A 144,179-nucleotide genomic window follows, 5' to 3' on the forward strand; every position below is an offset into this window, starting at 1 on the left:
TTCCACTGTTAGAAATAATATCAATGACCTTGTCGTGCTTCCATTTTATCCTTCTGTTAGCTATAAAATTGCACGGATTCTCCAGAAATTCAATTTTCAAGTCGGTTTCTCCCCTATTAATAAAATTCACCCTTCGATTCTAAAAGATTGCGTTTCTGTCTTGAATTCTTGGGGAATTTATAGTATATCATGTCAGTGTGGTTTAAGATATATTGGCCAAACAAAAAGAGCGTTGAAGTTTCGTATCAAGGAACATGAATCTTATGTCAAAAAAGGGGAAATTAACAAGTCTTCAATAGCGTATCATAGCTGGACTTTTAACCATAATTTTGACTTTGGGTCTGCAAAAATCATCCAAAAGGCTTCTTCCATAGGCGAATTGGATTTTCTTGAGGGTTTTCACATTCACAAAGATTTAGAAAGTTTAGTTAATGATTTGAAGTCCAATCCAGTCCTTCCTAATGCCTTTAAAATTCTACTGTCTTAATTCAATTATTTTTGCCGATAGATGGCGTTACCTCCTCGCACTTGGTACTACCAGAGGGTATAAAAATCCGTTCAGTGGTTGCTTTCCATTATTTGAAGTTCAGATTTTGAGCGTAATGTGCATTTGCCCCTCGCTCCCTATTTTAACTTCGCTAATATTTCTTTATGCTTGATCAGACAGCCTGGCTCAGTAAAAGTAGGCGGCCAGTGCAACTCTGATTAAAAATCTAGTTATAACGACGTGCAGTGCTGATAAGCACCACGTGTTTCTGTGCTTCCTATTTTCTTCTTTCTATGTATTTCTTTCTCCTGATGAGGAGGGACCTTTAGCTGCCCTCGAAATCGATTGAGTGTTTCATTATACCTACGCTAAATATAAGGTTGTTTTTCACGGTTTTGATTGTCACATAACCTTGTTACTCTTCTAGTCTATTTTCTACTTCTTTTCCTTTTCTTTCTATAGGCCCTTTTTTTTTCCCCTCTATTATTTTTGGGCCATTTAATTTAAATTTTATTTTGTCCCATCTTTTCTTTCTGGCCTTTTGAAGTCGTACAAAATGTACGAAGTTCCTTTTTACTCTCCTCAAATACGAAATTGCCCCTCTTTCTATATACCTTTCCTTCGCACCTATGGTTGATTTTTCGCCCATCCGTGCAGAAAGACTTAGCGGGTGCAAAACAAGACATCTGTCTACTTTGTCTGTCTGTCTGTCTTATATGGATCGGAGAAGAACGAGTGCCATGAATACACATGAACTTTCTGTGTTAATTGATCTTTTGGAAAGCCGGCCCGATTTAATTAGTGTTAAGCTGGGAGGCAGCTATGCAAATGTAGCTGCTGTGAAGATAGCATGGGAGGAAGTATCTTCCCAGTTAAATGTTTTGGGGTCAGGGGTGATTCGCTCTGGACTTGAAATTTAAAAAAAAATGGATAGATTTGAAATATCGCACCAAAAGAAAAACTTCTGAAATGAACCAAGCTGCTACACAGGCAGGTAGAAATCCCCTTTCCGCCCAAAAGCTAAATGAAACTGAGTTAAAAATCCTGGCCCTAATTGGTAGGACATGCGTGGAAGGAGTTTGCGGGCAGGAGTTTGACAGCATGCATGTCCAGTTGAAGGTAAGCATATTTTATATTTGAAATTAAGGTAAAAAATTATATTAAATCTAATATCATATATGCCAAAAATTAATTAATATTTACATTTCTACAGGAAGTACCAGTTCAGCCGAGTACTTCAACCTTAAGTATGTACAAGTTTTTTATGTGATCTCTGCAACTTTCAGTATAAAAAAATTCGATTATTAAAACTGTTCTGTAAAAAGAAATAAGTTTAGACAAGTCGTGTTACTTCTTATTTGCTGTTGTTTGATAAAAGTGTTTCTTCTAATAAATTTGCCCTTAATCACTTTCAGTACAGAGCACTTGGTTTGAAATATTTTGCAGCATATAATTTTAAAGTATTAACATTTTTAGGTAGGAATGTTCTAGGACTTTTGCAATTATAGGAATGTTCTAGGACTTTTGCAATTAACACAGAACAGTGTATCTAATGTAGAATTTATGTTGCACACATAAATGTGCTAATGGATGCAAATGAGACATTAAAATTTTAAAATAAAATGTGTGTAATGTTATAAATTTATAAAGTACTTTGCATTTCTGTAAGATTAATACTCAGAATTATTTATTTATTTACATGATTTTGGTATTTTATGATATTATTTATATGCTACAGTATTGGGAAAATAATGTTAATATATCTATGACTAAACAATAAAAAAATATGCTTTCATAGAGCATACCGATCTGAATTTGTGCTGGTGTGTTGTATACAAATTAATGAGCAAAATTTGCTGCTTAATTTTTATCCAAGTTTTTCATTAACTATATATATTCACAATTTCCTGAAGAAATATTTAAAATATTCAACCAGTATGTCAGTTTATTCCCCCTCCTTCTGTTATATATTCGGATTGAATTGCTTGCATTTTGCACTTCGTTTAGTCAAAATCTGTTTATATTTTAACATGAAAGCTACCAATAATGAATTTTCATAAGATGAAAATGTATGCATATCGATGTTCATCAGAACATGGTCAAGTGAACCTTATATCTTTATCAAATGGGGTAATGCAAAGATTTATTGTATTCCTCCATGCAGTGTAAATTGAAATAGTTGTTGATATAGCTTTGGATAACAATGCACATGTTTTTTACAGTTGAAGCTATTCATACTCTGGTAGTTTTACTGTCAGTTCAAATGTTTTCATCTAGACCAGCTTATTCATCTGTTGTTATGCAGGAAAGGTGTTCACTTCATGCTCTGCTACTTGTGAAAATTCTTTTATGTCAATTCTATAGTCAAATATTATAATAGTCAAAGTAACGGTTGCTCCAAGCTTTGTGCCTAGTGTGTCATGTAGCTGAGGCATTTCACAGGAAAGCCCCCAACCGCTTTCATGGCCAGTCATACCTAATCCCGGTGCAGTAAGTAGTTATCCTTCTAGCAATGTAACTAACCACCATCAAAGAAGAAGTTTTAAAACAAACCTTTTTACTTAAAACTTGACAAATGTGCCATCTCGGAAAAGAAGATAATTTAACTTTGATTTATGTATAAACTGCCGATATTTTTATGTAATGTCTTTATGCATGTATATTAAATGAACTCATGGAATAATGTTATATTTTATTCGCAGTCACAGATTGTTACATTAGAAATAGTTGGAGAGAAGGTAAAATTTTTAATTATATTACTGGATTCAAGGCACTCTCAGATTTTTTGTATTAAAACAAATTATTTAGAATGAACTTATTTATGATGAACTTAGTTCCTTTCTTTTGTTTTTATAGATCATAATAAGGAAAATATTGAAAATGATTATGTTTTGAATAGTAGGTATGTTGCTTATTTTTAATTGTAATGTTATAAAAATGAACAAAGCTCTATCAACTGAATTTTCTTTTCTTAAATGAGTCCGTGTACTAGATTTTGAAAGTCAATTTTAAATTAAGAGAAGTAGTTTAATATATTTGTAGCAAGTGTTTCACATTACTTTATATTACTGATGCTATTCATTAGGAAATGTTTTGGAAATATATGTTAAATTGTTTTATATTAATGATGCTAATCATTAGGAAATGTTTCGAAAATACTATGTTAAAGTAAATTAAGTTGATTTCGAGATAAAAATTACATGTTCAGAAATATAATATTTTTTACAATAAAATATTTATAAATTTAAATCTTTTATGATAAAGTATGATATGATACTATTAAATAAAAAATACGCCCTTGTTCCTTGAGCAGACTGCCATTTTTTAAATTTCCATTGTTTTTCATATATTAGGTTGGCAAAAAACTTTATTGCCTACAATTGGCAATGTTGCTGCCATTTGGGTGGATAATGGAAAAGTATCCAAACTGTTAGGTAATCAAAATTGATTTTTTATCAATTCTGTTAATAGAGGAGTTAAAATTACTTCATTTTGTTTTTTTATTATATTTGTATGGGCACAGAAAAGGTTTTTCTCAAAAAAGGCTCTTGTTTAGAAACCTACTACTCTAATAGTAAATAGTCTTTAATCCTATTTAAAATTCCCTAAATGGATCTTGGCTGTTATATTTGGAGCCCACTAGCAGCTGAGCAGTGAGTTGTAGAACAGTGGTAGTTTGACCTGGGTTCCGATCCAGGCAACCTGCTGGCTGTGTGGACATTTCTATTGTTTTCTTTCTACATGTGATGTGGATGTGAGCCAATTTCCCTTAAAATAATCCTCCATGAAGGCATTATTTCTCTTATGCAGATTGCCCAAGCTTGTTTTGCCATAACCAAATAAACCTGGCTGTTTCGAATTTTTACCAAAACAAGCATTGGACTAAGTTATCTGCTAGATTTTCTTTGCAAATACACTTTTCAGTAGCTTTGCTTTTAGAAGATATAATGTAGAAATCACAAAATAGTAATAAATAAGTGAGGACTAAATTACATATGCAAACAGTGTAAAGAGAAATGATGAATGCAAAATTCTTGGTGTTCTGCTAGGTATGCCACTAAGCTTACTGAAGTAAGTAAATAACTCAGTAATGCAAAGCAGGGCTCTACTGTTATATGCACCCTAAGGTCACCAAATATGGCGATATGTGTTCTGCGCTGGTTTTGGCACAGTTGAGTGTTGTATGGCAACCCTTTTGACATTGAAAACTCTTTCCCTGGAGTAGTTTAATTGCTCGTTGGTTCGTGTCATGTGTGTTTTGAAATGGCCTATGTTGCAGTGATAGACGTGGTGGCAAGATTTCAATCGCGTATTTTAGATTGTGGGGAAAGTAAATTTACTATTAAAAGGTACGATGTTGGAGTTGTTAACGAGTCTTTTGTTCATGGGTGCGTTTATGTGGATCGAAGTGTATTTTTGGAAATTCTTTGGGACTTTTAAAATGGAGTTCGAAATGTGGAGATGCTATAAGAACTCTGACAAAGAAGGGCATTTCTGATAGTTCTTGGGAGGAGGGATTTGCAGTTAAATGCTTGCTGGTAAAGTATATGGCTGTCAGTGGAGTTTGAGATTTGGATTGTGGTTTTCATGTAGTAAGTTAACTTTGGAGGAAGTTTTTATCATTACTTTCGAAATTTTTAATCGCAGAAAGACGTGATATAGCAAAATCCGACACTTTGTTCACAGACGTTGTGTGACTGGTGAAATTTTATTGACAAATATATTATGGTAAGTGCAGTTTATTTTACTGTTTTTATTTTGTAGAATGTTATGTTAATTGTATTTTTACTATGAATTTCTGTTATTGTAGTTTATTGAATTGTTTGTAATTTTAGTTTATTTTGTTGATTTGTGCGCAATGCCTGGATTGAGCAATTCGTAGATTTTTTTTAAAGTTTAAACAGGATGCTGTGTACATGGTAGTCTTTGAAATTTGTTATGTTAATTTATTAAAGTGAGGTGTGTAATTTGTAGATTTTTTTTTTAAGTTAAAACATATTGTTGTGTACATGGATTCTTGTCAAATAATTTTGGTTAGAAACACTGCATTTTTGCAATCTAAATTTTTTGTTTTAGTTTCGGATTTTTAGCTTAAATTGTGTTTTTGAAGGTGAAAAAAAAAAAAAAAAAAAAAAAAAAAAACCTGTGTTTTTGGAGACATTTTTAGGCTTAAAGTTCAAAATGTAGACAAAAAATTTAGATAGTAATATGACACTGTGGAGTTTATCGCCAAAAATGTTTGGCGAGAAATTTGGTGAGGGCGCATATATGAGAAGTTCCCAAAGCAGATATAATACAATACAATAATGCATAAATAAATTTGGAGAAAATAATGTATATAAGAATACTAAGAAAATGACAAAGACACGAGAAATATGACAAACACTGATTATTCTTCAAAGATATTCATATACAGTCAAAAGTTGTTAATTCGGACACCCATAATTCAGAATGATCTATAATCCGGACCTCAAAGCTAAAAACTTTCTGCGCATGCTCCGCGTTGACACATGCGCATAGGCGTTTGCGCGTGCGCGTAAGACCTCTTACGACTGCGCATTTGCGTGTGCGCAAGCGCAGAATACGTTTTCACTTGTGCGTTTTATGGATAACGGACGGTGTAAGCTAAAATTATCTAATTATCTATTTCAGTTAATGTTGATGATTGCGTTGTTCCTTAATTTTCGAATTGGATCCGGCTTATTATTTTTTGCAGACTGTAAGAGCAATACTAAAAAAGTAAACTTGAACTTTTGATTATGTCAAATAGAATTTTTGATTCTGGAGCTCCCAAAGGATCGTACAAAACGAAAGTATGTTTCGATGTCCATCAAACAAAAAGTGGAATTGCTGCAAAAAATGGATAAAGACATGAAGAATGTGACAGAGAGGTTAGTGAAAACGAAAAAATTTCGATTGACAAGTTAGTCGGTATTCTCGGCACAGCAATTAACGGGACTTGAACAGCGGAACTTTATAAGTGAACAAAAAATTATGTCTGTTTATAGAATTAAAGAGAAAGTATTATCACATAAAACGAAGCAATTTAAACAACTTACATTGAAAGAAATGTTTAATAAAGTAAACAAATAAATATTAAGCTTTTTTTGGTAAATTTTGATACCCTTTAGATCATAATTGTTCTTTATTTCATAAATTACGGTTTCATATTTTTAATTTTAGAATTTCTGCATGCCATCTTACGCGATTTAAACTGATGATCTATAATCCGGAAAAATCGAGAATCCGGAATCGCCGAAGTCCCGACGAGTCCGGATTAACGACTTTTGACTGTAGTATCTCAATATCACATGATATAAACAGTAGTTGTATTTTAAACTATTACAACATTAAATAGAAAGCAATCCAAAGTGCAGAGAAGGCTAATCCGATCTTAAAATTTCAGCAGCTAAGTAAACAACTGAGCTAAGATGTTCTTTCTCTGGCTTTTATAGCTTTTTAAATTGGGTGCATGAGAGTGTTCTAGCAATTTCTAGAAAGCAAAAAGCAAAGAACTACAGTTAACATTGTACTCAGTTTTATTTATTCGAATTAAATATAAATTAAAAGAGATATTTATTTGTTAAATATTAAATGCACCTGCTCTTGTATTTTTAATTTTCTGACGTAGCTTTCTCTTAACCCGTTCAGGACCAGCATCACGTATATGTGACGCATTAATTCCACTCCTACCTTCCCAGCGTCCCATATACGCGATGCAACGATTCTGCACCTACCAGTCCAGCGTCGCATATATGTAACATTAAAACAGAACGATTTATTTGAATTTTTAAAGGCGAGTAGATGGAGATAAGTGGTAACTGTTTTCACATGGGTTGATTCATACAGCATTTGACTTTCATGTGCTGGTATTAGTTTTCTGGTTTTGATAGATTTATTGAAATAAACTGTGAATCGCAGTTCTTTATAAATGTGCCTGTGAATTAAAGGTCTTTGTTTATTTCGTTAGGATTTTGTTTCTTTCTTTCTTTCTTTTTTTTACATTTTTCTATTTATTTTGAAATTTAACATGAGCTTTCTTGGTTAATTAAAAAGTAACATTACGACATTGTTACAGAAGGGGAAAGGCTCGGCTTTCTCGACGCATAATGCGTCTTACTTGCCCGCATTTCTCAGGAAAGAGCCAGTGTTTTTTTTTTTTCCCTCTTGATTTAATTGCTCATTATATTTGGGTATATAATGTACAGTACAAAGTCTTTTATCCGGAATGATCTATAATCTGGACCTCAAAGCTACAAACTTTATGCGCGTTTAATGCGTGTGTCCGCTACGCATGCGCGTAAAACGAAGAGAGACTGTTTATAGAGGAGAGATATTTTAAAGGAATATACATAAATTTATTACATATTAAGTGTTTTTATCGTTAAATTAAGAATTAATTAATTTATCGTTAAATTAAGTTAATGAACTTTACTGATTTCGATCAACCAGGTGCCTTCTCAAGATCACATGACTTCTCTTCTGACTGCCTCCACGCCAGTGTAGCACAAGACGAACATCTTTCGTTCTTATTTTGCGTACTTATGATCTTGCATTTTGAACTTTCGCCTCGTCTGACGATGTACTAGAAGTACATCTTTGACTTCTTTTAAAACCAAGAAAATGTTTAAATGGTTATAATTTTCAGGCTACTGGTTAGAACTCTTTGTAGTTAATGCTAGCTATAAAGATAAGATCCAAGATCCATAGAAAAAAGAATTAAAGAGAAAGTATTAGCACAAAAAAGGAAGCAACTTAAACAACTTACATTGAAAGAAGTGTTTGATAAAGTAAACAAATAAATATTAAGCTTTTTTTGTAAATTTTGATACCGTTTAGATCATAATTGCTCTTTATTTCATAAATTACGGTTTCATATTTTTAATTTTATAATTTCTGCATGCCATCTTACCAGATGATAAATTGATGATCTATAATCTGGAATCGCCGAAGTCCCGACGAGTCTGGATTAAAGAATTTGTACTGTATTTACTTCACATATAACGCAATTATAGATAATGTATATATTTACATTATCAGTAACGGATATTCCGCAAGTGGGGGTCTTTCCTTGGTCACTTTCTAGTCATCATGGAAACTGTTTTCAATTTAGAAAAACATGAGGTTTTTTAATATAAACCTGATGTCACACAGAGTTTGAGGATGAAATATTTCTGATTGTCTTTAGTTTCATTCCGTTAGCTATGGCTAAGAGACCTTACTTAAAAGCTTAAAAATTTGTCCAAAATCGCTGGACACTCGACCTTTCTGTCTAACTGGAAGACAGTTTCCGAAAATTTACATTGATAGAAAAGGTAATAGAGGTAGGAGAAGATGTGTTGTGTGCACTAAATCCAAGGAAAAGCGAAAGCAAACAACGCATTTTGAGTGCAAAATATGCAATGTGGGATTGTGTGTTGATCCTTGTTTTGAATTACAGTAAGACCTCACTTAACACTGTTTCAGTTTAGTGCTCTTTTATTTCAACCCGGGGATTCCCTGAAATTGCTCGCAACACTACAGGGATTCTGCGAAATTGTGCGCAATTTCCAAATAACATATCCGAAACAGTGTAGTTGTGTTTCTTGTTGGATGCGGTGCTGTACGGACGCATTTTTCTAATTTGAAACATTTGTTGAGATTGTAAGTATAACTTTATATAATATTATAACTATTAATACAGTGACAAATATTATGATATTTAGCTTTTATCATAGGTGATAATAAAAAACAAGAATAGAACAGGGTCCGTACAGTCCTCAAGAGTCCTTAAAAGTTCCTAGATTTTTTTAATCGATTTTTGGTCCTTAAAAGTCCTTAATTTTGGCCAAAATCAGCAGAAGGTCCTTAATTTTAATCATCTGAAATTTCTGTCTGTTTTTACGACTCTCATTTTGAGTGTGAATTAGCATTTTGAGGAATATTTTTTGGTGATTCACTGCCGTACATATGGTTATCTTTTGAATGGGTTCATGAGTTATAAGTTGTTTCTATTTCTAATATAAATGATGGGATTCTTGAGTTTCTAAGCAAGAAGTGAAACATTTTGAAATTCATTTTTTCTAGTAAAGAGCTCTTAAACAACTTTTCGCTTTTGGGGGATGTGAATTCTTTTACTAAACGGTTCTAAATTTGGCGACTTTTCAACATTTTGGCGATTTTAAGATTGGTTTCTATAGAAACCTTTTAATTCCGAGATCTGAGAATTTTTCGACGGTTTTTTTTAAAACATCGTAACATTGATAAATTCGATTAAAATAATGGTAATATATTGAAATTATATTTAAAAAATAACATTAAAACATTTTTATTTTTTGCTGTCATATTATAAAGTTTCATTTTGGCAACTTATTATACAATATTTTAAATCTGAAAAATAAACAAGGTGTAATGCTCTAAAGCATAATTTACAAAACAACTTTTAGCAAAAGCAAAATTAGCTATATAATTAATTAAAAAGTCTTGTTTTTAATTTTTTTATAGTAACAGTTTTTCCCATGTAATTGTCTCAGAATATTTAAAATTTTCAGAATGTGCATCAGTTTTCTCTATAAAATTAATTTTATACCTTTTCCCTCCTATTTTTTTTTTCCAAAATATTTCTGACTTTTTGCTGTTACAGAAATGGTAGGGATAATTTTTCTTTAGGGTTTTAGACATTGCAGCTTTGAAAGTTTAGAAGGATTTGAAGGCAAGATTTATAGAACCACGATTCTAGAAGATTCGAGAAATCTGTGAAAAAATTAAAAATGTCTCCATGGTATCAACACGTAATGGATATATTTTACAGAAAGTTTGCAATGAATTTCTTAATTTTTGGAGAACATCTGGGAAGAACAATGAAAACATAATATTTGAATGTTTTACTTCTGATACTAGAATCTTAACATGTTTATCTTCTCTTTATTTTCTCTACTTTTCTCTAGACAGAAGCATGGAAAATATCAAAAGTGTTTCAAATCATATCACATGGGCAGGCATTATAGAACGGAATGTTTTTATTAATAAAGAAATTGAAAACTTGCAATTTAAAAGATTCATTTCTTAATGCATCATACACCTAGCTTGCACTAGGCATTTTTTCACCTGAATCAATCTCTGTGGATCTTAAATTCTGCTGCCTAGTGCCTTTCTAAATTCTGCTTTGAATGCTTGCTCTAAATTCTAAAAGTTTTGCCATTTCTAGATTTTGTTGTTTGGTGTGTCACTAAATTCTAGAAATTCTGAAACATCAGTTCTGTAACCGGCCTTTACTATATGTATTTCATATTGCTTCTGAATGTTTATATTACTAAAAAAATAAAATTAGCCGCTTTTTCTGTACATTTTAAATGCATTTAGTTTTTTTTTAGAATAACAGAAATCCTTAATTAAATCCAAAAATTCTAAAATGAAAAAGAAACGTGTTGAAGAAAGAAACTAAATACGTAAAGGAAATTATTCTTCAAAGATATGTGCAGTTATTATTATGTAAATTACCCAATTGTTTATGATTTCAACCTTTACTATAATTTCCCATTTCTATTTCCTCATGTGATTTAGCATCAGAACATGCCTTTATGTTGTAAGTTCTTTTTAAATAAGAGGCTTATTTAAGTCTTTGATATTGTAGTTAATTTCAGAATAATGATAATGTGCTTTACGTGTGTCTGACGTTTTGCACTATTTAACTTTTACCAGATCAGTTAAGATACATTGTGGAGATGTTGACAAGTTAGGAGATAAAGCACGCAGAAACTAGCGAGAGCATTGATTTGCATATTGAGACAAATCTCTAATTGTTAGAAAAGATGCTTAAAAGAGAAGGAAATCGATATAAACTAGCCAAAATGTCTGGGAAGGCTTCAAATTAAAATGGCAGATAAATATTTTGTTGTTGTTGTTTGTAGCTTTTAATGTGTAATTATCTTAATATTGTTTAAGAATCTGAGTCATAAATGACATGTATTTTAAACTGTGAAATTTTATTAGATTTTGATTCTAATAGGGCTTTTTTAACAAATTTTGTTAAAAAATAAAATTTAATAGTGGTCATGTAAATCCATAATTACTAAGGTAATCAAACTACCTAATTTAATTATTTATAACTAACTGCTTACCCTTAAAAATTATCTCTACATATTAAAGCGAGTTATTGCCTTTTATTAATACTCACTGTGGTTGCAAGATAAAATATAAAAATGTAAAAATTCAAGTAAAACATATTCTATGCATCTACTGAGACTTAAAATAAATAATACAATACAACTTATCACCTCTGGTGCTTTAATGGCTTATTGGAACCTTAAAATATATTAACTGTGGTACAAACCCTGGAACTGTACATGAAGCTTTGTCACTAACTGCATCAAACACTGCACTAACTGCATTCCTGACTAACTTTCAACACTTGCCAACCTTACCTACATCAGGCCTTTCAGGTTTGTTCTAATCAGCAGGTCTCTCTCTAGACAAGCTGCAGCAGTGACAACATTCAGTCTTTTGTTATGAATCATGCTGGTTTTGTTCTTATTTCTCATTTTAACCTATGCAGTTTGAGATGAAATCTACCTGCTTATTTACTAAACCTCCAGATTGAGCAAGTATGTGACAAAATGAGACATTAAAAAAATCAGTATGAAACTATTAGTAAAACGTAAATAAAATGTCACTTATCTTCCTTCAAATATGCCGAACTATTATAAGTGTAAAATATGTAATGATATTTGATAAATTTCATAAAGTGTATTTTATTCTCAAACTTATTAATAATTAATGTTAACTAAGTTATGTTTATTGATAATGTAGCCTACTTACGGATATATTTTATTTTTTGGATGGTAGTACAAAAGTGGAGTTCAGGCATAGATAATATTTTTAATTGAATTTATAAATTTGCTATTTGCTCATAGGTCCTTAATTTTTTCATTAATGGTCCTTAAAAGTACTTAATTTCCATGTGCAGAAATGTGTACGAACCCTGTAAAAGAATCTGGAATGTAAAATATAAACCTGACTGGATGATTGAATAGCCTGGAATACATTTCGAGGATGCAATATTATTGTGGAAATATAAGCGTATTTTATTTTTTTAAGCTTTCATTTTTAACTATGTGATATTTATCCCATTTTCGTGATCATTACTGCATTTATATAAAGAACATGTTTCCAAACATATAACCATCATTACAGATAATTGTTCAAATTAATGGTAAGAATTAAAAAAGAGAAGTATAAAATTGAATAATGGAGTTTTATATATATATATATATATATATATATATGTCATAATATAAAATACTAAGATGAAAAAAGTATGTAGATTTACTTAATCACAACAATAATTAATCATTTACAGTGTAGACTAGAAGAGAAACACGCTAATGTGACAATCAAAATCGTAAAAACAACCTTAAGTATATTGAAACACTCAATCAATTTCAAGGGCAGCTAAAGGTCCCTCCTCATCAGGAGAAAGAAATAACTTGAAAGAAGAAAAATAAAGGGGAAGGAGTCTCAGAAACACGTGGTCCTTATCAGCACTGCACGTGGTTATAACCAAATTTTTAATCAGAGTTACACTGGCCGCCTACTTTTACTGAGCCAGGCTATCTGATCAAACGTATAACACAAAGGACAAGCAAAATTAGCGAAGTTAAAAATAGGGAGCGAGGGGCAACTGCACCTTCACTCTCAAAATCTGAACTTCGAATTCTGGACTTAGGTCTTCGAATTAGGTCTGAACTGCTCTTCTGAATGGTCCGCAAGGACCGTAGATTTGTCTTTATTATTGAGAGCAGCAGAGTTTTCAGTATAAATCGGCTTATTGCATGTACGCTGCCTTTTCAAGTTACGCATGAACTTCCAGAGTGCCATCATTCGGACTAAGATTTGTAATTTTTCCTCCCATACATCTCTCTTATGCCCATCTATTTTTTTTTTAATTAATTTATTTAATTTGTTCATATCTCTTTTAACGTGAGTGCTCCATGCTGTTTCCTTGGATTCATTGAAACTCTTTATGAATGGATTGGGGTAGGGGGAAAATCATTTGTTATGAATTTTCTTAGAATTTAAGAAAAACCAGTTTTTACTACAGATTCTAGCGAGCTGCATCAGTTATGTCTGCATTGCAGAGAAGTTAATCAGCTCAAGTTTTTCTTCCTCCATGTGTGGTGTGGATGTGTAAAAATTTAGATGTCTACACATGGAAAGTATAAAATTCTAACTTTAGAGAGAAAAGTAGAAATTTTAAAGAAGATAGAAAATTATGAATGTAAAACAAAGTTAATAGCTGACTTTGGAATTTAAAAAAAAATACCTTTTCAACTTATTTAAAAAACAAGAAATTAATTTTGGAATCGTGGGGAAAATCTAAATTTGCTAGGGGGAGGGAAATGTGACCCAAGAAGATCTAGAAAAATCTCTACTGCTATGATTCCGTGAGACAACATCTTGAAATTTTCCGATAAATGGATCCGTATTGCTGATAAAATCTGATGAATTGAGAAGTCAAATGGGTATTGAAGATTTTAAATGCAGTGATAGATGGCTTTCTTGATTTAAGACAAAGCACAATATCAAAATTATTAAACTTTATGTGGCCAAAGATCTGACGTAAATGAAGACATATGCTTTAATTTCGGTAGGAGACTAGCAGGGTTTTTCTCTACTTACCTGCTGAAAGATATATTTAATGCAGACAAAACTGCTTTTTTTATATACGAGGGCCATCCAGGAAGTAGATTACGTTTCCGTCTGTGTCCGCTAGGGGCGGGGCTAGCGCGGCCATCTTGGGGTCAGAGCGTTGCGCAGCTCAGTCTGCATCTAGCCGTGCTAGTGAGAGGTTCGTGCTGTGCTCCGTTCAGATACTGTGACGGTTTGAAATGTCTGCGTTAATTGAAAATCCCGCGAGCTGCGAGGTGCACTCAGTAATAAGGTTTCTGACTGCAAAAAACTGTAAACCGATAGAAATCTATCGGCAGCTTCGTGAAGTGTATGGGGACAACATTATCACTGAAGGTGGAGTGCGTCAGTGGGTCATAAGATTTCAAAATGGCCGAACCAATGTTCACGACGAAGATCGAAGTGGGAGACCCAGCATAGTGACCGCCGAACTTCTCGAAAAAGTCGATGCTAAAGTCCGTGAAAATCGAAATTTCACAATAACGGAACTTTCTTTGAGTTTTCCACAAATTTCGCGAAGTTTGTTGCACGAAATCATCAGCGAAAAGCTTGGTTACCACAAGTTTTGTGCAAGATGGATTCCAAAAATCTTGACAGAGGACCACAAAAATCAGCGAATGGCTGCAGCGTTGAACTTTTTGGACGCTTACCATAAGGATGGTGACTCTTTACTCGATTGCATCGTTACTGGTGACGAAACATGGGTGAAACATGTGAACTGTGAAACGAAATTGCAATCAATGCAGTGGGGGCACACAAGTTCTCCCCAAAAACCCAAGAAATGCATGCAAACAATGTCGGCAAGGAAGATGATGGCGACTGTTTTTTGGGACAGAAAAGGTGTAATTTTGGTGGACTTCCTGGAAAGAGGCACTACAATAAACTCTCAAAGGTATTGCCAAACTCTCCAAAAACTCAGAAGAGCAATTCAAAACAAGCGCAGAGGAATCTTGAGCTCTAAGATCTTGTTGATTCACGACAACGCCCGGCCCCACACGGCAAATGTCACTCGTAAAGTTCTTGAATCTTTTAAGTGGGAGTTGTTTCCTCATCCGCCGTACAGTCCCGACCTGGCACCGAGCGACTTCCACCTATTCCCAGCAATGAAGAAGTGGCTGGCTATGCAGCGTTTTGATGACGACGCACAGCTGCAAGAAGAGGTAACGAAGTGGTTGAAGGCGCAGGTGGCCGAATTTTTCGACGAAGGAATTTCCAAGCTCGTACATCGCTACGATAAATGCCTTAATTTGTATGGTGACTATGTAGAAAAGTGTGGCTTTCATCTGTATATAATAAAATTTGTTTCCTATACTTTGTTTATTTTTTTATTCCAAAACGTAATCTACTTTCTGGATAGCCCTCGTATATATAAACTCTTATTAAACAAGATGTTTCATTTTAAAAGGGGTTGCTGGCATAAGAGGTAAAAGCAGTAAACAGATTATTACAGCTTTAGTTTATGTTAATATGAATGAAGGCGAAAAAATTATTCGTGATTGGATTAATTTATTAGTTATTGGAAAGTTGAAGAAAGTATTGTGTTTTAAGGGAATTCGAACACTGCCAGTTATGTATCCAATACAAAAGCGTAGATGACACGTGCTTTGGTTACTTTGGTTTAACATGGTGATGTTAATAATTCTCAACAGGCATTCTTTTGATTTCTCTTCAACCACATGAAAAAACATTTACTCTTCCCTTTTCAATACCTCCAAACACCCATTTACCTTCCACATGCTTTTCACGATGATACTTTCTTTTTCCAAACAAACTTTCAATTCCAAACACAGTTCCGAGTCCTTAAAGTACATCATTCTCTTGCAAGCACATCTCCACACGTACCTTTCTACAAAACATTTTCCAGTTTACCACAGTGTGGTCACTCTTATGCAACTCATTCATAATAAACTGATTCATGTATTTCTGACCCTCACAAATATGTTAAGGCCCGTCTACACGTAGCGATTTTTCGGCCGACTTATCTGGTAGACAATATCTGAGATAGCTCACCTGTCCACACGGAACGATTTTCTCGTTAGTACAGGAATTCACTCAGCCAATCACTATGAAAGGAAGTGCAGAGTTGCCAACTCTCCCGATTTAGGCGGGAGACTCCCGACTTTCGACTGATCTCCCGCCAACCCGATTTACAATATATTTCTCCCGACTTTTTCTTATTCTTAAAATTTCTCACGATTTTTATGGAACTTGGCTTAATACTTTGTTATATGAACAAAAGTGATTTTGGACGTCTGAAAGCAATTGAAATTTCTCTAGATTATATCTAAAACAAAACCTTACGAATCAGATAACTTATGCTTTGTGAGTGAGAGCATTATACGTATCCCAGAAATGTCGTTCTCCAGTTCTCCAATGGGCATCGAACTCCACTGCGTGTCAGCTGGCATATATTAGCCAATGAGGACAAGGCAAGCTGTTATTTGGATGTTCTTTAGTTATTTCGTTCAATTTGTGCTGAGTTGTGTGAGTGCACGTGCCTTCGGGAAATAGTTTTAGAAATTATCATCTTTTGTTATGTCTGCGAGAATGAAATACTCGTGTACGTTTCAAAAATCGTACACAGTTGACTTTCCTTCCATTATTTCCTCAAGGAAATGTAATAAATTTGCGATGTGCACCGCCTGTCGTTGTGATTTTTAGAATTCGCAATGTGGAAGGGTGGATGTTCTCAAACATGTGCGAACACAAAAACACAAGGATAACATGAGTTGTTTTTTAAAAAAACGAAAAATTAAATTTTTCTTCGGAAACAAAGGACCAAAAAGTTAATAATGCAGAATGTCTGTTCTCTGCCTTTTTACTGGAGCACAACCTGCCACTGAATGCATCGGATCACGCTGCAGCTTTATTTAGAAAAATGTTTCCCGATAGTGAAATTGCTAAGAAATACTCAAGTGCAAGAACCAAAACAGGTGCAATTGTTAAAGAAATGACTTTGAAAAATAAATCTTCAGTTATTGATTGCACAAAACAGCTCCGTTCTGCCTCTCTACGGATAGAAGCAATAATACCAATTCAAAACTGTATCAAATTGTTGTTTCTTTTTTTAATCCAGATTCTTAAGGAATTGAGTGCAGTTTACTTTCTGTTCCCATTTTAGAAGGACATTTGACAGGCTTTAATATACCACAGCTAATTATTAAACTTTAAAAGAAAATGCAGGCCCTCTGGATAATTGCTTAGCACTTGGTGCCGATAATGCACCAGTATTGGTAGGCTTGAAGACTGGTGTTGCCGGCATCTTAAGAAAGGAAAATTCAGATTTGCAGATTATGAGGTGCACCTGTCACCTCTTAAATTTAGCAGCTGAAAAAGGGGCAGCTTCTTTACCAATAAATGTGGATGAACACATTGTTGATATTTATTATTATTTTGAAAGGAGTTCTAAAAGGAAGGAAAAATTGAAACAGTTCCAACAGCTGCATAACAGCAGTTTACAATTAGAAAACTTGAATGAAGTTATAAAATCAGCTAGGATTGACACCCAGTGGAGTTTAATTGGAAAACTGAAAGGTGCTGATGGAATTTTAAAATATAGCCAACTGTCTAGAATTGTGTTGGCCAACTTGACAGTTCCCCATAGTAGTACAGAGTGCGAGAGGATTTTCAATGTTGTTGCGTAAACGAGGACTAAATTTAGATCTAATATTAGTGATGGCACATTAGAAAAACTTTTCTTAGCGAAAGCAGGCCTACGTGTCAATTGCAGTGAACAAAATTAGTTCTTTAAGAAAGAAACTTCCTAATTTTCTAAACTAAAATTCCCTCTTTTTTTTTTTTATTTCCGTAAACGATGCAAGTAATAAAAATGTTTTTTTATGTGTAAGGTATTTTTGTGTTGCTTGCATTTAAGAATTAGTTACTATTAGAGTTAATTCATTATTAAAAACCATATTTTTATCATTTAAAAAGTCTTTTTAACATTGTGAAAAATCTCCTGATTTCTTAAAAAAATCTCCTGATTTTTGAGTGTCATAGGTTGGCAAGTATGGAAGTGTTCTCGCCCTCTACAGCGTCACACTGTCTACGATTTGTAAACAAAGCTTGCGGTGTTGTCAAATAGTCAAAAAATGGATGACTATTTTAAATTGCTACTATAGATACAGCTAATGTTTTGAACTTAGCTACTGCTACAGAAAGGGAATAAAATGCGTTTGGACCAAAAATTGGGTCAAACGACGAGAAATTCATAGTGCCTTCGTAATACCCTGCTTCAGGAGTTGCGTATTGAAGACACAGTACAATTCAGAAAGTATTTACGGATAATGCCGCGGGATTTTGATTTTTTGCTAAATTTAGTTTGCAGGAAAATTTAAAAAAAAAAAAAAAAGAGCTTTTCTTTTGTGTATTGAGTACACAGATTACTCCTTTTTTAGTTTATTTATTTATTTTTAAATTTCACTTTCTGGCACTCCTATTTGTGCATTTAAATCTTGAAATAATAAAATAACCATGTTTCAGAAAAAATAAGTAACTACTGTGCTTTAAATCAAAACCTTTATTAATGAATAAATAGACAATAATATCATGAACATCAAACCAATATGAGTAAAAAGTATTAATAAAGAATAAAGATTACTACATTGCAAAGCAACAGTGTAATTTCAGTGCAAAAATTTTAAATAAGAAATATCATAAAGGGGCAAAGTCTTAAGTAGTATATTTATTGAACATTAAAAAACTAATATCAGCATAATTAAATAACTAATACAGTCTGAAAACTATGATTATATGACTCTGTCAGTTAATCAGCGAATAAAATTTAGCAACATTGAATTAAATTGGGCTGTAACTTGCTTTCGTAAAACTCAATTAACACAAAACTGAGTTTGTGACTATTGACTTTTTTTTGACCAGATGTAAAACAAGTGCCAACGGCCATTCTAAAAATAAAAAGAAAGATGTTAAAATTCAATAAACATCCACCCTTAGGCAAAAAAATAAAACGTGACTTTTAAGTCATGCAGTTCGAATGTAGTGATGAAGAAACTAAATTAAAAAGTTCTTCCAGGCACAGAAAGTCCAAAATTAAGGTGGGGGATCGAACCCATGATCTCAACGTACAGAGAACACCTAATCTGCTCTTTACCACTAGGTTATGATCGCTCGTGTAAGAACTGTCGGAGAAGCTATGTACTTCGTCACCTGATTAACTCCCATTTTCAGCAAAGTCAATTGAGTCTCTGCGCTGCTTTGTTCTCAACTGGAGATTTTCCTAATTCAGAAGTCAAACAACAAAAATCAGCGTTATATTTTCAAAATTTTCACAGGACTAGTTTTGATGGTTTTACTGAACCACCATCCTCAGCTGCAAAACCGAAATCATTGCGGTTTTGCAGCTGAGGATGGTGGTTCGGTAAAACCATCAAAACTAGTCCTGTGAAAATTTTGAAAATATAACGCTGATTTTTGTTGTTTGACTTCTGAATTAGTATTTATTCGGCGTGTTATTGTGTCTTAACTGGAGATTTTCCTTTTTGAATTTTTTCAATAAGTGTGACCACAGTTTCAAGTAGTTTCTGAATATTTTCATCTAGTACCCATGACATGGCATCATTAATAGTTTTTGGAACTTTTCTTGGGGGAGTTAAAATCATTTTCACCCGGAATTAGAAAATATTTGAATATATAAAGTAATGGGGAAGACAAATCTTATTAAAATAAGAGAAGCCCTTAATTTTTTATTTTTAAAATTTACGTTACTCGTGTCCCACAACACAACATTTTCTCTATAGAAATCTATTAGTTGAGTTTCGCTCCAACGAAATGCAGCCATGTTTATTATTCCAAATGAGGAGAAAAGCACGTGATCACTCAAAGCAATCTTATTGGCTAGAGACTCTGATTTTATCGTACACTAGTGAGCAGTGAACACCAGTTCTGAAATCGTGGCAGAGAACATGACCAATTTTTGGCACATGCGCAGATCCTTAAAATTGTTGCTCTATGAGAAAGTTGGCCGAGAATAGCGCTTCGTGTAGACAGGCCTTTAGTTGAAGGATCAGACTGACAGGTATTTGTCCTTTGGGAAACCAACAGCCCCTTCTCGCACTTCTTTTGACCTTGTACTTAGGAGGAGCGGAAACACGACTACTCCTTTCGCACAAATCTGTCGCATCCTTCCTTTCAACCAATTTCATTCTATTTTTACACTTAGGACATAGGTATGCACAATTGGTATCACCACATTTTTTGCTTTGATCATGCAACCGAAATAAATAAGCAAAATCTACATGTGCCAGCAATTTTGCTCACACTCTTCACGAGAAGCACAGTGAAATGACAAATATTCAAAAAGGCCTGGTTAAATAATATAAACTAACTGTAAACCCTAATGATTTTCATAACATCAAAAAAAGGAGATTGCCAGATTTGGTGCAATTTCGCTTGACTTGGTAACTGGCCTGTAATCTCTAGTCTAGCCCACTCTTTTATGTAATGATGCAACTCATTCCATTGTATTTAAATTTTATTAAACCATCCTGCAGTTATTAAATTTTTCTATTATAGGTCAGTATGCACTGAACAGTTTTCTATGAAATGCTATGATATTAACACACTTTACTTTATTCTTATTTATAAAATTTATGTGGGGATTCCAAAATGAAAACTAAAACTCATCTGAACAAATTTTAGCCAACACTGATGCCAGTAGAATCCCTACTATACGATATGGTCTTGGCATGATTTTTAAAATTTTCACCAGCACCAAAATGATGCGTTAATGCTTGTCGGCAAATTTTAGGCAACCTCAAAGTTGAGCATTGCCACAGGTTTGCATAGGCAAAAAAATAAACAAAATGATAAATCTGTAAGCATATGGTGAGACACAGTTGAAAATAATTTATAACAAATAAAAATATAATTTTCAACATGCATCTTTCATAAGTTCCATATCTTTCTCACATTTGGGGCAACGAAAAGCCTTTGGCAGCAATCTGTCATCTACTGTCTATTGAATAACAGCACGTTTTCCTTCCACTTCTGGCTTCCAAAAAAATTATATTTAAATATTCATCACCCAAGATGTTATCAAATTAAAATCACATTCAGACTAAAATCATTCACGCTCACGAATGCAAAATAGAAACAGTAACCGATTAAAAACCAGTAACCAGTTAATTACAAAAATGGTAACCAATCAGAAACTCGGCGAAACCACTACTGTTATTGCAAAAAATAAAAGAGAAATAAATTTACCTGAAAATACGTTATCCTTTCTTGTTCAGTTCAGCCGACGACCGAAGATTAATGGAACGTCAAACAGTGGTTTGAAATAATGCTTCTTTCCCATCTGCAGAAATCAGAACTTCTCAATTTAAATTATATACTGAACATGAGTAGCATGGTTTATGCTTTATACATGCACAACAACAAGGTTCGTTGCCATTATTGGCTGTCATCCGTCATACAGAATTGGCAATGTCTCATGAGATTGGCAAATAATGACATGTTGTTATTCCACTAAATTTTGTCATGTTGCAGAAGTTAAGTCTGAATAAGGAGCTTGATGCGTTAAAGAAGTTAAGCTGTTACTGATTTCTTAGATTTAGCGTGATTAGTAAAGCTAATTTTGTATGTTTGGAATGTTCGAAGACCTATTTTGGATTACCTTTTAGATTACCACTAAGGTAAGATATTGTAATTAAGAATACAAAAAGAAAGGACCGAAGTATGTTATTTTGCTGAAAGCCTGTTAAAAGATGAACTTTTATGATAACTGTAAGTATGAAATGCAAAACAAATTTGTAAAATGAGGTTAAATTAATTGATTATGTCAAGCTAAAAAATTATTTGCCTAGGATGAGATATGCCTTCATGGAAAGCATGAATTTGAAAAGAAATTTTATGATAACAGTAAATATAAGATGAAAATATCAAACAAAAACACATTTGGAAATAAATGTAAAATACGGTTAAGTTAATTAACTATTTCACGTTACAAAAACATACAGCCTTAATTTAAACAGTTCATAAACATCAGTATGACTGAAAAAAGAATAACGTCTATTTCCTCATATGTCAAGTCCCCAGTAAACGAATTCTCACATATTTGGGCACAAAACGCACCCCATATGCTTTTTTAAATCCCCAGTAAATAATTGCTCGCATAATTGTGCACAAAGTGAATAAATTTGCACTTCACTTGCGCATCGCTGAAGTCTGAATTGTGAACTCGTCACCAAGCCAAACATACCTAGATAATCTTTGGCCAAGCCACAAAAGTTGCTGAAAATATGCCTATTGTGCATGCGTGAAGCATAAAGTGTGCTAGAGCTAGATGCTACTCTGAACATGCTCCGAAAGGCACTCTCCTCCAATGCAACAAAAATCAACTTGGATGGCACCATTGGCACATTTATCAATGTCTTAGGAACTGAATTTCGCCAATTCTGGTGTGTACCATATACTAGGATTAAACCCTGTTGACCGTTATTAAACATGTTGTTTGAATTTCTTATGAGTATTCTTGTTTTCAAAGGGTATCATCTTATTTTAATTCCTTTATTAAAATAGCTCCTTTAAAAGACGCATTCCATTCACATAAATTTCATTAATGTGAAAGATATAACTCAAGTTAGTTTTGTGTGCATACTTGGGAAAAAGTGATTCAAAGGATGTTTTAGAGCAACAGAAAGGAAAATTTTATAGTTCTGTTAGAACTCATAAAATATATTATGATATATCTAGAATTCCCAAGCCTAGTACATATACTATAACGATGTTCATATTCATACCGTCCTTAAGAGTCTTTAGGTTTTTTTGGAATCGATTTTTGGTCCTTAAAATTCCTTAATTTCGGCCTAAATCGGCAGGTCTTTAATTTTAATTATCTGAAATTTCTGTATGTTTTTACGTTTACTATTTTGAGTGTGAATTATCATTTGGGAGGAATATTTTTTGCGATTCATTGGCAAATATGATTATCTTTTTAATGTGGTCATGGGTTATAATTTGTTCCCATTTCTAATATAAAGGGTGGGATACTGGTATTTCTGAGCAAGGAGTCAAACATAAGCATTTCTAAATTATTTCAAGTTTTCTAATGAAGAGCTCTTAAACAACTTTTTGCTTTTGGGGATGTGAATTCATTTATTAAATGGTTCTAAATTTGGCGACCTATCAACATTTTGACGATTTTAAGATCAGTTTCTATAGAAAATTTTTAATTCAGATATCTAGCGATTTTTCAGAGACTTTTTGTGAAACGTTGTAACATTGATATAATTTCATTAAAATAACTGTAATATATTGAAATTATATTTAAAAAATAACATTAAAATAAAACATTTTTATTTTTCACTGTCATTTTATAATAAGTCATAATATATATAAGTTCCGTTTCGGCAACTTATACAATATTTTGAATTTGAAAAATAAACAAGGTGTAATGATATAAAGCACAATTTATGAAACAGTTCTTAGCAAAAGCAAAATTAGCTATGTAATAAATTAAAAATGTCTTCTTTTAGTTTTTTCATAGTAAGAGATTTTCCCATGTAATTGTCTTAGAGCATCAGTTTTCTCTATAAAATTAATTTTAACTTTTTCCTCTTCTTCTTCTTCTTTTTTTTTTTTTTTTTTTTTCCCTTCCTTCTCCCAAGATATTTCTGTTGCTATTATAGAATTAGTAGGAATAATTTTCTGTAGGATTTTAGACATTTCAGCTTGGAAAGTTTAGAAAGATTTGAAGGCAAAATTCATAGACCCACAATTTTAGAAGATTCCAGAAAAATGTGCCAAAATTATAACTCTCTCCATGGTATTAACGCATAGTAGATGTGTTTTACAGAAAGTTTGCGATAAATTTCTTACTTTTTGGAGAACGTCTGGAAAAGCAATGAAAACAATATTTGAACGTTTTACTTCTGATACTAGAATTTTTTTTAACATGTTTATCTTCTCTTTATTTTCTGTACTTTTCACTAGACGCAAGCATGGAAAATATCAAAAATGTTTCTAATCTTATCACATGGACAGGCATTTTGCTTCCAGTGCCTGCTTTAAATTCTAAACCCAAATTCTGCTTCCAATGCCTGCTCTAAATTCTAAAAGTTTTGCCATTTCTAGATTTTGTTGCTCGGTGTGTCACTAAATTCTACCACACTAGCTCTGTAACAGGCTCTTACCATGTACAGTACAGAATCTAATCCGGACTCGTCGGTACTTCAGCGATTCCGGATTATAGATCATCAGTTTAAATCTGGTAAGATGGCATGCAGAAATTATACAATTAAAAATATGAAACTGTAATTTATGAAATAAAGAGCAATTATGATCTAAAGAGTATCAAAATTTACCAAAAAAAAGCTTAATATTTATTTGTTTACTTTATTAAACATTTCTTTCAATGTAAGTTGTTCAAGTTGCTTTGTTTTTTGTGCTATTACTTTCTTTTTACTTCTCTCTTCTATAAACAGTATCTCTTCTCTTTACATGCATGTGTAGCGGACACGCGCATAAAGTTTGTAACTTTGAGGTCCAGATTAAAGACTGATTACTGTATATTTCATATTTCTTCTGAATGTTCATATTACTAAAGAAATAAAATTAGCAGCTTTTTCTACACATTCTAAATGCATTTAGTTTTCTTGGAATAACAGAAACCTTTAATTAAATCTCAAAATTTTGAAGTAAAAAGGAAACGTGTTGGAAGAAAAACTGAATACATAAAAGAAAATTATTGTTCAAAGATATGTACAGTTATCATTATGTAAATTACCCAATTGTTTATAATTTCAGGCTTTACTCTAATTTCCCATTTCTGTTTCCTTATATGATAGAGTTACTGAGCCAGCTTAAATTAAAATTAAATTGAATAGTCTTTGACCACTAGTCCAGATTTTTAGTTTGAATTTGACTCTTGTTTAATTACATCATCACGAGCTGTAATTGATTTTATTAGGCATAAGAAATATGAACTATATCTAGTACTGAAGTTTAATTTTGACCATTACTAAATTTGTTTTACATTTTTATAATTTATTGAAAATTATAATTTTGTTTTTAATTGCAGAAGAAAACTATCAGCATTTCATCTATTTCAAGGAATTTCACCACATAATTTCAGAGACTGCTTTTCTTTACTTTTGTGCAAGGCTTAAGAATTTAAAAAAAAAAAAAAAAAAAAAAAAAAAGAAAGAAAGAAAAAAAAATATGACTTTTAGCAAATCCTATGTAGCTGGAGTTTTAATATACCCTTATATATGTATGCCCATGCATTTAAAACAGCAGGCTTTTAGACACATAGCATTAAAGTTATGCTATAATTCAAGCATCAAAAAACAAATTTTTGACCCAGAACTGAATACTACAGATGATTCATCTCCAGAGCAGGTGAGAGTACAATGGGAGAAGTCGATAAAAAAAGAATTTATGAGAATAATCAAGACACTTTTTCTTCCACAGATACTGCAAGAACAATTATTTGGTCTCATTCAATCAATGGCATTTCTTTTATACATAGTTCTACCTTTTTTATAGTATTTGAATAGAAAATGTGGCAATGATTAGATAATTCTTTAAATGATATACATTTTGTGCATTCTGAGTTATAATATGAATGAAATATAATACTGTTAAGTAAACCTAGCACTAGAGTGTCGCTATGGTAAACAAAGTGAATTTTAAAGAAAGCATTTATTCTATTGTGGTTTATGCGCTGTCGGCGAAGTAGGTTTAATTCAATCTAATAAGTTTAAATAAAATGCAAGAAAAAATGCGTATAATTTAATATTCCATACAAGGAAGTCGTGGTGTACACATCAGATTTTTTATTGATAAATTTCCATTTTTGTTAACAATTAAAGAAAATGAATGCCATAGATGCTTTAGATGATTTAGATGCTTTAGATGAACTACAGAACCAATTTTCTGCTGCACAGTTTGAAGACTTTGCCAGTTCTGGAGAAGATAGACTTGATCTCCTCATTGGTACCTTATAAAGAATAAAAAGAGCTGATGGAACACCAAAATATGATAGACCAGCAAGAGTTTTATGTGCTATTCTCGTAATTCCACACAGTAATGCTGAGTGCGAGAGAGTCTTCAGTGTTGTGAAGAAAAACAAAACTGTTTCGTTCTTCAATTTCACCAAAAACTCTAGAAAACATTTTAATTGCTAAATGTTATGAGGAAACTAATTGTTATGACAGGAAATTTTCCAAAGAATTTTTGGCTGCACTATAAATTCATTGCAATAATTTTTTGTGTAACATTAAGTTCTTGTTTTATGTTTCCTAATAAATTTTTTAGTTACTACTTAATTTAGATTTACTAATTTAAGTACAATTTTCTTTTTTCTATTTGTATAAATTGTTATTTTTTTAATATCAAAGCATGATATTAATTCTTCGTGTTCTTCTGAATTTTGGAGAAATCTTCTGAATTTGAGGGAGAAATCTTTTGAATTTTTATCTTTAGAGGTTGGCAGGTATGCCTTAATTTCCGTGTGCAGAAATGTGTACGAACCGTGTAGAAAGCAACCAGAAAAAGCATTTCACTGGAAACTAAAATGCAAGTGATTAGAAGATTAGATTCTGATGAACGTCAGTCTCAAATTAGTGCTGCATTGAATTTGGCAACTTCAACAATAAGGACAATTCTTAAGAATAAAGAAAAAATACTGTTATCGGCAACTGCAACTACATCAAGCTCTGCAACTAGAATTACCCGTTCTAGAAATAACATTAAAGAAGAAATGGAAAAACGATGGATCTATATGGATTGACAACGAAATTGAATGCAATATGCCATTAAGCCAATCTATCATAATGCCTTCTTGACAAAGAGGCAGAAAATTGGAAACACAGAATAGACTGATGATCTGACTGAGAATTTTATTTGTTTTTAAAAGTATATGCATTTATATTGTTTTTATTTTTGTAAGAAATAAATGTTTGATTTTATTTTTATTAAAAAAAAACATTAAATTTAATACCTAACCAATTTTCTATCCATCTTCCCCTAACCCCATTATTTACATGTTAAGATAGCCTCTTTTAGCGCTGTTTCGCATTATGCTCTACTTTGATGGAAAAGCGGGGTCTTACTATATTTCACACACAGCAGAATTTTTAAATTGGAATTTAATTACCTACAGATAATTCATCTTTAGTTTTATTTTTTATTTCATATTTGTAAATTTTTTCATGTTTATAGTATTTATTTCTTCGTGTATAGTTATGATTTTAGTATTTTGCCTGTTTAAATAATTTCTGTTAATGTTATATTCTGTATATTAATACACATTAAATACACAACTTCAAAAAAATAAGTCATAATATCAAAATGCTGATTTTATACGATTATTATTATTATTATTATTATTATTTGTAAAATTAGGCTTAACTGCTGAAAATGTGTGGGCCAGTGGCGCTAATCCATTTCAGCAGGTCCGGTCCCGTGACTGCACTTCGTTCTCCCGGCACTGGTCCTTAAGGGGTTAATATTCGTCATGCGCTGCATTGCACGGGGAATAAGCAATTTTAATCATAATTGTACTAAGATTAGTTATTTAAATACCTAATTCATAACCATTTAATATTGTAAGTAATATACAAAGAAATATATGTATAACAATGCAATAATACATAAAAAATAGTAATACAAAGGCGATATACTGCAATAATATATATAGGCGATATACTACATTAATACATAAAATTATGCATACATACACAATAATACAATAAAATTAAAACAGTTATAAAAAGAGGAATGCCTTTGGAAGAAATTTCTATGAGTAAATGAATCAGTTTTATTACTTTACTTATAGAGAAATCTGTAAAAGTGGTTCATTCACCTGAATTCAAACCCAAGTTGATTAATCTATTAAGCATGCAGCTGTAATATGAAGTTTTTTTTTTTTTTTTTTTTCATTTGTAGAATTGTATTTTTTCTATGCCTTGCAGTATTTTATAAGTAAAACTGTTTCATTAAGTTAATTGATTAAAGATATATTTTCAGCCTTTTTTAAAATAGTAATATTTTTATGAAATAATTGGTCAGGCAAAATATCTAATTATAGTGATTTGCCATTTTAAAATTGATATTTAAATACCTGATTTTATGATTTACTACAGATAACAATGCAATAAAATCAATAATTCAGTCATACATAATTTAGGGTATATTAAAAATTTCTCTAAAATTATTAGTACTTATAGCATATGTTAGAATATACTTTTTATAAACATTTTCTTAAGGCTGAAAAAGCTGTCGTGCAATTTTTTACCATAGTGACGTGATATTATTGAAATCATATTCACCTATATCCTTAATAATAATAAATTATGAATTTCTTGTTTTTTTTTTTTTTTTTTTTTTTTTTTTTTTTAGTAAGAAGAAAAATTGATCATGTAATTTTCAGTTTCTTAGATGTTTTGAAGGAGAGTGTAATAAGCAACTTCTAACTTTGAGCTGTAGTTTTTTCTTGCGAGATTTCTTCAGTATCATTGTCAAACATGTCTTTAAATTCTGTTGCTTCATAAATTCTTAAAATTTGAGAAAATTGATATATTTTTATTTTATTAACCAGCTTAAATTAATTAAAAAATGAATGTGTAAAATATAAAATTAGGTTAAAAAAGTAAGCTGAATTTTATTTAAAATATATGCCAATCTATGATAGCTTTTTTGCCTAATTTTAAATCAGTCCAAGATTATAACCATGATGGTTAAAAATTATATAATACTTAAGTAAAGAATTTTGCAGGGAGTCCAGAATTATGAAACTTACATTTGAAGCAGTTTCGGATATGTACAACAACATATGCATAATTTACATCAAGCAAATTATGCATATGCTGTTCTGTGTCACGCTTTTTAAATGCTTAGAAGTCCCAGATTATTCAGTCTTGGATTGAAATATTTTCATATCTATTTATGTTAGAATTCAACATGTGTATCCATCTCATCAAAACTTGTCATGATAAGGCCATACTTCTGTCATGTTTTTGCTCATTTTGTATTGAAAAAATTTTCAAAGCAGACTATGAATACATTCATGTAGTAATTGTGCGAAACAGAAAAAGTTCTTTTAAATTTCTGGTTTTATATAATTACTCTCTCAAATCTGAAGTTTTTGGAGAATATGTATACTACCACAAGTAATCAAAACAGTTTATTTTCTGATATAGTTATTTATTCACCAACATAATAGGAGGGTTATAAAATACTGCCTAAAAAATTGTTTATCATTAAAGAAGTTATGTTTATCATAATACACGAAGAGTTTAGATATTTCAATATCGTTTCTTGACTGGAGGTTCAGCATTGTCAGTGGTTCAAACAAATCAGATTGTGGATGTGAAATTATGTAAAGTTCCATTTTACATGGCTCCAAAATAGTCACATTTTGATGCTGATTTCAGAAGGAAGTGACAAATAAGGCACTGTTAGCAAATCCATTAAAATTAAAATAATAAAATTCATATTTATTGGAAATGTTTTAGTGTTTCATTTCATTGTCTTGATTTTAGAATCACTGAAGAGAAATACTCTTTATAGTATTAATATGAAGAATTATGCTTAGAATTGAAGAAATAGGATGTTCTTAAAAACTGGCATTTTAAGTGATTAATATTTTAACTATTTGAAGTTTAATTTCTTGAAGTAAATTTCCTCTGTTAAGGCTTGTTGGTCTGACCTTCAGAATAGTTTTATAAAGAACGGGCTCAAAGGCTAATGGAATCTGTGCTAGAAAGTACAAAGGATGTCATTCGAAATCTTCACACGTATTTTCTGCATTACTGGACGGGGAGAGGAGGAAATTGCTGTGAAACTGGAAAAGTATTTCGGCCGGTTTGGTATTTTGAGAATACAGGTTAGCCAAGGATCTGGATTTCAAAGAGTTAAACAAATCATTTTTCTCATATTTAAAAAAATAAATAAAGAAATTAATATATAAAATAAAAAAATATTTTAAAAAAATAAATAAATAAGTCCTTGATTGTAAGAGAAATAGAAAGATCTGCCTTCAGTTCGGCTCACCATTGAAGCTAATTCATCATCTAAATTGGGACGGTTTTGAACTGGTCTTGGTGCTCAACGAGTCTATTCTCGTGGTGAGCCTATCATCACAGAGGTAGAAATAGCTATTTCTAAATAATTCTAAGGTGGTTTATAACCACCTTAGAAGAAACTTCTCTGATTAATGTTACTTCTCAGATTTGTTTAAGCAAAGAGGATTTGTAGCTAAAACTGCTGAATCCGTGAATACAGGTTCACAATAGACCCAACCCCAACTTAAGACCTCCATATTAGGCAAAAAGTGGGGCTATCAGCCAGATCTCACCTCCAACAAGAGTAAATGTATTTCACTTTGCAGCCCATCCCACACTCAGGCAGACAAAGCACAAGTAACTTTCAATACATACCAATCTTGCAATTGTCAGGCAGAGTTCTGATCAGTCTCTCTCTCTGTCTTAGCAAGCAGTAGCAACAGCTAATGTTGCTACTGCTTGCTAAGACAGAGGCATCATAAAGGTCTTTATGATGTGTTGGCGAATATGTGATCAAACAAGACATAAAAGAAATAATCAACATAAAACTAATTGTTACTAAAACTTAAATGTCACTAATCTTCTTTAAAATATATTATAAGTGAAAATGGTGGAAGAATTCAATTTAATGCTAATTACCTGATAAATTTTAAAGCTGATTTTATCCTCAGATTTGCCATATAATTAAGTATTAGATTATGTTTTATATTTATGTATCCTACCTACAGATTTATTTTATTCTTAGATTTTATTAAAAAAGTGAATTTCAGATGTACATAATTGCTCTAGTTTATTTAATTCCCTTTGCTGATAGGACCTTGATTTTGTTCATTAATGGTTCTTAAAAGTACTTAATTTCAATGTGCAAAAATGTGTACCAACCCTGTTTTGCATATTTATAATTTTATTTTTATTTCAGGAAACTATCAATATATAGCTTTTCATATATTCTAAGGAATTTCATTGAATAAGGAGATTTCACAGAATTCATTATTTTGGTGCAAATTTCAAGAATTGAAAGAATGAACTTTAGCAAATCCTATTTAGCTGGACTGTTAATAGACAGCTACATATGTATACCTATGACTCTAAAACAACAGGCATTTGGACACATAGCATTAAAATTATGTCAGAATTCAAGCATCAGAGAACAGATTTTTAACCCAGAACTGGAGACTAAAGATGATTCAGCTCCTGAGCAAGTGAGAGTACAATGGGAGAGATTAATGAAGAAAGAATCTATGAGAATAGTCAAAACACTTTTCCTTCCACAGATACTGCAGGAGCAACTAGTAGATCTCATTAGATCAATGGCATTGCAATTACACAGTCCAGTCACATTAATGTGACCACCACGTACTTTCCATGTCAGAGTTAAATAACCAATCACAGAAGGCAGGTGGCAGCACAGTGCAGTTGAGCGTATATAAAGGGTGTGTGAGGGCTTCGGAAAACATTTCAATCATTGGCGTAATGCAGAAACGAAGCGATTTATCCGACTTCCAAAAGGGCATGATCATTGGCTTTCGGGCCAAGGGTGGAAGCATTTCCGAAACGGCTGAGTTTGTGAACTGTTAGCGTGCCGCCGTGGTAAAAGTGTACCGTGCATGGCAAAATGGGACTGTCCAAAATCAGCGACGTGGCAAATGTGGTGCACCATGGGCCATAGATGACAGAGGCGAACGACGGTTGCGGAGATGCGTTCGGGCAGATAGACGGGCTACCGTTGAGCAACTGACCACCAAAATGAACCAAGGGGCTACCAAAAGTGTCTCCCAAAGTACTATTCAGCGAACATTGCTGCGTCTGGGCCTCCGAAGCAGACGCCTGGTTCGTGCACCTATGCTGACTGCTGTTCATCGACGGCGAAGGCTAGAATTTGCACGCCAGTACAGCAGCTGGACGTCCACTGAGTGGCGACAGGTTGCGTTTTCGGATGAATCGCGTTTTATGCTCCATCGGACAGATGGACGTTGGCGTATAAGGCGTGAAACCTCTGAAAGGAACCACCCTGCAACCATTGCCGGAACGGTCCAAGCTGGAGGCGGGAGCATTATGGTCTGGGGAATGTTTTCCTGGCATTCTCTAGGTTCACTGATCATTGTGGAAGGCACAATGGATCAATACAAGTACGCATCTATCCTTGCGGACCATGTTCACCCCTACATGCGCATTGTTTTTCCTCAGGATGATGGCATCTTCCAGCAGGACAGTGCGAGGTGCCATACAGCTGCCAGTGTACGTGCGTGGTTCTAAGAGCACCAGGATGAGTTTACCGTCCTCCCCTGGCCAGCAAACTCACCTGACTTAAACCCAATCAAGCATCTGTGGGACCATCTCGATCGAGTTGTTCGCGCCATGGATCCTCAACTGCGTAATCTAGCGCAGCTGGCCACGGCATTAGAGTCGGCATGGCTCAACATCCCAGAGAACACCTTCAGGGACCTATGTGACTCTCTTCCTGCACGTCTCGCAGCAGTCCGCTCTGCGAAAGGTGGTTATTCTGGCTTTTGACAGATGGTCACATTAATGTGACTGGACTGTGTATTAATCTATAGTGGAAAATGGAAAGACCTGTGTAACATTCCCTGTAATTTCACTGCTGACTTGTGGTTATCAACAGACTGGATAGAAAATCGTTTGTATGAAAGAAAGATTGCAGAGCGTGTAGTGGAAGATGAAAAATTCACAACTGATCAGCGTTATAGAATAGCATGTTTGTATTGCTTAGAAGAGTTTCTCATTTATGGAACCAACTTTCACCTGAAATGAAAGAGAATTTTATTGGTGAGGATATGACATTTTATAAATCAGATATAGTTTCTATATGGTCTGATTTTCTGTATAATTCAGAATCCTTTGAGAGTAAAGAACACTTTTTCTTTTGGTTGTACAAGATGGCTGTGCATGAACATCAAGCAGCAGCCTTTATATTTGCGTTTGAAAATTTTAGTGAAGCTTTAAAACGTCACACTGTTACAGTAATTCTTGAACATCTTGTAGAATATAAACAACTTTATTACAATATTGTGCAATTGCTGCAAGTTGTGCAACATCATTTACATTGGTACTTTCTTCAAGAGCAATGCCAAATGAAAGTTTCTTATAATCCAGAATTCTTTTTTTTTAAATACATTTTCGGCCATTCTAATTATTCTTTCAATAGTTTGTGCAGAATTCGGTATTTCCTGCGATAATAATGTTTGTAGATTTAGTAAATCACTGAACAATATTTCAATGCTGTTTTAAATATATATTCATATTCATCATCTGTAAAAGATTACATATTCATACCTGCCAATTTTTACGAAAATGCGTTTGTTTTTACGACTTTACGATCGTAATCCATTTTTTACGATTTTTTTCCTTTTTCAAGTGTGTTTAGTGATTTTTGTTAAAATTTTAAAATTGTTCGCCAATTCAGCGATTTTCGCCAATTGCAACGTGTTTTGCCGCCAACTACCGACTACTTCGAATCCAGTAACCTGCGGTTTCTCCCAACTCGCCGCTTAACCAGCCAATCCAATGCCCTGAACTTGTTTCTCCGACTCTTTTCTTTGTGGGCGCCAGATTATTTTTTTCGCGTTCGCTTCAGCAGCAAGGATTTTTTTCCACGAAGATAGCGAGTTCGGGCCTTGGCCGTACTCATTTTTTTTCTCACTTCCACATATTTAATCAAGATTTTTAGTATTTTATTTTTCATGTTTACTGCATTTTTTATATTTTTACTCATGTATGTAGAAGTCACCCCCGGTACTTTGCAGCTGCCAAAAGAAAGATTGCCATACATAATTGCCTTATCCTTGCTACAGATGTCATTACATCTGTATTTTCACGACTCAAACCTAGCAGTCTTCTTCGAAAGTGATTACAAGAAACTTGAAATGTATAGGTAAAAACCCACTGGGGGTTGAATACCTATCATAGGCTTCTGGCTCTGGCAGCAGCAAGGGAATTACTCAGCGAGCGTGGATTGTCGCATTCTTTTTTTTTTTTTTTTTTTTTTTTTTGTTTGCACGTGCTACGAATTTTTTTAATACGTCGTTGTTACGAAATGAGTTAAAAAAAACCGTATTCTCAATATTTTCGGCCTGCATACAAAGCCGAATTTCCAACAATTAAAGAATCCTTCAAAGGAAATAACTATGCATTTTTCAACGTGTGCGTGTGTGACTACATAATAAGTCACTGTCGAAGAAGCGACATTGTGAAGCATGTTAAGTCTAAAAAGCATGAAGTTAATGCTTCAGCTTCGACAACGTCGACAAAAGAATTTTTTCACTGTGTCAGAAAGTACTTTTCCTCAGCCTGTGATTACATTGTAAGGAAGTTTCTTTTGCAAAATGAAGTTCTTTTAAATGCTGAAGTGGCAAATTTGGAACAAATTGAAAATTTATCTTCTGAAAAGATTCGTTTTTTACTTCCTTGTACGAGGTAAAAAGGAAGTATTGTAAACACGAAAAGTTTCAGGCGGCATATTTCAACGAAAATCCATTTTGACCGCTATCGAATGCAATTTAACAATGTTTTTGCGTGATATCTGTACGTAAGGACAGAATAAAATACTCTTTTCCTTCAAAAAAATTATAAAACTGCTTTAAAATTAATTCTGAAGAGAATTTTTCGTGGCGTGTGTACGAACGTATGTACGTACGTGCGTATCTCGCATAACTCAAAAACGAGTAGCCTCAGAACGTTGAAATTTTGTATGTAGGACTGCTATAACATGTAGATGTGCACCTCTTATTTTGGTTGCAATCGGCCGCAGCAAACGTATATAAATATGTTTATAAATATATCCACTCTATTACCCGGCTCAGTGATCTCAGTTTCTTTACTCTTATATGTTTCATATTCATCATCTGTGAAAGCATCTACACATCTTTGGCATCGACACAATGAGCTATTATGAAACTAAATTTGGTCACTTTATGGTTCCACTTGTTTAACAAAAAAAGGTAACTTGTTTCTTATGTCCAGTAATGACTCTTTTTATAATTTCGCATTTCTCGTGGGAATTTTTAAACATGGACTGATGTTTAGTTTGAATGTTTGATTTGAACTTTGTATATGCGACATAAATGTTTTCTTGACATTATATACATAAAGCACGATCCTTTTGTGGTATGAATCCATATTCATTTGTCCAAGAGTCTTGAAAACTGCAAACATCAAGCTTTCTTTTTTTAGTGACCATTTGATTAAATATGTAGGTATGAACTAATATAACAATTAAACTAATAAAATACAAGTTTTATCAATAAAACTAAAAACATAAAAGTAATCTATAGCGCACGCTGTGCGTCAAACTAAATTCTGCTTTCTACTAAAATCATACTTGATACTTGTGTATCAGTGCAACGAACCAAATGAAAAGAGAGAAAATGCATGAGGTGAGACGGTGCAGAGAAGTGATGCAAGGCAATTTATCTTTATGTGATAACTTTGCAGAATGATGCCGAGTGCCACTGAGAATCAACGTGTGCCGTAGGTTGACGGCACATATCCTTTAGCACTAGAACAATCAGCTCTCAAATAATCGATGCTTTTTACTTTTTGCGTTGAGTGTTGAAAGTTTTACATATTTTGTTACTACAGTCAAAAGTCGTTAATTCGGACACCCATAATCTGGACCTTAAAGCTAAAAACTTTCTGCGCATGCGCCGCGTTGGCACATGCGCACAGGCGTTTTACGCGTGCGCGTAAGACCTTGACTACTGCGCAAGTGCAGAATACGTTTTCGCCTGCGCGTTTAATGTATAACGGACGGTGTAAGCTAAAATTATCTAATTATCTATTTCAGTTAATGTTAATGATTGCGTTGTTCCTTAATCTTCGAATTGGATCCCGCTGATTATTTTTTGCAGACTGTAAGAGCAATTTTATAAAAGTAAACTTGAACTTTCGATTATGTCAAATAGAATTTCCGATGCTGGAACTTCCAAAGGATCTACAAAACAAAAGTATGTTTCGATGTCCAACAAACAAAAAGTGGAATTGCTGCAAAAAATGGATAAAGACATGAAGAATGTGACAGAGAGGTTAGTGAAAACGAAAAAATTTCGATTGACAAGTTAGTCGGTATTCTCGGCACAGCAATTAACGGGACTTTGTAACTGAACAAGAAATTATGTCTGTTTATAGAACTAAAGAGAGTATTATCACATAAAATGAAGCAACTTAAACAACTTACATTGAAAGAAATGTTTAATAAAGTAAACAAATATTAAGCTTTTTTTTTTGTAAATTTTGATACCCTTTAGATCATAATTGTTCTTTATTTCATAAATTACAGTTTCATATTTTTAATTTTAGAATTTCTGCATGCCATCTTACGAGATTTAAACTGATGATCTATAATCCGGAAAAATCGGGAATCGCCGAAGTCCCGACAAGTCCGGATTAACGACTTTTGACTGTATTCTTTGTAGGAAAATTGTGAAGTTGTAGTCATAAAAATGTGTGCGAGTAATCACTCAAGCCATCCATTTATTCACAACTTAAGTACAGTTTTAACATACTATCACATAATAGTTCAACCTCTTAATTGCAGCAAACAATCTTCATTGCTCTGGTTCCACCCCCTTTTATAATGCATATTCAGTGAGAAATTTCCTCCTCGAATGATGTTTTCTTCATGACATCATTTGTTTTGTACATTGACATTACTTCAGATTTCACTGTTAACATCTAGAGACTGTTTGCATTTTTGACCATCTGAACATAAGGAAAAGAAAATTATATGCTTTTACGTAGACAAAAGAATATGTTGAGTAAGACACATTGTATGGTTACTTGGATCTTAATTAATATATATATGATGAAACTAATAATAGGTAGTCATTTGATGCTAGGCAAGATGAACATGCATTTGATGCCAAAAAAATGGCTCTCATTTTTATGGAAGAAACTGAATGAAAATGACAAACATGAAGTATAATACATATAAATAGCTGAGTGATCGATGCCTGAAATGAAAGTGAAAAATATATTCAAATATAGAAAAGAATTTAAGACAAACAATAGTCTTTTTTTTAATAAAAAAGTAACTCATGTTGAAATTATTTCTTTTCCCTTCCAATGGAGCCAATTTTTCTTTTATTATTTATCGTCTGTCGTCGACTAGGTCGTGACTGGCAGCAGGGAAAGAATGTAATAACTCTTTTAGTTTAGTTTGAGTTTGACGTTTGAAATGATCTGTTTTTTATCCGCATAGCGGTAATCAACAATTATAATAATTGTTCTTGATAAACTAATCTTGGACCTATGATGGGAAATTTATATTATTTGTAAATTTTGTGTTTTGAATAATGTACATAAGCTCTTCATTAAATATATCTATGTTTCAACTGGAAGTTCTTATTTTCAAGTTGAGTTTTTACGTGAAAATGGTATATTGACTCTTGATATACTAGTATATTCTTGATTAAATTGATGCTCTCCCAACTCGTGAATAAAATAGGATCATGAATCGTGATCATAACGAAACAAGTTTTGTACATTTTTTTGGTGCCGAAATTCCCGGACCTTTAGATATTACGAAATCGAAAGTGAATATAGTTCTTGATATGTCCTTTGCTGGAGTAATGGAAGGATACCTGAAAATATCAGGTAAGCCATTTTCTTTTCATTCTTGAAGTATTCAACATTGAAAAATAATGATTGATTTAAATAAAAATATTGAATATTTATGTTGATTAATTGAAATATTACTTGAAAGAATAATACTTCATTGATGCTTGAAAAAAAATAATTGATCTTAATCGAAGGAAATTTGTGGACTATAAATATATTGTTTTTAAGGGAAGTGCTTGAAATATTGGAATACTGTACTTTAATGTTTATTACAATTATTTGTTGAATTTTATAAAGTTATATTCCATTACTTGAAATATGGAAAATATAGATAAATTAAAGTCGGAAAGAGCTGCTATCAGATTTGCAATCACTAAACAAATAAATAAAGCAGAAGATTTGCTGGTAGCAGCGATTGAACGAACTGACACAGATTCCTTGTTAGAGTGTCAGGATATTTTGTCAGAAAAGGAAAATTCTTTAAATGAAATTGATAAAGAGATAGATAAGTTGATTGAAGATAAAGCTGAATATGAAAAAGAATTAAAATCTGTTGAAGAATACTCTCATAAAATTTTGAGTATGAAATCCAAAATTAAGAATAGGTTAAGAAAATGTAAAGCAGATACTGAAGTTAATGTAGTTCAAAATGTACCTGTAACTTCTGTAATCGAAAATAAATTTTGTTGCGGCAGTTGCCGAAATTAAATATTGAAAAGTTCTCTGGTGATCCCAACACTTATTTAGAATTTATTAACTGTTTCAAGAATGCTGTGGATAACAATGATTCTTTGTCAAAAATAAGTAAATTTCAATACCTGAAATATCTTTTGACAAGGTATGCCGTATCAGGGTTTGATCTAACTGATGAAAATTATGACGAATGCCTAAAATTGTTAAACGAAAGATATGGTAGGCGGGATACAATCATAAATTGTCATATAAATAAAATTTTGAACTTAAAGCCAGTAAAATCATCAAATAATATAAGGGGACTTAGAAATCTGTATGATAAACATGAAATACACATCAGAAATCTTAAGTCAATGGGTGTAACATCAGGTTCATACGGGCATCTACTTTTGCATATACTGTTAAAATTGTTACCAGAAAACATGGTTCTAGAATTTCATAAGAAAAAGAATACAGAAAATGAGTGTAAGGTCATTGACCTGTTGGAATTTATAAGAGAAGATTTACGTGCCCGTGAGGCCATATTATTAGTAAATAACTCTTCTAGTAATAAAATACATGACACTTGCACTAAATTTAATTCCAAACAAAAATATAATCAGAACTTTTATTATAAGAAAAGTGTTCCTTTGGCTGCTACCTTGAACACTTCTATAAAAGTAATTTGTGTATTTTGTACCTCTTCAGATCATACAAGCTTGGATTGTAAAAGGTATAGATGCCAAGAGAAACGTTTTAAATTAAAGAAGTGAGGACGCTGTTACAAGCGTTTCTTAAAATCACACCTGTCTTCTAACTGTAAAAATAAATTAACCCCATGTTCGAAATGTAATAAATTTCACAATGAGCTGTTCTGTAATAAATCAGAAAAACATTAAAGTCCTGAAAATATTAACACAGATAAATCCACAACCTTAGTATCTTGCATTTCTGAAGAGAAAAATAATACTATTTCTACATTACTCCAAACTTGTATTGTATTTGTGTCTGGTGGTGAAAACAGAATTCATGCAAGGGTTTTGTGTGATAGTGGTTCAGAAAAATGCTTTATAAAAAGAAATTTATTAAGAAAACTGAATTTAAAGCCCATTAGAAAAGAAAATTTATTAGTATATTCATTTGGCGAACGAAAACCACAAGAATCATCATTTGACGTAGTTTCTCTTGAATTACAAAATGTTTCGCAATCAAGCTATTCCATAAATATTGAAGCCTTAGTAGTTGAAAAAAGTAACTGACGCTACAGTGAAAATTCCAGACAAAGGTTTGATTCAACACTTGAAATGAGAGGATTTCATCCTGCTGATACAGGGCATGAACGGGAAAATAACTATTTTACTAGGGTCAGACTTTTTATGGCAAATTCAGTTAGGTATTGTAGGAAAAATTGGAAAACATTCATACATTGCAGAAACTATTTTCGGACATACTATTCAGGGGCAGATAGAATCAAAAAATAGAAAAATAAATTGTTGTACTGTATCAGTTGAGAGTGAAAATAATGAACTGCAGAAAGTTTGGGATTTAGAAGTCATGGGTATTGTTGAGAATAACGAAAAAGAATTCTACTGATTTAGAAATTATAAATGACTTTCAAAATAATTTGAAATTCAAAATTGGTCGTTATGAGGCAAAGTTACTATGGAACAAATCTCGCGATTTATTGAGAGACAATCTTGAAGTGGCTAAAAGAAGATTCGCTGGTCTAGAAAATAAATTTAAGTGTAATGAAATGTTATTTGAAGAATACAACAATATTCTCAGGGAACAAACACATTTAGGAATTGTAGAGGTATGCCCTGAAAACAGCTGGACACTTAATTCTTATATGCCTCACCATCCTGTAATTAGAGACGGCAAAACAACAACAGAGGTACGCATCGTTTACGATGCTTCTTCAAAATCAAATGATGCTCTTTCTCTCAATGACTGTCTTCACCCAGGGCCAAATCTAAATCCAAATGTTTTGGATGTTATTTTGAAATTCCGCGAAAATAGGATCGCCTTTTCGGCAGATATTGAAAAGGCATTCCTTCAAATATCAATCGCAGAAGAAGACAGAGATTATTTGAGATTTCTTTATTTTAAAAACCTTGACAGAAAAGAGAGTGTAATTTATTACAAAATGACAAGAGCAACATTTGGTGTAACTTGTAGTCCTTTCATCCTTGCCTGCACAATAAAACATCACATTGATAAGTACAAGAATTCTAACTTTAAAACTTTTGAAATGCTTAACTCAAATCTTTGCGTGGATGACCTATTTTCTGGAGCAACAACTGTTGAAGCGCTTAATCTATCAAATGAATTTGTTAAAATTCTTGCTGAAGGAGGTCTAAATCTAAGAAAATTCGAAACCAATTCCCTAGAGCTTAAGCAGAAAAAGCTTGAGGAAAAGTTAGTCTCTCTCAATAGTGACACTCCATGTACAATCATCCTTAAAGGTACCAGGCTTAATATGGAAAAATGATGAAGATGTCTTAGGACTAGAATTAACACCCTTACTGTCCTCTATAAACACTAACTGTACCAAGCATAATGTATTAAAAATAGCAGCCAACATTTTTTACCGATCTGGATTTATCGCACCCTTTGTAATTCGAATTAAATGTTTATTGCAACAGCTATGGCTTCAAGGGGTAGCTTGGGATGAGGTCTTTTCTGGAGAACTTGAAAATGACTATAAAATATGGCTCTCTGAAATAAAAGAACTTGTTAAATGTTGAAAATTCCCAGATATTATTTTCATGTACCAAATTTGGACAGTGACACTGTTCAATTACACATTTTTAGCGACGCTAATCCAAATGCATCAGTCGCATACTTGAGAGATAGAACTGATGAAGATAAATTTGAAACTACATTTGTTTTGCAAAATCATGTGTTGCACCATTAAAGATGTTAATGCTTCCTCGCCTTGAATTGATGGGAGCACTGGTGGGTGCTAGGGTTGCCAACTACCTAAAAATATTCTACATATTTCAAATGTCATTTTATGGTCAGATTCGGAAATAGTTCTATATTGGATTAAAAGTACAGCTAAAAGATGGAAACCTTTCATTGCTAATAGAATTTCAGAAATACATGAAATTTCAGATCCTTGTTCATGGAGACATTGTGAAGGAAAACTCAACCCTGCAGATCCAATAACAAAGGGTTGTTCTGTTGAAGGTATTCGTGGTTCATTTTTGTTTACTGTTACAACTTCGCTAAATCGAGACGAGCAGATGAATAAAACAGAATTATAGTTCTTACCTTAATAAAGTGTAATCCAAGCTGCGGAGGTAAGGAACACGATCATTATATTAGCAAACACAAAATAACATATTTATTAGGTATATGAAGGAAAAAAATATAGCGATGATTACAAGTGTTGTTTACTGTCCATTGCATAACGCGAGAAGTGAGTCATACAAGGAGAGAATGTTTTTCCTTGTTTTTTGGATCAAGTCCAATCACAGTTATCGGGGGTGAGGGGGGAGTTGCACAGCCTCATCGCTGTCGTTATGAATTGCTCCACAATCTCCCACTCGATGAGCTGTTTTGTCCGAAGTAAGCCCGATTCCTTTCGATAGAAATTCCAGCTGTTGTCTGGGCAAAGGTTTCGTGAACATGTCTGCATACATCATTTTACTGTTGCAGTGTATTAATTTAACAATCCCTTGATTTTGTAGATCACATACGTAGTGATATTTCACATCGATGTGTTTGGTGTAATTGCTTCCTTTCTCTTTTCGGGAAAGATTTATGCATGATATATTGTCCTCGAGTACGATGTTAGCTTCCTGTTGAGCGAAACCTAAATCTCCCATCAGTTGTCTAATCCATTGTAGCTCCTGCAATGTTAAGGCTAGAGCGATGTATTCGGCTTCTGTCGAAGATAGGGCGACACAATTTTGTTTCTTGCTTCCCCATGATACCGTACTGTTTCCCATTTGAAATATATATCCGGATGTGGATTTTCTGTCAGAGGTATCTCATGCCCAATCAGCGTCACTGTAAGCTTTGATGACTGGTGCACCATTGGATTTTAGATGTAATTTGTAATTAATTGTCGCTCTCAAATATCGTATGATTTTAATGATACCGTTCCAGTCCGATGTTGATGCATTTTCTACTTTTCTGCTAAGTATTCCAACAGAATTTGCTATGTCAGGTCTTGATACTGTTGCTAAATATAAAAGTGCTCCCACTGCTTCCCTATACTTCCGATTATCGGGAAAAACGTCATCCTGGTTGTTTTGGTTCTTCGTAAAATTCGTAGTCATGGGTGTATAGCTTAGTTTCTTTGGTGACTCTCCGTCGAATTTTTCGATCATACTCTTAATCTTGTTAGCTTGATGAAGTTTAAAGCTTCCGTCTTTTTGATTTCAATTCCTAGATATGTAGACACTTCTCCAAGATTTCGAATGTCGAAATATTCTTTGAGAATTCGTTCAACTTCTTGAATTGATTCACACTTGTCGCTCGCGACTAATATGTCATCAACGTAAACGATTATGTAAGTTCTTGCGTTTTTCTCGATTAGTGTGAAGGAACATGGATCAGCCTTTCCTTGAACGTATCCTTGCTTGCGCAGGATTTCAGCTATCTTGTGATTCCAGTTTCTGGCTGCCTGTTCTAGTCCGTAGATACTTTTATTCAGTTTACAGACTTTATTTGCTTCTGAAGCAGAGATGTAGCCTTCCGGTTGCTTCATATATATATCTTCTTTCAGATCTCCATATAGAAAAGCTGTTTTTACATCGAAGTGATTTACGTGCATTTTCTTTTGAGCTGCTATTGCCAAAATAGTCCTTATTGTTATATATTTTACGACTGGTGCGAATGTTTCGTCGTAGTCGTGCCCAAATTTTTGGCAATATCCTTTAGCTACTAAACGAGCTTTATATCTGATAATATTTCCTGAAGCGTCGGATTTTGTTTTAAATGTCCATTTGTTTCCAATTGCTTTCTTTCCTTTTGGAAGATCGACTAGTTCCCATGTTTTGTTCCTCTTCAGTGCTTCCATTTCTTCTTTCGTAGCTTTTAACCACAGTTTCTTTTCTTTGGTAGGAAAAGTTTGAAGTTCTTCCCAGTCTTTAGGAACTTTGATTTCTTCGTTCTTAGCCATGTATGAGAATCTGTTTGGTGGGATTCCTTTAGTCGTTCTGTGGGATCTTCTCGGTAATGGGGGAATTTCTTCTGTTTCAATTACTTCCTCTGTAATATCATTTGGACGTGGTTCTGTCAATTTATTTTCTTTAAAAGGCCATTCTATTTCCTCATGCTGATCATTTAATTGACGAGGCATTTCTTCTTTTTTGTTTTCATCGAATATTACGCTTCTTCTGATCACGACGTTGTTTGCATGTGGCATGTAGATTCTATATCCTTTAGTACGGTCACTATATCCAACAAGAATTCCTTTTTCTGCTCTTTCGTCTAGTTTGCTTCTTTTCTGCTTTGGAACTCGACAATAAGCTGTGCTGCCGAAAACTCTGATATGGCTTAGGTTCGGCTTCTTATTATTCCATAGTTCATACGGTGTTTTTTCAACTGATCTTGATGGTAGCCTGTTTTGTAGATAGGTGGCTGTCATTACGGCTTCACCCCAAAATTCTCTTTTGAGTCCTGAATCGAGTAGCAGGCATCTTGTCATTTCCATTAAGTATCGATTTTTTCTTTCTGCTCTACCGTTCTGTTGCGGTGAATATGCTACGGAGGTTTGATGTTCGATTCCCTCTTCCTTTAGTCTTAGTTCCTTAGTCTTCAATCTCTTTGCTTGTATATTCTCCTCCATTGTCTGTTCTTAAGACTTTTGGCTTCTTTCCAAATTTTTTCTTCGTCATGGTTACAAATTGTTTTAACTTGGAGATAGCTTCATCTTTTGTAGCTAGCAGATAGATCGTTGTGTATCTCGAATGATCGTCGATAAATGTTATAAAGTATTTCTTTCCTCCTAGTGATGTTGTACCGATTGGTCCACAAATATCTGAATGTACCAAGTCTAGAACTGATTTTTCTCTATAGTTATTTAGCTTGGGATACGGCAATTCAGTCATTTTTCCTCTGATACAGCATTCGCATTCTTTTTCCTTTTTGGCTTCTCCGTCAATTCTTATTCCGGTTGCCAGGTCATCATTCTTTAGCCTTTTGATTGCTTCATAATTTCTATGTCCTAGCCTTCTATGCCAAAGATCTATACTATTTTCTGTTTTTTCTGCAGTTGCAATTTTGGCTTTTCTTCTTTGCGATTTAACTATGGTGTATAAATTTCCTTCTGCTTTAGCAATTCCTATGGTTTTATTTTTCTTCTTTATTCTGCAAATATCTTCTTCAAATTCAACTGTAAATCCTTTCTTTGTAATTTTTCGTACGGATATCAATCCTCCTTCTAGGTCAGGAACGTACAGAACATCTACGAGTCTCACTTCTATTTCGTTATCTTCGTCGTCTGTACAGTATAAGTATCCTTCTCCTATACCTTCGGACTTCATCTGCGTGCCGTTAGCAATTGTTATCTGCTCAGTTTTGCTTCTATCCAATTTGGTGAAAACGTTTATGTTATCGGTCATATGACAAGTAGCACCTGAGTCAACTGACCAGTTTGAGTTTTGAGATTTTCTTTCTCTGGTGACTTCGAACGTGTAATTCTCAATCTTCTCATGATTCTTATTTTCGTTTTCATCTTCATGTGTATCCTCGTTTACAGCAACTTTCTTTTTCTGTTTATTTTCATAATTCCCTTTATTCGTTTGCTTTTCATTTTTGAAAAATGAGTTACTTTCGTTTTTATCTTTTTCTTTATGGTTATTTAAGAATCTGCACTCTTTTTCTAAGTGTCCTATTTTTTTGCAATAATTGCATCTTCGTTGATTTAAATGCTTAAATTTTGTGTTAAAATTCGTTTTGAAGGCAGTCGTTTCTTCTGCTCGCGTTACTTCTTTTCTTCTCAGGCATTCGTCGATGAGTTTCGTTTCGTCTTCTGGGCGTGCTTCTAAAGCTGTAATGAGATTTTCGTAGCTCTTTGGTAAGCCGCTTAGTAAGAGCGCTGCAATGTGACTGTCCTTTATTTCTTGACCGATTCCTCGCAGTTCGTCTACGATTTCGAGCATTTTGTTGACGTGTTCTTCGAGTTTGTGTTCGTTTTCTGCTTTTAACGTATACAGCTTTCTCAGAAGGTAAAGTTTACTGGAAAGATTCTTTCTTTCATGTATTTTCTTTAATTCATTCCATATTTCTTTGGCTGTCGTTTTATTTCTTATGTGTACGATTTGGTTGTCTTCTACGAGTAAACTAATGGTAGCTTGTGCTTGTTCATCTCGTTTTCTCCATTCGACTTTTTTTTTTTTTTTTTTTTTTTTTTTTTTTTTTTTTTTGTGTATCATCTGCTATTAAATCCCATAAATTTTCCTTTTTCAGGATCATTTCAAGTTTGTATTTCCATACTTGATAGTTGTTATTGTTTAGTTTCATGATCGAATATTTATTTTCGCAGCTAGTAGCCATTTCTGCTTCTGTATTTCGAATGCGCAGTACGCAACTATGCAGTTTTGTTTCGCTTTTGAAGACAGGCTTGGCTTTTCCTTTTTCGGATTATCCAGCGATAATTTATGGTAAAGTATCTTTTCTGTTTTTTTATTCTTAATGGCTTATATCGATATATTTTATGCGTTTAGTTGAAGTAAACATATTTTCGGTCTCGTAATCTTTTGTTGAAGGTATTCGTGGTTCATTTTTGTTTACTGTTACAACTTCGCTAAATCGAGACGAGCAGATGAATAAAACAGAATTAAAGTTCTTACCTTAATAAAGTGTAATCCAAGCTGCGGAGGTAAGGAACACGATCATTATATTAGCAAACACAAAATAACATATTTATTAGGTATATGAAGGAAAAAAATATAGCGATGATTACAAGTGTTGTTTACTGTCCATTGCATAACGCGAGAAGTGAGTCATACAAGGAGAGAATGTTTTTCCTTGTTTTTTGGATCAAGTCCAATCACAGTTATCGGGGGTGAGGGGGGAGTTGCACAGCCTCATCGCTGTCGTTATGAATTGCTCCACATGTTCTGCAAAAGAACACATGAATTCTGCGAAAAGGTGACATGGCCCTGCATTTCTTTCATTACCTGAAAGTCAATGGCCAAAACCCAAACTATCAACGCAAAAATTATATAATGTATTAGAAGAATCTTGAAAATCGGAAGCTATCTTAGCGTGTGTGATCAGAACTGAAAAAGTTCCACTCATGAATTTAACGAAATTTAGTTCCTTGAAAAACTTTATCGTGTGACTGCTTGGATTTTCAGATTTATATCAAATTTAAAAGTAAAAAGGGAAAATAGAAATTTTGTGGAAATTTCAGCAGAAGAAATCAGTAAATCTGAAACCTTTTAGTTAAAACAAGTTCAAGAAGATAGTTTTCCTGAAGTTATTGAGTCCCTAAGAGAAAACAAGGATATTCCAAAAGATTCAAAATTGTTCGAATTAAATCCCATATTATCAGATGAAAGTCTACTTTTGGTACGAGGTCGGTTACAAAAGTCAAACTTACTATTTAACAACAAACATCCAATAGTAATCCCTTCAAAACATAAATTAAGTGAATTAGTAGTACGAGACGCTCATGAAAAGGTTTATCATGCCAGAGTATCGGATGCTGTAGCGTATATAAGTGAAAATTTCTGGCTCTTAAGAGGAAAACAATATGTCAAATCAATCCTGAGTAAATGCATAATATGCAAAAAATATAATGTACGTCCTGGAACAACAAGTCACTGTGCCTCTTCCAGTGGATAGAGTTAATCTTCGCCTTTCGCAATTTGTGGACTCGATTTTGCAGGTCCTTTGTATGTAAAAGAAAATGACAACATTTTATTGTTTACTTGCGCCACTACGAGAGCTATTCACCTGAGCTCGTAAAAGGCATGAGCACTGAAGAATTTTTATTTGCGTTCCGCAGGTTCGTATCCCGAAGAGGTTTGTGTTCCACTGTGTACTCGGGCAATGTTAGAACATTTAAAGGAACCGAACTTGAATTAAAGCAAATGTGGAAGGTGATTAACTACCTTGAAATTAAAAAATTTTATGCTTCGCATGGAAATACATTGTGTAATGTGCTGCCCTTTGGGGCGGTTTTTATGAACTTTTAGTTCGCAGTGTAAAAACTAGTTTAAGAAAGAACATTGGAAAATCATCTTTGACTCAAAGTGAATTAGAAATGCTTTTGCTTGAAATAGAAGCGATGATAAACTCGCGCCCATTAACATATGTCTTTTCTGATCTTGAAGAGCCCTCCGCACTTACTCCAGCCCACCTGTTGATTGGTAAACGACTCTTGTTTGCCAGCTGTAAGGAGGAATGACTTGAATTTACCAGGTTCCAGAGAAGTAATGATAAAACGTTTCCGTACACGAGAAAATCTAATAAATCACTTTTGGAACAAATGGAAAAAAGAATCTCCTGTGCTTCAGATCTGCTCATTATACCGCTCAGAAGAAACCATCTGCATTCAAAGTAAATGATATAGTGCTTGTTCATGATGAAAACTTACCTAGAAGCTAGTGGAAATTAGGAAGAATAACCAAAACTTTTATTGGTAGAGATGGAATGATCCGATCAGATGAAGTGAAAACTGGTAATTCGGTAATCAAACGTCCAGTGCAGCTATTGTACAATTTAGAAATTGATGATATCAGTAATTGCAATAATCAGTGACTTATCAAAAATAGACTGAATGACTGATAAACTGATGATAGAAAAAAAATATTCTTTTTCATAATGTTTTCATTTATTCAATTTATTATTTTCCTTGGTTTAAAGGTTCCATACTCAATATACATTATTATTCTATTAGCTTATGAGGTTTCATTAGCTTATGAGGTTTCATTAGCTTATTAGCTTATGAGGTCTATTAGCTTATGAGGTTTCATTATACATCACTTCATTCACTTTTAGTGCCGTGAAAGTGCACGCATTGTGTTCTCGCAACTATCTAATCTATTATTGCTACGGTACATGCTTAGTACTCTAACCCAAGTGCATGCGATCTGATCGTGCATCTCCTCATTCAAGTTTAGCGTTGCGAAGTGTGTGCATTGTTTTCCGCTACCTTTCCTTACAGTGCTATCGTGTGAACTCAGTATTCCTGGAATATTGCAGGTGCATGTGTATCCATCATTCATCTCATTCGTTTTTTATGCTTTGAAAGCATCTTCATTGTGTTCCCTTACTTACTCTGCCTTCGGATACTCCCCCTTCACCAGCCGGCACGGAGCATAATATTCAACATTCTCCCCCTTCTGTTAAAGGTGCCGCTAGCACATCGACACCTAACTCCAGGTTGTAAGCAATTAACGACATCTGTAACCAACTCCAGTTATCCATCTTACAAGCAAAGGAATCTCGCAGACTAAACGCTTCTGAATTTACATCTTTTGTGAACACCGTTCGCATAACGTTAACGGAACAAGAGCTTTATCTCGCCCAGTTACGGGGACAAGTCTTGGCTCTGCAACAACAGCAACTCGCACACAGTTTCAGCCACCTCACGAGAATCCTCAACATTCCGAGTCTTATCAAGCAGTGGAATCCTCAGCCCCAGAAGAACAGTCCACAAAAGAATATCCCTTCACTGAGATGACACGAAAGAAGCGGAAAACTTCACCACCTTCAAGATCTTCTCCAGTTCTATCGGAGCACGTTCTATTATTAAGGTCAAAGAACTCCACACGGACACCCGAAGGGATTAAAGATCAACTTTCAGCAGATTTGAAACCCTCCTAGCTAGGGATCACTTTAGTGCAGATTCGGCCCACAAGGCCCAGAGAGCTTCTCATCCGGTGTCGAGAAAAAGCTCACCTGCTACGCCTGAAACAGGCAATCGAGCAAAGGCCAGCACTACTAGAGACACTTGAATTTCGGAAGCCCAAGCCAAGAAGGGAAAGTGTAATTATTTTTGGAGTACCTGAGAATTTAGAAAAAGAAGATCTAACAGCAGCACTTGTAGACCAACTGCCCAATTTCAATCCCAGTGCTTTTCAAATACGAGCAAGCAGTTTCGGGCAAAGCGGAAGGAAAAACTGGGTGATAGACATAGACCCTAAGTCAGCAGAACACCTAGTTAAGCTAGGTCGTCTTTTAGTGGGTTTTGAGTCTTGTCCTCTCCGTCCGTACATCAGGATCATACGCTGTTACAACTGCCAGGAGTTTGGTCACTATAGCAGGAACTGTAAAAACGCTTCAATTTGCGCGAAGTGTGGTAACAGCCACCTGACGCAGGAGTGTAGCTCGGAAAAAGTGAGTTGCACTAATTGCTGCAGTTCTGAAAAGGGGACCTCTTTCAGCACAGATCACCCAGCTACTTCAAGTTCCTGCCCTGTGTATGGAACCGATTTCGAGAGCCTGAGAAGGACCACTGCTAAGAACTAAACCAAGATGACACTCAATAAACATATAGCAGGTCTTCGATTTTTACAGTGTAACTTGCAGAAGTGCTATGCAGCAACCATAAATACGCTGCAAGTAATGACACATACTGCTGCCAATGTCGGAATCTTCCAAGAGCCCTACGTTTACAACGGAGCGATTCCCAGTGTTCCAACACACAGCAGAACGTTTCTCTCAAAGAATCAGCTAGCTGCGATTATTTACAGTGGCCCTCTCTCCCCTCTCCTAATGAAAATCACAGAGCATACAGTCTCCATCAGACTAGACACTAGTAATTGCAGCATTGATATTATTGCTGTGTATCTACCCCCGAGCGAAGATATTACCTCTCTATTAGAAGAACTGAATTCTAACCTTCTAACTGGGGCATCACACTGTATCATAGCAGGAGACTTTAACGCCACCAGTCAACTATGGGGTGCTGACTCGGAGAACCGAAGGAGAATTGCGATACTAGAATTCTTAAACAGTAAACATTTCATTGTCATCAACGCTCAGAACTCACCGCCTACCTTTGAAACATCTAGAGCTCGAGGGTGGCCAGATCTGACAATATCAACTCCCAATACAACTCCGTACATACAAGATTGAACAGTGAGTGACCTGCCTTCACTCAGTGATAACAAAATTATTACTTACAGGCTGGATACTCCTATAGACTACATAATAAAGGAAAGATTCAAAACGGCATTTGGAGGACATTCCGTTTTACGGGAACACATTCGAGCGCATGTAGAGAAATTTATCAAAGATTTCATCAAATGCTAGGACAGAAACTCCTTAGATAATATCTATGACTTACTAGTCACAAAAATAGTGCAAGCCGCCCACAAAGCATATCGTTTGAAATCTGTAAAGGCAAAACACTCGATATCCTGGTGGTCACCAGAGCTTAACACAGAGAGGAGCAGATTTCGGGCACTTCGCAGAAAAGCACAATCCACGGTAGATCCATATCTACGGCAAATCAAAATGATAACATACAGGATACAATAAAGCCAGAGCTTTATATAAAAGAAAAATTAAAGAGGCCAAGTTAATCTCATGGAGAACTTACTGTAATAATGTCACTAAAGCCTTTGGACCTACTCAAAAGATAACATATAACAAAGTGTTTCGTCCTACGACCCTTTCGCCTATGGTGAATAGCACTGCCTCATCCAACATTGAAGTAATCAGTGAGATCATAAATGCAGTTTTTCCTGATGATGATGAAGAGGATTTCTTAGAGGAGCAAGAGGAAGCGAGAAAAACCTACAGTATGAAATTTCGCCAAGTTACCAAAAGAGACGAACTCCCTCCTACGCAAATGGAAGTGGATAACATCATACGTACTCTGGCACCCAAAAAAGCTTCAGGTCCGGATGGAATTGATAATATCATCATTAGAGAGATACACCGGGAATTCCCAAAACTATCCCTTGCGGTCATTTCAGGTTGCTGGAAACATCAGTACTTTCCTAAAAATATGAAGTTGGCAGAAGTGGCGTTATTCCTAAAATCAGACAAAACTCCGGCAGAACCTTCATCTTACAGGCCAATCTGTCTACTGCCAGCGCTCGGTAAGGTATTAGAAAGAATAATTCTTTACAGACTGGACTTCTTCCTGCAAAGGAACAACGCCCTGCATCCCAACCAATATGGATTCCGAATGGGCAACTCAACTGAACATGCCATAAAAGACTTAATGGCCACTATCAAACAGAACAAGGATAACAATTTGCACTCACTGGCAACAGCCATTGACATCAAGGGAGCCTTTGACTCCCTTTGGTGGCCAAACGTAATAAATTTGCTGGAAAACATGGCCTGCCCAACAGCCATTATTACCATCCTTCGCTCGTACCTTCAAGATCGAAGTGTACAAGTAACATCAGACAGCGGCATTTATGTCAAAAATGTCTTTAGAGGGTGCCCACAGGGGTCATGACTTGGACCAACACTGAATATAGTGGCAAACTCGGCATTTCGTCAGTTTGAGAGCGTAGAATACGCTCGAATCATAGCCTATGCGGACGATTTTATGCTAGTTGTGGCATGAAGGAGTAACCTTGAAATGAGATCTCAATACTGTCTTGATCTGTTCTCCCAATGGGCCAGAGCACATAAGCTTCAGATTTCGGCAGAGAAAACTAAAGCTTTACTCATAGGACGCAGCAGACAGCTAAGACGCAACCCAAGCATTAAACTGCATGGGATACCGATAAAATGTTTCCCCCAATTGAAATATCTTGGGCTATTACTCGACTACAGACTTTCTTGGATGCCACATGTCAGGAATCTTAAGACTCGAATTAGCATCCTAAGCAACAACATGAGACGCATTACTTCACATAAATGGGGTATCTCATCTAAGGTACTAAAAATTTGTCTTAGAACCATTACAGAAAGAGTAATAACTTACGGAGCAGCAATCTGGGGTCGCGAACTTATCTCTCATATGAGAAGATCCCTGCTCTCTATTCAGAGACAGCAGCTACTTCAAGTATGCAGGGCCTACCGTACCACGTCAACACTAGCCCTACAACAACTAGCAGGAATTCCTCCCCTAGATTTGATAGTAGAAAGGGAGGCAGCTATCGTAAGGGTTACCAGGCTGGGTCAAACTTCAACACTCTGGGGTCATAGTTATCACCACTCGGACTACGAGGAGCAAAACAACTGCAATAACTTTCCTCCAGCAGCTTTTAATCTCTCCGATGGTATCAGTATAAACGACCAACCAATTCAGAGGTACAGTAATAACCTTTTCACAGATGGCTCCAAAACTGAGAACGGCACGGGCAGCGCCTTCTGTAGACTAGAAAATGGAGTTGTAACATTCGAGTGGAAAAGGAAACTAGGCTTGAACAACTCGGTATAGCAAGCAGAGCTTCTAGCTATCAGTGCTGCAATTAGATATGCGAACACATGTCAACAGGAGAAATTCTCCATACTCAGTGATTCGGCATCAAGTCTAGCGGCTATCGCAAGTCAAAACAGCCGGAGTCCTTTGGTATACCGAATTCAGAAACAGCTTCTGACAATGCCTATTTCGCAAAGACCCACTTTAAAACGGGTTCCCGCTCACACAGGGATTCAAGGCAATGAAGCCGCTGACCTACTGGCCAAGCAGGCAGCCAACTGCACGGATATATTAGAAAGAAGAACTAAACTTCCTTGGTCTCATATTAAGCGAACAACTTTGACAAGTCTGCTACAAAATTGGCAAAGTGGATGGACAGAGGCAGAGGTAGGACGAAGGACATTTCGCTTACTGCCAAAAGTTAAAATGGAAATAAAGACCCACTGTACTATCCTAACACAGTTCTTGACTGGTCGTGGACCATTCCCAGTATACCTGAACAGATTCAGACTTAGGGATACTCCTTTCTGCGAATGCGGAGAGGAAGGCGACACGGACCATTATTACTTCCATTGTGTACATACAAGAACCCGGTACGTGAAATATCTAACCAATAAGTAACCAGCGGACTGTGCCTGGGCAATGTGGACGACTAACACACTCAAAAACAGAATAGCCCTTGATAAAATAGAGAAAATCTCAAGACACTGCCTAAGCAGAAACAACCGTGGATATTATTATAATATTTCAAATGTTCAGAACTTAAAGCAGATAACCAGAATAACGCTTGGATCTCGTTGCTGGCTGTTCAAATTTTCCTTGTTTCTTTGCCTCCGCAGCTGGTGTTCCTTCATCAATTCGTCGACATTTGCTGCGTAGACTCCTGTCCGATGGGTAGATCTTCCGTTTTGGAGCCGGGTTATAGTTGCCTGCCGTCATTTCTCCTGGCTCTCTTTGCATTCGTCGTACTTCTCCCTTCTTCATTCTGGGGATGGTCGTGCTCTCTCTTTTCTGGTCGGTGGAACGGCTTCTTTTCCTTGTTACCTTCAATTTTCCAACGGGGAAACTTTCTTTTCAATTGCTCCTGCCTCCTAATGGCTTGCCCTTGTGATTGTCGTTGTTCCACCTGCAGTACCTGTCGTGCCGGATCCTGCAAAAGATCTCTAAATATTTGCATTTTATTACGATTATAGAATGGTTTTATCTGGTCAATGTTTGCGGAGCATGTTTCACCATTCCTGGCTTTTAACACCACTACAGCCTGAGTTAGTTTTTCTATGACATATGGTCCTTCAAATCGTGGAAAAAATTTGGCAGTTTTATCTTCTGGTGCTGAAGAAAGTGAATGTGTTGTATCTCTCAACAGAATTCTAAAAAGGTAAAAAGAAATCTCTTACCTTTTCTTTCACCCGGGAGCCGAGCTTGTTCCATTCTAATTCTTATTCGATGAAATATCTAAATAATTCCAAGCTTTTGCATAAAAACTGACACTTCTGTATAAATAAAGATATTATATTTAGATACAGCTATATACAATTATTAGATTACATGAAATTACGCGCTCTCCAGCTAACAGTCATTCAAGTTCGGGTTCAGAGTTCTAACTACATTCTTACGTAGGATTATTCTAGAGTTTAGATGTAATGGTGCTGATAGTTCGGAGTTTAGATGTGGTGGCGCTGATAGTCCGGAGTTTAGATGTAACATCACCTCCCACCATTGAGATCCGACGATGCGGAGGAACTCAATACACACAGGTCCAGTCGATGAGGAGGCCGAACAACTCGTCCAGGTCTGGTCATCACTCGAGGACTTGAGACAGGTTCTGGACTACTAGCAGCCTGATCAGCCTGACCAGTTGCATGGTCGTTTCTATCTTGAGGTGCTCTGTCGGAGAACGGAGGGCCAACGGATTCGGAAGTAGAGATCTCCAACGGGAAAAGCCGGGGCACTGGACGAAGCAGAATTCCATTTCTTGTCTTGACCCTTGCTAGTCTAACTATTCCGTCTTTACTGGGGAAAAGCTCGACTATCTTGGCTAAAGGCCAATGTATGCGTCGTCTCTGGCTGTCTTCCAATAGAACGACATCGCCTACTTGCAACTGTTGAAATTTTCCCTTCTTTATTGCCTGTTGCCTCAACTGACCAAGATATTCATTACGAAATCTGTTTCGTAGATCATGTATTATTCTCTTTCGGTATTTGGCTCGACGGTTTAGTTCTTTGGAATCTATGTAGTCCATATCAGGAACTCCAGATGACGGCAATTCTTGCAGAAACATCATAGGGGTCAGTGGTGATGGATCTTGATTATCCTCTGATACGTATGTGATAGGTCGCGAATTAATCACTTGTTCACAGTCACATAATATAGTATATAATTCTTCATAATTTAAGGACGTTCGACCTAACACTCTTCTTAAATTTTCTTTCACCATTCGCACAAGCCTCTCCCACCAACCTCCCCACCAGGCGGCGGTCGGAGGGTTGAACTTCCATCGTATCCTTTGGATAGAAACAGCTGAACATATGGCGTTCCAATTAACTTTCTTAAGAACACTGTTAGTCCCTACAAAATTAGTTCCGTTGTCGGAATATATCACATAAGGTCTACCTCTTCTGGCAATGAATCTACGTAAAGATTGGATGAAAGTTTCTGTAGACAGAGAAGTAACTAGTTCGAGGTGAATGGCTCTATAAATGGCACATGTATACAAGACTATCCACGCTTTAGACCCTCACGGAGATAGAGAGGACCCGCTAGATCTACACCGACGACTTCAAAAGTCGCCCCTTCTCTGACTCGATCTTCGGGTGGAAATCGTGGCTCGACTTCCACTCTTTGTGAAACAAATCTTTTACATCTTACACATTTTCTGATAATATTTCGAATACTTTTTCTGGATTTTAATATCCAAAAGTTTTCTCTAAGATTTGTCATTAAAGTGCTGACACCAGCGTGCTGGAGTTCTAGATGTTTCTCGTAAATTAGTCTCTCAACAAGAATATGTTTTGAAGGTAAAATGATAGGATATCGGAAATTTTCATTATCTTGACGTTGTAGGACGTTCGTTTTGGCTCTTAAAATTCCATTTTGGTCTACGATTGGTCTCAGCGCACGAATAGCGGGATCGTTTATGCCTGTAAATGATTCTTTCTGTACCAATCTACAAAGTGCCTTTTCAGCATTCTCCAATTCATCAACTGAGACATCAGGAGTGAGGTTTTTATCTTTGTTCTTTAAATTGTGATAAAACCTGAAAATCCAAGCGATCATTCTCACGGTTTTTCTATATGAAGAGAATTATTTGTAGTACCGGCCCAAATTGTCTCCATGATCTAGAAGAGTCAGAATCGTTTTCCTTTTTTCCTTGTTTATAAGTTCCTCATCAGGCTTTTCTTCTACATGGGGCCACTCGTCTTCTGGTAAGTAAAGCCATGATGGGCCCTCCCACCATGCCGATTTCTGTAATTGCTCAATAGTACATCCTCTCGATGGGAGATCCGCTGGGTTTAAACTTCCGGGTACATGCCTCCAGTCAGATATTCTGGTAAGCGATCTTATTTCTTGTACTCGATTGTTAACAAACGTACCCCATGCTTGATCTCTTCTTATCCACCCCACAGCTGTAGAAGAATCACTCCAGAACACTGTTCTACAATTCTTAAGTTTCAAATCTGATAGAATTGTTTTGGCAAGCCTGGCACCTATCAGACAGGAAAGAAATTCAAGCCGTGGAATCGTAAGTTCCTTAATAGGGGCTATTCGACTTCTCGCGCTTACTAACTGAACCTTTACACCTTCGATGGTTTCAGCTCTTAAAAATGCACATGTGGCATAGGCTCTTTTACTAGCATCCGAAAAAACGTGGAGCATTACGGTATCTTCGTTTTCGTAATCAATATTTAACCAACGAGGAATTTCAATCTGAGATAGAGGCAATTGGTTCAACCAAGTCCCAAACTGCTCACTTAGGGGAAGAGGAAGATCTTCATCCCACTTAATCTTCTGGTTCGATGTTTCTTGCAAAATTAGCTTAGGAATTACAGTTATCGGTGCAGTAAAGCCAATGGGATCAAAAATTTTCTGGGTAATTGACAAAACTTTTCTTTTGGTAATAGGTTCCCTCAAGTTAAATGTTTCTTCGATCTTGCAACTCAAACTATCTTTTTCTAAATCCCATACTAATCCTAATACTGGGACAACTTTCGTCTTGCTCTCTATCTCATCGATCATGTCAATGCGAAAATTTGATCGCCAACATCTCAAATTGAAATGCCCTGAAGCCAAAATCAATCTTGCTTCTTGAACGAAATTTTCAGCTTCATCTACTTGATTTAAGCTAATTAACGAATTATCGAGGTAAAATGAATCTTTCAAAATATTAGAAGTTTCTACAAATTTTTCTGGGACTGTAGTCAAAAAGTGACTAAGTGTAGCGGCTAGTAGAAACGGACTTGATGTGAGTCCAAAAACAACTCGGTTATGTCTGTAAATTTTAAACTTATGTTGATTATCGAACCATAGAAACCTTAAAAAATCTCTATCCTTTTCTGCTATTTTGATTTGACAAAAGGCCTTTTCGATATCCGATGACACTCCTATGCGATATTTTCGAAAACGATTCAATATACGTGGAATAATTTCTATTAAATTTGGTCCTTTACTCAAACAATCATTGAGAGAGGGTGAATTCTTAGAACGTGCAGATGCATTGAAAACAGGCCGTATCTTTGTAGTTTCACTAGACTCTTTTATTACAGGTCTGTGTGACAAGTAGTGCACTCCTTCCTCCTTTTCCTCAGTTACTACCTCAATAATGTTCTTCGCTTCCCACTCATCAAATATTTTTTCGTAATCTTTTCTTCTGCGTGTGTTAATTAGTTTACTTTCGGTTTTGACGAGGTGTCTTTCTGCCACAGTACGGTTACTGGATAAGACGGATTTATCTAAAATAAAGGGTAAGGTTACTTCATATCTCCCTGAGCTATCTCGTTTTACACTTTTTAAGAAATGTTTTCGAGTTTCTTCTTCCAAGGCACTTTTCGTTTTGTTTTCCTCGCTTGAAATCCCCAAGGTGTCTAAATGCCAAAGATTGGACAAATTTGTATCGGAAACATGTAAGGATAAAGAAAGAACGGACAGGGAACTCGACGTATTCGCATTCGCTTTAATCTTGCCCATTAAAGTCCAGCCTAACTTGGTCTCAAAGGCTACGTAATCCCCCGCAAAATGTTCAATTCTTTCAGTGAACAATTGTGCTGCGGTGTCCGCTCCTAACAGCATATGAATCTCTTCCGGATTTTCTTGAAACAGACAGAGATGTCCATTCGCATGATTGTCGTTGATAAGGATTCCCCTTTTTTCCATTACTTTAATTAACATTTCGTCTTTGATCTTAGGTAGTGACGAACAAATTTTCCTCTGGTCTAGTGCTTCGATTTTACACCTGTACTTTCCATCTAAACTAGTTAAATCTATTTGATAACGATTATGATCTTCCGAAACTTCTACACCCCCAAATAACCCATGTTTAATTCTTTCAGTTCCTATCTTTTCTAATTTCAACGTTTTAGCAGCATATTGACTTATGTAGGTGTTCTGACTTCCGGTGTCTATTAGCAATCTTAAATAACCCTTTAAGGTTTTCCCAGCTACCCCTACGACCAAAGTTTGTAAATAAACTTCAGAACGGTTACTTTGATTCGAAAGTACTTTATTTTCAACTTCCTGGACAGTTCTGAACGTTCCCATTTTACTCTCGGAATTAATTCTATTACACATAATCGTAGAATGCTTAGAGTGACAATGGGAGCAAAAAATGTTAGAAACACAAAATTTGCTGATGTGACCCTTATTTTGTAAACACCTAAAACAAGTGCCATTTTTGCGTAGTATTTCAACCTTTTCGTCATTAGTTAGTTTCTGGGCAATAGGACATTTATGGCTTGAATGGGAAAAATCTCCGCAAAAAACACATGCCTTAATCAATTTTTCTTTAACACCCGTGGACACTAAATCAGAAGCAGAAGAAGCTTTCGTTTCTAATTTATTGCTCTTTCCATCGCTGAAATGACGAGTGTTTATTTTCTGGACTGCATACGCAGACTGACAGCGCCCACTATTCGCTGTCGAATGCTCTGAATTCTTATTTATGACTTCCGCCCTTTCGCGTGAATCTAAACATTGAGCTATAATCAAGCACAGGCTTTTAATATTACAATACGCACTTCCATTACTCATTCTGTTAATCTCAAGCAAAATATCTTGGGGAAGTGATTTCAGAATTATTGAACATAACACACTTGATAAATTCTCGAGAGACTGACCCAAATTTTCTAAACATCTTAATTCGATAGAAATATTATCATAAAATTTTCTAAAGGCGCGAACATCATTCGAGATTTTCAACGGTTTAGTGTTCAAAATGTTATTTATGTGAGTGTAAAGAGCACATCTGTTTTCACAAATCTTTCTTTTAGAAGATCAATTGCGGAATCGTAATTAGCAGCAATAATCGGTAATCCTTCGACTGTATTTAAAGCAGAACCACCTAAATGAGCTTTCAAATAATTAAATTTGTCTATTTTATTTAATGAATCATTTTTATGAATGGCAGATTCGAAACTGTTCCAAAAGGTTAGCCAGTTGTTTATATCTCCGTAGAATTTCGTTAAAGTTAACTTAGGTAATTTAATTCGAACAGACTCGTTATGTTTTGGTTCGCTTTGACTATCAGTACTGAACTAGTTATTTACTACCGTTTCAGTAGATTTGCGTTTTAATTCGTCGATTCTTTTGGAGGTACGGAAACTGCATTTAACGACCTTTTGACGATATTCTTCAGATTTTTGGAATTCAGCATCAAATTCTTCGACTTTAAAAAGAGGTTCTAATTCTGTATCGACACTTTTAAGCGATTCGAAATTATTCTTTAATATTTCTAAATTTTCTTCCAAATCATGAATTTTCGGATCAATTTCCGAAAGCTGCGATTCCAAATCTTTAAGCGATTTCGTTACTGATGTTCGGAGGGCTGCGCGCTTCTTTTTTAACTTAATTAAGATTTCTTCAGACATGTTCTTAACAGTTAAAAATTCAAAATGTAATCAATAATTGTATTCTTAATCTTTATTGTCTAATTTAAATTCTTATTCTTAGCTCGGGCATCCAGGCAGGGATGCCAAAATTTGTTGTATCTCTCAACAGAATTCTAAAAAGGTAAAAAGAAATCTCTTACCTTTTCTTTCACCCGGGAGCCGAGCTTGTTCCATTCTAATTCTTATTCGATGAAATATCTAAATAATTCCAAGCTTTTGCATAAAAACTGACACTTCTGTATAAATAAAGATATTATATTTAGATACAGTTATATACAATTATTAGATTACATGAAATTACGCGCTCTCCAGCTAACAGTCATTCAAGTTCGGATTCAGAGTTCTAACTACATTCTTACGTAGGATTATTCTCGAGTTTAGATATAATGGTGCTGATAGTTCGGAGTTTAGATGTGGTGGCGCTGATAGCCCGGAGTTTAGATGTAACAGAATGCTTAATTTTTAACACTTCATCTCCTACTTTATAAGTTACTCCCCGTCGTTTCATATCATAATAAAGTTTCTGTTTTCTCTGTGCTACTTCAGTGTTCCTTTTTGCTTCTTTAATTAATTTTTCTATATCGCCCATTTTAAATTCTGGGGCTCTTTGTTGAACATAAAATAATTTATCTAACGGCGTTATAATCTTTCTGCCTAAAAATAACTCAGCATGAGTTTTGCCCGTTCTATCATGTTTTACGGTCCTAAGGGCGAAAGCTAACTCATTGACATAGTTATCGCAGCTTTTATGAAAATTTTTAACATAACTACGGATAATTTTCACTATATTTCTATTGACCCGTTCCGCTATATTTGATTGCGGCCGATACGGGACCATTTTTAAATGACGTATGCCCAGTTTTTGGCACATGTCTTCAAATATATTACAAATTGAGGACCATTATCCGATATAAATTTTAGGGGCGCCCCGTATTTTAAAATATATTTATTTAAAATAGAATCAGTAACTAACTTCGCGGAGGCTCGTTTTAAGGGAACAATTTCGGTCCACTTACTAAAATGATCAACCATAACAAGGAGATACCGACTTTTATTTAACTGACTTTTTGGGAAAGGGCCCAATAAATCGATGCCAATTATTTCATTTGGAAATTCGGATTTAATGCTATTTAGAAACCCGGCCGGGCGGAAATTAATATAATTAACTGCTTGACATGTTGGGCAGGACTGGACATACGCCCTTGTTAACTTTTGCAGTTCAGGAAAATAAACTGCTTCGCGTACGCGTTGGTTGGTATTTCGAATACCAGCATGAGAAGCTAAAGGGCAGTCGTGTAACTCCTGCAGCATATTTAATCTAAGACTAGCTGGGATAACAGGTCGAAATTCGTTGTTTGAATTTGTAGTTTTTGTATAAAATAATAGACCATCTATTAGTTCGTAATGGGCCGCCCTATTTCTTATCGCCACAATATCCTGGTGGCTAAAATTTTCAGGATCCTTTAAATACTCATAAATGTTTTTAAATTCAGGATCCTTACCCAGTTCGGTTATTACAGTTTCTCAGGAATTTATTGTACATGCTGTGAGCATTGCCACCTTCTTCATCTATTTTTATTCTGGATAGGGCATCTGCTACGATATTTTCCTTTCCGGGGGTGTGCTTGATTACAAGATTATACTCTTGTAACTTGAGGGCCCATCTTATTAACCTTGGGGATAAGTTTTTCCCTGAGTACAATCTAGTTACCGCCGCATGATCAGAATACACTCTTATTGGGCCCTTCCAAAATAGACTCGGAACTTTTGCACTGCTAACAGAACTGCAAGTGCCTCTCTCTCAGTCGCGGAATAATTTCTTTGTGTTTGATTTAAAGTTCGACTAAAAAATGCCACGGGCTGCTGATTTTGCGAAAGTACCGCTCCTACCGCATAATCCGAAGCATCCGCTGAAATTTCTAAATTCTCATCATTTTCAGGAAATTTCAAACAGGGGCTTGCGTTAATGCTTGCTTTAATTTTTCGAAAGCACTATTGGCTTCGGCCGTCCACGAGAATCTTGCCTTTTTCCTTTTTAATTTTAACAATGGTTCAGCAATAGCTGCAAAATCTTTTATAAAGGACCTATAATATGAACAAAGTCCTAGAAAAGAAGAGAGCTTCTTCGCCGTATTTGGCGGCGGATACTTTAGCACAGCGATTATTTTTGATTAGTCTGTCTCGATTCCTTTCTGAGATATTTTGTAACCTAAGTATTTTAATTCAGGGGCTGCAAATTTGCACTTTTCGACATTAACTTTTAGACCGGCTTCGTTTAATAATGAAAACACCTGTCTTAAATCCTGTACATGTTGATCCAGATTATCACTAGTAATAATGATATCGTCTAAATAGATAAATGTGGACTTTACAAGAACAGGCCTTAGCACAATGTCCATACATCGCTGAAATGTTGCCGGTGCTCCTGAAAGGCCAAACAGCATACGCAGGAATGCATAAGTGCCAGACTTGGTTATAAAAGCAGTCTTAGGCACATCTTCCGGTCTAACACCTATTTGAAAATAACCAGTCATTAAGTCTAAAGTAGTCATGTATTTGGTAGAAGTTATGTTCCTTAGAATTTCTTCGATAATAGGTAACGGATATATCGGATATTTAGTCATGGAGTTTAATTTACGATAGTCAATTGCAAAACGCCACCTTTTTGGATGTGTTACCGGATAGTCATTATTTTTCTTACATAACATAACCGGGCTAGCATAACTACTTGAAATGGGCGTTATGATCTTTTTATGTAACATATCTCTAATGTGCCACTCTATAATTTTTTCTTTATTCTTATCATATCGGTATGGTTTGTGGCGAACTGGCAGTGAATCTCCGGTGTCGATACTATGGTTAGTAACTTGAGTAAATCCTGGAATATCACTAAATAACGAAGCAAATTCACTTACCACTTGTCGAATTTTTTGTTGCTCGTCCTTAGGCAGGTGGTCGAGGTTTAACGTTGGTGGTTCTGTTTTTTCTTCTCAAACTGGTTTCATCGTCAGCTTAAGGGACGCTTCGTTAAAATCCAGCGTTGCTTCTGCCTCTGAAAGAAAGTCTATCCCTAAGATGACATGTGCTTGCAAATTCTTTACGATAAAAAACATAATCTTTACTTGCTCGTCCTTGATACGAATGTATAACGGTAATTTACCTATGCATTTGCATCTTTCTCCCTGCGCAGCTAACACTGTCGTATTATCCGAATTATATATGCGGTATTTACGGAAATACTTCCTAAAAAAATCTTCTGCCACACAGGAACACTGCGCGCCTGTATCCAGGAGTGCGGTGGCTGGGATGTTATTCACCAACACTTCAATCTTTGGAAGAGTCAAATTTTTCACCATCACTGTATTTAACTTGAAGGAAGAGGGGTTTTCTTGGCCTTCGGATTTCCGCACCCTCCCGTCAGCAGAAATCCGTTTTAGTTTAAATCTTGTTTCTTCCTTTCCATGCCTTCCTTCTTTTTCCACTGGCCTTCAGACTTTTTCCTGGCTTACTATTGAACTGTCGACGTTCGCCGGTTGTTTTTGGATACTCGGGTTTCCTTGCCCACTGATTCGCTTTGCTTCCGTAGCCGTGTTCTTGACTTTGCTGTGGTCTTGGCGCACCAAATTGGCTTCGTTGCTCATACTGGCGTCTTCTTTCAATGTCCGCCGTTCTTCTACTTTCAAACTGGATTGCTAGCTCAAATAACTTTTCCAGTGTAGTCGGATTCCTTAATTCAATAAAGTCTTGTACTTGGGGAAGTAACCTCGGCAAAATCACTTGAATTATCTCAGGATCCGGAAGGTTTCCATACAAGAGTTTGAAGACGTGGATTTTTCTTAAAATAAAGCTTGAGAGATTTTCAATTCGTTTCTGGTATATGCTGAAAAGCTCCGCTTCTAATCTTGCACGATCTCTTACGACAGGGAAGGCTTTTACTAAGGCGGTCTTAAAATTTTCGTAAGTATAGGTGGGACTTCCCGCTTGACCCAAGAGGCTTCTGCCTATACATTTGAACCAATTAAGCGCTTGGCCCCTCAAAGCGCTGGTAGCTAAGGTGACTTTCTGGAACTCATGCACAGGATACAGCATGAAGTGGTCATCCAATTTTTCCAAAAAACTGGTTACCGGTGAGTTTCCATTAAATGTTGCTTCTGGTTTCATCGATGCGCGCATGGTCTGGACGATGTAAATCCTTCCAGAGCGGCAGCTGGCATTTCTGGATTCTGAGCCTCTTCTGCAGGCAGCACAGGTTCTTCTTGAGACTCGGCCATGGTTATTCTTCTTCGTCGGGCGCCACTATCAGGTTCTGTATTCCTCCTTACTTGCTTTGGGAACATTAAATGTCCTGACTCGGAACAGGGAGCTTACTAAAGCTATGTTCAATAAATTTGGGAAGTAGACAATACACACAGGAAGGGTATACGAAACCCTTTATTTTTCTCTCTTTACAATGATTTCCGGACTTCGGAATACAGAGACCAACCACTTGTGGTCTGAACGTAAGAATATAAAAATATTAACTAAACTCTAAATAAACTAACGTTGGATTAATCAAACAAGTGCCTAACTCCAAGATTGGCCGTATATTAGCAAAAAGCCGTATGTAGTACAGAGAACTGCTAACACTACGATACGTTTAAAATTATCAAGAGGATTAAACCTCTGGCCTTGAAGGCAACCAGCAACCGAGTATAACTACTATGGCAAGCGGCCTGCTTCTAATAGCTCCTTCCTCTCTCTTGCTTGGCAAAAAGTCACAACTTAAGTACTTGGCGTTCGCAAGACAAATTTGCATAAATAAGTTAAAGCTTTTAATTCTGGCCGGAAGTAGAAAATAAGAAGTGATAGTAAAGATTTAAAAAAAAATAAACGTTAGTAAAACTTAAGATCCTTACAGTGTTTGTTATCGTAATTGCACTTGATAATATGAGTTCTTTGATAATATGTGTGTGTGTGTGCACGTGAAGCATTGCTTAGTGTTCCAAATTTATAGTATTTATCTTTTTATAATATTTTTTTTCATTGTGAAAAATTAGATTTTTTTATTTATTAATGTGTAAAATTCTAGTATGCCTGCCTGCAGAGAATATGATGTGATTTAGGAACCTTTTTATCATTAATGTGAAAATTACAATTTTTAGAAAATAATGAAAATTGTCTAATTACTGGTATGTAAGAGATTATGTCTTTACGTAGCAAAACGTTAATTTGTAAATATGATAAAATTGATATGTTCCAGAGTATTAATTTAAATTTAAAAAAAAAACTTTTTTATTTGTATAAATGCTGATTGAAATAGCTAATGTTAGTTGTATTTAAAATGTATTTAAATAGCTAATGTTAGTTGTATTTAAAATGTATTTAAATAGCTAATGTTAGATGAATTATAAATTAAATTGTTTTATTCCCTGTGCAGTGCAGCGCGTGACGAATATTAAAAGAAAGCTAAGCCGGAAAATTGAAAATACAAAAGCGCGTGCATTTATATAAATATCTCCTTTTGATTTCGAGAAAATTCCAGAAAATTCTCGCGCGCGTTTTAAAATCTTATAAAAGGAGGAAAGCCTCTGAATTCGTTATTGCCACTTCGCTCAAATACCGCCGTCCCTATATGTACATAGTGTATATTTACAGTAACTCGTGTGCCTCAGTGTTGTACAAGAACTTTTAGTGTTTAATTTCTCAGACCAAGACTTCGCTGAATTGTGATATCTACTATTTCAAGATGCATTGGGCTGTGGACAGTTCACGGGAGGGTGACTCCCAAGTGACTACCACTGTCCAATCAGTGTTTTACAGAAAGGATGAATTTGAATATTTTGTTTAGCTAATCTGTTGCACTTAGTTGTGCCATTTGTCTTCATTTAGATCGCGATATTAGTTTAATTATTCCAATCTAGATAACCTGTTTCAAAACTTGATAATTATTAATATTTCCAATATTTCTCATTGTACGCGTAAGCTGGTGACCACCCACGTGACAGGCTCCTGCCAATCATCTCCCTTACTACACCTACATTTCACAAAATTTGACAAGTTTCGCCTAGTTGGCGCGGCGTAAATCGCCTCAATTAAAAACTTAAGTACCAACGCCTTAGGGCAATTTACCAACAGAGACGGTTAAAGTAGCGGTTGGCTACTAATTGCCGCCTAGCCATTGACTCGATTTCGATTTCGAATTCGTTATTGTAGTTAGTTTGTCGTTGTTTTAAGAGTTTGCTTAGAAAACTGCTCTTGTTGACTGTAGCGAATTCGCGGATTATCTTTCTTTAACTGTTTTGAATTAAGTTCTCTTGAACGTTTGAGTAGTTAAAAGATAACTACTGTGAGATATTGTAATACTGCACGAACATCTGAGGAAATTTAAGCATTTTTGTTGTGATAATAATAAATTTTGTTCATTTTTCATCGAACTTGTGCATTCATTTCATAACGAACCCGTACGCACGCAACATTATATTTTTATTTTAAACCGTGAATCAGATTGCATTTTTAAGATTACCGATTTTAAACTGCCCAATTAATGGGACACAAAGTGAGGAAGCGAATGCGCTCAATACCTATAATTTCACACGGTCCAGTTTTCTATGTGTATTATAAATACAGAAAAATCATGTAAATGAAATGTGTCTTCTTATGATAGATATTTCTCTAGCGTTTGAAGTAAAAAAATAAGCATAATCAATTAAGCCCTAATATGTGGTATTTTTTTCATAAGCATAGGTATCAAGGGCACCTATACTATAGAAGATTTTGCAAAATACATTTGCAAAATTTATGTGCCTGTCACATTGCACGCACATATATTAGAAGATCTCTTGTATTTTATTGACAAATAAGAGCTATCGGTCTTTACATGGTAATAAAATATACAAAAATATTTTTACAAATGCCGTTCCTGTGTATTTTATAACCGCCGTCATTAAAGCGGAGCATGGCCCAAATTCTAATTAAATTTGATAGCCTTTAAATGCTTTTTCTCAAGGCAGCATTTTGTTAAAAAACTGTGGAATAGTTAAAAAACTGTGGAATAGACTGTAGGTCTATTCAAAGTCAAAAAGCTTCGCTGATATTTTGCTATACAAATATGTCAGAAATATCACATCCAGGGAAGGAAAAGATAAATGAGTTCTGAAGTTTTATAATTAATTAAAGAAACTTGAATGAGTTTTCGTGACTGTTATTAATCTGAACAATAGGTCTCATTTCCGTTCTTTCGCCTCACATGAATACTTACCTTTCCACAATGAAAATTTTAATAAAACAAATTTTCCCACATCTAAACAAAAGCTTCCGGAAGTTCGACTTAGAAGCTTTCTTTTCTCATTTTTGTGTTCTTTCAAAACCAACCCACTTTTTTACTCAAATGCTGTCTAGACTATTTATTTACTTATAAAGCCAGACCACTGTATTTTTTAATTCACACTTTCATCGCTTTTAGATTGTTCAACACTGGGAACTTCATTCTTCAATTGTTTGATTATCGAACCAATAGATACTGAAAGGAAGTTATCAATGCATGCACTTCTGGAAAGTTATCAGCCTATCTTTCAAGTTCCTGCAATTAGCAAAGGTACAAAAACGTCTTAATTCGTTAACTAACTACATCAATCGATTGAGAGATGATATTTTGAATATAGCCAAAGTTTATTTATCTTATTTCTTATCGATCTCAGTTAGTCGTAGCTTTACCAGAGTTATTCAGATATAAAAGGAAATTTTCTCCATATAGCGACTCACTTTAAAATCTTAATCCTCTAACACTACTGAGTAGTTTACCTGCTAAATCATGAACTTAAAAGGCGTAAGTTTTTAATGGACTATGTTGTTTTCTTGCTTTACTATTCCTTCGTATAAGCACCGATCGGATTTTAGTCTGCATTAAAAATAAAATTAATCTCCATTAAGTGTTACTGTGTAAATATTGTACAAAGAGAAATAATAGCTTTCTGGTAACTTATATTTAATAAAGCGGTTGATTTACAGAATAGTGGTTTTAAAAGCAAGCGTTGTCACTTTTAATTAACAATTTGGAGGTTTACCTCAAGTGATTTGAGTGTTATATTGCCTTTTATTTTGTTAAGTTACATTGCATGATATTTTTCATTTCTCATACTTTGAAGCTTGACCTTTTCCCGACTAAAATATATTTCCAGAGAATGAAGGTAAAATTAATAGATCAATTATCAAAATTTATGTTCTATTTCCGTTATAGAAGATTAGCGTTTGCTTACTAACTGAAAAAGTATAAAATTATTAAAGATTCTAAAGGCGAAATGAATTTATTTATTGTGCAAATTTTCGGAAATATTATGTCTTTTAAGATGAAAGTAATTTTAATCATGTAAAGTTACCTGAATAATGATTTTATCAGGTGAACTCCGCAGTCAAGCCAACTAGCTGATTTTCAAGCCTTTGCATTCACGCAGTCTATCTGCTAAGATTATTCTATGGGTATATTATGTATGGAAAGAATAACTGTGTATTAAGAACACATATTGAATTTTTAGTAGCTTCCTGTATTAAAAAAAGTTTTTAAATACACTTATTAAACTAAGTCGAAAGGTGTCAATGGCTTTCACACTTTAAAAAAGAAAACTCTTCAGTAGCGTTTATATATATTTCTAAAAAAGAGCTTTTGAAGACGTACTCTTATATATTCAAAAGCAACTATAATATGTGTTAGTTTTAAAAAAATCACGTCATTAAGTAACTGCACGATTTGTTTTCTTTTCTCCTTTAAAAATGAATTTATTAAAGAAATGACTAATCTTATCTTAGTAAATACTGCTAAACATTTCATTAAAACCAGAATACTTTTTTAATGTGTGTTTTTTATAATGAACATTAAATTTTTCTCAACATTTAAATTTAAAAATAAATAATTCAGTTTCATTACAGTTCTTCAAATGTTCTCTTTTAATAATTTCTTTTAATGGTTGTTTATCTGCAGATCTTTTTTCTTTTTGCTGCAATGATAAGTAGTGTTTCAGCCGCTGGTCAAGCCGGAGGTCACGGAAGTAATATAGGAGAATATGGTGATCCACACGTAAGGATAGCATGCTTTTTAAATTTGTTTTAATATATATAACGAATAGGAATGTATTTTCTTCCAACAAATAGACACGTGGATGTCGAAATAATTAAATGCTTTTTCAAAAATATACTAGTACTTCCTAATGAATAAAATTCATGGAAAAATCTTCATTAAACATAAGTTTTAGTTTAAAATGGCTTTAATGTTATTAAATATATAACCGTCTTTAAGTTAACACAAAATCAATTTTGTGCCTTTAAGACTTGTTTAATTTTACTAATCAGCTATCGTTTTAAGTTTTCTGTACCATTATACCCCTATTAATTTCAGAAAACTTGCTCATATATAAACTGCTGAACTAAATCAATATGAATGGAGAAAAGATAAGTGTTAGATTAAAATGATTTATTAGTTAAGGAACACTTAGTTTTATGCAGTTGCTAACTATTTACTCAAGTATTTTTGCCAGTGGTGTTTTTGGCTGTTTCTAAGTGAGAGAGTTTTAGCTCATTGTTACCATAGAATGGTAAAGTTTAAAGAATCAAAATATTAATTTTGAAGCAGTATAGAATATTTTCATAATCTAAAATAAAACATACTTTACCCAAATATTACTTATGATTTGATTCTTCAGCGTTCAAGCTGATCCTGTTAATTAGGATTAAAAAATGAAATTTTTCATGAACTAAAACGGCTAAAGAATCTAAACATTAAGCATCACATAAGCACAGAGAAATCAACATAAAAATTTCCTTATTTATATTAACTAAATCTAATATTTTATGTATAATTAAACATATATATAGTGTATATTTATCATTGGTAATGAACCTTAATTTATGCGGGCCTTTGTTGCATATCAAATTGCTTAAAATACTTTTTTCTTCAGTCTTAGTTGACATACGTGTTACTAAAAGACAAGACAAAAACGAACAAAAAGGTTGGAGGTTGGGTTGGAGGAGATTAATGGAGGGCTGCATGCACGATCTGAAAACAGCTGACGGGCCAGAACAAATAAATATTTATCAAAACTTTATATTAAATATTTATCAAAACTTTATATTAAATATTTATCAAAACTTGCACAAAAAGGCCCGGATTCGAATCCCGTAGAACGCATGGATGTTTGTAAATGTATAGTGCCTGCACGACACGGGGGCACTCAAAATAGTCGGCGAGCCGAAAGGCCTCTCGAGAGATTAGTGGTAGAAAAAGAGAGGTGAGAGACTCTCGGACCCTTTTCCCTGGAGTGCTCTATTTTAAAACTGGGGATGGGTGGCACTGAGAAGGTGCCCAAGGCTCTTGCGAACGACTCAGTCTTGCCTCTTTGTCAGGATGAATTTCGTGGGATTGTTCTGATATCAGACAACCCAGATTAGTCAGAAAAACATTATAATGAAAATGAAAAGAAATCAGATTTATATTTATTTTATACCTGAAGTGTAATGGAAGAAATTGCCTGTAAGAAATGTCTTTTGATAACACTCTGCAATTCAATCGTATTGACAGTTTACTAATTTTTAAAGTGACATTTATTTCAGGTAACCCCAATATGTTGAATTAATCATTGAATAACTTCATTTTAACCAAGTCGGAAAACCAGATACACCATAGAATCCCGAAGCCCTACCAGTTGTCGGCTAGTAAACTAAATTCTCTGACTGTGCAAACGTGAAAATTCTTCGACCTTACTTTAGTCATGTGGCCTGTAGCGCAAGCCTACAGTGGCAAAGCCAACCTATTTATTCTTTTTCGTTCAGTAGCGAACATAAGCTCAATGCGAGCACATAAGACCGTTAGATTCTACATGGTTAGAGTTGGAGAATGGGGAATGGAGCAATAAAGATTGTGTGTATGTGTATTTAATTATGGAAAAGCACACTAGGGCTATCTGCCTAAGGGGAGGGATGCCTTCATGGAGGACTTTCTAAGGGAAACTGGCTCGTATACACGTTACACATGGAGAAAACCACGAAAACACCCATGCAGCCAGCCCGTTCGCGGGATTCGAACCTCGGACCGAACTACCAGTGTTCAGCGACTTTACCGCTCGGCCGCTGGTGGGCGCAATAAAGATTGATAACCACTGCTCTATTTTAATCTCACGTGGAATTAGTATTTGCAAACAGGGACCACTCTTTTGTGCATGGAATAGTATGCTCCGACTAGAATAGCTCGCATATTTGTTAAATACTTAAGCATATTTATTATTTAAGTCGTCAAAAGTCCTTTCTTCATGAAAAAATAACTTCTATATTAATATATTCAAATTAAATTCTTGCACTCAAAGTTAAAATAATTCCATATTTATTAAACTAAATACGAATAAATATATTTTTATTTTTATTTTTCTAGAGCCCTCCTAAGCCTTATTCCTTCAATTATCAAATAACTGACGACTATGGTAACACTCAGTTTCGTCGAGAGCAAGGTGATTCCAGCGGCAGCGTGAGTGGAAGCTACGGGTATACAAACATCAACGGACTTTACCGAACCGTAGAATATGTCTCAAATGCTGAGGGCTTCAAGGCGCAAGTCAAGACAAATGAGCCAGGTGTTGGACCTGCGGGATCAGCAGATATGCATCTTACAGCAGAACCCACTCCTCCAGGTCTTCTGGATATGTTTACCAGAAAAATTCCTGCAGCTGTTCCTCCTGTAGCTTCAGGGCATACATATCCTGGAACAAAAGGATGAAATTTATTTAATGATCATTAATTTCCATTGCTATTTCTCATAACTTCGAAATCTGCCTGTACTTCACGCTATCATGGACAAGAGATGTAAAGTAATTTTTTAGTCAAGGCGTTGGAAAACTGAGATAAGCTCGGATGAACATTGATTCATTGAACTTCCTTTAATTATTATAATTTGATTATGGCAACAACTCAATTAACATAATTTGTTCATTATGCTTTACATTTTATATTAGAAATATCTCATTTAATATAATTTCATGGATTGTGTTGATGGGCTATTAAATGAATACATGGATATAAATTATTCGACTAGCTTTTGTGAAGCAGTTACTAATAATTCTATACTAATATAACAATATTCGATTTAATTTGTATAATTAACTATTCACATTATCTTGTATGTCACTTAAATAACATTTTTATAATGAAGTAAAAGTGATATAATATAAGCTCTAACATTAAAATCACATTGCTATGCACATTCACTGAAATAAATCCATTATCATAAGCTTTCTCTTAAATGAAACGCTTTTCGATTTTTTACCTTGAGAAAATATTGAAACTCTCAAATGCTACAGATATGTGACTTTTCATTTTATCGAACTCATGATGATTTATTAAAAAATATTAACAATAGTACTATTGTATATATTTTGCAAATTTTATAATTTCTTGTCAATTTTTGGTAATAAATTTTTGAATAAAATATTTTGTTACAAATTACTCATTAAAATCACAGAATAAAATAAGCTCCAGAAACTTATTCGCCTACACCTTTTATGAAGCAAGTGCATTATGTTAAACGTATATATATGATAATTTGAAATATATAAAAATTTCAAATTATTATATATATATATTATAATTTATATGTAATATACATATATTATAATTCATACATAATATATATAATTATTATATATATATAATAATTTGAAACTCTCATCTAAACTTAAACGCATTTAATCTTTTATTTTGGAACTGAAGATTTTATCCTCGAACACCAAATATTTTTGGGGTATCTAATCGCCTGTGAATTCAGAATTCTGAAAACGTTAATAAATAGCAAACACTGCAAATGTTTACTAATAACATTCTATAAAATATTTATAATTCTATCTGGATATTTTAATTATAGTTATAAAACGCAGCTTTCCACTTAATTTCAGTTTTTAAAATAATTACTTCAAGTTGTAGAGTATTTAAGTTTTTTAAGTCTTGAAAAATGAAAAATGCCCTCGCCAGGAGGCGAACTGGCCATCTGGAATACGCGCCAAATGTGCTACCGTTACGCCACGAAGATATACTAGAAAAGAAAGAGAAAATATAAAATTTTTATTATTAGCTCGAAATTTAAAATAAATGTTAGACGTGTATGTATTACTACTTTCATTTTTTTCCTTTTTGACTTATCTCAGCTAGATAATCGTTTCAGTCTTAATACAAAATGACACAGTTGTTTCTACAATTGCTCATGGATTAGTTATAGCTATAGGAACATAACATATTAAAAATTAATAAATCATAAAATGTTAACTATTAAGGATTTTTATCTGCCCGTTGAAATAGTTACCCATGTTTTTCTAAGTTCTTAAGATAAATGTTAACTTCAATTAAGAATAATATATAAATTAATAATTTCCTTTTTATTTTCGCACTTTTTAATTCGTTATCATCTTTTATATCAGTGACGACCAGCTTCTGAACCCTTGAAACTAAATTTAGTATAGAGAGTGGCTTTGGTCGCTTAGTAAGAGGTTTAGTAAATATTTAGAAATATTTTGTGAAGTTAAACAAATTAGCTATTTAGCAGCACCTACTAAATCCCCTTTGGTCTTAAAAAAAGGCATCAGAATTTTTCAGTTCAAGAGTTTCCTTAGAATCTGCAGTGCTTTTCTATATTTGATTGATGTTGGCATGTCAGTTTTCATACTCATTTTTTCCACTCGTTAACTCAATGTTGCTGAGAACTAACACATATTCTAAAATGAATCTTCATAACTTTCCTTTGTGATGTCTGAAACAATAGCAATACTTTGCGATCCCACTAAGGCTTCTTCTACATAAACCAACATTTCTGAAAGCAGTTTAAACTGATTTAAAGAGATTAACTCCTGTATTAACTATAATACGCATGGCCTCTAACAGAGACATCAAGTTAATTTTCTCCTTCGAATTGCTTACATTTTCACATAATTCAACTCTGCTCTCTTTCCTGAGCATCTTTTCTGTAACTATATTGAAAATTATTCATAAAACTTTAGTCAAAAGAATGAACGTAAAAATTTGTATTTGCAAGGTACTGATGTGTTTCAGAAAGAGATCAGAGATGTGTGTGTCCTGCATAGTTATCTAATCAGTAGAGCTATCCCTTTTTTTTTTTTTTTTTCATTTCTCAGTTCCCTGCACCATTTCAAAAGAAAGTTCGTAGAGTCATTAGGTTTTTCTGAAGCTGGAGACGTGAAAAATGAACCATGCCCTCGCCGAACCTATCGATTTCGAGCCTGAACCTATCGAATACGCGCCGTGTGTGCTAACCGTTACAGCACGAAGGCTTACTAGGAGGAGGGAGAAAATACCACATACACCCCTTTTAAAGGGCGACTGGGGATTAGGGAACCCACTCGTCAATTTCTGGTGGTAAAGAATCATCATCCACCGCCTTTTTTTAGTTCGGGTGCCATTCTAGAGTCATTAGGTTTCTCTGAACCTGCAAACGTGAAAAATGAACAATGTCCTCGCCGGGACTCGAACCTGTACCTCTCGAATACGCCCCGAGTGTGCTAACCGTTACACTACGAAAAAATGCTAGAAAGAGGGAGAAAATACCTTATAAGTTAATAGAAGTATTATTTATTACTTGATGTTGATATGTTAAATTCTTTACTCCGTTCAAACATGGAGGTTTTTCACCTTTCTCTGTAACCATTGCTATCTTCCTAGTTGTTGAGCCCATATTGCACGTTAAATAGCACAGTAACTTATTTCTTCGGCTTCTTAAATAAACTTCTGTTTTACTTTTAAATATTAATCTGTGCTTTTGACGACCTCCAGTTTCGTCTGCATTATGAATTCCGTGTGGCTTGAATTCATTTATCAGCCCAAGTAAAATATATTTTATTTAGTTATCAGCTGCGTGATAAAATGCCTCTTCTCGTGCCTATCATGGTCCTCTGGAATGTCCTCAATGTCTGTGGAATTAATTATTGAACAAGAGGAGTCCTGAGCGATCATAAATACATTTCTCTTAATTTGAATCAAATATGTGTGGAATGGGATGAAGAAATTGGATTTTCATGTGATATACAAAGAGTCGGAAGATATATTAAGGAGGTAAAATAAAGAAAATGAAGAATTTAAGGGAGGAATTGATCAATATTGCAGAGAAAGACTTGAGCTTCAGGACTTTGTTGTGAAATTGGAAAATATATTAGCTGATAGAGACAATCGCGTCTTAAGCAGAAACATAAGAACATGTGGTGGATACCGGAGCCGTAGAGATTAAAACGACGGACTCGCGCATCCAAAAAAAAGTATCAGGTTAAAAGTGTCGATGAAAGAGAGGAAGACCTTATTAAAAAAAAAAACTAGCTTCAAATAAGAAAATGATAGAAATAGTAAAACGCCAAAATAAAATATAATTCTTTGTTGAGAGTGCAAAATATTATGGAGGACTTCTTCGTGCGGTTAGTGGTAAAACACGTGTCTCGGAAATGATTGTGAGAGAAAAAGGTAATACTGATGTGAATAATTTTGATGTTATTAAGGGTCATTTTCATAGGAATTTTGTCTGTGGCTCTATTGAAGATGTTTTTATGGGTGCGAATTTGTTGCAGGATAATCAATGCGCTTCATATGATCTGCCGTTTAATTTGGAGGAAATTAGCAACTGGCAATTAAGAAATTATGTAATCGTACTGCCTTGGACAGGTGGGGAGCACGGCCACTATGGCAAAATTTTGATTTTGGAAATATTCTGATTGTTTTGCCTTGTTCTATAATAAATTCCTTGATTTATGCTATTTCCATAAAGCGTGGAAAATTTGTTTATTCCAAAATATAGTTCAGCGAATAGACCTATATGGTAGACTAGACCTATATTTATCTAAAGTGTGAAAATAAACTTGACCACCACAGCTTAAATATGAAGGTGTTAGAATTAATTGTGTTCAAAACCTTAAATATCTCGGTATTTTTATCCTTTGTTTTAATTGAATTTTGAAGAGTATTTTAATTATATTTCTAAAAGTACTGACTCTGTTTTGATGTATTATAAAAGAAATTTCTCAGCTGAGTCATTAGCTCTAAAAAGTAACATTATTACTAGATTAATTTACAAAACAGTTATTACTTCCATCATATTATAAGGTGTTGGGGCTTGAGGTTCCAAGGCCGCGGACCTGCAGCTAAATCTCTACATATAATAAACGAAAGTGTCTGTGTGTGTGTGCCTTTCGTTCGCGCTGCGCGTAAGCTAATAGACCCACGACTACGAAATTTGGTACATAGGTGCATCTAGACAAGAGCCAGTGCACCTCAAAGCGAGTTTTTCGAAATTCGAATTCGAATTTTTTTTTAAAATTTTATGTTTTGTGATGAAATCGCTTCATTTTGAGACATAATGGGCTATAAGAAAGCAAGATTTTACTCTATACACTCCATTTTCACATCGTCATGAAACGTAGGCACTTAGCTATTTTAAAAACTTAAAATAAATTTCGTGTTTCAATAAACAGATTAAATACGAATTTATTTAACAAAGTGAGCTTAACACCTTTTCAACGGGATTTTTTTCTAAAAAAGTTTATTTTTAAAAATGTACAGTTTAATTTTCTTTGATTTTTGAACACGTTAAACTTTCATCTCTGCGAATGCTTTTACAAAAAGAATTTTGGAAAAATGATAATATTTTATATTTTTAAAAAAATTTTTAAATGAAGCTTCCGAGTACACTTCTCACATCTTTCAAAATATGATTATGGCAACAATTTTCCTTTCCTATTGTTGTTGATAGATTTTTGATGAAATCAACAATTTTGGCAACAATTTTTCATCCTATTTCTTATGTCTCTGTTTTTAAGAGATTGGCATATTTTTATATATATAATACATTTTTATTGATTTTTTTTTTTGATAAAGTTTGCATGATTTTTTTATTTGGTTAATTTTTTATTAGGATAATTAATATTTGTATTAAGGAATATAGCTAATTTCATTGTAATTTTTTCTCTTGAAAATATAAGATAAAATATCATTAATTATACTTTGCTTTTCAGAATTGTTTGTTTTTTGTATTCCTTAATGTTACTTATTGCTCATTTCACTGTTAAGATATTGAAAAGTTTTGAGTTATTTTTTTAGGAAACAAAGTTAATCTCCTTTAGACCATTTGAGTTCTTACGATTTTGCACATTTTCTCGGAAGATTACCTAAAGTATCATAACATTTCAAAATTTCAGAAAAAGAATCATTCAAACTATCGAGTAAGAAACACTTTATAAAATGTTTGCTTAAAATCATCCTATGTCTAAAACGAAGCTCAAAGACTTTGCTTTAAAAGTTAAATAGTTGCGATGTGACTGCTGACACATTTTCTCAGAAGATTCCTAAAGTATCATAATATTTCAATATTTCAGAAAAAGAATCATTCAAACTATCGAGTAAAAAAACTGTTTAAAAAATTTAATTTTATTGTAGAATTTTTATATAATTTTTTATGTAGTTATGGTGGTGGTTAAGAAGGGGGATATAAATTATGCTTTAACAAATTTTTAATGCTCATCATTCGATCAGTTTGCTAAAAATTCAAGATGTATATGTTTTTCTGGAGATACATCAGGGCTATATGCAAGGGAGGGTTGGAATCTTAACAAAGAGAAAAAATTAAGACACAATAACATGCCGAATAAATACTAATTCAGAAGTCAAACAACAAAAATCAGCGTTATATTTACAAAATTTTCACAGGACTAGTTTCGATGGTTTTACTGAACCACCATCTTCAGCTGCAAAACCGCAAATGAACAAGATAGGAAATAATGATTAGATAAGATAAGAAAGCTTGGACAAGAATAAGCAAGTGGCGCCATCTGTTGGTGAAACAGAACTAAAACATAATTTCTTTAAAGGCCGAAGGCAAATTTGGATTGGAATTAGGATCGTTAACTAGAACAGAAAGATTTTTATGAATGTCAAATGCCTCTAGAAAATCCAGTTCTCCAATGGAAGATGTTTTTTGAATAATTTTGGCAGCAGAAAAACTGAAAGTGTGGTTTTCGGACCAACAATGTTGAGCAACAGAAGACTTCTGTGTTTCCTTTTTTTTTAACATATGCCTCATGTTCCTTGACGCGAAATTTTAAGGCTCTCTTAGTTTGGCCAATGTAAATTAAACCGCACTGGCAAGGAATCCTATAAATACCCCAGGAATTCATATCCGGAATGGGGTCCTTGAGTACAGAAGTTGGAATTTTATTGATGGGAGAGTAAACAACCCGAAAGTTAAATTTCTGCAAAATATGTGCAACTTTATAGATAATTGATGGAAAGAAGGGAAGGACAACAGAATTTTTATAATCTCCTAAAACAAGAGTGTGACTTTTAGTGTGTTGAGATGAGAATTTTTTAACTGCTTGATTAATAATGTTGGGTGGAAAGCCACTGTCAATAGCTATTGCTTTTAAATACTTTAGTTCTTCATCAAGGGCTAGTTTGGAGGAGCAAACTTGAAGAGCACGGAAAACATAGGAATAAAATGAAGCTAACTTTTGTTTAGTCGGATGACATGATTTAAAGTGTGGTGGAAGGCAAACCGATGAAGGTTTACGGTAAACCGTAGTACTGAAGTTGGATGTGTTACGTGTGACCAGAATGTCGAGAAACGGAAGAGAATTGCAAGTCTCAAGTTCAAAAGTGAACTGAATAGCAGGATCAATAGAATTCATTGTTGAAAGAACTTTATTTAAATCATCTTTATTACCTTCAAACAGAGTAAAAGTATCGTCTACGTAGCGGAACCATGCCGGGAAGTTTAAAGTTTCAAACAATTTTGATTCATAATAATGCATGTAGATATCAGCCAGAATGGGACTGAGGGGGCTTCCCATGGCTAATCCCTCAGTTTGCTTGTAATATTTATTTTGGAAAACAAAATGTGTTTGTTTCAAACAGAGTTGAGTGAGAGAAATTAGCTCATCAATTTCGATGCAAGAGAAATGAAATTCGCGAAGTCTGGTTTCTAGACATCTTAATGCACCCTCCACTGGGACATTGGTGAATATTGATTTTACATCAAAAGAAACCATGAGTAAATTACTAGGAGAAATGTTTTTAACTTTTTTTACAAACCTATTGAATTTTTTATGGTGTAATTGTTATTGTTTAATAGAGTTGAAAATCTGGAAACTAAATATTTAGCTAATGGATACGAGGCAGAACCTAAATTTGATACAATAGGGCGGAAAGGAATACCACTTTTATGAATTTTGGGAAGAGCATATAATCTGGCACAATTCGCAACAGATGGGATAAGTGAATGTTTTAAGTTGCCTGAAATGATTTGCGAAAATTTGATCGCAGTTTTTATTTTGGACAAGTCCGAAGGTGAAGGATCTTTAGGGATCGGATTATATGGTCCTTCGTTTAAGAGTTTAGTGACACCATCGATGTAAGTGTTCCTATCTATGACGACTATCTGGCCACCTTTGTCGGCCTTTGAAATAATAATATCCGGGTTAGAATGAATTTCACGCAATGTAGCTCTTTCTCTCGCAGTTAGATTTGGTTTCAAAGGTTTATTATTGAATTTCACATTATAAGCGATAAGATGCCTAATCATTTCTTTCTGTGAATCTGAAACTTTACTGAACTTGAAAGCTTTTTCGATAGGAGCCAAAATCTTTGGAATCGAGGGTTTACAGGTTTGTGATAAGTTAAAATTATGTTTTAGAATTCTCTCTTGTTCTTCTGAAAGACTAACATTAGAAATATTAACTATTGGCTTGATGTTTACAATGGGAAGATTTTTTGAACTACTTGAACTGGAAGATTGTAAAAGAAGTTTTTCGAATTTAACTGCAAGGGTGTTTTTATGACGGTTAACTGCATTCTCCGTTCTAGACCAAGACTTTTGTTCAAGGGCAGTGAATTTTGGATATGATTTAGCGAGTTCCAGATGAAGCTTATAGAGTTCACGTTCAATTTTGGACAATTGTTGACGTGTATCCCTTATGACGGACCGAAGTAAGGCAAGCTTGCAATTTAACAGAATTCTTGAAACGCGACTCGAAGGTTTTTGATTAGATTTGATTTGAATAAAATTGGGGATCAATTTTTTACATTTACATTTAAGTAAAAAGTCAAGATGATTCAGGAATTTTTGCCGTTTCAATCGTAATTTAGTGAAACGATTAACGGATGAAGGCATGATAAACAATACAGAAAATCAAACTAAATTAACTAAACAATAATAAAGCACACACAAAACAGCAGAAAAATCCCTCACTGAAATTAATAGAAAACAAAACGTTTGTAAGCAAAATGCATGAAATCAGACAAGCAAAGCACAATATCCAAATATACAAAATATAAACATAACTTGAAAACTGCAAAAAAGTACTTACCGAAACTCATGCAATCACAAAATGGCGGCCACACCACGTGCAAAAAAGAAAGCAAAAAATAAGCCTGTTTGGGGCTTCTATAATTAAGACACAATAACACGCGGAATAAATACTAATTCCGAAGACAAACAACAAAAATCAGCGTTATATTTACAAAATTTTCACAGGACTAGTTTCGATGGTTTTACCGAACCACCATCTTCAGCTGCAAAACCGCAAATGAACAAGATAGGAAATAATGATTACATAAGATAAGAAAGCCTGGACAAGAATAAGCAAGTGGCGCCATCTGTTGGTGAAACCAGAACTAAAACATAATTTCTTTAAAGGCCGAAGGCAAATTTGGATTGGAATTAGGATCGTTAACTAGAACAGAAAGATTTTTATGAATGTGAAATGCCTCTAGAAAATCCAGTTCTCCAATGAAAGATGTTTTTTGAATAATTTTGGCAGCAGAAAAACTGAAAGAGTGGTTTTCGGACCAACAATGTTGAGCAACAGAAGACATCTGTGTTTCCTTTTTTCTAACATATGACTCATGTTCCTTGACGCGAAATTTTAAGGCTCTCTTAGTTTGGCCAATGTACTTCAGTACTACGGTTTACCGTAAACCTTCATCGGTTTGCCTTCCACCACACTTTAAATCATGTCATCCGACTAAACAAAAGTTAGCTTCATTTTATTCCTATGTTTTCCGTGCTCTTCAAGTTTGCTCCTCCAAACTAGCCCTTGATGAAGAACTAAAGTATTTAAAAGCAATAGCTATTGACAGTGGCTTTCCACCCAACATTATTAATCAAGCAGTTAAAAAATTCTCATCTCAACACACTAAAAGTCACACTCTTGTTTTAGGAGATTATAAAAATTCTGTTGTCATTCCCATCAGTTAGCTATAAAGTTGCACATATTTTGCAGAAATTTAACTTTCGGGTTGTTTATTCTCCCAACAATAAAATTCCGAGTTCCATACTCAAGGACCCCATTCCGGATATGAATTCCTGGGGTATTTATAGGATTCCTTGCCAGTGTGGTTTAGTTTACATTGGCCAAACTAAGAGAGCCTTAAAATTTCGCGTCAAGGAACATGAGGCATATGTTAGAAAAAAGGAAACACAGAAGTCTTCTGTTGCTCAACATTGTTGGTCCGAAAACCACACTTTCAGTTTTTCTGCTGCCAAAATTATTCAAAAAACATCTTCCATTGGAGAACTGGATTTTCTAGAGGCATTTGACATTCATAAAAATCTTTCTGTTCTAGTTAACGATCCTAATTCCAATCCAAATTTGCCTTCGGCCTTTAAAGAAATTATGTTTTAGTTCTGTTTCACCAACAGATGGCGCCACTTGCTTATTCTTGTCCAAGCTTTCTTATCTTATCTAATCATTATTTCCTATCTTGTTCATTTGCGGTTTTGCAGCTGAAGATGGTGGTTCAGTAAAACCATCGAAACTAGTCCTGTGAAAATTTTGTAAATATAACGCTGATTTTTGTTGTTTGATTTCTGAAAGAGAAAAAAGTTGGAAAAACTTACGCGGCCATCGGCCCCAGGTGTGTCTTTTAGGCACTTTTCCGGTTTATTTAAAAGCCAGACGAAGGTTGCCACATTGGGGCTAGTCAGAAATAAATTAGATAAAATACAACGAACCTAGCTGCTGCTTCTGACCAGATGCTTTAAAAATTGTTTCGACAGATATTGGCGGACTGCTACCTGTTAGGTGCTTCTATAATGAAATGCTGGCCATTTCCGTCCGTGTAATGGCTCAAGGCTATTAAACAAAGCGCCCGGCCATTAAAAAAATATTAATATATGTACAGACTCACTGTCTCGTCCGGAAGCACTAGCAGATGCTGTTAACGCAAATATCTTGGTTTCATATATAAAAGATCTTAGTACATGAAGAAAAAAGAAACCGGGTGAAAGCCCATATTAATGTTATAGGAAATGAGATGGCCGGCATGCTATCCAAAGGGGCTTCTATGGGTAATGCCGGGGATGTGTCTGATATTCAGATATCAAAATAATTATAATTGCTAAAATGAAGGATTTTTATTATGATCGTTGGAAAGATAAATCGAACATTTCGGAAAAAAAAAAAGGAAGATTTTTTCTAAAACTATGAGAATGATATGTGATTCTGATCACAATTAAATAATTACTGGTCACGGGCGCTTCCTGGCGTGCATGAAAAGATTTAATTTGCAAAATAATAGTCGTTATAATTTTTGTAGTGAAGGCAATGTACTATATTTCGTTGAAGACTGAGTATTATTGCGACATGTTCGGGAAAACATGGCAACATAAAGGATTCTATTGTCCCAGGAAAGACTTTAGATTTGCAAAGGATTTGATGAGATTTATAAATGGCAATGTAGCAATATTGGGAATTTCGATTTGATGTTTTAGCAGTATTTTTGCTGTAATCTGTGTTGGGTGTGCTGCGTTAACCATGAAGCCGATCATTACCAACCAGGAGGTGTGCAGCACATATTACAATACGCAGGAGAAAATAATCAGTTGCATATGTCTTTGATATCTTCCGCCGACTTTGATATCTTTATTTTACATTGCTACGTCACATCCTTCACAATGCAATTTCAGTTTCACGTTTGATGAATGAATTTTAAATGATCCATTTCCTTGAAGCGAACAGAAGTCACAGTTCCCACATACAACAGGTTTTCAAACTGTTCTTAATTCTTACCTTGTTTATTCGATAGAATATTAGAGTAACATTAATTTATGACCCAAAATTTCTATTGAAAATAATTCTCCCATTTGAAAAATAAAAATTTTTTGTCGAAATACTTGCGATTTAAGGATTGCAGTATACAAGAGAAAAATATTTAAGCTGCCACTAAGTAAGAAAGCATATATGACACAACACATCAGCATTCATTACATATTTTAGAATTTATGTCCTTTTTACAAAATGATGTGATAACTGCTTTTATATCGAACATCTTACGGGCTTTTAACTCATGAAACCATTGAGTGATATTCAAATTATCTCGGAGAAACGATTTTACAAGCACTGGAGCAAAAACGTTTTACTGAAGAAGACAGACACAAGAGTTACGACTTTCATTCGAACTCCACTTTAAACCTCTCCGATTCCTTACAATTACTGAATGTCAATGACCGCTTGAGGTTATGCTCACATATATATTGACAACGAGCTGCGAAGTTGACAGATTTTTGAGATATTTCGTGACGCTTGGAGTTACATTAGCACAATAGGTGATGCTTTGCTTGACCTGTTAAATAGCATAATTCATTTTCGCAGCTCTCCCAGTGGAATATGATGTTCAACGGTATAATTTATTGACACTGAGAAACATAAATAGGAATGATGGCTACAAAATTGGCCATTTCTTGTTGGGAAGCTTGTTAGATGATGTGAAAGGATGGGTACAATGATTGCAATAGTTTCAAAAGTAAGTGATTTTTATTTTTAGTCAGGACAAAATTTTAACCCTTGATATGCAAATAATTTTCTTTTATACAGCTGTAATCTGCGATTAGAAAATAATTTTTTTTTGCCCTTTGTTTACATAGCTAAAACGCCATTTTAATATTTTATTTCCGAAACATAATTTAGGACACACAATATCAAATGTTTTGAGAATTTTATTTAAAAAATGAAAGTGAACTTGGCCATTGACGCTTTTTAACCAAAGCAGCATTTTAACTGTGGACGAAAAGATACAAATTATTGTAATAGCGTGAAATATTTGTCTTAGTTGAACTGGTTTGATATTTTAGTACTTTACTGTAAACATGATATGTTAATTATTATTTAAATTAAGAGTTTTAGGTCATAAAGTAAATATGCATAAAAAATAAAATCGAAACTAAAAGGATTTAGATCTAAGACAGATATATACTCGTACATGCTCTTCAGCGTTCATTGATTTACAGCGTACAGAGTTGTGATTCTACTTAAATGTAAATTTAGATGCCCCCTAAAAAGGCTTCCAACAAAAAATGCATTTTTCAACTGGAGCGTTTTCATAAATTTTAATCTAAAAATAAAAAATGATAAATGTAATTAATTTACATCGAAATTTATTAATATAATTTGCAGTTTTCTCATAAGAAGTTATACAATTGGTACATCTTAAGGCAAACATAAAATGACAATTTTAGCAAAAAACAGTGTTTGGCATTTGTTTGTTTTCTATGTAACTGTAGTTTTAGACATGCTTTTAATTTTTATTTAATAATATTTAAATAAACTCTTATGTGCTGCAAGGCATCTTCTAAGAAGTTTCCTGCGTATACTCAATAATAGAAATTCGGAAAGCTATCTGACCACTGTAAGCAGACAACATTCTTACATTTTAGGCAGCTGAAATATTAAGGAATAAGAGGTTCTCCATGGATTGTGTGCTGTCATTTGTGATCAGAAATTCAAACTCTTTCTGTCCTTTGAGTAGCTAAATTTCTGTGAGGTTTCATCCGCAAGCCGGGTTTTAGAAATATTTGCTATCTTAAATATTTGAATTTATTATGTAGAAAATCTTCGGAGTATCATTGCATCTTTGAGATTCTTCATGGGTTTGCAATGATGAGTGAGCGGGATCTCAAGTTTATAGCATCCAACTTCCAAATACTGTGGCCACCAAAATATTTATGTTCAAGGATGTTGGAAGCTTTATACCAAAAACCCAGCTACTCTTTAGATGACGCCACAGTGCACGTTATTCTAAAGATTAAGTATGGACACTTCAGGAAACAAATTGCGTTTTAAACCTGAATACTGCAATAAATTTAATCCATGGTAAATTTAGTCGTCCAGTCACCTTATTCTTTGACCCGACATGGGTTCTTTAAAAGGATGCTGTTAACGAGATGTTCTTTGGCAAGCTATGTACGCGCATCGCATACCCTCCTTTAATCATCCGTATACGATATGGTTGGAATCTCTGGAAATTGTAATAGATAAGAACCTTCTCGACAGCTCGTGTAATAACCCTATCCCATTTGAGGAGTTATAGATAAAAATGTATCTTGTTGTGCTGTCGACTGATGTCTTTATGAAGAGTCGAGACATCTTCTGGAGAATTATATGCGTGAGCTATCGAGTTTATGCCATCCTCTTAATCATATTAATTGTACTGCAATCGGTCTCCAGAGACAACTAGAAATAAAAAAAAATAATGAAGTTCTTTTTATAACAAGTCTTTATGTGAGGCAAAATGTTTTACACTATTTCACAACTATGTTCAACATTTGAGCTTGACAACACGAAAGGATATTTCATGATAACTATAGAGGATGATGCACGTAAAATGATTTCGTAAGTAGCTCTAATTTGCAATTATGAAAGCTGTCCAGCAGCTTTTGGATCTAACATTTCAAATCTAGTTCACTGCTGACTATTAAAACTGCCGTACCATGAAAAATGCAGTTGACCATATATGTTCAAGAAATATGTATCCTGGAAGAACAAAATGGCTAAAATTTAAATAATAAATAATTTAATAATTTAATTTAGAATTACAGATTATGCAGAAATCAGTAGCCACAGTCCAGCATTGTCCTGTTGAAAGATGAAGCTTCAAAGGCGCCTATAATAAGTCCCCGCTACGCACATTAAAATCTCAGTAATGTAACAGTTGCTATAAATTATAGTCAAAATACGAGGCACATAGATTAGAAGTGAAGGAAGAATGGAATGTTTTATCTCATGCCATCCCAGTCTTAAGCCGTCTTACCAATGAAAATGCAAGCCTGTAATTTTCTTCCCCCTTGGTGCTTCCGCACTTAGATATGACCATATGATATCACGATGACTCAGATATCACGATGGTTTAAGAAATTCGTAATCTGAGACGATGCCACAATATTTGTGCGTTAATCTGTTGAATGCACCATGTAGTAGGTAGCGGCAAGGGTAGCATCTATGAGGTAGCAGCAAGGGAGACAAAAGAAATGGACTACCATTACTTGACAATCCGAAATGTTGCAGACGTCTTCGCATCATATAACGTAGTGATAAACTTACGTATTAGTTAGTAGACCTTGCGTATTAATAAAACTTCTGTAAACAATTAAATTAGGCTAATAATTACAGACTATTTCAATGAGAAGCAATTCGATAACAAAATTTATTTATTTAAATAACTCTTGTCCGGCTCTTTTTAATTTTGCTGATGCATTTAGATTGCATCAACACTATATAACAGGGTTTCTCAACCGATGGTACGCGTACCACTGATGGTACGCAAGAGAAAAATAGGTGGTACGCAAAGAAGCGAAGTATTTTTAACTAATAAATTAAAAAAGTAAAATTACAAAATCTTGATAGAGGTTTTTCTCTAACACTCGTAAATTTATGCGATTTGAGCTTTGTTCAAAGGTGGTGGTGGTAGTAGTACTTTGTAATGGTGGCACTAAAGGTTTTTCGGTTTTTGTTTAGATGCTACGCGTTAGTCAAATGGTTGAGAACCGCTGCTATATAACATTCAAATTGATTTATAGCATTTTATAATTTAACTATATAACATATAATTGATTGTCTAATATGGCAATATTCAAAATGATTGTATAACATTGTATAATTCAAGTGTATAAATTGTATAACATTGTATAATTCAACTGTATAGATTATATAATTGCTTATATAACATAGTATAACTTTGCATTATTCAAACTGACTGATTGCATAACATTCAAATGCATCAGAGAACTAAGTATTCGCATAAGTTAATTTTACTGTTATGTAATTTACCAGCTAATTGATTCTGTGGTTTGCATGAAAATCGTTTCTACAGTATGAGTAAAATTAATCCAAATAATGTATTATAGTGCAATAAAACAACACAAATTTAAACTTACAAAGGAGATAGAAATAAGGCAAATGTACGAATTATGTTTGAAATATGAAAAGAGTTAATGAATAGGATGAATTGAGAAGTTATTTAAAAAGCGGATTTGCAATTAAAACGTTTTCTCCATTTTATAGTGCTGCCATCTGCTGTATAAAATACGATTAAAGTTTTTAACTTACATTTTTTATTTACTAAAATATCATTCATTTCAAAATATATATTCGTTCTCATTAATTAATTAATATTCAAAACTAATTAGTTTATAATTCATTAGAATTACAAGTTATTTTGCCTAAAATATGTCTTTAAATTAATTAATTATTTCCAGTCTTGTTTTATGAAAAACACTCTTTAATAAATTTCTCAAATGTATTTAGAAAAATATTCGTCTGTCTTGGTTCTTAAGCTCAAAAATACTTCAGAAAATGATACGACTATTATTTGAATTAGCTTTATTTCAGTTTTTCAGGAAACGTTTTAGCTAAAACTGTTTTGCTAAAATTATGTAACAACTAATTCTCAAGTAGTGAATATCGGTATAAAATTGCAGTACAATGTTTTATTAAATAAATATAGAACTTAGCTTTTTTTATTTTTTAACGATTAATTTTTCAGATTATTAAACTCATATTCTTGTAAGAAACTAATATTTTCTACACTTTATGATACTAAAAATTGTGTACTTCTTTTTGAGAATCGCCTTAATAGAGCTACCACGGTCTTTTACTTTAAAACAGGCACTTCAAGGTAATTTTCTGCGAACCGGCTTGCCATAGTAACCATGCTAACGACATCTGCGGAAGATAGTTGAAATTAATTTCAAGTATAGTAGCAAATGAGATGAAGACAACAAATGCTGAACGGTGATGATGAAATGTTACGATCCTTAACGCTCAACGCTACGATTCGTAGCGTGTGTAGCGTAACAATCGTCAATGATGTAGGGTGAAAAAGACCTTGAAGTGCCTATTTTGAAGTAGTGGACTATTCTGATATGAACAATGAAATTACACATTTACTAGTTTATCTGATACAGTTTCAACAATCGCGTGTTTCTCTAGCCCTCTCAATGCTGATTGTATAAAATCAAAGTGACGAAAAATAATTACATCAAATTGTCGTGAATTATCTTATAGGGACATTAAAGCCCTATTCAAAAGAATTTCATTTAACAAAAATCTTTTTTTTTTTAACTGAAACTGTGAGGAAAATTAATTCTTAAATTTTTTTCACTGCACATCGTCGTTTTCTCATTATTTAAAGAAAGTGTATATTTCAAACCATAAACAAATGATTACAGTGTATTTAAATTCAAAATAATAGACTGTGAAATATTTGTCCTTGAAATGACCTGCATTCACTGATCCATTCGGGTGAAAAATTTCTCTGCTGCCAAAAATGAGCATCTGAAAGATTTCAGCAAATTATAAAAAGTTTTATATTGCAACCTAAATTCATTTTTTCTCTTCTGTGAAGAGGCACCATGGAACGCAATCAATTCGTATGGTGGAATTGTGGATTTTAATCCCCTTTACGAAGATGACGGTATTTTCCCAGATGTTACATCTGATTGTCTGATCGCTACTATAAAAAATTAGCTCTTTTTTCCCAAAATTAAGGCCCAAAACTTTCTTTAGTGAGTTAAATAAAAAATACAGTCTTAAAGGAAAATGCTGACCTTTTTTTTTTATATGAATTCAAAAAATAATCTTGGAAAAAAAAAGGTATCATAAAATGGGATAATTTTCTTTTCTATGAAAATAAGCCTTATCCTGTGTTATTCGAAACTGCTCCACCTCAACGAGTTCGAATAAGCAGGATAATGTTATAACGCATAAAAATCTACTGACTGTCTTTCATCAACTTAGTCCTATAGAATACGATTAGCAAAACTAAAGCAGCGCCAGTAAGATGGAAAACATTTTATATTAATTTTCATATTGGTGTAACTAAATCGTTAGCTTAAAACAAAGTTAGACGCATCAAAGAGGTCTAGTGATGTCACAAAGTGAAATATTTGAGTATGTGAGATAAAATCATCCCCATTTATTAGAACACTTCGGCACATTTCCTTATTTTCCATCGTAATGCAAAATTCCTTTGATTAATGGCAATATTTGTTACTACCATTAAAAAGTATCCTATATTACAGAAAAGCATATGTGTATGCCATAGAGGCAAATTGCTGATCAGTATTCATGTGTACAGAGTGTTATGTATTGCCATATTATTTTTATGTACTCTACACTGTTTATACTTGGCGCGTAAATTGATTAAATTATCCATGTGACGAAGATACACGAATTTGCTCCGGATGTCTTCACATGTAAACACATGTAAAAATTGGTAAGCGTAGAATTTTAAAAAGGTTCCAAATTTTTTGGTTAATTGTTTTTGGTCTTCTGTCTTCTTTGCTTATTTATAAAGTTTATACGAACAATTAACACGCAAAAGTACTAACTCAGTTGTTTGAAAGCGCTGGAAAATATCAATATGTTTAATTTAATTATTTATTGTTTTGAAGCTGAGGATGGCAATGATTTGCAAAGCAATTTAAAATTGAATACTAAATTTATATCTTTTATTTTGAGAAAGAGGTAAGATGTTATTTTTATGCATTTAAAATTGTGAATTTTAAGTTTTCAATAATACAATCAATAGGATGTTATATTGTGATCTAATTTTATGATTTGCATTTTGAGAACTGTTTTGATGTTAGTTTTAAAATAGTATGAGATGAATGAGCTATAAGGGCATGAGTTGCCTGGTTTAGTTATTGTTTCCAGAATTAGCAGTGATATCAGCATCTTGGTTAATATAATTCAGAAAGATGAAAAAAAAAAAAAAAAAAAAAAAAAAAGCGAAGAAAAAAAGAAGGGGGAAGGGAAAGAAAATGTGAGTGGCGTGGACGCACTCAGCTGATCAATGTTTGCATTTGCAAACAATGCTTTCGAATATAATATATCAGTATTCATGTGTACAGAGTGTTATGTATTGCCATATTATTTTTATGTACTCTACACTGTTTATACTTGGCGCGTAAATTGATTAAATTATCCATGTGACGAAGATACACGAATTTGCTCCGGATGTCTTCACATGTAAACACATGTAAAAATTGGTAAGCGTAGAATTTTAAAAAGGTTCCAAATTTTTTGGTTAATTGTTTTTGGTCTTCTGTCTTCTTTGCTTATTTATAAAGTTTATACGAACAATTAACACGCAAAAGTACTAAGAAGCACTTATACAAAAGTACTAAGAAGCACCGTACTTAGTACAAAAGTACTAAGAACGGTCAGAAGCACTCTGAGAGAGATTACCAAGCAGTCAAAAAAAAAAAAAAGATTTTTGTTCTGTCTGTGTCTCTTGACGAGTTAATATCCCTCATCATCCAAAAATATCTTATTTCTTTCCAAGTACTCGCGAGATAGAATCAGTATATAAAAATATTTTTAAAAATTATTCCATGCTAATTACTAATGATTGAAAACAAGTGTTGAACATTAGATAGGATTCAGGTACGTTGTCTGGTCATTTTAACTTAAAACATATTTGAACAAACTTAGACTCAGCTCTTCTTTCACACATCTTAAATGCGTGAAATGTGCTTTCCTTTTACACATCTTAAATGTGTAGGGTATTGAATTTGAGTTGAGACAAAATCTTTCAGATCTTGATTTTACTTATCCTAAAGGTTAGTAACTTATTTTAGTAAACATTAGAAAGCTCACTTATTCGATTCACTAGAGATTCGGGAGCCTACTAGTGCACTATATTTATAGTTAACTATTCTAAATAAATCTTGGACAATAAGTATTTAACACCTATATCTCCATCATAATATAAATAAACATATGTTTTATCGCTGACAGCAGAAGTTTCTATTTTGTTTTATATTGCTATTTCGTGATGTAACTATGTTAAAAAGTTTAAATAATGTGATCACGAGAAAATGTGGAATTTTTCTGCCAAATTTCTTTCCTTGAACAGTTAATAGTGAAGTTAATTAATAATATAACAATGATGTGTGTTAAATTTGGCTTTTTCTCTTTTCTCTTTTTTTTCCTTAAATATAAAAACGTTTAAAAATCTTAAGAGTTTTATATCTAATGCATTCTTAACAGCCTCTATGGAAACAGTTTAGTAATAAATCTTTGGTTTATTACTAAACTGTAATAAAGGTTTATTACTAAACTTTAATAAGTTTAGTACTCTTACAAGTCTTTGGTTTATTACTAAACTTTAATCAAGTTTAGTAATAAATCTTTGGTTTCTGTACATACAGTGGTTCCCCAAGGTGTTCGTACACTTCCGAGTTTCAGTAAAATATTGCTTTACTCTTTAATAAAAATTAATAGTTGAGAATGAGAATTTTTTAATAATACCTAAGAATCCCCCTTAGCAAAAATACATTAGTTTTTTTATGAAAATAGTAAAAGTTTTCTTTTTTTAAAATCAATAATAAAAGTAACAAAACATTTACTTCACAAAAGTCTACTTTAATGAAATCTGCACATATTAGTAAATATTAATATTTCTGTTAGTTAGTAATTGTAGGATATCTTGCAGCATTTATGACACCTTTGAAATGTTTGGGTATAGAATTCACCATTTTTTTTTTTTTTTTTTGAATTATCTGCGTTAATGTTCCTTCATTCCTCTATCTTTCCAGTTTTTAGTTCGGTTTTCGTTTTTATGTTGTGCCTTCGTATTCTAACCTCTGATTCCATATTCTATCGGATTTTAATCCACTGATTAAAAGGGTTAAAAACTGAGGTGGTGTTTTCAGAATTTGTGGACAATGATAGACTCTCCAATGGCGAACGTTGAGGGCCATGTGCTTAGGATCGTTATCCTGATAAAAAAGCAAAGTTGTTTTTATACCCAAATTTTGGGTTGATAATTTTAAATTATCTTTTAAAATATTTGAATAAAAAGCATGCTTCATTATGCCATCAATGTATACTAAATTATCTAATCCTGATGCTCACATGTACCCCCTAACAAGAACACATCCACAGCTATACTTTACTCTTCCAATCAAGTTCTTGGGATTAAAGTTCCTCATTATTTCTTCTCCATACAATTGTATGCCCATCTGAACCCAAAACGTTAAATTTGCTTTCATCTGCAAATTAGACATGGTTCCAACACGCTTCGGGCTTATTTACCATTGATTTTACAAAAGAAAGAATAAGGTTTCTATTTTTTGCACTTAACAATAAATTTTCTTCGAGCAGAGCACCCATGTATTCCAGCTTATCTGAGTACTCTTCGAACAGGCTCAGGTAAAACTAAAGTAGAAAATGCTTCAGTAAATTCTGCAGAAATCTTTACAGCACGCAAACGTGGATTTTTCACAAATTTTCTAACTACAAATCTCTGATTGCCTTACTTTAACTTTGCAAGATGACTTCTTCTTTATTTTCGATCCGATTTTCTTCTTTAAAGCGATTTATCATATACTGCAACGTAGAATGGGATAAATTTACTAATTTAGCGGTCCCAGATCGATTTCCCCCCTTATGATGAAAAATGATCAATTATCGAATGATATTTGTTGTTTCATTTCGACTGCGACCCATTTTTAAATATAAAATAAAATATAGCGAAGTAAACAAGCAAAAAATAAAGCCAAGAAAATTGTTAAATGTTACCAAAATGCAAAATTTTTTTAAAAAGTGGGAGACGATAATTTTATTTATGAAATTTTACTAAGCTGTTTGGGTGCATGACCTTTTGTGACGCATCTATGCCTCCTTACATTTTCCAAATATAAAAAAGGAAAATAAGTCAGTAGTAACAAAAAAAAAAATGTTTAGATTTATTTAAAATCACATGGAGATGATATGAAAAATATTGAGCTTGTAATGTTCCTCGCTTTTATTATACTAAACTAAGTGTTGAGGAACCTAGTGAACTACTAAGCGAATAATTGCTGAAGTCAAAGAACAGAAACGTAAACTCAAGAAGGGTTTATTAACCTTTATTGCTCAAATCAGAGATTCACCGATGGCCCCTTTCTCAGAGCGTACAACAAAGCCTTACTTAGGCTTAACTTCAAATGTAAGAAATAAGAACTATCCAATGACTAACTAAAGAGATTTAGCCGAAGCTAACATAAATTCTAACCTAGTTGGCCCGTAATAATGAATTAGCTAGTGAAGCTGTCAAACGGCACGTAATACGGCCGAGCGTAGTAACATTTAGAGAGACGTAGTAAAAGACAAATGCGCGCTATTCAGAAATCCTAATTCTCTCTCTTCACAGTGGAACTTTGACATAGATACTTTCTCCTAGCTAGGAGAGGTAGGAAAGTGATATAAACTTAAAATAGCTGTTATAAAATTAGGATATACCTTTATATTCTAATTTAGTTCCGAGCTACAGTACTTTTTCTGCAATTTCTTATAGTGTACGAATGCTTCTGGGGAGCCATTGTAATGATGTTTTAAATCCATCATGGTTTTGTATTTTTCTTCTAACTGCAAAGTAAAGTGAGATTATTTATATAAAACTATAATTCATGAGGTATTGATTTTGTTTATTATTCGACCACTGTTACTTAACATCAATGCATTTAGTTATTCAGAAGAAAAAATACACTACTGTTGTTTGTGGTTACCGTCTGCTTATTAAAGAATTTAGTTATTTTCCCATAAGAGCATTAGCTTTGCGTAAATACAAACGATATTATATTAATATAGTTTGTGAGTGGCAACAATATTTGTTTCAGTTCATTGTTGTCGTAAAACGAATGTTCTTTAAATTTAGGTATTAGGATGCAGTATTCTGTCGACGTGCTTAGTAGAATTATATGCTACATATGAAAACGTTTTTAATTAAGAATCTTGGATGTGTATTGTTTCTTTATTAATTCCTTCTTGAAGCCTGAAGCTCAAAAGTAGATAGTTTGCCAGAAATTTCGGTGGATTTTTGCAATGCATCTTAGACATTTTTTATGCACAAGTATTTAATCTGAAATAAACTTTTTAGCATTTATTATATTCATTTTTGCTATTTTAGGTGCTACTTTTTTTTCTAATCAAATATGCATACTGTGAAGTTAACACTCAAGTTGTAGTAGAAGAAACGCCTATACAATACGTAAGAAAAAAACATTTTTTCTTAATTTTAGATGCTTCTAATTTATTCTAAGTATGAGCAAACTGAAATATTTAACCAATTAACTAGCACATCTAAATATTTAGATGTTCTTATTTATCCTGTACGCATTCTGCATGCTCTGTGCTTTGCAATTATACTAATATCTATTACTATATATTACTATTATTACTATGTTTGTTAAAAAATTTTATCAACTTTGCACTATTAAAATTTTTTGATCATTAAATAGATAAGTGAAAGTTCACTTACCTTCTAAATAGGGCTGCCCTGAACTGCCTTCTTTCCTTCTTGTCGGTATCTGTCTCTATGATGAACTTCGATTTACTGCGCAACACAGCTATAAACTTTTTAAGAAATTTTAATTCGTATGAAAGATATCTACAAAATATTTACAAGTTATAATGATTACAAGCATAATTTATACGGAGACGGTCTGTCGTTATACATCTGTTAGACGCGTCAGCCGTTCAACTGATTACTTTTTGTCTCTTTCGCCAGAGGTGTAACAGCTTTAAATAGTATTAAAATCTTGTAGTTTAAATAATTTAAATAGATGAACATTAAGTTATTTGTGAATGGCAATATTCGAAACCAGACTCGAGTGCCACGTGCGACTCTCGCACGAAGAATGTAATTTATTTTTAAATGTTAGAATATGTTTTCTCTTTCTTGTTTGTATGTCGCCATTTTTTTGAGTGTTAAATAAAAGTTATTGCTGTGTTCCATCATTGGAATTGCTTCATTTCGTCAAAGAAGTATCACAGTCATAATTATTTTGGAGGCACCGACCAAGATCGAATAATCGTGCGTATTTTTATTTTATTAGTTCATCACTGAACATAATATTAGTGATACCAGATTATTACTTCCTGTTCATATAGAATTGCTTTATTTTATTAGTTCATCACTGAACGCAATATTAGCGATACCAGATTATTATTTCCTGTTAATATTAAATTGTCTTATTTTATTACCGTATTTGATATTATATTTAATATTCATTTTAGTTGTGCAGACGGTAGACATATATATATATTGCTCTATGTTATTATTCTTATTTTAATCACAATTAATGTGGTAGAGAGAATGAACTTCATATAATTTAAATATTTCATTTTTGAGGTATACGTACTTAACAAAGTGCATTTAATTTCGTGATTCCTGACTGCATTAATTAATTAAAGTAATTGAATTGAGCTATTTTGAGGAAATATAAAGAAAACAGTGTTCGTTAATTTTAAACATAGAAACAATGTCTTACTTAGGAAGAACTCGTAAGGAAGATTTGCAAAATCTCGCGGCTGAACTGGGAGTTCATGTGACTGCAGATTTGAAAATAGTCGATTTAAAACAGAAAATTGTTGAAAGTAGAGATTATGATGAAGTATTCGTCAAAGGAGTCTTAGACACAATAATAGAAGAACGGAAAGTGAGGGAGGAAAGGGAAGAACGGAAAGAGAGGGAGGAAAGAGAAGAACGGAAAGAGAGGGAGGAAAGGGAAAGAGAAGAACGGAAAGAGAGGGAGGAAAGGGAAAGAGAAGAACGGAAAGAGAGGGAGGAAAGGGAAAGAGAAGAACGTAGGAGACAGGAAGAAGCGGAAGAGCGGAGAAGGAAAGAACAGTATGAATTAGAGAGATTGACTTGAAGCAGAGACAAAGTCTCAAAATACCGGACAGATCCGGCCGAAAACGGAGCTGCGTCACCTTATGCAGAAATTCGATGACAAGAAAGGAGATATCAGTCTATATTTGCTATTGTTTGAAAGGCAAGCAGAATGGGCTAAAATTGATAAAGAAGAATTTGTATCTCATTTACTAGGACTACTTCCTTACGAAGTAACCCAGTTAATAGCTAGAGAACCCTCCGATAAAGCTAAAGACTATGAACACGTAAAGAATTTATTGTTAAGACGGTTTAAACTAAGCCCGGAAAAGTTTAGGCAGAAACTTATGAAACATCAAAAGAGTACCGAATCCACATGGGTGGATTTCAATTATGAAATAGAAAATTATTGCAAGGAATGGGTGACTGGTCTAGGAGTTAAGACTTTTGATCAGTTGCTAGATTTGATGGTGATTGACCAACTTAAGCGTCGAGTTCCTCCTGAAATTCGAGATCATTTTCTTGATGAGTGGGTAGAGATGATTTCATCTAAAAAATTAGCTGAAAAACTTGATGCCTATGAAAACGTTTGCGGAAACTTTAAAAAAAAGCCTGTAGTGGATAGGCAGAAAGAAAGATACAATGCACTAACTCAAGGTAAATTGAGTTCAGATAATAAAAATAAAACTGAAAACAAAATGTCATCAGGATTTAATACGCAAAGCTTGTTTCATAGACCTAGAAGTCCACGTCCAGATGATAAATATGAAAAACGAAAGACGCCACAATGCTATCAGTGTGGGTCCTATCAACATTTAAGGCCCCAATGTCCAAAACTTAAGAATAGTACTGAATCTCCTGCTAATCTTAACAGAATTAGTGCAAAACCAGAGGATAAATTTCTATTACCTTATACTAGTATGGGTTACGTAAATGGTCATAAAATTCCTATATTAAGGGATTCAGGTGCTAGTATTGATATAGTTTGTCGCAAATACATCACGCCGGAAATGCTGACAGGTGAAAATGTGTGGGTGCAACAGCCATTAGACTTGAATCCAACCTGTTTACCATTGGCTGAGATCGAACTAAATTGCGATCTTGGGCGAGTAATAACTAAGGCTGCCATTATTAGAAATGAACTCGACAAAGGAAGGTATTTATTAGGCAATCGAACTTTTGCACTGTTGAATAAACAAAGAAAGGAGCCTGATAGTTGTCCTCACCAGGTTAATGCTGTCTCTACTAGAGCTCAAAGGAAAAGAGAAATAGCTGAAGAGAAGCTCTTGGAACCGATGAAGGAAGAAAATAAAGCATCCAGATATGTTTTTGAAGAAGAAGATAATTTACCGGAACTAAATACGGAAGATGAAGCTCTCATGAAACTGGTAAAAATTGACTCAGAAGAAATTGCACAACTTCAGCTTGCTGATAAGGAACTGTCTAAAATCATCCAAGAAGTTAAAGAAGGTACATGCAAAAATGAGAACTATAGTCTGACAGGAAAAGAACTTTTAGTTAAAAAAACGACGGATAAAATGGGCTTTGAAAGACAGCTTGTCGTTATACCTGAAAAACTAAAGCCGTCAATTATAAAGATGTGCCACGAAGGAACTTCTGGTCATTTGGGTGTCAAAAAGACCAAAGACAGACTTGCTAGATATTTTTACTGGACGAGGTGTTACAAAGAAACTGAAGATTTTGTAAGAACCTGTGATGCTTGTCAGCGCGCTGGAAAAGGAAATGACAAAAAGAAGGCTCCAATGACATTAGTACCAGTAATTTCCGAAATATTCACTAAAATAAATGTCGATGCCGTTGGTCCGCTACCTATTTCAAAGACTGGAAAAAAATATATTATTACAGCTCTGTGTATGTCGTCCAAATATCCAGATGCTGTAGCGGTGACAGACATTTCTTCGCCATCTGTGATTGATGCTTTCTTACAGATTTTCAGTCGTATGGGTTTCCCAAAAGTGTTCCAAACAGATCAGGGGACCTCTTTCGTCAGTGCTTTGACAGAGGAATTTTTGGAGCGTTTCGGCATTAAACATGTAAGAAGCTCTGTGTATCATCCGCAGAGTAATCCCGTTGAGCGATTCCATAGAACGCTAAAAAGGGTGTTAAGAGTCGTATGTATAGGAGCGACTTCGGATTGGGAGAATTATCTACCATCAGTTCTTTTTGCTCTCAGAACAGTCACACACGAAAGCACTGGTTTTACACCAGCAGAATTAGTTCATGGCAAAAACCTACGAACGCCAGTCACTTTACTTTATGAGCAGTGGCTAGAACCGATTGAAGAAAGTAATAATGTTGTCAGTTACGTTTTCAAACTTATTAATCGAATGAAGAAATGCCAGGAACTTGCCGTGGAAAACATGAAAGAAGCTCAACAACGGAGGAAAACATGGTACGATCGAAACGCAGTGAAAAGAGAATTTGCTAGAGGAGATTTAGTTCTTGTTTTATCAACGAATCGTCAAAATAAACTAGAAGTACAGTGGAAAGGACCTGGAAAAATAGAGCAGAAAATTTCAGAAACCAATTATATTGTAAGTTTCGAGGAACAAAATGAGCCAAATCAAGTATATCACATTAACATGCTTAAACCATATTACAAAAGACCAGAAATGATTAATATGATAACTGAAGTGGAAGGAGACTTAGAAATGGACATTCCTCGTTTACCTTCCAATCCAAGTATATTAAATTTCTCGGACATCATAGAAGAGAATGAACTCGAGAAAAGGTTGAAATCCGAGCACATAGAAGATTTACGAAAGATTTTATGGAAATATTCTGGTTGTTTTTCAAATAATCCTGGACTAACAAACTTAGTTTGTCACGATATTGAGCTATTAAATAACGAACCAATACAAATAAAGCCATACAGACTGTCACCCCGACAGACTGAAATTCTCAAAAGGGAAATACAGAAAATGCTCGATCTTAAAATTATAGAGCCGGGAGAATCGGACTATACATCTCCCATGATTTTGATAGAATCTTCATCAAAGGATCCTCGGCCTTGTATTGATTATCGTAAACTCAATGCTGTTACTAAAACTGAATACTATCCTTTGCCTAATATTGAAGAACGTATCGAAACTGTAGCAAAAGCAAAATATATTACCCTATTAGATTTATCTAGAGGCTACTGGCAAATTCCGTTAACAGAAAGAGCCCAAAGATATGCAACATTTGTAACTAGTTTTGGAAGTTTCAGGCCTCTACGTTTACCCTTTGGATTAAAAAATGCCCCATATTTTTTTAGCAAAGTTATGACTAAAGTCCTGGCTGCATGCGAAGGTTTCGCTGTACCATACCTGGATGACATTGCCATTTACTCAAAAAACTGGGAAGAGCACCTTAAAAACTTAACTTCTGTTCTAGAGAGAATACAGAAAGCAAATTTACGACTAAAACCATCAAAATGTAAATTTGCACAAGATCAAGTGAGATACCTAGGCCATGTTGTGGGACAAGGACAACGAACCCCGGATGAAGTAAAGATCCTGGCTGTAAAGGAGTATCCTACACCTAAAACCAAAACAGAAGTACGTGCTTTCTTAGGACTGGTAGGGTATTATCGCCAGTACATACCGAGATTTTCGGAAATTGCTTCACCCCTCACGGACGCTTTGAAGGGGGTAACAAAAAAAGGAAATATACAATGGTCTGAAATATGTGACAGAGCTTTTAAAAATTTAAAAGAGTTGCTATGCAAGAAACCAATTCTGTATGCTCCCGATTTTGATAAAAGGTTTATTATACAAACCGATGCCTCAGACAATGGCATGGGTATAGTACTATGCCAATTAGATGATGAACAACGTGAACATCCTATCTTGTATATAAGCAAAAAATTTACTAAGTTTGAAAAGAATTATTGTACTACTGAAAAGGAGTGCGCTGCTATCATCTACGCTATCAAGAAACTGCATTTTTATCTGGATGGTCAGCAAGAATTCTTGATTCAAACTGATCATAATCCTTTGGTCTGGCTACAATCCAACGCCAAATGTAACTCTAGATTGATGCGCTGGGCACTCTCATTACAACCTTATAATTTTAAGGTCATTCATCGCAAAGGATCTTTGCACAAGAACGTAGATGTTCTGAGTAGAATTAAGTAATGTAACTCTTAGTGTATGTAACCACGTTTAGAATTAATTTTATTGTTTAATGTATGCTCAACTAATGTATTTGAACGTTCTCCATTTCTTTCTTTTTAAATGTAGTGTAAAAGTATTGTTTAAAACTTAAAATTTTTTGGCCTGAAATTTAGAAATTTATAAGAGAAATAACCTTTGCTCTTTAAGCAAATGAGCAAGCCGAGCTTATTAAACTGCCAAATTTTACAGAACTTTTCCCTTCGGAAAAAGTCTCTCCGTTGGGGGAGAGGTTGTAACAGCTTTAAATAGTATTAAAATCTTGTAGTTTAAATAATTTAAATAGATGAACATTAAGTTATTTGTGAATGGCAATATTCGAAACCAGACTCGAGTGCCACGTGCGACTCTCGCACGAAGAATGTAATTTATTTTTAAATGTTAGAATATGTTTTCTCTTTCTTGTTTGTATGTCGCCATTTTTTTGAGTGTTAAATAAAAGTTATTGCTGTGTTCCATCATTGGAATTGCTTCATTTCGTCAAAGAAGTATCACAGAGGGCGTTCGTGGAAGTAAAGTTCTAGTAAGCAAACGCGACACTCCCACCTTGAGGTCCAGTATCAACAGAGGATGGACCTCAACTTACCTGTAGTTCAAGTCTTTTGAGATTTCGTCATACGTCGAGTTCTGTACCTCACTAGCATATCCGACTCAGGTGAAAAGTTGAGTTCAAGAGGTATGAGGTTCTTAGTAGGTCTTATAATCTCCCCTTGTGCAGTTTTCAGTTTTACTAATCTAATGTGTCCGTCGTGGGATGGAAAAATTTCCACGATTCTAGCTAAGGGCCAGTTTATCCTTTTTTCGTTGTTGGACACAATTACAAGATCACCAACTTTCACAGAAGATGGTTCGCGGATGAATTTTGAGCTTTGTTTTAGTTGCCCTAAATATTCTGATCGAAATCATTTTCGTAAATCTTTTCTCAATTTGTCTCTGTAAAGGTATCTTTTATTGAGGGATTTAGAATCCAAAAGATCTAATTCAGGAACTCCAGTCTCTGGAATTTCTGTTAGAAACATTGCTGGGGTGAGAGCTCTTAAATCCTTTACGTCTTCTGACAAATACGTGAGAGGACGGTTGTTCATAATGCTCTCGCAATCACAAATGATTGTCAACAATTCTTCATAGTTCAGAGAAGATTTTCCTAGTACCTTTCGAAGAATTCTCTTTAGTACTCCAATTAATCTTTCCCACCATCCTCCCCACCATGGCGAGGAAGGGAATAAATTTCCATTCAATTTTCTTAACTGTTGCGTTTTCTAAGATAGAATTCCAATCTATGGTCTTAAACAAATTATTTGATCCAACAAAATTGGTTCCATTGTCAGAGTATACAGTGACAGGTCTACCCCTTCGAGCGATGAATCGCCTGAAGGCGTGCAGGAAACTTTCGGTTGATAGAGATGAGACTAGCTCTAAGTGAACTGCTCTATATATTGCGCAAGTAAAAATGACGATCCATGTTTTTTGGCCTCCTTTTAAAATTAAGGGACCCGTCAGATCAACACCAATAATCTCAAAAATTAAAGCATCTCTTATTCTGTCTTCAGGTAGTGGCACTTGAGGAATCTTATATGAATCAGAGTCGAACCTTCGACATCATACACAGTTTTGGATAACCTTGCGTACGGTCTTCCTACTCTTTATGATCCAATATTTTTCACGCAAAGCGCACATAACGAATTGTACTCCAGCGTGACTTAGCCTTTCATGTTCAGATTTGATCAGTTTTAAGACTAATGGATGTCCTGAGGGAAGTAAAACTGGGTAACGAAAGTCAGCGTCATCGTCTCTCTGAAAGATACGTGTCTTCACTTTTATAAGGCCATTGGAGTCCATGATAGGTTCTAGAGCACGTATTCTTTTATCTTTTAATCCTTCGAAAGATTCTCGTTGGATGAGTCGGAAAACCACTGTTTCAGCTCCCTTTAGTTCTTAGACTGAAATTCTCCCATGAGTTCTTTCAGATGGTGGTGTTGTAGCATTTTTAACGAATCTAAAGATCCAAGATACGACCTTTATGATCTTTTCGAATTTTGAAATATTGTCAAAAAGGTTAAATTTATCTGCATTCGTGTTATTGCTGGCTGAAACCACAGTTCGTTTTCTCTCTCCATTTACTATATCGAAGTCAGGATGTTCTCCATCTGCAATAGGCCACTCTTCTGGAGGTCGATAAATCCAATCTGGTCCTTTCCACCATTCGGATTTCCTCAATTCTTTTGCAGAGCAACCGCGTGATGGCAAATCCGAAGGATTAAACTTTCCGGGAATGTGATGCCAGTGATCTGGGTTACTCAATTTTCGAATCTCATTTACTCGATTGGCTACAAAAGTGGACCAATTTTCTTTCTGTTTTATCCAAAAGAGAGCATTTGTGGAATCCGTCCAGTAAAAAACTGGAACCTCTTTTAATTTCAAGTCTTCTCTTATTGTATGAGAGAGTCTGGCTCCAATAGTGCAAGCGAGTATCTCTAGTCGAGGTATGGTGATTGCTTTTAGCGGAGCAACTCTCGCTTTAGATTGTATCAATTGACAGGTGACTCCACTCTCACCGCTGTGTCTAAGGAAAATGCAGGTCGCATACGCGTCCTTGCTTGCGTCCGAAAATACATGCAGAGTGGTACTTTCGTCTATTTTGGGAAGCAATCTAGGAATTTTGATGTCTTTCAAATATTTTAACTGAGATGACCATGTGAAAAATTTCCTTGCTAGATCATTCGGCAAATTAGTACCCCAGTTAATTTTCTGTTTCCAGCACTCTTGCAGAATCAGTTTAGGCAAGAGAGTAACTGGACTAGTAAACCCAATTGGGTCAAAGATTTTACTCAATTCGGAAAGAACAGATCTTTTGCTCAATACAGGGTTTTCTTCATATTTTACGTGACAAGACAAAGTATCGTCAAACAAGTCCCATTTCAATCCCAATACTGACACAACATCTTCATAATCTTTATCAGAGAGGTTTAGAATTGAAGTTTCATTTTTAAGTCTATTATGTTTCCAACCTCTTAGGTCAAATTTTGCAGTAGCCATTATTTCTCTAGATCCTTTGATAAATGAGTTTAATTCTTCAATTGATTCCACGCTCGCTACGCAGTTATCCACATACATGGCTTTCTTTAGCTTTGAAGCTATTTCCTGATGATGTTTTGGTACATTTTCCAAATGGTAGTTAATCGTGGCAGCGAGTAAAAAGGGGCTGGCGTTTACGCCGAATACAACCCTTCGGTGCCGATATATAGTCAGTTTTTCAGGCTGTCCTTTCTCCCACCATAGGAACCGGAGAAAATCTCGATCCGCTGGGTTCACACCTATCTGAAGAAATGCTCTTTTTATATCCGAAATTACTCCATACTTACCCTCTCGAAATTTCGTCAAAAGTTTGGGGATCAATTCAAGATAATTAGGACCCTTTTCCAGGCAGTCGTTCAGAGAAACCGAATTTTTCTCCTTTGCAGATGCGTCGAACACTGGTCGAATTTTGGTAGTCGAATTTTCCCGAAACACGGGTCTATGTGGCAGATAATGCCCTTTGATCTTTTCTGCCTCCGAAATATCGATAGGTTCAATTATTCCCTCTTCTACCCAATCCTTTAAAACAGTTTCGTAGGCTTCTAAGGAATTCTTTGTCTGAAGGGTTTTCACGCAAGACTTCAGACACTTTTCTGCAAGGATTCTATTATCTGGCAACTCAGGATGAATTTGAAGCCATGGAAGTGATACCTGATAACTTCCAGCGTCATCTCTTTCTAAAGTACGGATAAAATAATTTTCTGTAGCCTTTTGTATTTCTTGTTTTGTTTGCGAAAGAGCTGGTTCAGTTATTCCGATAGAATCAAGAGACCACAAGTCACAAATTTTTCTGTCACTAATGTGTAGTGATAAAAGAAGTTCATTAAAATTCTTTCCCTTTACCTTCGTTCTCCCTAATATAGTCCAACCAAGGTGTGTATTCATCGCTACTAAACTCTCCGTTACGTGTTTTACTTCCCCTGTAAAAAGTTTTCCGACATAATCTGCTCCTACAAGCACGTGTATTTCGTTAGGGTGTTTTTCAAATAAACAAGAATTCTCATTAGTTACATCATTGGGAAAAATTTTTGTAACCTCTTAGTTTCTTTAAGCATTCCCTATCCTCCAATTTTGGAATATGTGAGCATATGGTTTTTTGGCTCAAAACTTCCATTTCGCATGTGAATCCTGTTTCTGGATTATTTAACTTAATCAGATACTTGTTGTGATTTTCCTTTTTTTCTATTCCTCCAAAAAGCCCATGAGTCACACTTTCCTGACCTAAAGATTTTAGTTTTAATTTCTCCGCAAGAAATGTGCTGATATATGATCTGCTACTTCCGGTATCCAGAATTATTCGTATAAAATTGCTTTCACCATCTCCGTAAACATTGGCAATTAAAGTTTGCAAGATTACACTTTCATAGGATGAATTATTCGTTAAGGCCTTATTTTCAATTTGTTCTTCCTTAACTTCTCCGTTTTCGGTTTTAAAACACATTATAGTGGCATGTCGTTGTTTACATAATTCACACCTTATTCTAGAAGTGCAAATAAAACTAAGATGCCGTGGGCGTAAACAGCGATAACAGATCCCTTTCGCTTTGCATTTCTCCCTTTTTTTCTCAGTAGACCATAAAGATGCTTGTTTACACGTTATAGACTCGTGATCAGAAGAGTCGCAGAAAACACATGGTGTTTGTCCCCCCCGCAAACTTGCGTTCGTTAACTCCGAAGCTGTGTGTTTCGCAATAGGTCTGGGTTCACTCAGTTTGTTATGCTTTTGCGGCGCCGCCTTTGGCTGGACCGTCTGGAATGTACGTTCCCGCGCAACTAACTGTTCAGAAAGAAATTCCACTAGGTGAATCAAATCGTAATTTGATTTCCGAACTGTTTTATTATACTCCAAAACCAAATCTGGGGGCAATGTTTTAAGCAAAATAGGTGTTAATAAAGCTCCATATGTTTCTGAGGTCATATTTAATGATTCAAGACATCGAATATGTTTCTGTATATAATTGAATAACTTACGGAAATTTTGAATGTCATTACAATCTTTTAGAGGTCTTATTTTCAGTAATTTATCTATATGGGCGTTGATTAGTACATCTTTATTTCCAAATCTTTCTGTGAGGAGTTTAACTGAAGTTTCGTAATTTTCTTCGGTTAAATCGAAACCGTCAATGGTGTTATAAGCAGTACCTCCCAAAAAGGATTTCAAATAATTAAATTTGCTTATGGCGTCAAGCGTTTTATTTTGGTGTATGGCTGATGAAAAAGTGTTCCAAAATGTCAGCCATTCGCAGCTCTCGCCATAAAACTTCGGAATCGTAAGTTTAGGAAGCTTCACATTATGACTTTCGATTTTAACGTTTTCTATAATACTTTCACTTAACTGTTCAGTGCTTCGTAACACATTAAATTTTTGTTGTTCTATATTAATTTCTTTCAATTTTTTGTTAGCTTTGTATTTAAATGTAGTTATTCTTTCACGATATTCGTCAACACCGTTTAATTCCTGGTCTAGATCCTTTATGTTTATTAATTTTTCTATATCGGCATCTATTTGTTTTAACTCGTTCGATTTTTCATTTAAGAGTTCTAAAGAAATTTCTAGTTCCTCTGCATTCACTTCTGTTTTTGGCAATTCAGTTTCGATTCGGCCAATTAATTTTGTAACGGCAGCCCTAATGTGGCCGCGTTTCCTTTTCAATGTATCGATGAATTCCGTCATTATTTAATATTCAACAAGTATCAGCAATTCACTAATTATTTATGCTTATGTATTATCTATATAACTGATATCAATTTAGACAGTTTCAATAGTTAGGAAAACAGCAGTTACTGGCAGTCCCTGTTCGGGCGCCATGTTAAAAAATTTTATCAACTTTGCACTATTAAAATTTTTTGATCATTAAATAGATAAGTGAAAGTTCACTTACCTTCTAAATAGGGCTGCCCTGAACTGCCTTCTTTCCTTCTTGTCGGTATCTGTCTCTATGATGAACTTCGATTTACTGCGCAACACAGCTATAAACTTTTTAAGAAATTTTAATTCGTATGAAAGATATCTACAAAATATTTACAAGTTATAATAATTACAAGCATAATTTATACGGAGACGGTCTGTCGTTATACATCTGTTAGACGCGTCAGCCGTTCAACTGATTACTTTTTGTCTCTTTCGCCAGAGGGCGTTCGTGGAAGTAAAGTTCTAGTAAGCAAACGCGACAATGTTATCTAATATCTATTACTATCTATTACTGTGTTATATAAAATATATCCTTGACTCTTTTATATTATTAATCCTAGGATGTCATTCTTTGGCTATGGTTTTCAAACTAGACTTTGGACTGTTGTGCTTTGACTGTGGTCATACATACGCGATTAATTAATAATTTTCCACATTTTTTCAATTCAAAACGTTTTGTTTTACTACAACATATTTTCAACCAATGATTTTTCACTTTACTGAGAAGGTGAGAGGAAGGAATATGTTTCGAAACCTGAAGTTGAAGCTAGAATCAGATTTCTTATATAATGATTTAATTGCCATTTTAAATGCTTGATTATTTAAAAAATTTTACAAAATGTTATGCTCGAGTGAGGAGCTAAAATTTACGTAATCCCTCTCACTTTTATTAATAAGTCGAGAAATAAATAAACTTCAGTAATAAAGACGGTAGAATGTTAATTGCTAAATTTTTATTTGACTAAAAATTTTTTACAAATTTCTTCGAAATAAAAAAATAAAAAAAAAATATTAAAAATGGCAATAGAGAAAATAAATCGTTATCTTCTTGTAATTTAATGTTTTCTCTCTACATAAAAATCAAGTATAAATCACTTACAATTTTTACAGAAACATTAAAAAACATTAGGCACTTTTCAGGAATCATCTTTACAAAAGTATTTTTTTATCTTAGGAAATTGAATTTATATTTGCTTTCTCTTCATAACACAATTAATACTGAAATATAATAACAGTCCTCGATAACATTAAACACAAAAGTGAAGTTACTAATATTTATTAAACACAGAGGAATGCTTTAAAACTCAGCTGAAATCAGTTAATTCGAGAAGAATTAATGTTAGCATTTTTTAAACAATTTAAAATTTCGGTTTTGTAGCAAAATAATTTATTTAAGATATTTTATAATTCAGTATGAAATTGTTACTTGTACTTCTACAATTTGTTCTTCGATGAATTATGATTTTTAAGCACACCGTCAACTGAATTTTTTAAAAGTGCGGCATTTTGCATAGAAATGAATGACGCAAATGCTGCCACAAAGTGAAATACAATTTATTAACAAAAAACTGATAGTACATCAGTCCGGACTAATCCCCGCCCATGTCAATACACTTCTGCCATCTGGCTGGGAGGTATCGAAGGGCTTTGGTAAATCAGTCTGTGGGGGTGTTGATGCACCACCTATGGACAATTGCATGCAATTCGGCAGAAGATTCAACATGTTGACCCCTAACTGCGTCCTTCATGTTGTCAAGCAAGGAGTAGTCCGAGGTCTTGGTTCGAAGTCCACCCACTTCGCACACACATTTGTCATCTCCAAATCACCATGCACAATCGCCTGCAATGAACCTTGCGCAAGCCCCGTCTTTTTCTGTATCTTGTTGAACATGATGCGCCTGTTTGCCATGATCAAATCCAACACAGCTGCCACATTTGCTGCTATATGCGATGTTACCGGTCGTCCCGCGCGGACACCTTTAGATACGGTCTCCACTCCACTGCTGAACTTGGCCAACCATCGGAATACGGTACGCCTTGAGAACGCTTTGTTCCCGCACCCCGACACCATGTGACGATGGCTCTCACTACTCTGTATCCCTTCCTTCCATAGGAATCACGCTGTCCAACGCTGACCGTAATAATCACCTTTTATCATTGCTGTCCACGTTCTCAGTGACGACAGCGAAAGGGACGGTTGCTGACTTCGTTCAACTTACGGCCAGCGCCATCTAAGCATTCTGAGTAGCTCACGCCCCCTTGTGTCTATTTCACGTATTTTCCCTTCGCATAGTGTAATAGTTTCGTTGTGAGACCCGTTACGTCAATCATTTTTGTACAATCTAAGTAACAGTTATTTCTCAAAAATAAAAACGGAAATTTACTATAAAATAACATGCAACCTTATTTTTAAACTTTATTAATCTTTTGAAGAACTGAAAGTAAATAGATATTTTGTTTTTTACAATGTGCATACTGAAAAACAGTTTCAGGCTTTCCAACCCTTCGAGTTTGCTTACCAATCCAATGATGGGCAAGGTACAACTCAGCACCGGAAGGAAATAGCTGATGCAAAAGGAACTGTGAAAGGAGCTTACGGCTACCTCGATCCTTTCGGAGTCTATCGGGCAGTCGAATACGTAGCCGACGACAATGGATTCAGAGCAATTGTGAAGACTAATGAGCCTGGCACATCAAATCAAAATACAGGAGACGCTCTGTGGCTTGTCCAACCTCCTCCAAGTGGTCTTCAGGAAGCCTACAGTAAGTTTCTTATAAAATGGCATTTAAGCAAAGATTTACAAATAGAAATGCAAATTATAAACTCTTTTATTAGTGTTATTATTATTTTATAGAATAATATTTGTTAGGCTATTCTTAATTTCTTCAAATATTTGATTTAAAAAATTGACTTCTGAAAGTTAAATATCTTTTATTTCTAATTATTTTTTCTTTAACTGTTTCCCAAAGTTTTTACAGTATCCTGCATTTTTAATAACTTTAACTAGAAAAACACGATTTTAGTCTACTGTGAACTTTGTTATTATGTATGAAATATCCTTTGAAACATATGCATATTTTCATTCATTGAGAATTGTAACCCGATATTTACATTCATGTCCAAAATTATTTTTACAAACATGAAAGCACTCAGAAACAGTGAACTATAATTTTATGAATTTGTGTGAAATGATACATAACATAACAACACACAAATAAAAAGGAAAAAATTTAAGAGCGCTGCATATTATATAAAACTGTATCATGAAAAAATAAAAATAGTAATAACATGTTATAAAGAGAGTTCAGAGGAAAAAAAAAAGAATAATTTAAAAAAAAAAAGTAAGCCTTATGAATTTAAGATGCAACGTCATCTCCCCTGATTTGCACACAAATGTCACTAAGTGTTTTCATTCTGGCAATAATGCTGTTAACCACAGTTTTCAAAATTACGTTCCACTTCTCAGGCAATGCTGTCTTATATCATTATTATATATTTTATTTAGATCTCTAAGTGGAGGAGACGCATTTGTGCAACAGTTTTTCTAAAATAAACTCTATCAGGAAAATTTTGTTATCCACGGTATTCGCCCAATATCCTTACTTTCAAGGAATTCATGAACAAGGTCTGCTCTATTTATACAAAATTATCGTCCATAAATAAGAAATCAGATCCATATGCACCTCTGAAAAATCTTAAATAATATTTTAAGACCTCATCCCGATATCTTGCCGGTCACAGATCCGCTGTTGAAAACTTTCATCGATCATGATTTCTTCCCATACCATCATACGTACATTATCGAAACTGTCTCGTTCCACAGTTATCGAAGGAAGATTTTGCCTTCTAACATAAGCACGTGTCTGAATCCCTCCAGATATAAACACGTCCAGAGTCAGATGTTAAACTTCAACTCATCAGTAAAGAGAATATATGACCATTGGTGTTCACGCCAGTTCTGCTGTTCTTTGTACCAGTTTAAGCGATCCCTCTTTTGCTGTGAAAACAATGAAATACATACCCTTGGCTTTATGGCCTTTTTAATTAAGCTTTCTGTATGCAGTTTGCCGGCGTTAGTCTTTTTGCTAGCAGAATTCCCACGTGCACTCGAATATAGACTAAACCAACGCTTTTTAGGTTTTTGTACTGTGATCTGAAGCCTTAATTTTACTTTGAAATTTAATTCATTATCTACGTTGTCTGAAATTCCGCAGGTTGCGGATATTTAAATTGCAAGGGCAATCCGTGCATCTATTCAGTTTAAAGTTTTAGATAAAAAGGTTGTTTATCCTTCTTCGGTCTTGGTTATTTTTCCATGGAAAAGGCGACGACTCTCCTGGAAATCTTAGGAGGATTCAAGAGATTACGTTAGTTAGGGAGTGAAACTCTAAAATATAAAACGTAATAAATTTGAATCATGTTGCTTAGAAGTTGTTCAAAGATCTCCGATTTTTATTTGAAGCACTCCAATAAATGCTTTCCTAAAAACATATTTATTTAGTTCTGTTCTCAATTAATAAACCTAAGAAGTAGCTACTATTTAATATGAGAATTCTATCGCTATTGAATATTCACATAGCCCCTATTTAATATGGGAATTCTGCCATACGTATAAATACTCATGATGGTCTTGTTTGATATACAAATATTTTAATTAAAATACATTTTAAATTAATATAAGAGTTAATGTTTTATACACTGCTGGCCATCCAAATTGCAACACTAAGAAAGACAAGAGATATCATAACAAAATTTATTTAGTAGATAACATGTTCACCAAGTATCAAATAATTAAATTTATAGACTTCTGTGAAGTGTGGTTCCTTTAAGAAACAGTAGCCAGAGTAGCCGCCATTGTTGGAGATCACGTCTGTCACACGCCTCGGCATTGATTCAAAGAGACTTTGGATGTGTTCTTGGGGTACAGCAGACCAAGCAGCTTCCACACGTTGCCAAAGTTGATCTGGTGAATTAACGGGGGCGCAGCCCTCAGCCCACCCAACCAAGAACACCTCGTCATATGACTTATCACAAGGGCCGGCCCATCTAACAACAAATGAGGGGCCAGAGACCCGGCCGTGCTCAAAAAACTAACAAAGAAAAACAAACAAATAAAATATTAAACTATGAATCCCGGGAAACCAAAAGCCCCAGGAACCGAGTAACAAAAAAGTTAGAAAAAAGAGAACTAAACAAAATCATAAATACGACCAGTGAATTTCATGTCATCACTGGACCTTAAACATTCACACAAAAGAACATAATAAAATAATAAAGAACTGTTAGAAAATAAAAATAAGACAACACATAACCAAGCAAATACAATACAAAAACACCATTCACACATAGATTCCTATGGCTTCTCTTGAGCTATTCACAATCTTCATAATTTGTCTAGAATATTCCACAAAGTTCTTATAATTTTTCTTGAAATCACTTCTATAATATTTTTGATATCTATCCCTTGCACTCCCAGTAATAATACAGTTCTCAAAGAAATGCATAGAGTCTCCAGTGACATTACAAATATTACATTTATCATTGTCCTGCAATCCAAAACGTTTTAAATATGCAGGGAAGCGTCCATGTCCCGTAAGCATTTGATTGGCATCTATATCTTTATATAACTTCATTTTCTTTTCAATATTTATATTTTTCAGTAAACCACAATTTCTATTAGATTGTTCCCAATTATTTTTCCATTCGTTCAATACATAATTATATAGAGTAGAGGTGGCCCTTCTTCTAGAGTCTGGGATATTTTTAATAATCACATTTTCATCCACAGCTGCAGACTTAGCTAATTCGTCCGCCCTCTCATTCCCTTCATATCCTGCATGTGCTTTTATCCAGTGAAGCTTAATATTATGTATATCTTTCAATTGTGCATATGTCTTTTTTATTTCAAATACAAGAGAGTTTTTACTTTCAGGACCCGAGAGGGTCTGTAGCACCGACAATGCATCAGAATAAATATTTATATTATATCTAATTTTCAATGTGCCTTTAATCCAATTGAGAGCTTCAAAAATAGCATACATTTCTGCTTGATAGACAGAATTCATAGAATTTAAACGAAATTTCCAATTTTGTATTTCAATTCCATAGAAGAATACCACGATCGCACCTCCAATACCCCCCTCGAGTCCTGAACCATCTGTGAAAATATTCATTTCCTGACATTCGAGAAATGCACAGTCATAAGGAATCAAAATCTTATTACTAGGATGAATACAATCATCATCAAAATTTAGAAACGCTTCACTTTTAATAACACATTCATTTATATCTATATGATCAACCAAATTATTCGAAAGTAAAAATTTTTTATAATAAAAATTATACTGGAATGAGAGGGGTGGGACACCAGCAAGGAGGCAGACCACCTCTGTAGAGACTGTCCTGAAGACTCTCGTAACTGCCAGCATCCAGCTTCTCTGCAAAGTATTCAATTTATCTCGCAAGCGGATCAACTCCCCTGCCCTAGCACCCCAAACACCTATTCCATAGAAAATCTTAGGTAAGATAACACTGTTAAAAATTCTCTTCAGTATCGGCGCTTTTTTATGCAAAGTTTCTGTATTAAAAGTACTACGATAAAAATGTAAAATTCTATCAGTTTCTCTATGTATAGATTTAAAATGTTCAATAAAATTTAGCTTTTCATCTATAATAACACCCAGATATTTTATATTTCTCTGAAAACGGATATTTTTACCCTCAAATTTCAATCTAGGTGCTCTAGTTCTAGCACCCCCTCTAGGAAAGAAAAGTCCAAAAGTCTTTTCCACATTAAAATAAATATTTTCAGATTTACTCCACTTCAACATCTGCTCTTCAACTTTTATAAAGGTATGTTGTATTTTTTCCAGAGAGGAGCCCTTAATAATAAGCAGAATATCATCTGCATAACAAATTATTTCTGCATTAGAAACATCAAAATCCACAAGGAGAGTATTAACTATTAGGGCCCAGAACAGGGGAGCACTACACGATCCATGCGGACAGCCTTTAAACATATCCAAATTTATATCTAAATCTTCTGAAAATCCCTTAAAAACAATTCTTCTATTACTAAAATAATCCCTGATAAGTAAATAAAGATCTTTTGTAATCTTCAGCTCAAATAATTTATTTAATACGGAGGACCATCGAACAGAGTCAAAAGCAGCCTTGACATCGAAAGAAACAACCGCGACATGTTCAATACTTTTTATTCTACGTATTTTATCAACTACCCTAAAGAGTGCCAGATTAGCAGATCTTCTTTTCCTAAATCCATATTGATTTTCCGCAAGATGTTGTTTATCATTTATGACATATAAAAGTCTATTTACAATTAGCTTATCCAATACCTTAGCAAAAACCTTTAATAGACAAATTGGGCGATATTTATCTTCATTTTTAGGCAACAAAATTAATCTTCCAATCTTCCAGGCAATAGGAAAAACATGCAAAGACAAACATTTATTAAACAAAATAATAAAAAACGAAGGATAGTTCACAAACAATCTTTTTACAACTCTTGCCCGAATTCCATCCAATCCTGGAGCGGCTCTGTCTCTAAGACTTAAAATGACTTCCGTAATTTCTTCGTAGGTAAAGTCCAATTCACCATCTAAGTCGTCATTACCAAAGTTATCATCATTATTATCAGGATCATCAATTTCATCAGTTTCAATATTCAGTGTCTTTTTAACAATTTTCAAATATTCTTCCTTTACATCCGTAGCCGCTCTATTATCACTATCTCGTAATATAATCTGTTTCTTAATTTTATTCGTAGCAACCTTAAAATTTCCTTCGTAAAATTCCTTGTCTTGAATAAAAGCCCTATTTCTGAAATCACCCTTCACCTTTTTAATTTTCTTTTTATAAAAAGCCAAACATTTTTTATATTCTATTTTTCTTCGTATTCTAGTTTCATCATCCAAGTCTTTCACCTGGCAACTCTTGCGGATAGCCCTGACTCTCCTTCTAAGAGTATTCAGCTCATAATTCCACCAAGCAGTACCACTACGTTGTCGTATCTCACACTTTAAATCTCTTCTCATTCTTTCTTCAATTCGCTTCTCCATATACAAAATTAAATCATTAAATTCCCCAGCATCCTTCGTATTGACAATACGGTCTTCAATCTCAAAAATAAACCTTCTCATCTTAACGCAACATCTATCAATTCTTTTAACATTATTTGACAGAATAATATCCCTCTTATCTTTAATACTAACATCCTTTATACTTATCAAAATATAGTTATGATCGCTAAGGGAATTTTCCTCCAATATTTGCATGTCAAAGTTCTCAATAAGAGAATTTGGAGAACACAACACCAAATCCGTATATCCATCTCCACATGCAGAAGAGAAGGTGGGTCTAGAATTTTCTTTATTCAATAAAATCAAATCATTTAAAATGATAAAATCTGAAGTTAAAACCCCTCTTTCATCAAGACTCTTAGCCCCCCAAATAAAATTCTTTGAGTTAAAATCTCCAATAATAATAAAACTGTCTTTAAAAACAGATATAACTTCTTCTAATTTTAAAAGATACGTATTCAAACATTCCACAGGGGAAAAATAAACTGAAATCACACCATAATTCCTTCCCTCTTTCTGTATTTCAATGGCAACGATAATATCAGAAGCGTGTTTAACTATGAATTCAATCCCAGGGTTTACGACAACAATAGCAGCTCTTCCTGTATCTGCATGGATGGTCCTCCAACTGTTTTTAATATAAGCCATTTTCTTTCCAATATAATAAGGTTCTTGAACTGTAACAATATCAGGGATATCCTCAGAAATATTATCTATTGCAGAGAGCCGGCATGCCGCAGCATTACAATGATTAAGATTACAATTTAAAATGTGCATAATTAAAAGGATCCCAAATAAAACCATTCAATATAATAATTATAATTTAAAATCCAATATATACAGTTTAAAAACGATATATACAGTTAAAATCAGCAATAATTATCCTGAACTTACCTGGGAGGCAAGGGTATAGTTTCTTCCAAGATTTTCAATTATATCCTTTCCTAGAAGTCTTCTTTTAGAAATAAATTACACAATAGTTCAAAAGTCTTTATTTCACACAATGTAAAAGCCGTAAATTATTAATTCGTAGCCACAGGAATAAATAAAAAGTTTAAAATTAAAATCAAAATCAAAATCTCCCCACCGCAGAAGCTAAATCACCTCAAGTTTCTAGATCTAAATGTTCCCGAATAAATTTTTTCTCTCTTATAATCGAGGGACACTCTCTCCAAAAGGGATCGTGGTCATATTCCACATTAATACCATATCTATCTAAAGCTTCTTTACAGTTGATACATTCTTTCTTTTCACTATGACAATTTTTCCTCTCATGTCTACCATTACATGCAGAGCAAACCCTTTCAAACTTACAATTCTTCTTGGTGTGCCCAAATCTAAGACAGTTCATGCAACGCTTAGGTTGAATGAATAATTTTACAGGGTATGCTTTCCAACCAATCATAACTCTATTCCCTTCAAGGATATCTTGCTGACACCTAGCAGAAATCTCAAAAATCCTATGTGAAACTCCATGTTCTTGAGTTTTAATACGAAATAAGGATCTCGAACATTTCCCATCACAAACACAAAATTCATTAAATCTTTTCAAAACCAAGTCTTCTTCAACGGAATCACTAATATTATACAAAATAACCTTCGGCTTAATAAACTTATTCCTTCGAGTCCTAATAAGTGTGTTTAATTTCGGATTCTCCGTAATAGCTTTTTCAACAGCAAGTATATCTGACCTATCTTTTAAATTGATAATCATATCACCATTTTTCTTTCTAAAAGTATTAAAACTTTTAACACCTATATCCTGTGGTTGGAGTTCAGCATTAAGTTCATCATAGACATCAACATCTTTATCAACTGGTCTTATAATCAAATCGTTAGCCCTAGATCTCTTTTCACTGTTTTTCTTTTTATCATTATTTCTTTGATCATCAACTTCTCTATCTCTCCTACTATCCGGTCTTTCATCAATCATTTGTTTTATCTCCTCTTTGAATTCTAAAAGAGTCTCCTCACTACTCTTACGCATATCTAATTCCATAATCTTAAGCGTAGACGTATGTGCCCATTTCACAACTGCCTCAACCTGAGTATTTAACTCAGAAATTAAATCCTTGGGTACTCGCTTCGTTTTTAATTCATCAATAATCCTATAGAATTCTTTAATTATATTCGACATTTCACTATCTCTTTCACCCATGTTTATAAAATAGACAATAAGAGTAATATAATAAAATTCTAACAACTGTGGTAAGGGAGACACTAAAAACACTAAAACATATATAAGAACATTTAGCTCAATCAATATCTTCTTAAAATTCTCAATAAAATTCAAAAAATCTAATTCTGAAGAATAAAATAGTCTTAAAACACTTCAAAATAATTTTTAAAGTAAAAACTAAAGTTCTGGCATCCAAATTGAACAAATTGACCAGCGTGCGGAAAGACTAGAAAATCCAGTGCATTAAAACGTTCTCGGACCTTGTCTTCCACCGGGAAGAAATACTTCATATAATGGTGCACCAAATGATTTTCCTATACTTTACGAACATCTACATGCAATGTAAACAATGTCCTCCACGTTAGGCCTCGTACACTCAAGATTTTCAGAGTTCAATATCTCAATAAATGTGCAAGATAAGATTGTGCATTTAATATTACAGTAAGATACAAGTATACCGAACAGAATTCTTCAATCAGATAATATTTACACACAATATTTAACGAATAATGCATATAAACTTACCCGACCATGCCAGGTGGGCGTTTCAGCAAGGTCGATTTCGAAAAACACTCATAAAAACTTAAATATGCACTTTCTTGCACGAAACTTGATATATCTTGATAGCGGAGAACATAACCAATGCAAAGAACACACTCAAAAATCAACACAAGCAATTTACACAGATTTAAAAGTCTTTAAAATACTAGCCACACACTTTCCACGCAACAAGCACTTCGGCGTTGCCGACCATCCAAAAAAATCTGGTGTGGAAACTTGGTATGTAATCTGTGTCAATCGTTCAGCAACCATAGACCACATGTTTTCTATCGTCGAAAGATCCGGAGAGCAAGCCGGCCAGGGAAGCAATTAAATCTGGCGATTGACGAAGAACCCTTGGACAATGCGTGCCACGTGGGGTCACGCATTATCCTGTTGAAATATGGCTGTGGGCAAGCCCTGAAGGTAAGGAAGGACAACTGGCTACAACACTTCGGAGATGTAGCGCTGGCTTTTTAAAGTACCGGCAATGCAATGCATATTAGAAGAGTCCGAGAGTGATATCCAATACCGCCCCGTACCATAATACCCGGTGCAGGACCAGCGTGGTGGTGCATAACGCAGCTGTACAGCATCCTCTCTCCACGATGTCTACAGACTCGAATCCGACCATCGTGGTGTTGCAGACAGAAGCGTGACTCGTCAGTAAAGACAATTTCATTCCATTCTACCGTCTATATTCTTCTTTCATCGCACCATTGGCGGCGGAGACGTCTGTGGTTCTGCGTCAAGGGTAGACGAAGCAATGGACGTCTTGCGGACAGACCACTCTGCTGTAAACGGCGTCGAATGGTACACGCAGACACTGGATGATGCGTTACAGACTGAATGTGCTGTGCTATGGTTTGTGATGTGACTGAGCGATCCGTCACTGCCATATGCACAATGTTCCTGTCATCACGTGAAGTGGTGCACTGAGGTGGATGCAATCAAACGGTCGGTCCGTCGTACCCTCCTGCATCCGACGGTCACATATCCGCATTACAGTTGTTTGGTTTCGTCCAACACGATTATCGATTTCCCTGAAAGATAATCCATACTTTCGGTAGGCCACTATGCTTCCTCTGTCGAACTCGGATACTTGATCAAACGATGATCGCTGTTTACTACGAAGCATAATTAATCGTTTTTTTTTTTTTTTTTTAAACCACAAGAAAAACACAATTGCCGAACTTGAAATCGTCGAAAACTCCAAGCCTTAAATAGCGCTTTGAAGTGGCGCTACAGGCTCGCGTGATGTGCGTCTCCACTGAAATTCTAATCATTTGCATATCTCACCTCCGCTAATGCATGTTGTAAATTTCATGTTATTTGCATGCTTTCCTCAGAGTGTTGCATTTACGGCGGCCAGCAGTGTGAAACAATCTATTTTTTATTCTTCTACTTTTACAGCGCTTTCAAGAGTTAGTATTTTTCAATTTCCATTCTTTTATTTTTATTAAGACGCTTTCATATTATAATGAATTTATTAAAAAAGTTACTGAAAATATTCCATTGCACTTTTTCCTTCTTAGCCACACAAGGTTCAGCAAAGCAAATACCAGTTCCTATCAAAATCTCCCCAGGGAATTTTACTCCAGCTGCTAGTTCTTCCTTAGTATCAAATGCAGTCTTTCATGTCCGTCCGACCATTGTCCAGTATCCTCTACCTTTCTTAACAAGACCCGGTCAAATCATATTTCAAGTACCTACCTTATCGAAAAAAGGAAATCTTCAAGTTTTTTCCAGGTTTCCACAAAAGGCATCGAAATTTACTCCAAGGACAGAGGATGCTTTGTAAATATGAATAAAATGTTTCTGTTAACTGATTGTAGTTATATTTTCTCTCATCCTTCAGAATTTATATATGTAAATCCACAGGCAAAACAAAATCTGCAGGACGAAAATGAATAATTTAAAATGAAATGTTTTTAAACCTAGAACAACTGCAAAGCCAGAATAATTGAAAAACGATTTGTAGTATTAGTTATGAATTACGCTGTTAAAACTAATGCTCATGTAGTTTTTTAATAAGGCTATCCCCTTATTGTCATTTTGCATCTATTTATGCAGGATATGTAATATATCTCTTAGAAATACGAAATAATTTAATCTCTCAAAATAATTTGTAAAGATTGTTGATTCATATTCTTTCAAGAATAAATCTTTATTTCTTCAAATCGTGTCAACTCTAATCAGCCAGAGAATGTGGTTGAAATAAATTTCCTCTTCCATCAAGTACCTTAAGTCTGCAATCAAAGCTTTGTATTAATCTCTAACTGAGATTAGCTGTACCCTATAAAACTAATTTTAATACGTGTGGCATATCCAAGGCTTTTCAGTCAGTTCTCTTGGGGAACGAACTGCAATGGTATGAAATCAGCACGCACACTAATTTATTTGGGTAAATAAACCTCTTGCTTAGCGAAGATTTCGTCAGCATGGTCTCTATGACTGAAAACTACTGCTTTGTATTTCACTTTCTGCATTTTCCAGAAAAGAGTATTTCTTCACCATCAATGAAGTCTCTTTGATTGGATCCGAATAGTAAATATTGCTCACGGGTGTATTCGGATTTAGCTTGAATAGTAAATTTGGACATAATTTCGTATGGAGAGAGATAGGAATATGCAATCATCCATCTAATGTCTATAAAAGACTTTATTTTCATGATGACAGCATACCGTTTGTAAAGAAATTACGACTATCGGTTGCACCTCGATATATATCTAGAAGGTCTGCAACAGCCCAGAGGCATACGGATGAGACACTGCATCCACCAATAAGGCTGTTATAGGGTTATTCGAATACCACGGCTGCTGTGTGATCCTAGATTAACAGTCTAGCTGTTATTCTTTTTCAATACCAGAAAAGGCAAATAACGTTGTTTAGATGCTGTAAACAATGATGTTGATCAGCAAGAAGATTAATTATAATTTTGGCTGTAAACGGTTCCAGATTCTAAGCATCACACTTTAGGGAATTCTGCACTCTAGAATAGTCAAAATATGTGTTTGAAACATCTATATGGAACCAGAAGCTTCTGACTACTCACCATTTATAAGCTTCACATAAGTGGTTCAGACAGATTAATTCTGACTTTTCTCAAACTTAAAGTTTCACGTTTAATTATAAATTGGATATGTTGTTAATTGTTAATTCGATATGTTTACTTTTATGATTTTTTCATGTTCTTCATCTTCTCCTCATTTGAGTATTTTCTAGGCATATGCCTAGTATCTAGTACTGCCTACTACATAGGTCTAATAGGACGTAGTTCCTACTAAATATTTAAAGGAACACAGTTTGAGATAACTAAACAAAAAAAAAACAAAAAAAAAAAAACCCTACTGTTAGTTTTTTGTTCAGAAACGTATGACCACTATAAATAATAACACTCAGTGGAATATTAATCAGTATTTGAATAATTACTATTATTTTTATAACTACCCTTTAATTTTTAACATCAGTGTAAAATGCTCAGTTTTTAATTTTTACAAATAAGGCTAAATTATAAAATTTTTGTGTCGAACCGGCTGCTGCAAACAAAATAGCTGTGTTGGCGTTTTCATGGGTTCCCTCTGGTATAACATGAAAACGAGCCACTTTCGCTGAAAATACTTCTCTGTATAAATATTCTTTCCTTCGAGTGCTTTGCAATAAACAAGCAAGCGGGGTAATAAGTTAAAGTAGTTTGTATGTTTCTAAAACATAAATAGAAATGAAAAAATCTGAAAGGTTTCAGATATTAACGGTCGGCTAATAGGGTTTGTCGAGGTTTCTTACGCACTCTTTGGGCTCAGAGTCTACTAGTCTGCTGTTACACTCACTCCTATTAACCCATTTTTTCGGAGGAGGGGGGCTTTTTAGCTGTATTATTAAGCATCATTTTGTTCGCACTTACACCATATATAATTCAGTAGCAAATTGCAAACGATGTAAAAGCAGCATAGCAGTATACATTAGAATTCCCGATGCAGCATTAAATGTTGGCATACATATTTCTGTTTTTTTTATGTCTTTTCTCATTTCATCATATGAATATTCAGTTTTCTTACCAAGATGATTTACAAAACTTTTTTTCTCTTTTTATTACTAATATTTTCGCGTGTTTACTTTGTAAGGATCGTAAGTTTTACTAACGTTTATTTTATTTTAAATCTTTACTATCACTTCTTATTTTCTACTTCCGGCCAGAATTAAAAGCTTTAACTTATTTATGCAAATTTGTCTTGCTAACACCAAGTACTTAAGTTGTGGCTTTTTGCCAAGCAAGAGAGAGGAAGGAGTTATTAGAAGCAGGCCGCTTGCCATAGTAGTTATACTCGGTTGCTGGTTGCCTTCAAGGCCAGAGGTTTAGTCCTCTTGATAATTTCAAACGTATTGTAGTTTTAGCAGCTCTCTGTACTACATACGGATTTTGTTAAATAACGGCCAATCTTAAAGTTAGGCACTTGTATATTAATCCAAAGTTAGTTTTTGTTAGAGTTTTAGTTAGTAGTTTTATATTCTTACGTTCAGACCACAAGTGGTTGGTCTCTGTATTCCAAAGTTCCGGAAATCTCTGTAAAGATAGAAAAATAAAGGGTTTCGTATACCCTTCCTGTGTGTATTGTCTACTTCACAATTTATTGAACATAGCTTGAGTAAGCTCCATGTTCCGAGTCAGGACAGTTCATGTTTCCAAAGCAAGTAAAGAGGAATACAAGTCCTGATAACTTTATTTATTAAATATAGCGTTCTTGGAGTTTACGCCATATAAAATTCGATTCAACAACAAAATCGCAAAATACAATAATAGGCACTCGAACTAAAATGCGAGTCAACGGTAAATGTGAGTTACTTTAAGCATTATGTTTATTTCGAAGCAGGAAACGTGAAAAAGCGAACAAAGACCTCTTCGAACTCGGGACTTCAAATGCTAGCTGATGAGATTCAAATTACACCACGAAGGTATACTAAAAGAGGGAGAAAATACCTTATAAGGAAACTGCTTGCATTTTATATACACTGGTTTTCAAAATCAAGAGAATTTTCAGATTTGGCCGATTATATTCAGAAACGACAGACAAATTGTAATGAAATTCGTATGTACACATAATGTTATAATACAAAAATATAGATCATACAACACTCGTGGTATATATGTATAATTATGCGTAAGGCTCATCGTCACAAAAAAGTCTAAACCAGAAGTTGCAAGTTCAAACGAAGACGGAGGCTATTAGAAGGTATAGTCCTCTCTAACATTCATATAGCTCTCATAACGTGACTTTATTCTGGAAATAAGATAGTTTGTGATTATCAGCGGGAGTCGGTCCCACTTCTTATTTAACTCCTTGATGTATTCTTGTGTATACCACAAGGAACATATATTAGGAGAGGAGAGGAGAGGAGAGGAAAGGAATAGAAATTAAGAAAGGACGGTTGGACCATTTTCGTTATAGATTAGTCCTGATTCAGCCTAACCACGACGAATGCTTGATTTACCTTCATCTGATGTGAACCAGGGATACGCTATCTACCCACCAACGTCCGAAAAATGGACCGCAAATGGAACAGAGATTTGAAGGTCATTGGACGCACAGACTCATATTCATGGCAAAGGTTCTGTGATTTGAACTCGAATATATATTATGCCCTCAAAGAAAATCTTTGTTTGTGGAATAAAAATATAAGTGCAAAAGTACTTTAATACAATTTGCCGATTTTATATGATATTTTTAAATGCATCCATATTTATGGTCCCCGTCTATGTATCTAACAATAAAGAGAATGAAACCGGAAGATTAAATAAAACATGATTTTCAAATTAAATGTCTGTGTTCGCAATATAATTCTTTTTAAATACCGAAGATTTGATATTAGTACTCCAAACTTTACTTCTTCCAGCAAAGTATACTGCATTAATAGTTTATTTTTAGTTTATGGAATATCTTCTTAGATATTTTTGAGCGATTGTTAAACATAAAAACTCCATTTAAGGAAACAATTGTACTGCTGCTATAAATGCATCTTATTCTTTTTTACTTAGTCATCTAATAATATGTCTTCCACTAAGAATGATATGATTTTAAAATGATATAAAATAATGATATAAAATAAAAGCTATTTCAGGTACAACAAAACTTTTTATTCACGGCATTCTATTTTGAATGATACATCATTTAAGTGTTCCACCTCTAATTAGTTGCATACAAGCACATTCGATGAAATCACTGTTCGATGACTACATAATAAATTACTCGGGCTTGATGTCGCAAATGCAACGTTCGATGTTCATTCTTAATGCTTGAAGGGATCGTGGTTTTTGCATAGACCACTGATTTCAAATAACCCAATAATCTAAAGGGTTGAACTACAGCTTCTAAAAGGCCAACTAACAGTTGCATTTCGCGAAATTATCTTTTTTATCAACAATTTTTGCAATATTTCATATATCGATAACGGCTAGCAGTGTGGCACTTCAACTACTTGTTGGAAACATAGGCCTACCAAACCAGTGTCCTTTATGCCCACAAAAAATTATTATCATCAATTTATATCATTCACTAGTTCATTTTAACTGCATATCTTGTCTCTCGTTTTGTCGTTTTGGAAAAGCAAAATGGTCGATGATCCCGTTATGCCACATATCACACCATACAGTGACCTTTTGCAAATGCAAGGGCTTCCTGTGAATTGTTTTCATACCAAAAACGACAATTTTGTTCCTTAACTTACCCATTAAAGCAGAAATGAGCTTCATTTGAGAAGATAATTTCTTTTTTACGATCATAACCAAACGTTCTTGAAGCGTGTATTTAGCATGATGAATTGTCAGAGTAAACTAAACACAAATAGAAATTAGTTATGGTGATAACATTTTAAACATTGTCGCCATTTGGTTTTAAATTATATTATTCTTACTGGAATACCCTTTATAAATATTAATGTGAATTTTTCATGCAATTCATTTTTGGTTGCCAGAATTATGCATACGAAAGCATGAAAAAACTATAATAGCTCAAAATCTTACTTTACATATTAAATCGGATTCAGAACGCACTGATTTTTAAAAGAATCAATACTTTTTTTACACAACTATTGAAGATAATAAATAGATGAAATTTATAAAAGCAGATCTTTAACTGAATAAATAAGAAACTTTAACATAAGAAATTAAAGTAAAAATATTTATTTCTTTGTTCTGTTATTATTATATTAATAAATTCCATGAATTTGTTTAAGTGTGACTTTTATTAACAACGGCGAAGCTCTTCCCGTTATATAAGAGCAATATCATAATTACTCCCTCAGTTATTTCAATTTTAATTTTCTTAAATCTTCATAAATTCAATGTAAAAATATATTCTGCTTCCTAGTAGTTGACAGCTGAAAAAATAAAATTTTGTGACTTAAAAAGTTAAAAAGATTCTGTGAAAAGTTAGAGAGTTATTCTGTTAGGAATTATTACGACGACTGTTATTGATCCATGACATTTTATTCTTTCATTCATGACATATTTATTCTTTGACATTATTATTATTTTTATTTCTTACTAAATTCCATTTTCATTATATAAAATGATTCATAAGTTAGTATATATGAATCTCAGGATTTCTATGATTTCTAGTTAGTTTATTTAATTGCTTGCTTCCAGAGCCACCTGTTCCAGCACCACTTGAATCTCGGATGAGCCACTGATATTTTTAAGGGTGTAATATCCTTGCACTTAAAATACTCTTGGGCGGAATATTATCTTTAGAGGTTAGTGTGAGTGAAAGATGGATGGAATATCCATTTCCCCTCTCCTGGAGATTCACCTTCAGAACTGATATGTAGTTGGGCAAATTCGTAATATCGTCTGTAAGATGTCCAAGGCAAGCCATTGATAACCGCGACCGTTGCTTTTTGAACAAACACTATAGAATTTATGAATTTGATATAATGGCACTGTTAGACAAATAAGATTAATAAAAAAAACCGTAATTTTCTCCTGCAAAAACTTGTATTCAGTCAAATAACAGGAATTAGTCTTTTTGTTTGTTAACAGAAAAGAAATTGTCAAGGAGAGAGTACTTTAATATTTTCTCAACCTACATATGTTGCATATAAAATCATCAATATCAAACATCGAAAGTTTGTTTTCCCCAAACTCTAACAATTTTTCTACATGTTCTTCAAACTTAAAAAAAAAAAAGTTAAACTGGAATTTAAAAAAATAAATAAAGGGCACGCATGTTGGTTTTCATATTTCTGTAACATTAAAAAGCAAAGAAGTTGTACTATTTAATATCTGAGGATTCAGGAGGATAATGATTTTGCCAATTGCATGTGGATGTTACTTTTATAAGTCCTCAACAACAGCCAAAAGGAAAAAGAAGGCATATTATAAAAACATATAATCTATAACAGATAATTTTCTAATAATAGTTAAAATGGTAAAAAACGTTTCCTCGAAACATTAAAATACTTTGAAAATGCGTGTCAATATGAGACATATTTACAGTTTATTTCTTGAGAGAGCAATTTATTCTCAAAAATAATTTGTACGTTTTCTATTCATCGAAAAATATTGAACCTTCAGAATTTTTAACCTAAATATCAGCAGGACTTTTTAAATCTAAATAAATGAATAGAAATATATAAAAATAAAATATTTCTTGTCTACAAAATTAACAAAATGAGTATAATAACTAAATATCCTCCACTAGGTACTGTTTTTATCATTACGTGATGAATATTCTTATTATAATATCATGCGAATCATTTTACTCAATACCGGATCTCATATATCTTTAGTATGATTTTCCGAAATTAAATAATTCAAATCCAACCAAACTAAAAGCAATGGAAAGCTTCTCTAAAAAAAAAATGATTCGCCAAAAACAGAGCTCCAGCACTCAAATGAGCTTTGTCCCTCGAGCAAAACCCTCGATCGCCGAGATTCAGATACAACCAGCTCCATTATTCATTTAGTTCAAGAGAAGGTTAAATTATTTCCATATGTATTGCTGTCTTGGTACAATATTACTTGGTACACCAATCAAGTTACTTGGATTTCTTAATTGTACAGTAACATATAAAATTTAGTCTTAAAACAATATAATCTTAAATACAGTCATAGTCATAGTCCTAAATAATGTCCTTATATACAAATAATTTTGGCTAAGTAATACAATCTAATGCAACTAAAAATAAATAAAATAGAGTGCTAAATATATTTATTGTATACAATTCTAGAACCATATTTCATTTAAGAATTATTGTAATAATTCAACAATGTTATAGGATCTGGCTTTATGGGGAACACCCTACAGAAAATAAACTCCTATTCCAGTTACATTTGAAGAATATAATGAAAGTATCTATGCTGCCAGCCTGTTCATCAGTATTCAAACGCAAGGTCGAACTGTTGGTGCTCAGCGGTCTTATCCGCTCGGTCCCTAATGAGCAGAATAAACGGGTTGGTTTGGTTTATTTGAGCATACCAAAGCATGCTATGGCTATTTGCTTACGGGGAGACATAACCAACAATTCCTGCAAAGAGCAATTTTATACAAGTTTTGCGTCTGCTATTTATATTCATTCTAAAAAATTTTGAATAATATCGGTAGACTTTTATTTCCAATGTATTTATCCATCCTTTACTCAAAACTATAGTTTACATCATATCGAAATTTTATGTATTTTTCTGATTGTCTATGGGTAAATTTTTACATCAATGCCTGAAGAATATTCTAATAAAACTTGTGAGATGTGCCACATTTACAAATGAGTTCTTTTCTTTATAGAAGGATTATTTTATACATATATATTTAGTCAAGAATAGTTTGAAAGCTTTTTTTAAAATGCTTGCGGAAGCATTTGCAAAAGCGCTTGTTCTGAATCATTTCTAACGTTGTATGGAGAACTGTCGACGCCTTCAGAAAGCGATGTGGGCCATATGTTTTCGCCTTGGAACCAAAGCAAGCATGACAGGCTTTCTTGTCTGACCCTCTTTGTGCTGTCTCCAACTGGACACGTATCATCGCTTCTCAAACCACTTGCTTCTTGTTAACGAAAAAAGTCAGCATTGCCTTTGCATTTTGAGTGAAAAATTCGCTGAAAAGTGAAATAGAAAAAGAAAGGGTTCGACGCATAGTTTCTTACCTTTCATTATTTTCTTAGCGCATTTTTTCGTTCAAGGATTAGAACTTTCGTTTACTGTTCAGTTTAAAAAGAAGTTTGTAAGACCTTGAATAAAAGTCTTTTGATTTCGGTCTTTTGTACCAAGAACTTTTACCAACATCTAAAGGAAATACTGTGAAAAAAATGTCACTTTGCATACATTCAAGGTCTTTACTACGGCCTTCAGAACTTGACAAATGGTGACGAAACCGATCGTGTAACTAAAAAAAAAAAAAAAAAAAAAAAAAAAAAAAAAAAAAAATCTAAATAACTAACGATTGATTGAAAATAATGACACCATTAGAAAATCGACTACTTTAATCCTTTCGGTCCGAAAGGATTAAAGTAGTAGTCTGATAGTATCAGAATGATATATATTAATATATTATACTAATCCTGCTGTTGGGATAATATGATGGCTACCAAGCAACGCGATTTAGCACCAGGTAATGAATAAGCATGACGTAGCAGCTCACTCTTAACATATGTTCTTGTAATTAGTGTAATTTATTGATTCTTAATAAACCACCTTTTGTTTTATGCAAACAGATAAAAATAAAAATTTTTGCTGTATTTGTTCTTGCATTTTGAAAAAAAAAAAAAAAAAAAAAAAAAAAAAAAAAAAAAAAAAAAAAAAAATTTTCATTTTGTATGTACCTTCTAGAGAAACGCAAGCAGTAAATTACAAGTATTTTGATGTTATGAGATCCTACCATTAAAAAAAAGTGTGTATTAATGGACAAGATGTGGTCAGCTGAATATGAGCGACAAAGGAGTAATAGGCTGGAACAATTATCTGCGGGAAGTTTGTACTCATAACGTTCTAAATAGAGCTTCAGGTAAACTCGTAGGGCCTGACAGAATATTAGAAATCGATAAAGGCCTTTTCACGAAGTGTAAAAACTGTTTGTTTATTAAATAAAGAAGCGTTCAGTTCCTGTATAATTCCTGAAGAACGAATGACGCAGTTTTCGCTAAAGCTCCACAACTTTCATGGCTTGATAGTAATACGGTCAACCGGATAATGCGTAAGTACCTTTCTGAAGTAAAGGAGTAATATTAAAGAGAGAAATTCGATGGAAAGACCAGACTATATAATGTAAAATTATTTAAAAAATAATAAAACACATTTAGTATTTTCTCAAATAATAAAAAATTAGTAGAAAAGCTTAATAATAGGCTAACACATCTTTACATTCCTCAGCTGTAATAGGTGAGGTATGACTATAAAGTAACCGAAAACGAGTATATGTTAAGCCTTCTTATTGCATGTGAATATTGTTCGTTTATTTCAACAGGAGAATAGTTCTCACATTTCGCTATCAACCGAGCGGTAAAATCGCTGTGATTCAGATCCCGGGGAACGCACTGAATGCATGGGAGTTTTCGTGGATTTCCCCATGCGATCCAGTTTCTCTTAGAAAGTCCTCCACGAAGGCATTCCTCCCCTCAGGCAGAAAGCCCTCGAGTGCTTTGTCATAATCATGTAAACAAAATACTCACATTTCGCTGTTAGTACTAGTTCAACCAGTACAAGCAATATTCAATAACATAGGTATAGGGTCTCATCTTTCTCTTATTTTAAAGGTAACCTCTGGATTCAAGGAGTCTTTTCTAAGCAACTCTCTGTTATATTATATTTAGAAAAACATAGTAAAGTGAAATATTTTTAAGAAGACTATCTTTATTTCGTATTCTTAAAGTTGCTGTCCTTAATTACTCTCACAAATAAATGAGAAAACATTGTTGCGAAATGCTTGATCTGTTTTTCTGTAGTATATATTTTTAATGATCGATTTCACACCGTACAACAATGAGTTATTTTCCCCACCCAGGAGAATGTAATTGAATTTTCAAATGCAATCATTGTTACGGACATTGTTTCTTGAAATATTACAAAATGATATGTGCACGAAATTGCAATGGTGGTCCGATTTCCCTGCTTTTTTTAACGATCACAGCACGCATTTTGCCGAAAGAAATATATTAGCAGAACGCTCATAATTACTCGCAGTATTTTCTGCGATTTTGAATGAGATAGCAGCAGATTTTGCAGAATCGTGATGTCCGAAATGCAAAAATAACTTACAGCTTCCTTTTACTTTATCTTCAAGTTTCCTTAAATTTTCCTTCCGACGCAATTTTTTTTTTGTTTTTGTTTTTGTTTTTTTGTTTGTTTGTTTAAGGAAAGCGAACAAATTCTATCAAACCGCGTATAAAATGTTTAATATTCAAGTAGCTTTCCTGTTCTTAAAAAAAATTTAAATACTATAAAAAATTTTAATCAATCTATTCAGCGAAAACGGTTCATTAAAATTAACTCATTATGTTTAGAACAAACTAGAGCGCAGCTTTAACGCATAAATAAAAATTATAATTTTATTCCTTTGCAGAGAAACTTTTTCCATATTGTTTCATATCGTTTTGGGGCTCCACCAAGGGTCGAATGTTTAAGACCGCTGACGGACTGCTTTCAATCCCGTTTAAGACCGGGTTACATCCCAGGATAATGGGTTGGCTGCATGGTCGGATTTCGTAGTTTTCCCTATGCGTAACATGAATCAAGAGTTTAATTTTGTCAAGATTCCTTTCGCCTTCAAACACTTAGATTGTTATAGAAGTTTCCGACTGCTAATATTATGCGCTATCAATTATCAAGTACGATTTAATGGCATATTTTTATACCCATAAAATAATCTTTTATTCAATTTTAACTCATTTAAAGATGAATTATTAAGAAAAAAATTAATTCAAGTTTGTCATTCTTGAGAAAGCTTATCAAATATTGATACCTGAAATACATAGCTTCCCCTTATGCAGCAAAACAAATAACTGAAAATAAGTCTTTTATTTTTTGAAACACTATTGAGTGAATAGTAGTATCAAGTGCTTATTCTTTTTCTCTTTAAAACGCTGTATTAAATGAGGCAGAGCTTTATAATCGTATTTCCGTAAAATGTAGCTCATAAAAATGAATCAGAGATACTTTGTAACATTTTGATAAATAAATAACACTTGCATGCCATTCTATATTGAAAATCGTTAGCTTGAAAATTTTTCTGCGATGATTTCATTACGAAGACGCTGCAGTTTCTTAAGATTCATGAAAATATTGCTTTTTCACGATTGTCCGTTACGTCACCTTCAAAGAAATTTGAATTTTTTTTTTTTTTTTGAAGTGCAACTATTAAAACTTATATTTAAAGTGTTATTCAGGAAAAATTCTTTCTGATCAAAAGAACTACTTTTGGCTGTGGATCAAGATAGTAAAATGATAATTGACTTTAATTTGCTATAAAATGTTTTTAACAGGAATTATATTTTTGAAAGAGTAAATTATAGTCTGCTATTTGACAATTTTTTTTTTCATACAAAATGGCGCTTTTAAAGAAGCAATGGACGGAAGGCTATATTTGTGCTCCTCCGATAAAAAGTATTCGTATTTAGTTATTAAAAATACTGTGAAAGCCATGAATTTTCTGTACGTAAAGCAACGATAGACAATATTGTCAATAAGAAAGGAAATAAACGTCAAAGTTTGGCTTCAAGGAGAAAAATTGTTCAAAACACATATCCAACGAAAACACGAAATGTTTCGAATGTTGCAAAGAGAAAGACTTTAAAGTTATAAGAAAATCTTCAAAGGACAGCTGTACAATCATTAAAAATGCCACAAAAAATCTAAAAGGTTTCAGATTTTAAATTACGTGCAAAGGGGCGTTTTTTTTAACATTTTATCTATTACCTTTATTTATTAAATATCATTATATCATTATTTATTAAATATTAAAACTACTTAAACTATAAAATTCAGTTCAAGAGGAATATCGCGAAATAGTTTTAAATTGAGCATATCTTTAGAATTTCCGATACGCGGTCTCGCGCGCCGGAGATAAAAATGTTTTCCTGTACAACGTTCCCTTGCTCGCTTTGAAATCCTTGAGTTTGTTCATCAAAAATTCGTTCAAGTTTTACAAAATATGAAATGGATCATAAAACAAATTCCAAATTTCAAATTTGGTCTTCCACATGACCATATTCGCAGTAGGATTACGTCTTTCAAAATTCGATGGCTCTAGCTACCGTTGTTTTATCACAATGCGAGAAATATACATACATTTATGCAGATTTTTCATTATTTAATTTCTTCAAATGCAATGCAAATATAATTCAAATATAACATTTGATGGCAGCAGTTTGAAAAGTGAAACGGACATTTTTAGCGAACCAACGCAAAATCGCAAAACGAAAACAATAGTCCTTCAGGGTCAAAGCCCTTTGAACTAATAAAATGTTATGCCATAACCGTGCACCTGCATTTGCTTTAGCAGGCGGTAGTATTATAGCGCTCATATAACCAAGACTTTTGAAATTATTTTGGGATTACTTGCCAATGCATTCACTTCTGCTGGCTGTCATTCATAGAAAAAAAAATGTTATAAATTATAGGTAATCAAAAAGAGAATATGTATATATCTAAATTTCTTTCTTTATGTATTTACTGATCAATTCTCAGAATGAGAGAAAATTCTTGAAGTAATTTATATTTTCCTTCAAAAAAAATTTTTGTTTATATATATAAATTAAAGAGATTACAATGAAAATTCCGAATGATGATGTAGGTGGTAAAGAAGAGAAAATGATACTAATGGAGCTAGAACTGGTGGTTTCTTTTCAGTAGCATGTAGTCGTGGATTTTTAGAAATAATTTTTATTTGAGAGCAATCTGTAAAACAATGAGCATAGTGAATTTATGTAAGAGCTGAGATGAGCACACTCGCAATTTAATAATTTTTAGTATACTTTTTGCATATTTTCACCATGAAAGTAGGTAATTATTAGACGAGCGCCTAACAGATGACATGCTCATTAAAGAAGGACAAAAGTTAGAAAACGGTTATCGTATTGTACCGTCTATTCGAACTCTGGATCTCTGACTGCTAGTCAGACGTGCTACTATTTACACCACTAAGTCAAAATCGTAGGCGTATCAGCGTCTTAATGCCTTTTATTTAGGTTTTTATTTTATTTTTATGTCATATTGTTATTCGACAGCTGGTTGAATAGAAGTAGGAATGTCTCCAACAGGTTTCATGTTTCTTGTTGAATGTTTTATGGTAGCGTCGAAGAACGTCTATACATATTAGCATGGCTTCTGCTTTACGCATGCGCAATTGACATTTTTTTCAGCATGCTAACCTTCGTCACTCTGAGCCGAATATAAACTTCAGCCACGCTGAGGAATGTGTACGTTGCGTTGATGACGAGAAATTTAAGAGAAATTTCTTTCTATATACAAAATGTAAATTTTTAAACAGGCCAAACAGGTCAAGAGAAAAATATTTAGTACCATTTGGATAAAAAATTACTAATTTGTTATTCAGATAAGACTAGATATACGGAAACTTATTTACACGTGACTTGGAAAAAGCATATGAGGAAATAGACTTTATTGTTTTCTTCACTCGTATTTATGCTTTTGAATTAATCTTTCTATCCTGTTTCTGTAACGTAATTTCTAACATGTTTCTGTAATCAATCAACTCAAACCTTGTTTCACATTTATTTCTTAATGTACTTTTGTTTGATATTTCATTCATATAACGCTGATTTTTGTTGTTTGAATTCTAAAATAATTTCATTCCATATTTACTTTTATCATAAAAAAAATTCCTCCATTTTTAATTTAATTCATTTTTTGGGGGATATTTTATTTCAATTGAAGTTGGTAATACTAGAATTTAGACTAACCACTTCATGGCAGAGAATAAATTACACCATTACGGAAAAGTAAAAAAATATATTGAAGTTTAAAAAATAAAATAAGGTCTATAAATAACAAAATAAGGCCCGTGGTGCAGTGACTAGCGCATCGCGCAGCAGCACCACAAGTCCGGGGTTCGATTCCCGGGCTGGGCAAGGTCTACTCAGCCTTTCATTCCTTGATTTCCTTGGGTCAATAAAATGAGTACCAAGTCGCTTGGGGACTAAACACTGGGGGTCCTGAGACAAGCTGACCACTTGTTCAGGGTATATGCTTAGGCACCCTGGAGCCTACGGTCAAGAAAGCAAATTTCAGGCACTGCAGGCCTTGGCCCATTAGGGCTGTTACGCCACTGAGTTTTTTTAAATAATAAAATAGTTAAGGAATTTCTAAATACTATTACGTACATGATCAGAAATAAATCTTATAGATCAATTGTATGTCGAATTTTTAAAAATTATTTATAGGAACACAGATGCAGGGGAAAATATAATTATTGATGAAATTATGCGAAACAGAAATTTATGTAAAGATGAGCTTTTATGATTGGGGATTGAGAGCTATAACAATGCCATAAGATGGTCTCGAATCGTTGACCTGCAGCTGTACGGTTCAGTGGCAAGAAATGAGGTAAAATTGAAGATGCCTAAAATGAAGAAGGAAATATTCCTACATTTCAAACGTGTGCAGGAGCGATGATGACATAGAATTATATATAGATCTAACATGTGCTGCGTAGATCCTGGAAAAGCAATCTAACATGTGCTGCGTAGATCTAACATGTGCTGCGTAGATCCTGGAAAAGCAATCTAACATGTGCTGCGTAGATCTAACATGTGCTGCGTAGATCCTGGAAAAGCAATCTAACATGTGCTGCGTAGATCTAACATGTGCTGCGTAGATCCTGGAAAAGCAATCTACTGGAATAATTTCAGAGTTTAAGATTTCAGCAAAATTTGCAACATTTCGACATTACGGTAAAAATTTTCATGTAGCTAATTGAGGCAGTCCTTAACGTAATCAAGCTTTATGTCTTTATGTAGATTCTTGTTTCTGAGAAACTAAAGGGCCCCGGTAATAAGATGAAGAAATTTATTTTGAAAAATTTGTAGTTTGTAAATATCCTACTCCTCTTTCACAGTGTCTTTAATGGTCAGTCTAATGATATGAAATAAATTTATTGAAAACTATTTATTGAGACACAATAACACGCCGAATAAATACTAATTCAGAAGTCAAACAACAAAAATCTACAACAAAAATTTTGTAGGTATAACGCTGATTTTTGTTGTTTGACTTCTGAACTATTTATTGTTTTAGAAAAGAAGACGAAAATATTATAATTGATGTATAATTATTTCTACCAAAGCAAGATGCCGTTTATTCAATGAATGCTGAAAATCCCTATATATTCAGAATCAAATTTTGAATTTTAGCCGATGTAAAAACAAAATCCTTTGTAACTAAATATCCTTATTTGGGAAAAGATGAAAGCAGGCTCGTTGGAGAAATTATTGGGGAGCATGCCATTTATCGACTGATTAAGCCATTTTATTTTACCTGAAAAAATGTCACTATGAACAATTTCTTTACTTCTCTAAATTTGTAATTTTATGTGGGGTGTAACATTAGTATAAATGGTTTATGTTGTAAAAGAACAGTTGTTGCCATGTAATTCTGTAAAATAAAAATAAAAATTAAAAAAGACAGAAGAAAAAAAGATATGAGCCTTAAAAAAGACATGAGACATTAAAAAAGACAGAAGAATTACGCCCAAATGGGCATTTTTAACGCTTTATGTGTTACATTTATTTATTAAATATCATGTTCTCCGCTCTTAAACAACATGAAATTCAGTTCAACAGCAGTATCACAAAATATTTGGAAACAGTAAATCTCTAGAATATCCGATAGACACAGTCATGAGCGTTGGAGATAAAAATGTCTTTTTCCGTACAGTGTTACTATTGCTCGATTTGAAATCATTGAGTTTGTTAGTCCAAAATTCGTTTAGTTTTACAAAATGTGAAATAGATAATAAAATAAATTCAAAATTCGGGCTTCCGAGTGCCCATAGTCGGGTGGAGGATTACGCATATTCAAAATCTGGTGGTTCTAGGTGTCGTCGTTTTTTTCACAATGCCAGAAGCATACCTATACGCATACTTATTCTCCTTTATTTAATTTCTTTTTAAATAATACAGGGTGATAATATTTGGTGGCAACAATTTGAAAAGTGATTTAGGCTTTTACAGTGATTCAATGTAAAATCCTGTTTCGAAACTAATAGCCCTTCTGAGCTAACGCTCCTTTAGGCTAAAAATTCTTTCAACTCTGTAAACCAAAATAAATTTAATAAACGAAATAACAATGTATTTTATTTTAAAAATTTAAATTTTTCCCATTAACTAATAATATTTCCCCCCGTTAACCAAGTTGGGACCAAAAACACTACACACCGTAATTACTGAAAATGTCGTAATGCTAGTGTTAAAGGAAAACTGAGTAGGGAAAAGAGATAGTTGTCAAATCCGGAGGGGAGGGGGTATAGATTTTCCTTCATCATACTGTATAGGGGAGCAATAGCCGAGTCTATTGGAATTAATTCGAGCAGTACACACGACAAATCAGCCGAGACCCAAGGAAGAAGAAAATTCCTTATAATATTACTGCGATAGATTGGGAAAGCAATGAATTTGCATTATTTCTCAACTGAAGGATGTAGTATCACTTTACTACAATTAGTTCATAACAGTTTTATGTTTGAATACTCATGGGTAAAAGGATTCAATTTAATATTTGGCATTAGGTAAGAATGTGAATAATAACCTGCGTTTTTTCAGAATTATGAAAGCCATTAATTTTAAGATGGTGCACTTCGGAAAGATTTATTATCAGAAGTTTACTACATTTAGAATAACAAGTAATCAAATTTAAAAAAAAAAAAAGAATATTTAAATTTGAGCTTGTGCAATTGATGTTAGAATTTTATCTTGCACAACACACATATATATATTTCTCTCTCCCTTTATATATATATATACAAACAACTACGCGGCCAGCCTTCGTCTGGCTTTTAAATGTACCGGGAAAATGCCTGAAGGAACAAACATCAAACGTTAAATTTAAAAATTGCCCAGAATTTTAATCTGCAGAACAATTTCATAAAAACAATTATTACGTATAACCAAATTACAATTAAATAAGCAATATCCCTTAATACAAATATTAATTATCCTAATAAATAAATTAACCATTTCCCCGTTGCCTTTTCTCAACAAGCGTCCAGTATCCAAGAGAAACATAAAATTTAAAAACTGCACAGAATGATCGCCATCATTTTTCCAATTGGCAACAGTGCTGATTTTCAACAGTCAGCAGTCCAGTATACAGTTGATTGAAAAACTGTTGCCAAAACCACATTTCTAAAAGGATGAAATTATTCAAACTGATGTGATAAAATCGAAAAGCTAAAATGAAAAAAATCCGATTTGAATTTTGGAAAAAATCGCTTCGAGGTGCACTGGCTCTTGTCTAGATGCACCCACATACCCAATTTCGTAGCCCTGGGTCTATTAGCTTACGCGCAGCACGAACGAAAAAGACACACAGACTCTTTCTTTTATTACATGTAGAGATATATAGAATTGCGTATATGCGCCTTTGATACATAATATTTTTTACATAATATTTGATACATAATATTATATACATAATATATATAGAAAATATTTTTTAGCCCAAAGGGGCAATTTGCCCAGAAAGGCTATTGATTTTGCTTCGGCATTTTGCATTGGTTCACTATAAACGGCGTTTTGCTTTTCGAATTGTTGCCTCCAAATATTAGAGCCCTGAATTATATTTAAAGAAATTAAATCACGAAGAATCTGCATGAATGTATGTACACTGAGGTGACAAAAATCATGGTATAGCAATATGCAAATATACAGATGGCAGTAGCATCACGTACATCATGTATAAATGGGCATTGCTTTGGCAAGACCTTCATTTGTATTCAAATTATTTCTGTGAAAAGGTTTCTGACGTGATTATGGCCGCACGACGAGAATTAATAGACTTCGAACGCTGAATGGTAGTTGGAGCTAGACGCGTGGGACATTCCACTTCGGAAATCGTTAGGGAATTCGACATTCTAAGATCCGCAGTGTCAAAAGTGTGCCATGAGTACCTAATTTCAGACGTAACCTTCCATCATGTACAACACAATGGCCGACCTCCTGCACTTAATGACCGAAACCGGCGACGTGTGTTAGAATTGTCAGTGTTAACAGATAATCAACACTGCGTGAAAGAACCGTAGAAATCAATGCGGGACGTACGACGGACATGTCTGGTAGGACAATGCGACGAAATTTGGCTTTAATGGGCTATGGCAGCAGAAGAGCGAGTAGTCGAGTGCCTTTACTAACAGTACGACATTGCCTGCAGCGCCTCTCATGGGTTCGCGACCATATCGGTTGAACCCAAGGCGACTGGAAAACCGTAGCTTAGTCAGATGAGTCACGATTTCAGTTGCTAAGAGCTGATGGTAGGGTTTGAATGTGGCGCAGACTACATGGACCCAAGTTGTCAACAAAGCACCATGCAAGCTGGTAGTGGCTCCATAATGGTGCGGGCTCTTTTTCATGACATGGCCTAGGTCCTCTGGTCCAACTGAACCGATCATTGACTGGAAATTGTTATGTTGAGTTAGTTGGAGACCACTTGCAGCCATTCATGTAATTCGTGTACCCAAACAACGATGGAATTTTTATGAATTAAAATGCACCATGTCACTGGGTCACAACTTTTCGCGATAAGTTTGAAGAACATTCTAGACAGTTCCAGCGAATGATTTGGCCACCTAGATCACCCGACATGAATCCCATTGAACATTTATGGGGCATAATCGAGAGGTCAGTTCGAGCACATCCGACACGATATTAGGAGGTATACCATGACTTTTGTTACCTCGATGTATATTTCTCTCACTGTGAAAAAACAACGGTATTTGGAGACATAAAATTTTGAATAACGTAGTTCTCCACTCGAATATGGGCATCTGGGAGCCCAAATTTGGAATTTGTTTTATTATCCATTTCATATTCTGTAAACGGTAAAGAATGTTTGATTAACAAAAATCAACGATTTCAAAGCGACCTATGGGAACACTGGGAAAAATTACCTCCAGCGCGCGAAACTGTGCATCAGAAATTCTAAAGATGTGCTCCGTTTAAAATTATATTATGATATTGCTGTTGAATTGAATTTTTCCGTTTAAGTGCGAAGAACATGATATTTAATAAATAAGGTAACACATAAAACGTTAAAACAACCCTTTGGACGTAACATAAAATCTTAAAGCTTTCAGATTTTTTTTATCTTAATATTACATTTTTTTAGAATATTGTGAATATTATTAACTATGTCAACCTATAAATTTACTCTGAAAAAATAAATGTGCTCCCCGCCCTACAGTTTATTTATTTATTTTCTACTAGGCATTGGAAAAGTAAAATATTAAGCATCATCTATTGTTCTCTTAAAGTAAATTGAGCACAACTTCTTTAGAATATGTTTATATGCACTTCATATTTGATTGCAGCTACAACGATCTGCATTAAACGTACCTATACGTTTGTCTTTTGTTCTGGTTTCCTTTATTCATTTCTGCATGTTTTAAACGAAACTATCTTTCACTGACATACTAACACATCAAGAATCCACCTGCAACGTTTGTAATGGAAAAATGTTTGATCTGTTGAAGGTTAAAACAAGGTGTATTGAAACAGAACAACCGGTGTTCAGTCATTAGTTTCAAACAATGACTCTTAGGGGAGGCAATAAAGAAATCCACTAAAAACTGTGAAAAGAAGAAAGAATGGAAAAGGCAGTAGCTATCTGTTCCATAACATATAACTTCTATTAAAAAATACCTCCCAAATAAAGGGCGAAATACTTATGAAGTCAGTCGATGAAAAGAGAAGGGAGTGTCTCGAAAGAACTAACGAATACAACTTTTACTATTTGATTAAAGGTTTAAGCAACTCCATTTTATTTTCATCTGAAGCAGAAAATAAAGTGAAGCCATGAAAATTATACCTAGGGGAATTTTTTAAATGCTGTGTAATTAACAGGTACATGTTCATTAAACACTCTTTGAATTTCTAATGCTAATATTAACACCGTAAAATTGTTACAGTCATTTCTTGAACAGGGACTACTGATTATTAGCTGCAAATGTTAAACAAAGCTTTCATGTTTTCTAGCCTCTTTTTTGAACTTGGATTTGAAAGAAAATGAGCATAGTATGCTATATAAAGGGTAATTTCTCATGTCAAATAATGCGAAAGCAATGCGGCAATTAAAAAAGAATCCCAGATGACATTCATCCGGGCTTTGTTTAGAAAGAAAATTCTTTACGATCAGTTTATCTCATAAGGATAATAAAGAATAAGTAAAAATGTTTACACATTAGTTTCGTTTATTTGATAATAGCAAAGCATGCTAGGCTATCTATTAAGAGAAAGGATGCCTTTGTGGAAGATTTTCTAAAGAAACTGGCTCATCCCGTTCTCTTGGAACCAAATCCAGATCGAACTAACAGTGTCCAGCGACTTTACTACTCGGCCGCTAGTGCGCAAGTAGTTGAGTACAATTATTGTCCCAAAACGTGTTTACGCAGCCTTTATTTCCTCAACCGTTGGTCGCAGACATATACTTCTAAGTACAAAAAGTTTTAAAGCACGCCAAGAATCAAATGTTCGTAATTTTAAATTAATAAAAAACTAATTTTGCATAAAATGCGAAATTTAACTTCCGGCCCCTATACTTAGAAAAATTTTGAATGCTTATGTATTAACGCAATCACCTTTGCGCTATAGGACGATTTTTTACGGAAGAAAAGGTAAAAGTTACTTATAGGGTGTAAATTAGTGCGTTCTTGAATTTTCTTAGAAAGATTCTCATACTATCGATATGTATTATAAGTAAACTGTTACTATCAATACATGAAAAGAAAATTCACTTTAGCAATTTAAAATACAAATTTTAATTATTAAGTAGGGATTAGGTGATACATTTTAATAATAAAACAATCTTTCTGCATTTTTTTGCACAGTTCTTCTCTCCAAGTACACAGGGATCTGTCTTCGCTTAAAAAAAATCAGAGTGTTGCAGAGATTCGACATTGCGCAAAACTCCGCAACATCGATTATCCCAATAGAATTCCTCTTTGTTCATTTCAGATTTTTTGTGATAAATTTCGGTATTCCTGCAGAAGTTTTATTGCAGTTTCTTCCATTACTGGCAAATTCCACAAGCTAATATTTGAAAATTGCTTCAGGCAAAAAATATCACGATTTGTTTCTAAAAACCACTGAAACTTGGAATACAACAAAAAGAACATATACAGAAATAGCGTGTTGCCTGTCTGAACGATTGTTATGAATATAGTTCCCTGAAGAATGATTATGCACATGATTGCCAGAGTTTAGCCCGTTTCGAAAACTTGGAGACTTATACTAAGATGGTTGAGATAACATGTAAGTACTAAATTTTGCACTTGTTATAAAAATCAAATCCAGGTTGACTCTCGTACGGAAAAAATTAACCATGATAATTCATTTCAAAGTTTGCGACAAATATTGTTGTTTAGATTTTACGTTGAGGGGATGGTTAATAAATAAATTAGAATAATGAGAGATTGTTATTTCCTCCTGAAATGCAATGATTTTTTTGTTTAATTTATAATTTTGTTGCTTTTGGTATACCAAAAAAATTTCAAAGTAGTAGTTAGCCTTTCAAAATCTAAAAATATGTTATTAATATTCTTATGAAGCTAAATTAAAGCTTATTGATAGTTCCAGCGCAAAAAGATAATGCTCTATCAAGATAATGACCACACGTATCAGCATTCACCGGCTGGATTCGAATGGGATTCATTGCCCCACCCACCATATATTCCTGACCTTGCTCCTTCGCACTTCTACCTTTTTCACACCTGGAGCTACATCTTGCTAGAGCTATCTTCCATTCTGCACAGGACCTCCAAAATGAGGTTGATCTGTTTTTGTACTAGTGGTTTGTTTTAAAAACTACCAAAACTAGTTTCAAAACTACTGTGAACTTGCTTTAAAAACTACCAAAACGTTGGCAGAAAAGCATATATTTTAGGTGGTGATTCTACCCGCACTTAAAAGATTTAAAGGTACTGCTTCCATTTTTCTTTCTAACTTTATTAAGAACATTTTTTGGCTGAAAACTTTCGTTACAACCACACATTATCAAATATCTTGGTCAACTTTGCCGTACAAAAATCGTACATTTTGTATATGATTTTTCATAACCAGGACAATGTTTCATAATACAAGTATTGTTGTATTATGAAACAATGTTTTCATAAATACAAGTATAGGAATCGGAATATAAAAAGTTTGATTTCGTATTTTACACTTTTACAAGTCCTCTTTTTTTTAATTTAAAAATGCAAAATCACGAGTTTGTGTCATTTAAAACATATTTGTAACGGGAAATGTATATCTATGACCAACGGTTGCGAAAAAGAAACATGGTGTATAATTACTTTTATTTATTTTCCCTCTTTTTGTTTAAAATTTATATTTCTAAAAATCTTTAAGTGGTTTTGCTTAAAAATATTAGTTTATTATATACTGGCATATCATTTTTAATGAAAGTAACATATCCTTATTATTTATATTTAATAACAAAGGGATTTCCCAGAAGACTAAAGATGATAATAAATCGCAAGTGTTGTTTCTCAGAAATGCTTTGGTACAAAATGTTTAATCCATTACAGTCTTAAAAAATTATTTAAATTCTGAATCATATTATCATGATGAATATATGTTCTTCTACAGAATTTATTAAAAATATATAGAGAGAAAGTGTTAGATTCAGAATCATTATAAAAATCTGCATACGTGATTAATCAAAAGTAACTTAAATTAGTTTTTAAGTATCAGCCTAACAAAAGTTTTATTTTTCCCAAAATATTAAAATTTGGAAGTCATGATACTTTGCTTCATATTGAAGAATGTGGATAAATGTTTTACTCAGTCTAAATCTAAAAATCAGCTGTGCAACTAGGAATAGTGGATAGGTGATAGGGTAGTAAATACGTAATACCAGAATACTTCTTTTATCCGAAAGACAGCGAAAGAGTTATTTCGAGAAATGTGACACTTGTAATTATTGAATTTGCTTGTTAGAAAGCCTAACGTACACTCATTGCAATGCATGTATGAAGTACCATCATATGGGGCAGTGCAGCTCTGTTGTAGGCAGGGCTTAATTTCTAAGATTAGAAGTGCCGGAGCCCTATGAAAGACTGTCAGCAAAGAGGAACAAAAGTAAATAAAAAAATAGACTATTAAACTCATTAATAATTTTAAAATTAAATAGTTAATTATTATCAGATTAATTAATAGTTATTTAATTAATGTTTATAAATTGTTATTTAATCAATAATTATTATATAATTAATTTAAATTTAATTGATAATTATTAGATAATTATTACTTATTGAAATAATTAAAGATTGAAGTAATTAAATAATTAAAATTAAATAAAATGCAAAGATATAAATTGAAATTTAATAAGCGATTTTTAATGTAATTTTATTGTCAAAATAAAATTTTAGAGATAAAATTCCTACTGAAATTGTTATTCAGTTACATAAAAGATGTGTCGCAGCCTACTTACTCAGGGCTCCGCTGCATTTCGGCTAGAATTATGATTTTTTAGAAAAACTAAGAAGCACCGGAGGCGAGATCCAGCAGGCTCCGGCCCAGTTTAAGCTCTGATCGTAGGGGGAGGGGAGTTCTTTTATCATCATAGAAATTCAATATACTTAAAGTATAGCTGATGAAAATTCCAGGACGAGACAGAATGAGGGTATGAGTGGGTGGAAACAAAAACTGAGGGGAATCTTGGTGAGAGAGACTCTTTGATCGCGGCTCTCTGCTGATATAATTATAGCCATCAAGCAGATGTATGTCAGTGGTAAAATGAGTCCTGAAATCTGACTCCTAAGCATTAATGTAAAGTTGCTGGTTACGCTTCCCTCCCATTTGTGGATACTATGGGAAGGACGATGTATAGGACGTGCTTGAGCAGTTTATCTCAGTAAACACTCTCATTGTACTCGCTGTAACTTAACGCACATTTAAGAACACAAATTTTCCTTCCTGCGAGAATAACTAACTGTAAGCATCGATAAGAATACACTAGATACGATGGCATTGGCGAGAAATTTACGCGTTCCTAAACAAACTGCCCTAAATTTATTGCCCTTCTTAAAAGGAAAGGTTTCCGCGTGTGAGTGAGGGGACTTTATTTGAACGTCTCATGTTCTCATGAGTTCTTATTTATAGGGAAATAGAGTATTGCAGAGTCTCCTTATTGTTAAACTAAAACGTTAGGAATTGTACATTTTTTTCCCTTTGAATTGTGGTTCAGTTTTATAAAAAGAAGTACCGGGGCTCATCTGATTTAAAGCTCTGGCTAGAATTGTAATTTATCTTAAAAATTGAGAAGTACCGGAGCCGGACTCCATAGGGCTCCGGCGCAATTTAGGCATTGGTTGTAGGACGAACGGAATTAAAGTACCTTTCAGCCATCGGACACGATATTATAAAATAGGCTCCGGCGCAATTTAGGCATTGGTTGTAGGACGAACGGAATTAAAGTACCTTTCAGCCATCGGACACGATATTATAAAATAGGCTCCGGCGCAATTTAGGCATTGGTTGTAGGACGAACGGAATTAAAGTACCTTTCAGCCATCGGACACGATATTATAAAATAGGCTCCGGCGCAATTTAGGCATTGGTTGTAGGACGAACGGAATTAAAGTACCTTTCAGCCATCGGACACGATATTATAAAATAGGCTCCGGCGCAATTTAGGCATTGGTTGTAGGACGAACGGAATTAAAGTACCTTTCAGCCATCGGACACGATATTATAAAATAGGCTCCGGCGCAATTAAGGCATTGGTTGTAGGACGAACGGAATTAAAGTACCTTTCAGCCATCGGACACGATATTATAAAATAGGCTCCGGCGCAATTTAGGCATTGGTTGTAGGACGAACGGAATTAAAGTACCTTTCAGCCATCGGACACGATATTATAAAATAGGCTCCGGCGCAATTTAGGCATTGGTTGTAGGACGAACGGAATTAAAGTACCTTTCAGCCATCGGACACGATATTATAAAATAGGCTTTGTCAAGATCCGGCGAACTCTGGACCTGCTCACTTGCAGCCTAACCGGCGCGCGTCTTTCCTTAAACACACACACTGCTAAGAATGAAAAGCAGAAAAAAAAGGTTGTCAAGCATAATACCGATCTAGAAAAACAGCAAAGATGACATGCTTTCACTAATTTCGTGTGTTCTAAATATATATCTTGCTTTGTTCGTGCTAAATAAAAATAAAGTACCATTTAGTATTACGTATGTGTTTTAATTACGACAAGAGCCCACACTACGCAAACATGCAAGAACCCACGACAAACATCATAAACTTGGGTATGTTTTTATTACAAACAAAGTACTTGTCAAGACACAAACATTTTTTTTTTGTTAGATTTGTCATCCTCTGACGTCTATGTTCATTTTTTAAATTAATATTTTTCAAAGGAGGCAAAACTGTAAAGACAGCTCAAGTTAGCCAAAGAGACGTAACTGCAAGTTTATGATAGATACTGAAAATACACATTTATTTACAGCT

General features: G+C 34.0%; 2 protein-coding genes across 7 annotated transcripts; both read left to right on the forward strand.

Moving 5' to 3' along the window:
- The first annotated feature begins 1,183 nt into the window (after positions 1 to 1,183).
- On the forward strand, positions 1,184 to 33,293 carry LOC146998246 (uncharacterized). 3 transcript variants are annotated; one of them, XR_015040390.1, is made up of 5 exons: positions 1,185 to 1,606; positions 1,701 to 1,734; positions 3,344 to 3,389; positions 5,135 to 5,215; positions 25,191 to 28,449. XR_015040390.1 is itself a non-coding variant. In XM_085813758.1 (4 exons), exons 1-4 carry the CDS (start codon positions 1,457 to 1,459, stop codon positions 25,276 to 25,278), a joined length of 318 nt encoding a protein of 105 aa, XP_085669884.1. In that variant the 5' UTR covers positions 1,184 to 1,456; the 3' UTR covers positions 25,279 to 28,445. The 3 variants fall into 3 exon arrangements, 2 of the variants coding, with proteins under 2 accessions (XP_085669884.1, XP_085669885.1); XM_085813758.1 differs by lacking the exon at positions 5,135 to 5,215 and having other exon boundaries at positions 1,184 to 1,606; positions 25,191 to 28,445; XM_085813759.1 differs by lacking the exons at positions 5,135 to 5,215; positions 25,191 to 28,449 and adding an exon at positions 31,097 to 33,293 and having other exon boundaries at positions 1,186 to 1,606.
- On the forward strand, positions 3,366 to 118,339 carry LOC118198642 (uncharacterized). 4 transcript variants are annotated; one of them, XM_085813757.1, is made up of 6 exons: positions 3,366 to 3,385; positions 67,269 to 67,400; positions 68,781 to 68,876; positions 94,046 to 94,126; positions 108,178 to 108,454; positions 118,046 to 118,339. In XM_085813757.1, the coding sequence occupies exons 2-6, from the start codon at positions 67,347 to 67,349 to the stop codon at positions 118,309 to 118,311; spliced, it is 774 nt and encodes a 257-aa protein (XP_085669883.1). In that variant the 5' UTR covers positions 3,366 to 3,385; positions 67,269 to 67,346; the 3' UTR covers positions 118,312 to 118,339. The 4 variants fall into 4 exon arrangements, with proteins under 4 accessions (XP_085669883.1, XP_035226268.1, XP_035226270.1 ...); XM_035370377.2 differs by lacking the exons at positions 3,366 to 3,385; positions 67,269 to 67,400 and adding an exon at positions 67,513 to 67,631; XM_035370379.2 differs by lacking the exons at positions 3,366 to 3,385; positions 67,269 to 67,400; positions 68,781 to 68,876 and adding an exon at positions 83,480 to 83,620 and having other exon boundaries at positions 108,184 to 108,454.
- The last annotated feature ends 25,840 nt before the right edge of the window (positions 118,340 to 144,179 follow it).

Source organism: Stegodyphus dumicola, chromosome 3 (assembly GCF_044657685.1).
Source record: "Stegodyphus dumicola isolate Sdum_Otavi_A_Nest chromosome 3, ASM4465768v1".
Classification (NCBI taxonomy): domain Eukaryota; kingdom Metazoa; phylum Arthropoda; class Arachnida; order Araneae; family Eresidae; genus Stegodyphus; species Stegodyphus dumicola.

Bases quoted from the DNA above. Each gene is read 5' to 3' on its own strand.
- LOC146998246 (XM_085813758.1), top strand. From the start codon at position 1,457: ATGAACCAAGCTGCTACACAGGCAGGTAGAAATCCCCTTTCCGCCCAA. The intron at 1,735-3,343 runs GTATGTACAAGT...TTGTTTTTATAG, and splicing joins GCCGAGTACTTCAACCTTAA to ATCATAATAAGGAAAATATT. The intron at 3,390-25,190 runs GTATGTTGCTTA...TTTTAATTGCAG, and splicing joins GATTATGTTTTGAATAGTAG to AAGAAAACTATCAGCATTTC.
- LOC118198642 (XM_085813757.1), top strand. From the start codon at position 67,347: ATGCACTTCTGGAAAGTTATCAGCCTATCTTTCAAGTTCCTGCAATTA. The intron at 67,401-68,780 runs GTACAAAAACGT...GTTTATCTGCAG, and splicing joins AGTTCCTGCAATTAGCAAAG to ATCTTTTTTCTTTTTGCTGC. The intron at 108,455-118,045 runs GTAAGTTTCTTA...TTTCCTTCTTAG, and splicing joins TGGTCTTCAGGAAGCCTACA to CCACACAAGGTTCAGCAAAG.